Source organism: Anopheles coustani, chromosome 3 (assembly GCF_943734705.1).
Source record: "Anopheles coustani chromosome 3, idAnoCousDA_361_x.2, whole genome shotgun sequence".
NCBI classification, from domain to species: domain Eukaryota; kingdom Metazoa; phylum Arthropoda; class Insecta; order Diptera; family Culicidae; genus Anopheles; species Anopheles coustani.
Genome location: NC_071288.1, coordinates 79660288 through 79804466, shown reverse-complemented (window position 1 = coordinate 79804466; position 144179 = coordinate 79660288). Strand labels below are relative to the sequence as shown.

Genomic DNA, 144179 nt, shown 5'->3' with positions numbered 1-144179 from the left:
ACCGCTTACCCCTACATAGGTTTGAGAGGGACGAAAGTATCTTGCGATATTTAATATAAATCATCAAACGAGAGGGGGCATTGGGGCATTACTCTCCAGAACAATCGCATCCATCTCTGCTCCATTCATACAACGGTCGCCATCAATTGCACAAAGAGGTACATCTTAGATTTCCCAACTAGCAAAAGGGGACCACTTTCCGGAGTAGGGCAGGTATTTTCGCACAGATTTGGTTAACACCGCCAGCTATCAATGGTTGATAGTGTGGTGAAACCCACCAGTACTACTTAAGGGACCTGATCTTGTTCCTTGCATACAACGGTCCCGAGCAATCACCTCGAAAGGCAAATCGCCGAGTCCCCCAAGGTAACGAGGCACCACCTTCCGGAGTGTAAAAGGGTATTTCTGCTCTGTTTGTAGTTCACACCGCCAATTACCATTGGTTGATAATGTGGTGCCACTATCAAGAACAGAAAGGGACCCAACTACAGCGAGATGTGTAGATACTACTAGTTCTTTTCGTACAGCCATGTCCACCAATTGTCCTCATTTACGCGCGCGTGTCTCAAAACTATGTAGACTCATTCATTCTATTAAGTTAAATTAAATAATAAAAATAAAAAGTCCCTGTTCATTTTTTTACTCATCATCACCATAGTCAAAGACCGTGTTGACAAATGCAATACTACGGGGCTCAAAAACTACAACATTTACTAAATACATTACAAGCACAGCGTCAGACCACCTGCTTCACGTATACGGCGCATAGGCGTTTGAACTCCCTTAGATTTCGCGCTTGTTTAATCTCTCTCGGCATCCTGTTGTACCATTGTACTCCTTTAAAAAACAACGAATTTCGGGCGTTTCCAGACAGATAGCTGGGAAGTCTCGGCTCACCGGCACTACGAGTGTTATACCGATGCACGTCAGACCCAACCACTATCCTTTCCCCCAAATACGTTGGTACCAGGCCTTTCAAAATTTTGTACACAAAGACTACAGTTTGGAACACTATCCGCTGCTTGACCGACATCCACTGTAAGACGTCGAGCATAACAACCGAAGGAGTATACCAGCCGCAACACAAAATCATTCGCATGACTCTGTTTTGCAACCTCTACAGTCTCTGTAACTGTGTTTGATTGCCGAGAAATAAAATTGATGCACAGAAATCAAAGTGCGGTGCTATTAACGATTTGTAGAGCTGAACTTTTCCGAAAAAATTCAGATTGTTGCCCAATCTACTAATCACACCACACTTTTTTGCCACTTTTGAGGTAACATTGTCAATATGAGGCCCAAAAGACAGTTTTTCGTCTAATATAACTCCCAGATATTTTATCTGGGAGACTCTGTCGATTGGTTCCTGATTGATGACAATAGCTGATTGGTCAGTAATTTGTCTCGAAGACAATACCATGAATTTGGTCTTCTTGATGTTTAAGGCCAATTTCTTGTATTTTAACCAACCATCTAAGGCATCTAAATCGACATTCAAAAGCTCCTTGGTCTGTTTTAAATCTTTCCGCGAGACAAACAAGACTGTATCGTCCGCAAAAAGATTGATTTCACATGACTGTAAAACCTTTTTCATGTCGTTTATATACATAATAAACAACACTGGACCAAGAACACTTCCTTGTGGAACCCCAAGGGTGTTTTCGACAGGGTTTGAACAACAGTTCATGAAAATTGTTCGTTGCGTTCTTCCACTGAGATAAGATGTGAACCATTCGAACTCAACTCCATCGATACCGAACCTTTTGATTGTTTCCAGTAACAAAGGTCGCGATATCGTTTCAAACGCCCGTTTCAAATCCAAGAACACTGCAACAATCGGTTGTTTTCGCTCCATTAACTCCTTCCACTTAGCTAATAAAAGGTTCAGCGCAGATTCACAAGAATGTCCTTCTCTATAGCCCGACTGTTCCTCCACCAGCAAGTTATTCCTGTCAAGATACTGGACAAGTTGTTGTTTGACAACAAGTTCCAACACCTTTTCAAGTATATGAAGCATGTTAATCGGACGAAACTCTTCCGCATTGGTGGCTCCTGACACTTTAGGAATTGGCACTACTAGAGACTCCCTCCACGAGTCAGGAAAAATACCCTCCTCCAATGATTGGTTGATCAGTGAAAGAAGGACCCCCCCAACTACATGGAAACAGTCACGCAGTACCTGAGCATTCACTTTGCTAATTCCAGCCTTGTTCTCTAAGCTAAAACAAATCGATTTGAGCTTTTCAATCGATATTGGTTCGAACCTGAATTGTTGTCTTGGGTTACTATTTGGTCTCAATGCCAAAGGTTCAGCCACGGAAGGAATACTTTGATGAATAGAGTTGACACTATTAACAAAAAAAGTGTTAAATCTTTCAGCAATGGTGCTTTCCTCAAAAATGGCGCATCCTTCAAATGTTACACTTAAACCAGGCTTATCCTCTGGCTTCAGCATAGACTTGAGGATTTTCCACAGTTCCCTGCTATTACCTTGGTGGTCCCTAATCTGGTTGCTAAAAAATTGTTGCCTTGTTTCTTTCAGACGTTGTGTATATTCATTCCTCAAAGCGGTGTATTCCCACCACTGCTGAGAAATGTTTGTCCTTAAGAACTTGGCATAGGCACAGTCCCTTCTGCTCTTAAGCCTTGCTAGATCTGTGTTATACCACTTGTTTGAATCCCTACAGGCAATAGTTCGGTCCACTGTGAAGGTTTTCATGGCATTTTCCAGAGTATCCCACAATACTTTAGCCGTTTCGTTAAAACCAGAAATTGTACTCTGCAAACCCTCTCTAACGAGATTGCAAAGAGGTGGTTTGGAGTATCCGGTCAAACAAGAAATACGCTTTTGGACTATGCTGGAATGCTCATTACGAAGGCTCAACCCTAGAGTCTCGTGGTCAGTTATCTTGAGAGCCGACACCGTAGTAACTGACAAAGACTCAAAATTGCAATATACATGATCGATCAGGGTTCTACTCAGCCTCGTGATGCGAGTCGGCTGGTTAACCAGTTGTTTCAAGTTGACTGCTTCCATTGCTCTTTTTAAGGGAACCGACTTTTCAGTGTTCAACCAATCGATATTAAAGTCACCAACCACAATATTACGTTTATTGAAATCGATGAATCTGTCCAGCCACCCCTCCAAAACACCCACGAACCCAGAGTCACTAGAACTAGGTGAATGATAAACAACTCCATAGTTCGCCGCTGTCACACCGCGAGCAACCGCAATACCCAAAAACCAGTTGCCCTCTTTCATTTCATTTAATAAAACTTTGAAAACAACCGAATCTCTGGCATATATTGCAACTCCTCCAGTATGTCGCGAGTTAGACAAACAAGATTCGACACGGTATCCTGGTATGTGAAACTGATCAAAAGCTTCAAATTCCGTGATATGTGTTTCGGCAACTAGAACCATCAATGGTTTAACTTTCTCTACTGTCGTACGCAACATTTATGCTTGTCAAAAAATGATTCTTAGTTTTTGACTAATGAGCCAATGAATGGACCATTTTAAAAAAAACCATTGAAGAAGTTTGTAGAAGAGTGACAGACTGGGGTTCGTCGCTTGTAAAACGGTACGAAAGACTTCAACGACCTCAACGTTTTGTTAACACTAGAACTACCGCGGTTTTTCCGCTCGAAACTTTAGCGCAAATTATTTTCAATATTAAAAAGAAAATTTTATTTTTGAATACATAAAAATCAATATTCCATTGGATGTGTGAAAGTTATGCATTAACATTTGGTAGAATTGTTCAGCCTTAAGAAATAAATGTGATTGAAAAAGTACCTGACCAGTCAAAATGACAGGTTCGGTAGTTCTAGTGTTAAAGCGGAAATGTTTACCCAAATGATATTTATTTCTTTTATATATGTTTGCAGGTGGATTAATCGCTTTTATTTATGTTTATTTATGCTTATCTTTTCCTTAACTTTTGACGAATGAGTTCAATTTTAAAGGTCATCGCGAATGTTCCCATGAATAGATTTGCACATTACAACAGGTTTTTGTACTTATTTTCACAACCTGTTAATCGAGAAACTGTGTTCGGTTATAAACCGCAGTTCAGGTCGTGTGTTCAAAGTCTCCCAGCATAAGTCGTCATAAATTAGCACCGTAAACCACGGACCGAAAACAACCCTCCCAGGGCACGTGCTCGTTGGCTCGGTGGTTCGTCGAAAGCGGGAATGCCGATCAAAGCCCGGTCGACCGGTGCAAAAATAGCGCACCACACACACATTTGAGTGTCCCCCGTTGGAAAACATAATTTATGAGCGCACGATGTCCACTCCATCCAATTCTATCACGCATGCCGTTTGCGGGACCAAAGAGATTTCCGCACGCTGCAACAATACTGCACGGAATGTGGCAATATGTCGAGTAATGTGACACTGCCTGTTAGGAAAGATTAAATTAAAAGATCACGGCTTCTCTATTTGGTAATAAATTGGAGTCTTTAGTTCACACGCTCAGACGTTGTGCCTACGATCAAAAAAGGATTGTTTCATAAAGGAATTTGTTAAACCACTCCTTGAATGTATTTTGTTCTCCTGCAGATCCTTGCGCCCATAGAGTATGTACCGAATTCTTTCGGCGACAGGTTCATTCCCCGACGTTATGCACTTCGGCGCTCGAGCCAGTTCGTAGAAGATAGTAAGCTGGAAAACGTTACAGATCCGATCAAGATGGTACGTTATATCGGATTTTTCCGCTACGTGATTTTGTTTAACATTCCCACTTTGTTTCAGAAGGACGTGTGTGGATTCTGGAGGCATCACCACTACACGACTGTACTGAAGGAGCTCTTCGAGCTAGTTCCATCCCGTAACAAGATTTTCACGTTCCACATGCCGACGCGTGTCCAACCCGTTGGCCATCCGGACGAACCTGGAGTGGGTCACTCGACCGGCGCATCCGAACCGCCAGAAGCTGGACTGGAGCTGTAATCCGCGGCTGAAGCCGATGGCGTTCATTGAGGCCGTGCACGATCTGCCCAACATCAAGCGGCACTACCAGAAGATTATCGACTGGTCGAGTGGGGGCCAGATCGCTGCCATCTTCAACAAGAAGCTGGTGATTTGGGAGCCCAACACGGACGTGACGATCGGACTGGGCTTTCAGCACGCGACCGCCATCGCGTTCAATCCGACCGGCGACCGGCTGGCGATCGCGATGTACTTCATGGACCGGGCGATCCTTGACATCCTGGAGGTCCGCAGCGAGCAGTTCGGGAAGCACGGCGTGGTGAAGATCGTCGAGGGTAGTGAGGTGCTCCTGACCTGTCTGACGTGGGACGGCAGCGGGCGGTACGTGGTGTGCGGGTTCGCGTGCGGAATGCTCTCGGTGGTGGACGTGCAGACGGGCAGTGGTGATGGCACGAACCACCGATCCGTCGAGTATCCCGCCCACAACAGTCTGATTCTGATGATAAAGTTCTCCTGCGGGTTCAAGTACCTGGCCACGGGCGATTTGGACGGCGAGGTGTACATCTGGAGCTGGAGCGCGGGCCAGCTCGCGGTGATCAAGCACATGATCGCGTCGTTCGTCTTCTTCGATTGGCACCCTTGGCGTGAGGACGAGATCGTTATCGGTGAGCTCGGGTGACCGTTTCAGGGGACGTTCGCCAAGCGGTTTTCACTAAACAGGATGTTTTTATTTTATTAGCCGACAGCGAGCCGGTCCTGATTTCGCTGCATCACGTCGCGAGCCGCCAGGTAGTGTCGTACTATCGACGCGAGGAGCCCGATTGCATCGTGACGGCGCTTTCGTTCAATAAGGTTTCCGGCGAGCTGGTCGTGTGCTTCACGTACGCTGGTAGGTAGTAATTAAACGCCATTACGCGATGCGATCTCTCGATGCTGGCTGGCACACGGTGTTGGGTCCAAGAACGTTCACGTTCACGAATGGGATGTGTCCCGATGAGGTGTTAGTCGCAACGAGATACCTTTGGAAAATTTGTATGAATTATTATCGAATTCGTTCAATCATCAACCTTACATTCGAGCGTCGAAGTAAAGCATGTTGCTGTCAGTCTTCGAGCGTAACTTGTGTAAGGGGAACTTATGTATTTTTTCTTGAGTAAATTTCCTTTCTAGTAATGACTTTGCGAGCGAAAAAAAACACACCACGTGTGGCATGTACTCATATCTGTTCTTTCTCGGAGTGAAAATCTCGGTGTCCAACATGCAATGTAATAATACTAATAATCATGATCAGTGCGTCCTGGCGATGAGTTTCCCTCCCGTAATTATTGATATTGATACAGGAAACGCTAACAACATTTGTTAGCAAAACCACGTCTAGTACAGGCGATTGTAAGCGTGGTCATTTCATCGGGAGGTCGCGGTAAGATCGCAGGATGTAGCTTTCTGTGCGCTCGACATACATTTTTAATGATACAAATTTAATAAATTCGCTCACAATGAGGGAAAAGGCGATGTATCGATGAGGAGAGAGTGAAGAGAGAGCTTAGAGTTGTACCGTATGATCCATTTTCTTACCGTTCTTTGCAGACGACGATAAGCAGCCCGAAATAGTCGTGCTGGCCTCGATGGATCGCGTGGTTGATGTGTTGCGCAATCACGAAGAATCCATAGTGCATCTGCTCTGGAGTCCCGATGGAAAGCAGCTCGGTACGTTTAAGGGAAGCTTAGAGGATCGCTCTGTTGATAATCTCTTTTCAACGTCTCTCCCCGCAGCGAGCATCGGCCATGACGAAACGCTTACGATCTGGAACTTCTTCGGAAGCCCGCCAAACGGCAACACAAGGGGCAAGAACAGGAAGCGCAAGCTGCAACACGATCCACCGGCAGGGACTAGCTCGGGCTTGCGGGACGTGGCACGGATTCAGTGCAACCGTAACAAAGAAGCCACCTATCGGGATCTGGCCTCCAGTTTCCTTTTCAAGCCGATGCGCTAGCTCTTGCCTCGCTTCCAATCCTTCCTAACCGCGAGTCACCACCCAGATCCACAGGTAATTAAATTAAAGGCATGAATAATTGCCATGGATCAGGCTCTCGGAATGAAAACAACCATTTCCACCCACACTTTTCAGGTTCCGGAAGATAAGAGAACATGGGCCGCCTGGAGTCGGCCTGGGGAAAAGCAAATGGATGCAATCCGCTGTGCGGTAAACGGATCGTTTGTTCGATATTGATATTACCCTTGTGTGTTAAATGGTTGTAAATTTGCTGTACATCATTATATTTTCGTTTTGTTTTCTATTGCGATACTTTTTATAATATTTCTATTTAAGGTGAGAAGAGTGTAGTCAAAGTGTTGTAAAGTCAAAGTGCAATATCTTTTACCGAAGCCGATCGTATGCTAAGGAATGTGTGATTAAAGTTTTCTTGACTGGATGAAAGGTTGACAGACTGGTAAATATTTATCTTCATGTTATTTAAACCCAGTTAAGTGAGAAAACTAACAAAACATTTGGTAAACTATTTTTGTAAACCACAAACGTTAACTAACGTATGGTCCTCATGATGTTTGACGTGAGTCAGTAGAAGTGAATAAATAGTAAATACCATATCTGTTGCCCAAAAGTTATTCGCAACCACAGAAGAACCGTCCGGAAAGGCTTATATTACCGATGACCTTTCCATTGAAATAATTTAAACACTATCCGCATTGGCCGTCACATGCTTTTCCGTGTAAACCTGCGCACAGTCAGCAACATCGTAGCAGTGTAGCGTTTCGAAATCCGTGCACTTTGTTCACCTGACGGCGAACGCCAAACGATCTGCCACCAAACGTGCTACCAATCCGCGGGACCTACCCCGTAATCAATTAGTAAAACTTCTCAGCCTGTCAGCCTTAATCCAAACTGCAGTCATATTGCAACGGCACTAGTGGCACGGCCTGGACGCTCCCGTATACCGGCCCCACTTTCGAAAAACGGACGTTTCTATGGCCACAAATCTGGCGTTGTAGAACGAATGCGATTAAACGAAGGAAAAGCGTTGTGCTTCAATATTTAAAATGGCGAGTTAAGTCGCCGGGCTTTGGAGTTCGAAAGCGGTATGTAACGGGATGGGTAGGACTATCTAAACTGGGCGCTGTCTCATTATCGTCGGTCGAGAGACGCTCTTTCGGAATGCTACCGTCGGCCGACGTAGGTTTGCTGTGGTAAAAAGGCTTTAGAGTAGAGTTTAAAAAGTGTTAGTGTGGATGAAATTGAGTTTTCCATATTACATTGTCAGGTAAACCTTTAACTTTAGTAGACCTTTCGCGAGATATAATAAGATGATCACATTAATGGAATGTATAGAAGAAAATTGAAGAGCATCTAATATTCTCATGTAATGAATGTCACCGGGTTTAACAAACATAACCAAATCGTGACGTTCCGATAAAAGCTAACGGTTTCACCAAGAAGCACAAAGGAATACTCGGCAAACCAAATCTTAATCCGATGCGGTGCGTGTTCTGATGCTATAAAACTGCCCCAGATTCGCCATGGCAAAAGTTCCGAGAATGGCCGGTAATGATCGCTATCGCGTCGATCGTCTTCGTCACGGCTACTATTTATTAGTTGTTGAAATGCAATCCATCGATCGCGGAACAGGTTTGCCGAACGCATTTGATTCGGTGCACGGAGGCTTGCTTTCGTTTGCTTGCATTCTGACCGACACGATCTTCGCTCCGGATATCTCATATGGACGATGGGTTTGAAGATCGGACTACCGTATCGCTGAACCGCATCTCGATCGGCTGGCCGATTGAGGTTCTCGCTGTATCGGCTCAATTTGGTTTCTTTCGATCCTGTAATTGCTTCCCCTTCTTTTGCGGCAGCTCGGTTTGCTACCATTACGTATTTCTCGATCGTTGGATGACTCGGACGATAAGTTGGTAGGTGCTCTCGTGACTGAAATTTCATCTTGATTGATTTAGATTGAGCCATCACGAGTCGACGAAAGTGAGGCAGTAAATCTTGGCATGTTCTAGAATCTAGATATTAAGTTCGACAAGACTACCAATAACACCGAGTCGGTGATTCTCTACTTTTTTCAATCGTGAGTTTGTTGAGGTTTTATTGAAAGTGTAGTGAGTGCATTGAAACCTTTTATTTACTTTATATTTTAGTGAAACTTTCGCTGAGATAACCGAAATTTGAAACTCTCTACGGACAGTTGAGATGTAATTCCAGCGTCGTGCGCTTGTTGCAGGTGGAAGATATACTTCGCGAACGTCCTGGTAGTTGCTTAGAAAACAATGTTCCTGCCGCCCACACGCTTGCATCATTGTGCAGGTCACGACGTTGACCCACCGCATTTTAACGCGCGTCCACTCATTGCACATCACATTACACCCAGCACTCGGCGTGGACTTAGTGGTAGTTGCACCCGGTACTCGCAGCTTTGATGTCCGCTGGTGTTTTTTTTAAATGCCTCCCATGTCTTGCGAAGCCATAGTTGAATGAAATTTCACTTAACGTCCCTTCCGCATTGCGCCCGTCGATCGGGCACGGGTGCATTTTGAATGGGAATTGCATGCGATTACTTTTCATGCTCGATTCCGTCCGTTGGTTTGGAGGGCTTGAACCCATCGAGGAAAGGGAATGGTATGCGGATGTTTGATTTTGTTTAAACTTTTAATGGAACACTCTCTATGCACTGATCCAACTGCAGATATCGAACGGTTGTCGGAGGAAAAGATGTTCATTTAACCTTTGGCGCGAACGTTGCGCGATCGGTTCCACGTGCACCTGGCACTTTGGCAATTCAATTAAGGTGTAGTGCTTTATTGCCTGTTTCCTTATGCCACGAACATCAATAAACCAAAATGTTGGGTAATTTGGCTACGGTTCCAAAGGGACCGAACTTGATTAAATCTAGTGCATAAAACTAAAGTGGAAAGGATATATCGTACGTTGGGTTTGACGTTCGGCCACGTAAATCAAAATCCGTGTAGTAAACTATTTAAAGAATAAATTTTTATGTATCTCAATTCATTTTCATCGTCTACAATCACGATGTTTTGCAGCAATATAGAAAAATTCAATCTGCTGTACTTTCGATGTCCGATTACAAATCACAATCAAGTCTCAAGCAAGTCGGGAGCATAAGTGAATTAAGGTCATCTAATCACGAGCACATTAAGGCAGGGGAGATTAAGGACAGTTAAGTTGAAGAAAAAGATCCCTGCACACTTGACGAGATCACGATGCAGTTTTCAAATTATCAACACCTTTTTCTGCCCGCGAATCGTGACTGGGACTTTCTGAGTTATTGAAATAGAACCGATACGGGGGATGCCTGTCTTCAACCGTCCGGTACGGTGGTGGGTGCGCTATAAATATTGTGTTAACACCAGTAGCAGTGGAGAAGTGGAACGATCAGAGCTCGTTGAAGCTTTGCGTTAGCAAATGACTGGACAAAAATGCATTCAACACTTGTATGCGGTGGTAAAACACGGAGCCTGTTTAAGAAGGCATAGAGAAAGAGAGACAGAGAGAGAGGGAATAGCTTCCGTGGAAGATAAAATTGACAGAGAAGGCTTGTCAGTGCCATCCCAAAGCGTTGGTCAAGATCGGGAATGTTCCAACATGTGCTAATGGGTCATCATGACATGTTTTCCGATGAAAGGTGTCCGTTAGGTTTCCACTGTTGACTTTCATTCAGACTAAAACGCGTTTCCTTTCATACACTTCTTCCTTCACACCAGATCTTCATATGGTAGAACGTCAATCGTTTCCCCAACGGTTTCTGAAGGAGCTCCCGATTGATTGATTGAACTTGATGAGTCCCATTGAGGACGGTTATGGTTTATTGGACAACCTCGATGTCCTTCTGTGGTGGGTCGTAATTAATTTAGCACGGATCACTTGTCATGTTGTAACAACCGTACGTCGGTGGGGAACCTTACCCGTAAGTAAGGCGTAAAAATGCCTGTTTTACAGTTCAGAAATGGAAGGTATTTCTATGGTCAATTGCACAGCAACACAGTTATAATTTGTTTCCATGTATAGATCAATATCCAATGTTGTAATTTAACCAAATTTACCTTTTCTCCCATTATTTATTCTTGTCAATCAAAAAGAATAATAATGTTTGATAGAAGAACACGTTTCTTGGTGTACTTGTTGTTTGTACTTTTTCAAGGAGACAATCATTGCGATAACAAGCATGAGATACAGCTTTGATTTGTTATCTACAAAAAACCTTTATTGTTACCCAACAAGTTTCATGAATTAAATAGACTAATCTCTAGTCTCTCAATGTCTCCATTCATGTCATTTTAGGTTAAATCTTTTTCACGCAAACAAAACCGTTGAAAGATTGTGTCACGATACAAAAGGAAAGCAACATTGGGACCATGTTGGAACAAATGACCCGGTATAAATCATTGCCTTTCGATCGATCTGTTCGACCGTTCCGTCAGATATGCCTTCGTTCGAGTTTGTTGTTGCCTATGAACACGCACGACATTTTGCATGCGAGGCCCAATATATTCCACCCTGCTTTTCCTCATGGCAATGCGCTTTGGGTCAGAACAGGACAATTAAGACATTAGAGAAACAATACAGGGAACAGAGGAAAAAACGCTATGGTATAGCCGTTGGCTTGCTTTCACGTCATTGCGTGCTGAGGAAACAGCGTTAAGTGGAATTTGATTGATAAAGATCCTCAGGCGAGATATATTCCAAGGAGCTGTCTAGTTAGAGAGTGCAACAACAACAAATGATGAAACACTTGATACTCGTACCTTCAAACAGCTGTCAAATAATGTCGATGGATAAAATTGATAGAGCGATGTCGTTGAGGTCGATTAAAAACTTAATTGCGGACCAATCCTTTGATAAGTATAAACTAAACCATGTGTGGTATTCGGCGAAGCATTTTCTAACCAATCGATCGATCAGCAAATCGTAGAAAGTTAATCAATAATACTAACGGGGCCACCTAAAGCTACCGTGATGACCAGCTCAAACATTGTATAGAAATATATGACACTCCCGACGTGTTAAGTGGGACAACGTGGGCGTAAGAAAATGTAAATCAAGATTTGCCCAGACCTGAAAATACTACAACATTGTTAGCGCATGGCTTTTCCGGTTGCATTAAGCGCTCATATTTCCCAATGGCCGCACACCCCTAAGTCCCATGTTAGTCCACTGCATCATGCCATAGATTATCATGCTGTCATATCATAGTCATAAGTAGCGCGATAATTGCGGACTAGCCGGTAATAATAATAATGAACCGTAGTGGTCCTGCTAACTTGTCACAAAAGGTACCTCCATCTCCAACACCGTCGAGTGATTTGGTTTTATCTGACCACAACGAGCTTTAGTGGGGACTATGTGTCTGAAATGTAAATGCCAAAGGGGTGTTGGATGATATTTCACGTGTGGTTTTTACTGACGGTCTGTGCTCATATTTGCTTAGTGTGGATGGCATGTAGTATATCAACCGATCGGGTGGATAAATGGTTTGTGGTTTCTTTCCAACACCAACTTAAGCCTGTTGGTGTTGAGGTTCGTTTCTTTTTGCTCCATGATTTGGGTTGATTTAAAGCTTGCGTTGCGTGAATATTAAAAGCGATGGAGCTTAAAGGGTATGCTACTAAGTCACATGAAGCAACGCTCTAATGATGGTGACAAGCATTACGCTTTGCTACCAAAGTCGCAAAGAAAATCATTCTATTATCGATGATGATTGATCAACTGAACGTTCAGGACTCGTGATTGATTGAGATATTAAACGGTGCGTTCGATGTTTGCTCGTGTTGAAAAACCCCTCGATCATTTAACGACGACTTACGCGTTTGATGTTTTGTCGCCATTATAGAGTCTTCTGAGGGCTTAAAGTGAACTGGGAGTGAATTGTTGCGATTCCTTGAAACAAAAACTGCATCAGTGGAGTTTTTCATTTCTTCCCTCATTTCCAGAATCGCGACCAATCATCGTAATGGGTCTTGATGTCTCTTTTCAGGATCGATCATCCTACGATTTTCCTCCTAATGGAGTTAGCTCTGAGCTGAGCGCTTTCGAACGCCTCATCCCTCCGCTCGAGGCCGACATTCTTGTAGAAGAACCGCTTTGCAAATATTTTATCAGTGGAACCATTTTTATTGCTTGATCGGCAGAGCGTTTTTTTTCCTTACCATACCTTAGACTCTGGGGAAACCTGGGGAGCAATAAATCTCCCGACCCGTGCGCCAAGTCCCCGGAACCTCCATCACTTACCTCAGGGAAAGATAGGATCGACATGGGGGAAATTTTCATCCCAACAAGGCCCTCCGAAGAACCAGTGCGTTTGAATAAGGTCCCATGAGTCGAACCAAGGACCTGAGCTATTTGGGTTTTGTATCTTTTTCTTTCGCCTCTTTTCCACACAGCACGAGCCGAGGCGGTCGGGAGTAGTACAAACATAGTAGAATTGGACCATAAATAACACTTTACTTTAATACGGTGCAACTGATCGGTGTGGCGTGCAATAAATCATGCATTATATTAATGTGCATTTTCTTTTTCACTTAATTGTGGATATTATCGGAATATTACTTCCTCCACGCTGCGTCGGGTTCATTCCGTTGCACTGGAATCTGTTTCGGAGAGCCGTTTCAGTCGATTAAGGATGGTGTATGTTAAAGACAGATGGCCTTTAACGATGCTCTTCGCGGGAATAAATGAAAGGCACCAGCTTTTCTTGCCTTTTGAAACTAACTTTATTAAATCGTTCGATACGCCAAAAAATTGTCCGGCTTCTCACTGTTCCGCCTTGCAAAGAGATCGAAGGCGCGTCCTTCGATCCTTTTTATGCTTATCTAAAAAACATCGCCGTCGCGGCGACGTTTCTGTTCGGCTAGCTTCGTTGGACCGAAACGTTTCCAACATTCTCCCTCCTAGTGTGACAACGGCTTAAATTTAATTTATGGATCAATCACGATCGTTATGGACCGTGTGGAAACGCATCTTAATCACCTGTCAAAGGGTTCTGTCACCTGCCACCGTTGTCTCACTCTACCTAGCTGCCGAACTTATTTGTTTTGATTAGCTTCTAACATGTGCATTTCCGAACCTATCTAATTGCGGTTTTCTCAGGTAAGTTTAACATATTTCTTACACTTAACGTAGCAATTTCAGTTCCAGGTCGAAACTAATTCCCCTACCGTAACCTGCACGCTAAACATTTAGGTACGTAAAGGTAACCCAAACTTATGCGATCGTGTACGCCTAATATTCTATCGCTAATCACCTTGCCCGATCTTCCTTTTAGGCTATCTAATACGGTCGGAAACTGGAGATCCCCACGATAATATTGAACACCGACCAGCAACTAACCGCACCGCCAACCGCTACTACCTCGCCACCGTTGGTGATCTGTGCCGCGTTGATCGGTTCACCGATGCCCTTACTCCACACGAGCGAATGAGACGGGAAGTCCCACAGCTGTAACCGCCTGCCCTTGCTGTCGGTAACAAATAGAGCCACCTGGTGATACGTTGCCAGTGACCTCATGACCTCCGGATTACCGATAATGATCGTGGTCACCCTCATGAGGTCGTCAAAAAGTAACAACAACAGCAGTCCATCCTTGGCGCCTATCACAAATGTACCGTTTCGCAGCGTGGCCAGTGAAACAGAGCTCCAAACGGGAATGCGGGACAGCGACTCGTGGCCTTTCGTGGCACCGCACTGAGCACTCGCTAGCGGCAGAAAATTACTCCGAGCCTTCTTTCCGTCCACCTGAACGTTCATTGTCACGTAGGTGAGTGACCTAAAATAGAGGGTAAGTTTATTATCGGCGTTTTTTACCTTGATTATCGGCCAACACGATAAGTCAAATAGTTGCAAAGCCCGCTTCCCCGAGGCTATCGATAGCTGCTGACATCCTCTGATCTGCGGCACTTCCGTTAGGCCACAGGCCTTTTTCGTGCCTGTTGCAGGAATCTCGGCCAGCAACTGCTGCTCCTGCTGCACACCACGCTGATGTTTCTCAGCAGCGTCATACTGCGTCACGGTGCTCCCAAGACGATCCGCCCTGCGTACAATTCCTTGGGTAGATGCGCTTTTACAAGTGTGCGGCAAGTCTTGGACGCAAGTGCAAGCTGCTGTCGACTTCGTGTCCACGAATGGTGTACCGGGATCGAGCTGAACCCCGATGACTGATCCAGAACCGACATGTTTTTTAGCTCGTTCCGCATACTCAAATATTTCACCGGAATCGACGATGCCGCTGGACAATGGAAAAGGGTGTTTCATAAACCCTCGAGCAACCTCAACACACGTATTCGCCGCATTTATCACCAATCCGGGCATACTCCACGAATCCGGACGCTGCACACACTGAGGGTCTAAGTTGTTCCGATACCGGCGGTAGTGCGCCTGTATGAGCCGGATGCCGTTAACCTTTCTCAGATAGGCCGACTGCTGTCTCCGCATCACGAGCGTTGCCTTCCAACGAGCCTGGATTGTTGTAGCTGCTTTCCGTACTCGTTCGTAGTGCCGCCGTTCTTCCACCATAGCAAGGAAGGATCGATATCGACGCTGAATCACAAGCACTGCTTGGCGCAGTGCAATAAAACCCTCGCGCTCCTGTGCCATGGCCCGATGAGTGCGAAACCAGCACTGGACACGTACCGCAGCAAGTTTCGTTCGGATGTAGTCATCCCGCTGCAGCTTCATTATCCGCGTCGCTCGGAACCGTTGCTGGACCCAAACGGTCACTTCGATCAGCCGCGCCAACTCCCGATCAACCCTCGTCATTTCCTGGGTGCATGATGACAACGCTGTGATCAACGTGGTGCTGTTCTGTGGTGACCCGAAAGTGTGTGTTGTGTCGAAAGGGTGTGCGGTTCGAAGCTTCGTGGAATCGTAACCCCTTGGTGACGTTTTACTCCCCGGTCTGCACGTCGCCGAAAATTCTGTTGGTATCCTTTGCCAACCAACCACTTTGTTTTGGATCGGAACCGTGGTGCAGCAAATGTGTGTAGAAGTGTTTGGTGCGCGTGTGGTAGTGTTGATGGCATAAAATGGTGTCGAGAAAGTCTGCGGGGGTTGACCCCATGCGAGGCAAATGATTTTTTCCCCGTCAACTCCCGCGCCGTACTCCTTCGCGTGGCCAAACATCCAAGATTGATGACCTCCCGTCGGGTCATCTACTGTCATTTCTTCTTGTTGGAGTTGTATTGCCATGGTCCGAAACCATTCGCGATACTCCTTTTCGCGCGTCCATTGATGATCAATCCCGGCCGACGGGTTATCCGTGCTCGCATCGAACACGGTCGCGTTCTTTAACCGGGTCGCGTCGCGGTGATCTTGTGTCTCAACGAACGTTTTAATTGTGTTGGATCGATCCTGTACTTTCCTCCTTTCGACCTCCGCTTTTCTCGCGTCGGCTATTTGGAGATCTAACAGCGCCAAGTCAAGGAGCATTTTCCGTCTCCTTTCTGCTATACGAGCAATTTGACTCATCCGATCGTCCGTTCTAGCATCGGCGGTCGCGTCGCTTTTCGTAGATGTGCCGGAAGATTTGCACTGGACAGTAAACTGCTGCCAGGGCCCCGAACTCGCAGGAATCGCGTCACGCACCGTGACGCTCCCGGCGTTGCCCTCCTGTAGCTGTATAGTTAGCTGTGCAGTTGCATTAAATGGACCCGGGCCAAATGAAGCATTACGGACGCCATCGCGCCGGATTGTTGGACTCATCGTGGGCGAAACATTCTGACCCCACGCCAAACTGTAAGCTTCTTTCACCGGAGTGTCCTGGATCATCTTCGCTAACACTTTCTCACTCGATCGCGATATCGACGTGCTAAACACGGAACTATCGTCACTTGGAAACGAACGTCGTTTTCTTTTCAACGCGCGCGTACTTTACGAATATTACCGCGCGCGGTCAAACCAACAATTTTTTGGAATGTTAAAGACAGATGGCCTTTAACGATGCTCTTCGCGGGAATAAATGAAAGGCACCAGCTTTTCTTGCCTTTTGAAACTAACTTTATTAAATCGTTCGATACGCCAAAAAATTGTCCGGCTTCTCACTGTTCCGCCTTGCAAAGAGATCGAAGGCGCGTCCTTCGATCCTTTTTATGCTTATCTAAAAAACATCGCCGTCGCGGCGACGTTTCTGTTCGGCTAGCTTCGTTGGACCGAAACGTTTCCAACAGTGTAGGTCTGCGAGATGTGGTCAGGTCCACCCGGACCTGCATCCAACCGTAAATCCTTTAAAGTCTGTAGCGAAACCCAGGTTGGTCCGCAATAATCACGTATCAGCGATTCGGGGACATATTATTATGGATGTCTCGTTTCGTGCAATTCGTTCCGTGAGGTGCAACAGAGGAACAACAGTTTTCCGAGACGTGGGGCTATTGATGCGCCTCGACTTGCAGATCACGAGATAATTATCACTTTATTGTAGGATCGGAGGAAGTGATGCGAAGGTGGCATGGTGGAATGGTGGAATGGTTAGGCGATGTGTCATTAAATAATTAACACGTTATTACCTAATATGGCTCGATTGAAGTACGCCAATTCCCACGACGACCATCGAAGCGAAGGGTGAAAAATTCGTGATGGAATGCCGATCTAACAACGTGTCCAGGAATCTGGTTTTTGCAACAATCTATGTCGATGACACTTTTGGAGGAAAAACCTGAATGTTTTCCATCGCTGTTGTGATCAGACTTATACTTGGGTTCAAAGAAAACGTCTGTTGCAAGATTGTTAAACGAAGCAGGGAGGCAATAATTAAGACATTAACGATAATTAAGCCCAGGATGCCAAAAGCACCCGTAATGACTGATAATAAGCGTTGTGCTAATAAATAAATTAGTATTTTATGCGCATCATAAGAATCATGGTACAACGTTGCGACCGTTTGTTAAATTACCTAGGCCGTCCTCGCAATCGTTACGCATATGTCTACGAGCGTGGAATGACATTGAAGAAGATGGGATTGTCCACGTGTTTGCCACAAGATAAATGGTAATTGTGAGGTGCAAAACTTCAAGGAAACACAGTGAAGTAAAAGACGTTGATGGGAAGAATTATATTTGTCTTCCGGTACTTTAAAACTTTTGTTAAAACATAAATACCAAAAAACCAACTGTTAATTTTTCACATCATCGAAACAAGGATTGGTGCTTTGACAATTTTAACAAGATAGAACTTCTGAAGAACAATAAGAAAATGATAATGAAATAATATTTGTGTCTGGCAAGAAGCATTACATAAAACAACTAAAGTGCATCAAAAAATTATGTCATAGAAATATGGTTTAATAATTTTAGAAGATTACTTCAATTTATTGAAGAAAAATTACACCATCATAAATATTCATTGCTGTCATTTAGTTGAATTTGGGACATTAAAATAGCTTTGTATAATTTATTGCACCTACCACGAAGATCGTCGCCCTTAGCCTCTCCCTCCCTTTCACCCTCTGTATCACTTTGTTGATGCAGGCGGTTTATGAGCACGAGCCATGAAACCGATTGACGGAGGGTTTTTGTTCTTTCGCTAAACGTAAACGAAAATGATCTCCTTTCATCCCTTACCAATAGGTATTTGCAAGTCCACGGCAATGAGCATTAAAAAAGCCAGCCGCATGATCCATAAAGCATACGACATGGTCGAAGAATTATGTCTTTTGGAATACCGATACATGGCGAGTTTAATACCGAGCAAAGAACAAGCCTCGACCTGATGATATCCACAAGGAGGAACTTTTGTGGAAGGGCTTATGTGGTGGTGCAATTGGTTTACGATGTTGATAATATTTCGGAAATGCTTTAGTTGGAAATGGCAAAGACCTTTGAAATTAACACCAAAGTATTAGGTAAAGTTCGTCATTAAACTTAAACCAAACTCATTCAATGTTTTACGAATAAAGAATGGGAGTGCATAGAAAAAAAACATGCATGTTTAAATACATTCATTTGTTTTCAGTATCTCCCACAATGAATCACAGTAGACACGAACATAGCTTGTGCACGTGCCTCCTTGGATCGTGTCATTTCTTCTCAACATGCCGCGCAGAACGAAGCAACCGTTGAGTTTCGCGTCGACTTGTACTCTTCCAGTTTTCGTGAATGTTTTCGGTCTGTGTCATTACATGTTTCCGCGCGTGCCCTTCGCAAGTTGTAGCTGCGGACTGTTCAAGAAGAGGCACAGGCATCTTTGAGCACCTCGGTCCGAACGGGTGACAATCGCGTGTAATCGTTCAGCAACATCGTGTCATCGTGCCGAAAGAGCTACCGACGGAACGTGTCTTCCGTCGTGGAGAAAAAAGTGGTGGATACAAAAGTAGTAGGTAATTGGTTTAAATGCAATACCATTAAACCAAAATTAATGCATTAGAATAACACAATAAAGCATAATTAAACTATATTTTTAAGATAGTTAAGTTCCATAATATTCCTATCATTTCAAGGATTAAAACTAAATTGAACTGCGTGAAGTTGTAATGCGATTTTATGAAAATTCTTCAGATAAATTTATTCCGTGACAAAGTCACTGATAATCAAAAGCTTTCAGGACCTATTAAATCAAATTAATTGTTGGTCAATAGTTACACAAATACAGTTCAGCCTTGGGTTAAAATCACCCCAATTTGGATTCAAGTGTTAACACGCGAAAGAGTTCATCGCTAGCTCACGGCTAAAATGAAGCTACGAAGCAGTTCCGCGATCAATCTTTTTGTGCCTTCTCAGATCTGAACCAATCCAATGCTCCGTGTTATTTCTGGTGTCAAAAGACAACTTTGCATCGTGACGTGATTCCTGACACTTCCTCCGGTTTGCCCAACAAAGCCCGGAGAATCAATGAATATCTAATTATTTACGCGTCCTCACCAAAGAAAAGACGCTTGTGAAGGAAGGAGTTAATGGTAACAAACGTTTTCCAGCTACCAAGTTGCTCAAGTTCTCCGAAAAGTGTTTGACGGTTTTGCAATTTCATTTCGCTCGATCATGATTAATATGGCTCGCTTCGTGTCGGGAGGGAGGTTGTTTTAACTTAGGAAGGTTATTTTCCATCAGCACGAGCCAAAGCTTGTGGCTCGTGTTCGTGCAATGTTTTGTGCACGCCTCGAACGGCGCTGGAATAGGAGCAAAGTTACAATTAATTTAATTTCGAGCTGCACAAATCATGTAATGCAGCGCAATCTAAAGCAAGAGATCATTGGAAAATTGAATTATTCAACTAGTTTCAAAAGGCCGTCCTCTGTTGTACAAAAAACTTAAACTAACTCCCGGACAAGACCAGGGAAGATGCCGAGAGTTTGCATCGCGTGTGTGGCGCAACCTGGAGCGGACCAAATCGGACCGGCCAGCTTAATCGATTACTCGGCACAAAATTGTGACTAAAAGCGCAGTCAACATAATTTGAATATTTATAATATGCACACCTGGATCAATCAAATGAAACCTCGAGCGAATCTGATCCAGTGCAGCTAAACCACTGCTCAGCCATGACTAATGAAGGTGGACAAATTTCACCGCGCTACTGCTGCTTGTAGGAGGGCCTTCGTATTGCCCAAATAGATCTTGCTTGTGATGAATTACTGAAACCATTGGAGTGCAATCATGCCGTGATTTGTATCGTTGGACGTACGGAAAGCAATCTGTCTGCGCCGGTGGCTTACATGCACGATCAGCACGATTGATCGTGGAGCATAGAGAATGCTACACGACAAACAATGCTCCTGGAATTCCTGGACCTTGAATGATGTCGACTTCAGTTTTTTCTGGTTCAGTTTAAAAGCCGTCTTATTATATGTGAAGTAGCATACCCTTTAAAACAAGATCTGTACAACAGCATCCGCTTAGATCTGAACTTGCTTGCTCAGCTTATCCCATGTAAATGGATCGAAAACAAATATTATCCGCAAAAGGAAATCTACGGAAGTATGGGAAAGTATGCCGTACCGATATGCTGCAGCACCCCATCCTTTAGTCAAAGATGCCTCGGTGCTATCACTTTATGCAAATATTCCCCTACAGCTAGTCTTCGTTTCCCAGACTCAAAAGACTTGTTGCAAGCAATTTAATAGATGTAACTGTCCCAATAAATCAACAGCGTAACGCACCATCGTTGAAAAAGGAATTGATACGGGTCCATTACATCCCACTCCTTTCGAGGATCTTGACGACAGCTAAAGCAGAATCGTTCGATTTCAATAGATCGCTACCAATTTGTCCGCAGAGCGAATATTGGATCCTTCATCGAAGCTTCATGACTCTATTCAATTGTATCGCTAAACGCTAAATCGCTCGTTCGTGCATGAATTGATTGTTTAATTATCGCTCGCTGTGGGATGTTATTTCTTGACAAGAAGTTGTTTGAATATGAACTATCAATTTTATAAGCCACTGTTAACACGTATGAGCTGAAAGTAGTTCTTCGCAGCCGATGAAAATGCTAAATTACTGGTTGAGAAGCCTTTAATGATTGGTACTCATTTGGCGTTGGTTTGAGAAATGTTCCAATGCATAGGAAAATATTAAACATGGAACCTTCGTGTCTTAATCATATTAGTACAGTTGTTGGCCAATACTTCAGTCCTGATGATCTATAATAATTTCAAAAAACGAATTGCGAATTGCGGAGCAGAGAAGTAGATTATTAAAACAGAAAAAAACTCATGCTTTAACACGATCACTCTCCTTTCCGGTTTGCAAGACCATCGATTTGATATCGATTTTTAATAGTGTACTAAAGATGGTTGTCATCAAACTTGTCATGCCAATCTAACTTGAACTGTTCCCCTTTGATTAGTTTTAGGCCTCAACCTCATCAAAGCAACCCAGAATTGGTTGCCAATAGTGCAATTAATCCCCGAGATTGATTCCAGAAAAAACCATAGCAAACTGGCAAGCGTAAAGTTCACGTTACCAAGTTTGGAACCTATAAATTACAATCCACTCACGAATTAATCACCCTCACTATAAATCTATCCCTCATGGTAACATTCGGTCAGCTGAGGGTGCTTTTTTGCAATCGCAGTGGTTATGGTCTGTGGAAATGTCATTGCATTTAGTCATCCAGGCGAATACGTTTCAACACCCTGCGGCATGCGGCTACATAGGAAGGCTCATGTTTCAGAATTGTGTCGGTGGCTCACCTATGCACGCCCGAAACGACGTCTCCTCTGGCGCGGGTGAGGAGTTGAAAAATTCAATAAACCACATGCCGCCTCGGAACACTCCGGACGCGTTCACGCGCACTAATTGATTACTTATTTAATTATTATTTATGTAGGTCGGCTTCCTTACACGCGACCTCTTGGGGCCGATATGGACTTGTCTTTCACGGCTCTTGTCTTGTCACCTGGCAGGCGAGAGTGTGAGCAACGGAACGAGATCAGAAATAAGATCACAACGTTCTCCGGACGGTTTCTTGTTCCTGCGGCAAAAGGTGAGCTTGGCTTTGTTGGCTACAGCTGTTCGACTGAGGGTAATTAATTGTCACGCTACTTCAAATGGAGGTCCCGCCCGAGATTGATCGAATGCGTAACGATTGCGCACGCGAGTCGATCGTGACGATGTAGTTCATTTAACCGAAGTGCCGAGAGGTACAAGATGCTTTAAGAGCTATTGCATGCAACACGCTCGGTGCTGACAGTGATGAAACTAACCGTTTCCGGATTTTAAAAGGATAAGTTATAACATCAAAGCAACTTTTGATCCAAAATGCTATTTGTTTTTTTCTTGAAACCGGCTTACATGTACAGCTTTACATATTTTAATATTAATATTTAATATTACAGCACTTACATAAATTGTGCGTCTACAGCTTCAATGTTTATTTATGCATCCCTATGATACATTAGGGCCTATTACGAGACTCGAACGTTCGAGAATTTCCGACTCGAACGACACATTTGCATTATGCCTCATCTTCGAGTTTCCGTTCGGCTCCCGTTCGAGAACCTTTTTGTCGATCAAAGTAATCTGTCGAACAATTTGGGAAAAATTGCATTACGGTTCTCGAACGGGATCTCGAATTCGACAAATTTTTATCCGTAGTGGTCTAGTGCTACGGAAAAAGCCAAAAAGTTCAATCGAAGAGACCTCACGGGAGTTCCAATAGTAAATTCCGATTCATAAGATACACTTGAAGTAAAATATGGCGTTTTCATAATGCGAAGGTATCTTTAAATTGGAGAAAAAACACACACCGAACTCTTCACAAATTTTTCATTGTTTACAAAATGCAACAGTCGATTCACATCACTTTGACAGTTGCGCTTGGAAAAAAATCGATGAAACTTTCATCGACTCGAACAAGTGACCATAATGCAATTTTCTCTAACGTTCGAGTCGGCGGTTTCCGTGTGATGAGAGAGTTGTTCGAGAATCGTAATAAGCCCTATTATTTATGAGACCAACCGGATCATAAATAAAGCCTGTACAATAGCATCACACCTCGAGAACTGCAGCTGGGAAGTATGGATGTTGCTTCCATGTTTTATGGCCAAAGGGCATGTTGAATGTGCCAGAGTAAAACGTATTTTTTTATTTTACCGAGTATTTTAGAGACAGATACAGTATTTGGATGATTTGCAGATATCCCAACGATAAAAAGGTGCATGGATCAAGGTCCAAAAATTTACCGGTAGGCTGGATTCCATGCTAAAGATTTATAGTTCACGCCTCTCCATTCTACATACACGGAAATCCATTGAGAACATCACCTGTATGTTTCGGTATATGGTAACCCCGGGTCCAGAAAAGGGCCTGAACCACATGGTGCCTTCCGATGCTAAACAGAACACGTGCTTTGCTCCGGCATGTCCTCCAGTCCAACGGTAGGTCCGACCAACACCCTGTTTATGTGATACCAACCGTGAGGTCGAGATGTTGGAAAACACCGCACCAAAAGTAGCGAAAATGAGCCAAGCCTCAACCAACACCATCGTAACCCACCGTACCAGGTGGAAGAAACGCGTTCATATTAGAGCGTATCTCTTTTCCGGCCTTCCTTCACTACGCTCAAAGAACAAAGTGCGGAAGGCACTGCGTAGACTTACCCACCTCTCCACACGCGCCTGGCTGGATGGATGGATTGATGGTGGCTAAGAGATTAACGCTGCTAAAAGCGATAACAGATGGCAGATAGTGTCGGCGGCACTGTAAGACAGTGACAATCACACTTGTCATCCGGCAAGTAGGCAGTCTAGGCAGTTCACCATCTCATAGGGACCCGATTCTGCGTTCCACGGATAAAGCAAACATCCCTAACAGAAAGGTGGAGTTCCTTTCTCTTGCAAAGCATAAGGGATCGAATAAAATCGTATATGGGATTATCTTAACGCCATCTATTATTCATTAGGCACCGCTAGATGGCTATCGATTGCATTCATGTGTGGATTAAAGCCAGCGCCTCCGATCGTAATTTGACAGCCTTGTCAGTAGCTCCGTGGCAAAGTGTCGCCCTACATTTAGTAGAACGTTTAGCCTTTTTGTTCTTAAATAAATCATCCGCCGATGTTCATGTTCCTAAATTAATTTTTTTAGAACTAAAAGAAAATCTCAACTCGTCGATGACTGTTTAACTCACCAGACAAAAGCCCACGCGACTTCGAGGCATACAAACAAATTGAAAATTATGAAAATCAACATCTCCCTGCACCGCGGAGAGCCTATAGTGAGCACCACAGGTCTGATGGCGCCTGGATCGCATCAGAATAATCGTATTGCTGTCACTCCACCTTTCAGCAAAGAGAGTCGCTTGGTAGAATTCAACACCCAGTCTGGGTCAACTCTGAAAACAAGAAGAAGAAAACGTGAGCTCCTGAAAACCGCAGAAATAGAAGTACACAGTGAGATGCGATAACAGTTATAAACTCCTGGACGCCGAGAAACGCCAACGTACGCTGGTTTGTCAACGCCGTCGTGAGCTTGAAGTCTGATTTGTTTGGCGAGTGGAAAAGTCTGCAGAATCGAACATGGAAATGTGACGCCTGGTCTGAGCCACGGGGTCTGTTGCGTGGGCCGTCGACCGTTTGCTCAAAACGTTGCCAATAATCGGGTAGAATGATAGATTTATCGTCCACTGTCATCTTGGGATTGAGATCTAATGACGAACCATGTGCTAGTGTTGCGTGGGTATAAGGCGCTAGGGTATTAGTTGTCTGACGGCGGGTTTCGCAGAGTCGCTTGGAGGATTCTGTGACTTGGAACCTTCTGTCAGATGGAATGCCATATGGTGTTCAGGAGAGGAACTTCGCATTTACCACACTTTTCGCACTGAGTAAAGGATTTTGACTCACGCCTGATGTTTTATCAGAAGATTTGTCACTCTACTCCGACATTGGCGCACTGTCTGGGATTGTTAAAAGCCTTTCGGGTTGCGAAACATGCGCGCCGACCCATACAAGACTATCGTCTTACAATTAGTCAACAATAATTCCCCCGATTAAGTTCATTTGTCAGCCGTCCTCTTCCGTGAGTTTCCCGTGAGCCCTTCACTGTTTGGCAGGAACTTGTTTTGAGAAATGATATCTGAGAACTATACTGACCTACTTTACTTCCTCTGCCATGCAATGACCGAAACAGTTTAATGTTTAAATTCATCGATCCTTACATTGTTGCAATTGTGCAACGCGGTGCATGATATCACCTCGAACCGTCATGGCGATTCCCGCCGAGATTAATTGCGTTGCACACGAAAAGTCTCCGCCACCCGCTTGCAGGGGCGTGTCCGCTTCACTGGCTTATGAATAGATCTCTTTCGGAGTGACCCTCCGTTGCCCTTGTGGTCTGCGTTGAATCTGAAAAGAATAGATCCTGATTGTGCAGTACGGTCCTGGCCTAAGGTAAGGCTAGCCACTTCGGAAAAGTCGGCCACCTTTGTGCGGCGTAGGCAAAAGTGTGCAAAAGTATGCAACGATAAATGGTCGCCATCGAATCAATCAGGGTGTTGCCCCCCCCTTGGCTGTGCGAGTAAACGATTAATTCTAGGGCTTCAAAATGCAATCGATTATCGTGTAAGTCAGTCGACTACTGTGAACCACGTGACTTTTAGCCGTGCTGAAATGTGAAGCTAGTTGGTGTTTAACTATCTTATATAAGTACACATTTGTTTACAAGCAACCCTCGATTGCAAAGTACTTTGCAAGTTAATTTTAATATCACAGGACGCTTGATTATGTTGCTTCTGGTCTGACTGTTGACCAGGCTTTTGCAAGGTAACGGTTGTCTTATCGAAAGGTTAGCATAAAGTGCAACACATTTTCTATAACAACTGTCCACACAAGAAATACGAACTGCACAAAAACTGTCCTAAGCGAGAATTATTTGGCAGCGGTATTGAATTTCTACCGATCCAATCAATCCCTCATTTGATCAACTTGTTCGATTAGCCTCACGGCCACGAGAGGCGAAAAACTTTTTCGGCACTCACAGTCGCGAAAAAGTGAGTGCCGAAAAAGTTTTTCAAAATCTGTGGATGGACCACGAAAATGGTAGCGAAAAATGGGTGAAAATGTTTTGACAGCTCAAATCTATGCAAACTGTTCTGCCGTGGTGCGTATTATCACCGAGTCTAGCAATTATTGAACGTTTATTTGATATATTAATTAAAGAATTATCAATTTCATCCAAAATCTTCTGATAAAAGACAGTGTTGTGAGTGCCCTACGATAAAGAGCCCGGCCATGGTGAACTTCGTGAAAACGGTGTTGAAGCGAAAAAAAACCGGTTTTTTTCGGGTGAAAATTATTTTCCAGCTGTCGTGGCCGTGAGGCTATTGATTTAAAACTAAATAATTTTCTAGTGCTCCCTCTACTGACTTGTACTAGTGTCCGATTGGCACATAATTATCTAGAAAAGCACATGTGTTACGTATCACCAATGCGAGATCTCTATCACGTCGAGGTAAAAAGGAAAACCTTCACCCCGAACCGATCGAGAAATAAACTTGTCTAACAATGGACCGTTGAGATTTGCAATGAATCGTGAACCTGAGGAAATGTTTCAACTTAATTAAGAAATAAATCGCCGTTCGCATGCACATAGATTTACAGTTTTCCTTTGCTCAAGCAAGACCTCTGTGTGACATCAAGGCGCGATACGACAAAATCCACAAGTTTCGATGGAATCTCCATCGAGATCTCATTCCGCCGAACGATGGCATTCCAATGAAATAACCACACAAGATGACCAGCCTAGCCTCCTCAACATCGGTAAACGGTCCGGTGTCCAATGGAAAGAACCGTGACGGCATCGACAAGAAGCATGCCGAATGGAAATGCTTCGAAACATAAGTCAAAATGTCAATTTAACCCGATTTGTTTCGTTCTCCGCCGTCTTCGTCCTCGACGGTCGGAATCCCGATCCGACAAACAACGTAAGAGTTCGTGTTTTCTTTTTTCGTACGCCACGATCACGGAATGAACTTTTACCGTTCCATTATGGCCTCAGGGGAGGCTCTAGGACTAACGCAGACTGTTACCACGAAAAGTCGTAGACGGTCGTCGGTGGAGTCGGAACTGAATCAAAGATGGAAGTAAACTGTGCAAAATCGGTCAGCTTCCGTTGCGTTTCGTGATGCCACTTCGAATGCATATGCAGTCTCGCCCTAGTGGCAAAATCAGCATGCTTTCTCGTTCTGTCCAATTGACAATTGATACCGCCAGAATGAGAAAGCATGCTGATTTTGCCACCGGGGCGAGACATGAAGAGTCGGCAGAATCTTTACGTATTTCGTTTGCGTTTTCCCTTCTCATTTGATCACAAGCTTGATTCCTGATTTTTTTTCTTTAAATAAAGTATTTTTGAAATAAAACCGTTCGTACACAATAATAACCTTGTAATAATATAAGGCCCGGCGAAAGAATTGATTGCTTTGGTCAAATTATTTCGCGTTTCTGCCCAGTGTTCAAATGTTCTGCATTCCGTCATGAAAGTAACATATGAACGGACGTTCAATATTCGCTTTCAACGCCAATAAATAAACTCACGAACAGACAGCGCTTCGGATCGGTCGTCCTGTCAAGGAAATGGCAAGAGAGTGTACTGTTTTAAATGTGGTCCAGGAAAAATTTCCTCACGCGATCAAGTGTCTCTCGGCTAATGTGGCATAATTTTCCAGCCATTCCGACTCTCCCCAAATTCCCAAGGGATCGTGAAATGGAACAGAAAAGAACGGATAAAAGTGAGAGTGAAATGACGCGTAAGTTAAGAAGACTTGAAAAAAGAACACCATCGGTGTGCGCCATGAATACATCAAAGACGATCGTTGCACCGAACGCATCTGGATCGTTTGTTGAAACTACCCTTTTCCTCTGGCGATCGGCAGCAAGCGATAAATGAAAAACGACGCTTCTTGTCCGGCAAAACCGACGTAACTGTAAACCGACCGCGATTGCGAAATCGGCAAGAAGCTCAAAAATATGAACCATATTGGTGTTGATCGCCTCCCGGGCATCGTCCATATGCTCCACGCTCGCCTTGATGATCTAAGCGGCGATTTGCTTGATCGGTTGCATAGATATCACGAACTTTGCCATCGGGTGGAGCTCTTGAACCGATCAGCATCCCCCTTCTTTTCAGCTGCATCTGTAGGCTGTCCGCAAGCGATCTGGCACGTTGCAGACGTTGTCTATCATAGTGTTGCTTGCACCCACCGTAATGCTTTCCTTTCACTCGGGAAAAAGGGATGCTGGTGCATAGAACAGGCTTATGCAATTAGTGTTCGAGCGCTGTACGCTTTTAAACGGTACAAGCAAAGCGGAGTATGTCCAGTACGGTGTTGTGATCGACCAAGAGGGACGTCTTTAGTGAAGAAGAAACCGAAACACAAATTTTCTTCTTTCGTTGCATCCAATCCAATTCAAACGCGATCGATAAGATGTACCGAAGTTTCTGACGAATAGAAACATATTTCATCCAGAGTAACGATGAGTTGTAGCATTTTGTCACGCTGCCGGTATCCTTTGGAAACCATTTTGAAAGTGAGCTCCATCTATTTATGATTGATACCCATTTGGCTTTTCGTTACTCTGTCTACTCGATGATTTCAAAGCGTTTCGTGAAATGGAACGTTTAACACGTGTTGTGCTTTGCGACTGTCTCAAGGATAATTCTTACCGTGACTTACCGAGAGATTTGAAGTACGGTTTCGCCTTCGCTGTAACACGATGGACATTAAGACAAACCTGCATAAAACTTCATCAAACGGCTGAGAAGAATGTGAACGCCTACGGTTGGAATGGTTTGCATTCTTCTCTGCACCTTACTTGTTTGCCATTGTCGATGATGTTGTAGACACGAGGCATTCCAACTGCAACGAACGGTGTTCTGGATTCAAATTAAGACATTACCCGGAGGACTTGTTGAAAGCAACGAGTGTGTCGCAAGAGGAGCAAAGACAAAGTGCACGGTGCGGAATTTCCGACGAAAAGGGCAACCGTAAAAACATTCCGATTATACTACGCAGTGACAGGATATTTCGAACTATTTTACACGACGTTGGTGTCTTGAAGTTGAGGCCAAGGCCTGAGGAAATGTGTAACATTTCGTGTCAACCTGTTAATTTTAATTGAGTGGCGACAGCATGCAGACACGTTGCGCTCCCGCTATAACGATGTTGCTTTGTGTTGCATATTGAATTATCCTACTTTTGCAAAGCTTGAATTAAATTATACTGGCCTCTGCTTATTATAATTTCTATGAATTGATTATGCCCTGACGTGCGTTGTCATAGCTCTTTCTTAGATACAAGTATCCGGAAGACATTTGTCAGCTGACTATCGCAAGGATAGCGTGTATACGCATGTCCAGTCAGTTTAATTCCCTCGACCTAGTGAGCGTCTTCCCGGTAAGTTGTTAATCGATAAAGATCAAACCCTTGAAGGGGTCTAAGGCCAATCTTTATCCCAAAGGCACTGATGAGTCCGACCGTCTTTTTTGTAGCGATTAAATCGATCTTGTGATGCTTTCCGTCTCATGAAGATTTATGTATGCTACCATGGTGCGGTCTTTGCCACATCTTGTGGTGGCAATCCTCTCTTTTTTTCCATAGCACATGCGGTCGATCGCCATTAAAGATGGATAACTCTCCTCTCTCTCCCCGTGGGGCGATCGATTAGATCTTCGCTTGCCCAGTAGGTGCCTGCAAGTTATTTGACAAAGGAAGGCATCCGTTTACCCTCACTTCCTGCCTGATGGATCCGATTAACCCAAGGCGCCCATTGACTCGATTTGACATGATTGTAAATAAATTAAGCAATCACTTCTCTGGCACTCGATCGCGCAAAGGATGATCTTTAGGCAAGCAGATTGTAAGATGTATCAGGAGAAAAAAAGGTGAGTATGCCGATGGAAAACCGATGTTGTAGAAGGGCTTCATTTAAAAGCTGCTATTATTTATCAGCAACACTTCAGAGGCCACAAAGCAACCATCACGTAGATTTATATCCCGTTCCATTCCGTAATTGCGTGGACTCGTTTAATACGTATTTAATCTTGCTCCGTGTGATTTCAAACATCGGCAGGTTAATTAGAGACACAGCATTTGCTGAACCAGTTAGGAAAATGGACACTTGAAGCTCAACTTGAGCACTAATAAGTGCACGAGCTGCAGAAGAATTGCAGTATTTATCTTAAACTTCTTTCTAGCAAAGAACTACTCCAACATTCAAGGCCGACGTTTTGATTCCTTGCAGCAATCAGCATGCGCCTTGAAATTAGTACCTGCTGCAGCGGCTCAGGCATATACTAAAAACGAAACCGTACAACCCATCGATAAGCGGGATAATCCTTTGCAAAATCTAATTTATCGGTGGAATTAACAATAGTGGCTCATTCAGCTGATGGGAAAATTATAGTGGACCTTTCATCTTTCCTCTCTCCGCCTCGTTGATCGAAAAGTTATCAGCGCAGGTTTGGAGCTGGAAGTCGAAGTCGCACACCGCCAATTATATCGTAAAATTGAGGACTAGAGCATGGTGAGCGCTTAGGGTGCCGCAAACTCCGCAGCGCGAGGGCAATATTTTGCAGCCAGGATCATAATAAGAGGTGGTCGATATTCGGTAGCAGGAACAATCGAGCTGAAACCTTGCTGGAAGGAAAAGGTACAACGGTATTTGCTATGGAAAAAACAGAAAAGTTTAATAAATTCAAAATCATAAATAAACAAAAAGTACTAAAACCAAATTGAAGTAGCAGCTTCAAAAAATGAAACCAAACAGACCTAAAACGAAGGTAAACCAGTTCTGTAGAAGTGGCTTTCCAGATCACCCAGTTTCACAGTGCAGATGATATTTAATCTTGATTGATTACGATCTACTTCAGTTATCGCTGTTCCGCGCGTGCTTCCACCATTCTTCCATCCGAGGTGCATTTGCGGAGGGCTTTTGTCGAGCCGATAATTACGCGGCACCTAGAATTCACGGCGGCTCGTGCTATCGAACGATGCTGGTGGCTACCGACGGCACGAATGGCCTAACTTGTTGCCGACGGTCATTCGGGTTGAGCCCTAGGGTGCTCAAGAACAAATAATTAAAGGCCACTGTAAATCTCCCCGGGTTGTCTTCGGGCGTGTTAAATTACCCAGTCACCGAGATAGATCACCTGCGCGAGAAAGATCAGCCGTTTGGCCGAGTTTTGTCTGTCTGTGCGCATTTTCTTCCTCCCTGACGAATGTCTCTACAAAACTGATGGCGATGTTCGCCGATCACGACAGCCATACATACATGCCGCGTGCTACCGTTGCGTAGCCTGACGAGACCTGCCGCGACCGAAAGGTGGGATGGTTGGATGTTGTTCTGCGATTGCGCGCCTGTCCGAGATGATGAGGGTGGCGTACGAGTTGACTGCTCGGATAAAATCGCTACCCGAAACGAATCCATCCGAATCCGACGCTGGACATCGATCTGGAGGTGCATAACGAGCCGATGCCTGGACAAGTCGTTCACGATCGGCCGTCAAAGCTGATCAATGGATAACAGGGATAGGTGACACAATCTGTTGTCTTATTAGCATCGCGAATTATCTTTCCAGCGAATCATTGGCCTTTGTTTTATAATTGCTACGCAGCAATGCATGCTCAGTTTCAGCAACGACTCTTATGGAAGCAATGAGATAATTCAGGAAACTCTATCCCTTGGATATTTACACAGGTAATTAGTTACCCATACTCCGCTTAAGCCGTGGGCCGTTTTGAGTCCTGGAAATGTATGATGATTTATGAATTGCACTGCTACGGCGTAATCCGCATGCTGCAACCCCATTCCGCAGATAATCTAGTTCGCTAGATTCCGCGACCAGCTGGTGTTGTTTGCAATCTTAAATGATCGTTCTAAGTGTCGGCGAGCGGCAACATCAAACCGGCTTCTGGCATGGCTTGCACGAGCAGAACTTTGACCACCGTCTCAGAACCCCATTGCCTAAGATCATGTTCAAGGCTCCTCTCCACGCCTCCCGCTTCTTCGCCGATGCTAAGAAAGATTCACGCGTATGTATGATTCATTTTTCATGAATTCTATGTTTTCACTCTCGTCTCGAGGCCCTTCCTCCTCTAGGATGCTTGACTTCTATTGCCACCGTGTTCTGCGCCGCCGCAAATCATGACTCCACCGTCGAGGACCACACATGAAGCGCATGTGCAACAAGAGGCCGACGAGTAACTCCACGACAAGGCTCCTCGTAAAATTGTAGAACATTTCTCTGATCGTACAATGCAAATCAACCTCAGGAAGAGACGATGGTACGAGAAGCGAATACGCTCTCCTCTACAAATCACATTGCTCCAGAAGATAGTCCATTGGATCTTCGGGACTTTGGTGATCTCGCCGATTATCTTCCACGATCGGATCAATGCGCCGTAACCCGAGTCGTTTGATTGAGCTGAGAACGTCCGACGCGGATCGTTGCGCTGAGTCAATCGAATTTATGGTTAATGGGTGCAACCGATCAGGAATCGATTTCCTACGAATGCTGGGTAACACTGTACGACCATGCATACAAATTGATACGATACCTCCGAGGACACCGATCGCTTGTTTATGGAGCTATTCGCATGTTGAAGTTGTAATTTAGGACCTTCTATGTGCGTTTCGTCTCGGGACGATGTTAACACAGATTTGCAGCGTTGTACATTTATTGCTGATTGATCAATGATAGAGAGTACATTGGATAAGATAAGACTTTAATCCTTAACTGGATCCCTCCAAATCTGTTTTTATGACTTGGTACCGATTTGAATCCGATTCGATTTGGGAGTTGAGTCATCAGCTCAAATCAAAATGACAAGACGGACTCGTGTTAAAAGTATCGAGTTTAAAGCTCGCTCGGCCAAAGTGCATGTTTTATTTGCTTTTTCCGATAGTTTATTGACGCCTGTGTCTGGCCCTACCCAGTCCACCAACTCTCAAGTCGGTAGTAATTAAATTTAAAAGCATTATGTAATTGTCTGCATCTCGGCGCTAAATGTGTGAGGCCATCAGATGTGAGTCAGCCACAAACACATGTATGATTTATGGAGCAGATCGTACCTCAAGCCGCGTTAAGGCGGTGGTCTAAATCGCACCTGCAAGGTAGCAGGGCTCGAGAAGCCAGAAGGCTGAAGGTTGAGGGATCCATGCTATCCACATTCAGAATGCCGACGTCAAAAATCTTGGACTTGCGATGCGACTTCGTGGACAACCTCGATAAACGCTTGTTTTAAAAAAAAGCAACAAATTTGTTCGTGGTCTTGCCCAAAGATGCACTGAATGATGCAAAAAAGAAAAAAAACTAAACCTATGCGAACAATAAACAACTGAGAAAAGTTGATTCCGCTCATGTCGATTAACGTAATGACCTGATTTACGTTGAGTGAATCTGTAAGAAGGCACGACCAAGTGCTTGTCGGTCCATTACCAGAATCGTTGCCTCTTTTGCAGTAAAGAGACAAATCTGGATGATGCTTTTTACTCTATCAAATAATTTATTGAACATTTGTGACTTTTCGAGAACTTTCAAGCAAAAGCTCTCGATATCATGCCGTGCATAAAGACAAATTTACCGGTTGTAGGATGATCGTAAATATTGAGTTGTTCCATCGATAAAATTACGTACGCAAATAAGAAAATGATTTGAAATTTTGTTTTCGATGAGAAGGTATCAAATGGAATATTCTTTCAAATACAAGCGATTTACTCAACTGTAAAATTTACTTAATATTTACATAACCAAAAATCCATAAAATTTATTTTAAATAGTTCATAGTTCAATTCAATAAATTGTACTCCTTTAATTTTTTTTCCTCAAAGAATTTATTGACCTATTGTCTACGCTAAGAGCTCCAGTAAACGCGTTTCCATCATATTAAGCGTGTAAATTTGATATTAAATCATTAGCTTGCATAAACATTGCCACGCCCAAGGCACGATGGATGGAGGCTTGACACGTGCTGCTGTTTTCAATCTGGCCCATGATTATTTATGTTGCTGATCAAGCCCTTAATGCAGCAGCACTTAGTCTTACAATGTTGCTAGCTAAACACTCTGGCGTGTCTGCGTTCTTTTCAAATTCGCACTCCTTGTCAGCCCTATTCGCCTGAAACTAAGGATGTTTTACTTGAGCCATGTTAAACAAGGCTTTGTTTTTACCAGCGCTGGCATATGTACACCACTTTATGTTCCAAAACCCCTAGCGTTGGTCTACACCAACGAAGACAAACCTTGTACGACCATACTTTCATTGAACCTCCGTCCTGAATGAGTTATGTTCCTAATTTTCCATTACAAGCGCTTACCGAGGTGGTCCACGAAGTCATATGTCAATCGTCGGAGAATTTTGACGCCTGCATTCTGAGTGTGGGTTACATGGATCCCTCTCAACCCTCCGGCTCCTCGATCCTTGCTACCTTGCAGGCACGATTTCGCCGTAACGCGACTTGAGGTACGATCTGCTCCATAAATCATACGCGTGTTTGTGGCTGGCTCACTTCTGATGGGAACTCGGACCTGACGCATTTAGCGCCGAGATGCAGACACTTACATAATGCTTTTAAATTTTATTACAACCAACCTGGGAGTTTGTGGACTGGGTAGGGTAGTCAGCCACAGAGGCGTCAATAAACTATCGGAACAAGCAAATAAAACATGTACTTTGACCGAGCGAGCTCTGGGCTTCGCTCTATTGGCACGGAGTAATTCTTGTCATTTGATTCGAGCTGATGACTTAACGCCTAAATCAAATTGGATTCAAATAGGTATGGAGTCATAAAAACCAGAGTTAGGAAGAGATTCCGGAAAGGATTATAATCTCATCTTATCCAATGTACTTTATATCATTGTAAAATCAATAATAAATGTACGACGCTGCAAATCTGTGTTAACATCGTCTTGAGGCGAAACGCACACAGAAGGTTCTAAATTACAACTGCAACATGCGAATAGCTCCATAAACAAGCGATCGGTGTCCTCGGAGGCATCGAATCAATTTGTATGCATGTTCGTACAGTGTTACCCAGCATTCGTAGGAAATCGATTCCTGATCGGTTGCACCCATTAACCATAAATTCGATTGACTCAGCGCAACGATCCGCGTCGGCCGTTCTCAGCTCAATCAAACGACTCGGGTTACGGCGCATTGATCCGATCGTTGAAGATAATCGGCGAGATCACCAAAGTCCCGAAGATCCAATGGACTATCTTCTGGAGCAATGTGATTTGTAGAGGAGAGCGTATTCGCTTCTCGTACCATCGTCTCTTCCTGAGGTTGATTTGCATTGTACGATCGGAGAAATGTTCTACAATTTTACGAGGAGCCTTGTCGTGGAGTTACTCGTCGGCCTCTTGTTGCACATGCGCTTCATGTGTGGTCCTCGACGGTGACGGCACAGGACACGGTGGCACTAGAAGTCGGGCGTAGTGCTCGAGCATCCTAGAGGAGGAAGGGCTTCGAGACGAGAGTGAAAACATAGAATTCATGAAAAATGGTTCATACATGAACGTGAATCTTTCTTAGCATCGGCGAAGAAGCGGGAGGCGTGGAGAGGAGCCTTGAACATGATCTTAGGCAATGGGGTTCTGAAACGGTGGTCATAGTTCCGTTCGTGCAAGCCATGCCAGAAGCCGGTTTGATGTTGCCGCTCGCCGACACTTAGAACGATCATTTAAGATTGCAAACAACACCAGTTGGTCGCGGAATCTACCGATCGAGATTATCTGCGGGATGGGGTTGCAGAATGCAGATTGCGCCTTGGGAGTGCATTTCATAAATCATCATGTATTTCCAAGACTTGAAAGGGCGCAAGACTTAGAAGGGCGCACGACTTAAACAGAGTATGGGAGACTAATTACCTGTGTAAATATCCGTGGGATAGAGTTTTGCTTCCAAGGAAGTTGAAGCTGAAACTGTTCTTGTATTAGTTGCAATTATAAAACAAAGGCCGATGATTCGCTGGAAAGAGAATACGCGCTGCTAAAAATACGACAGATAGTGTCACCACCGGGGGTGCCCATGGCGCAGCGGTAGCGCGAGGAAACACCACACCACAGGTGTGGGATCGAATCTCGAGTCTGGCACCCTCCGGTATTACGAACGGTTGACCACCGATCTATAATATACCGTCTTTCGGTCACACAAACTTCCTTCGGAGAGAGGCCTTGTCCCACTAGGGGATGTCGTGCCACATAAAAAAAAAAAAAGTGTCACCTATCCCCGTTATCTATTGATCAGTTTTGACGGCCGATCGTGAACGACTTGTCCAGGCATCGGCTCATTATGCACCTCCAGATCGATGTCCAGCGTCGGATTCGGATGGATTTGTTTCGGGTAGCGATCTTATCCGAACAGTCAACTCGTACGCCACCCTCATCATCTCGAACAGGCGCGCAATGGCAGAACAACATCCAACCATCCAACCTTTCGGTCGCGGCAGGTCTCGTCAGGCTACGCAACGGTAGCACGCGGCACATATGTATGGCTGTCGTGATCGGCAAACATCGCCATCAGTTATCGTCGTTTTGTAGAGGCATTCGTCAGGGAGGAAGAAAATGCGCACAGACAGACATAACTCGGCCAAACGGCTGATCTTTCTCGCGCAGGTGATCTATCTCGGTGACTGGGTAATTTAACACGCCCGAAGACAACCCGGGGAGATTTACAGTGGCCTTTAATTATTTGTTCTTGAGCACCCTAGGGTTCAACCCGAATGACCGTCGGCAACAAGTTAGGCCATTCGTGCCGTCGGTAGCCACCAGCATCGTTCGATAGCACGAGCCGCCGTGAATTCTAGGTGCCGCGTAATTATCGGCTCGACAAAAGCCCTCCGCAAATGCACCTCGGATGGAAGAATGGAGGAAGCATGCGCGGAACAGCGATAACTGAAGTAGATCGTAATCAATCAAGATTAAATATCATCTGCACGATGAAACTGGGTTATCTGAGAAGTCACTTTTACTGGAATGTGCCCGTGAAGGAATTCGTGTCAGCCCGCGGGTCAACATTATCATACATCGATTTCATTGCACTGAGTGTGGCTAACGTTTTTCACCTTGTTATGTTTGTTTGCCGCCTTGCCTAACTATTTTGCAATACTTGATTGACTATTTTGGCTGTGGGTTTTGCTTTAGTAATTTCAACAAAGCAATTTATGTATAACCCTTGAAGGCGCAAGCAAGTAATGTAAGTTGTTTGACATTTTCTTTTGGCTCTCCTATCTATTGCAACACCAAAAACATCATGTCGAGATGTTTCTTTGGTCCTGACAATTGGGTGGCAGTGTTTTCACGTCGGTCCATTTTCTTTATGAACTATTTCATTTCTTTCATTGCCTTTTCTGACATTTCTTGCGACACACTGGTTGATTTCAACAAGTCCTCCTCGTGATGTCTTAATTTGAATCGACAACACCCTTGCTAGCAGTTTATACGCCTCGTGTCTACAACATCATCGACATTGGTAAACGAGTAAGGTGCAGAGTAGAATGCAAACCATTCCAAACGAAGGCGTTCACATTCTCCTTAACCGTTTGAGGGAGATTTATGAAGTTTTGTCTAAATGGCCAGCGTGTTGCTATAAAGTAGAAACCGTACTTCAAATCTCTTGGTGAGGCTCGAATGATCCTCCAGGCGACCGCAAAGCATAACACGTGTTAAATATTCCATTTCACGAACCGCACCGAAATCATTGAGTGCACAGAATAACGAAACCTAGTCAGTCATTTTGTTGTGGGTATCAATCATAAATAGACGAAGCTCACATTCAAAATGGTTTCCAAAGGATATCGGCAGCGTGACAAAATACTACAACTCTTCGTTACTCTGGATGAAATATGTTTCTATTCGCCAGAAACTTCGGTAGATCTTATCGATCGTGTTTGAATTGAGTTGGACGCAACGAAAGAAGAAAATCTGTGTTTCGGTTTCTTCTGCACTAAAGACGTCCCTCTTGGTCGATCACAACACCGTACTGGACATAATCCGCTCTGCTTGTATCGCTTAAAAGCGTACAGTGCTCCAACACTAATTGCATAAGCCTGTTCTATGCACCAGCATCCTATTTTCCCGAGTAAAAGGGAAGCATTATGGCGCTCGCAAGCAACATTATGATAGACAACGTCTGCAACGTGCCAGATGCGGTTGAAGAGAAACGGAATGCTGATCGGTTCAAGAGCTCCACCCGATGGCAAAGTTCGTGATATCGATGCAACCGATCAAGTTAATCGCCACTTAGATCATCGAGACGAGCGTGGAGCGCACGAGTGATGCCCGGGAGGCGATCAACACCAACATGGTTCATATTTTTGAGCTTCTTGCCGTTTTCACAATGGTGGTCGGTTTACAGTTACACCGGTTTCGGCGAACGAGAAGCGTCGTTTTTCATTTATCGCCTGCTGTTGATCGCCAAAGGAAAAGGGTAGTTTCAGTAAACGATCGAGATCCATTCGGTGAAACGATCGACTAGGATGCATGCAGGATATACGCAAATCTTTGTATTTCTTTTTGAGATTGTTTCCTACTGAAAACATTTCCTACGCAAATCCTTCTACTTCGTTTTGGAATTGTTCCCGTTGAAACATAAACCAATATATTTTAATAACAAATACAAAAACCGGAAGTTCGGAAATCTATTCGAAAATATTCGTAAAAAATGGTTTTGAGCTAACAAAACTGTCATCGAGTCTAACCTTGCTCAAGTGGTAGGTGGTCCTTAACACATTTTTGTCTTGTGACTGTCCCTCGAGATCTACACGCACCAGCAGCATAAAATTCACAAATGTTTACCAATTTATTTCGTCTGCTCTCGCACCATGTGGGTAGTTGAAACATATAACATACATAACATAACATCAATTAATCTCAATTTAGAAGGACTTTGACGAAATCAATCCGTCGAAACCCCTTCATTCAAGTAAACAAAGTAAACAGCATGAATCATGTCGAAGGGTCAATCGATTAACTCAAAATCCTTCGCCGTTGGACTCCTAGGGATAGTGGAGAACTTATAACGGATCGATTATTCATGACCGGCTTTTGGCCACAATGAGTCAGCGTCAGCTTCTAACTCACCGAAATGGATGAAAATAAAACACTTTTTTATTAAATAACTTTGGGCGATTCATTCAATCACCTTTTGAATGAAATACTTACTCAATATATCCATAATACAGCATGGGCACGTAAATAAATTTGTAACAAAAACTTTCTCGTCTTTCGGAACTGCATGTGCAATCGAAATAGCATCGCGAAACGCAACGGAAGCTGACCGATTTGGCAACGCTTACTTCTCTCTTTGATTCAGTTCCGATTCCATCGACGACCATCTACGACTTTACGTGGCAACAGTCTGCGTCAGTCCTAGAGCCTCCTCGAGGCTATGAGAAAACGGTAAAAGTTTATTCCAGGATCGTGGCGTACGACAAACGAATACGCGAACTCCTACGTTGTTTGTCGTAGAGTCTGACGTCGGTGGAGAACGAAACAAATTGGGTTAAATTGACATTTTGACTTATGTTTCGGATCGCTTCCATTCGCCATGCTTCTTTTCGATGCCGTCAAGGTCCTTTCCCTTAGTCACCGTATCTGTCACTGGGCTTGAGGGTGGGATTGGTCATCGCGTGTGGTTATTTCATTGGAATGCCATCGCTCGTCGGAATAAGACTTCGATGGAGATTCCGATCGAAACTTGTGAATTTTGTCGTATCACGCCTTGATGTCACACACACACCTTGAGGTTTATCGCTCGGGATTTGAAAACTGCATAGCATTGAACATGCGAATGACAATTTAAATTGTTTCTTAATTGAATTGTAATATATTAAACCAACAGCAGTTCTTTTATGCCCTGCAGCCTATTGTAAAAGCTTTTTTGATTACTTTTCTCTCAAATCTTATGAGTTGAAAAATAATGCCTGCGCAATGTTTTCTGTAGTCTTTAACTGTTTTTTTCATCGAGCTTTATCCAACCGATACTAAGATAACCAGAAACTAAGAATCGTTTCAATTAATATACAAAAGAAGGAAATCTATGGTTTTGATCAGCAACAACCGAGCCCATAAATGCTGCCCATCGATAATGAGACTCTTTGCCTCGTGCCAGTCGACTAGCCAATCGAAATACCGCAACACTATAAAGCCAATTGCATCAGGTTGATCGCATTGACCTTACCCTTTCAGCTCGCCCGAGTCGTGCCCATTAGCGAAATAATGAGAATGGAACGTCGACGGTATCGCTTTCCTCCGCGGGAGGCCGAGTTTGGGTCTTCGGAGACAGTTGCCTTCTTTGGGCTGCGGGCTTCCGAAGAAGTTTCCCCATCTCCTGAAAGGAACACTCCCAAATTCGGTGTTGCAAATGTTTTCTCGAGTCGAGTCGAAGGATGCAACTTATCGCTATGGGCGTTGCCCGGCATACCTGTGTCCAATGTTCGCCCGCTGCGTGGCCTGCACGACTCTCTAATATCTGCCAATAGATCTGCATTTCAGTGCACAATGAAGGTGAAGTGAGATTGGAGCCCAAACTATTTGCTGGGTTTCCGTCCAACATTCCACTCGGTTACGTTTGCAACCAGCATTCAAAGAATTGTAAATTTCACTAACCATAGCTTGTGAGGGTCATAAAGGTCGAACATTGCAACAAATCAATCCAGGAACTTTTTATTGATACATATTTAATACGGTTCCATTCCAACAATAAAAGGAAAAGAAATAGTGTGCCGATACAAAGTTCACCTTCTGCATACCATTTGGAATTCCATCAGACAGAAAGATTCAAACCATACCTTTAGAATTGTTGTAGCGACTCTGCAAAACCCGCCTTCAGACATGTATGACCCTAACGCCTTATGCTATCCCATCGCTTGCGCATGGTTCGTCATTGGATCTCAATCCGAAGATGACAGTGGTCGATAAATCTATCATCCTGGCCGATTATTGGTGACGTGTGGCGCAAGCGGTAGACATCCCACGCAACTGATCACGAGGCTGAGAATATCTCCATGCTCGATGCAGTAGACTTTTCCACTCGCCAAACAAATCAGACTTCTGGCTCACGACGGCGTTGACGAACCGGCGTACGTAGGCGTTTCTCGGTGTCCAGGAGTTTACAACTGCTATCGCATCTCACTGTGTACTTCTATTTCTGCCGTTTTCTGAAGCTTACGATTTCTTCTTCTTGGTTTGTCAGACCAGGTGTCGGATGAATTTTACCAAGCGTCTCTCTTGGCTGAAGCGTGGAGTGACAGCAATACGATTATTCTGATGCTATCCAGGCGCCATCAGACCTGAGGTGCTCACAATAGGCTCTCCGCGGTGCAGGGAGATGTTGATTTTCATAATTTTCAATTTGTATGTATGCCTCGAAATCTCGTTGGCTTTTGTCTGGTGAGTTAAACAGTCATCGACGAGTTGAGATGTTCTTTGAGTTTTGAAATTGAAAACAATTCAAAAATTGAATCTAGGAACATGAACATCGGCGGATGATTTATTTAAGAGCAAAAAGGCTAAACGTTCCCTAAATGTAGGGCAACACTTTACCACGGAGCTACTGACAAGACTGTCAAATTACGATCACAGGCGATCGCTTTAATCCACACATGAATGCAACCGATAGCCATCTAACGGCGCCTAATGAATAATAGATGGCGTTAAGATAATCCCATATACGGTTTATTATTCGATCCTCCATCGCTGGTCTGCACCTTCAGGGATCCCACCCTTCTGTTCGGGAGATTTGATTTATCCGTGGAACGCGGAATCGGGTCGCTATTAGACAGTGGACTGCTCACTTGCCGGATGACAAGTGTGATTGTCACTGTCTTACAGTGCCGCCGACACTATCTGCCATCTGCTATCGCTTTTAGCAGCGTTAATCTCTTAGCCACCATCCATCCAGCCAGGCAGATGTGAAGAAGTGAGTTAGTCTTCGCAGTGCCTTCCGCACTTTGTTCTTTTCGCGTAGTGAAGGAAGGCAGAAAAAGAGAGACGCTGTAATATGAACGCGTTTCTTCCACCTGGAATGGAGGGTTACGATGGTGTGGTTGAGACTTGGCTCATTTTCGCTACTTTTGGTGCGGTATTTTCCGACATCTCGACCTCACGTTTGGTATCACATAAACCGGGCGTTGGTCGGGCCTACCGTTATAGTGGAGGACATGCCTGAGCAAAGCACGTGTTCTGTTTAGCATCGGAAGGCACCATGTGACTCAAGCCCATTTCTGGACCCGAGGTTACCATATACCGAAACATACATGTTGTTCTCAATGGATTTCCAAGTATGTAGAATGGAGAGGCGTGAACTATAAATCTTTAGCATGGAATCCAGTCAACCGGTAAATTTTTGGACTTTGATACATGCACCTTTACATCGTTGAGATATCTGCAAATCATCCAAATACTGAATCTGTCTCTAAAATACTCGGTAAAATAAAAAAAAATACGTTTTTCTCTGGTACATTCAACATGCCCTTTGGCCATAAAACATGGAAGCAACATCTATACTTCCCATCTGCAGTTCTCGAGGTGTGATGCTATTGTACAGGCTTTATTTATGATCCGGTTGGTCTCATAAATAATGTATCACAGGGATGCATAAATAAACATTGAGACGCACAATTTATTTAAGTCCTGCGATTTTAAAAATACGTTAAGCTGCATATGTAAGCCGGTTTCAAGAGAAAAACAAATAGCATTTTGGATCAACAGTTGCTTCATACTTTACCGGAAACGGTTTGTTTCATTACCGTCAGCACTGAGCGTGTTGCATGCAATATCTCTTAAAGCATCATGTATCTCTTGGTACTTCTATTAAATGAACTACAGGTGGCACTAATGCAAATAGAAAGTGCTCGACACACCGCTCGTGAATGAATTCCGGTCAACATTCATCGTCACGATCGACTCGCGTGAGCAATCGTTACGCATTCGATCAATCTCGGGCAGAACCTCCATTTAAAGTAGCGTGACAATTAATTACCCTCAGTCGAACAGCTGTAGCCAACAAAGCCAAGCTCACCTTTTGCCGCAGGAACAAGAAACCGTCCGGCGAACGTTGTGATCTTACTTCTGATCTCGTTCCGTTGCTCACACTCTCGCCTGCCAGGTGACAAGACAAGAGCCATGAAAGACAAGTCCATATCGGATCCGAGAGGTCGCGTGTAAGGACGCCGACCAACATAAATAATAATTAAATAAGTAATCAATTAGTGCGCGTGAACGCGTTCGGTGTGTTCCGAGGCGACATGTGATTTATTGAATTTTTCAACTCCTCACCAGCGCCAGAGGAGACGCCGTTACGGGTGCGCATAAGTGAGCCACCGACACACTTCTGAGACACAAGCCTTCCTATGAAGCCGCATGCCGGAGGGTGTTGAAACGTACTCACCTGGATGACTAAATGCAAGGACATTTCCTCGGACCATAATCGCTTCGAATCGGTTGCAAAAAACGCACCCTAGGCTGAACGAGTGATGCCACGAGGGATAGATTTATAGTGAGGGTGACTAATTCGTGAGTGGATTGAAATTTATACTTTCCAAACTTGGTAACGTGAACTCTGCACTTGCCCGGTTGCTATGTTTTTTCTTGAATTAATCTCGGGGATTAATTGCACTATCGGCATCCAATTCTGCGTTGCTTTGATGATGTTGAGGTCTAGAACTAAGAACTAGGTGAACAGTTCATGTTAGATTGACATGATATTTAAGTTTTTGTGGCAACCATCCATCCAACACTGTAAAAACACAATATCAAATCGATGGTCCTTCAAACCGGAAAAGAGAGTTATCGTGTTAAAGCATGAGCTTTTTTCTGTTGTAATAATCTACTTCTCTGCTCCGCAATTCGCAATTCGTTATTGCAATTATTATAGATCATCAGGGCTGAAGTGTTGGCTAACAACTGTACTAATATGATCTGGACACGAAGGTTCCATGTTTAATATTTTCCATGCATTGGAACATTTCTTATACCAACGCCAAATGATTACCAATCATTAAAGGCTTCTCAACCAGTACTTTATCATTTTCTTCGGTTGCGCAAGAATTATTTTAGTTTAATTATATACTTGTTAGCAGTGGCTTATAAAATTGATAGTTCATATTCAAATAACTTCTTATCACGAAAGAACATCCCACAGTGAGCGATAATTAAACAATCAATTCTTGCACGAGCGAATCATGATTTAGGTCCTTCAAATAACTCTTATCTCTTCAGCTAAAGATGGATCTGAAGTCATTTGAAGCCCAGTGGGTAATACCGTCGTATAATGTTTGTGTTCAACTCCTTGGAATGCTGTGCAATCGGTACAAGCCGAACTGGAAACACCAAGGAGAGCTAATAGATTTATTAGCTTATTGATCTATTTATTCATGCTGTCCTCACTGCGGAAGCTTCATGCGTCCATATAAGCCCATTCGTTTCTGAAGCCGCATGGAATAGTAGGAATTATACCTCGGGAACTCCCTGTTTAGCGATACAATTGAATAGAGTCATGAAGCTTCGATGAAGGATCCAATATTCGCTCTGCGGACAAATTGGTAGCGATCTATTGGAATCGAACGATTCTGCTTTAGCTGTCGTCAAGATCCTCGAAAGGAGTGGGATGTAATGGACCCGTAACAATTCCTTTTTCAACGACAGTACCTTGCGCTTTTGATTTATTGGGACAGTTACATAAATTAAATTGCTTGCTACAAGCCTTTTGGGTCTGGGAAACGAAGGGTAGCAGTAGGGGAATATTTGCATAAAGTGATAGCACCGCGACATCTTTAGCTAACGGGTGTGGCACTGTGTCGGCATTGCATACATTTCAGTATTTGCATGGATTTCCTTTTTCGGATCATGTTTGTGTTCGATGCATTTGCATGTGGAATATCATAAAAAAATAGCATTGGAGCTGCGAACCAGATCATTCATCGCCCAAGCAATAAGCTGAGGAGAAGCAAGTTCAGATCTAAGCGGATGCTGTTGTACAGATCTTGTTTTAAAGGGTATGCTACTTCACAAATAATAAGACGGCTTTTATACTGAACCAGAAAAAAAAAGAAGTCGACATCATTCAAGGTCCAAGAATTCCAGGAGCATTGTTTGTTGCGTATCATTTTCTATGGTCCACGATCGATCGTGCTGATTCTGATTGTATTGCCGCTTCCGGGGACCGATCAAACGACATGCCGACCAATAAATATCATGACATGTAAGCCACCGGTGCAGACAGATTGCATTCCGTATGTCCAAGCGATGCGAATCACGGCATGATAAATTGCGCTCCAATGGTTTCAGTAATCCATCACAATCCGTATCTATTTGGGCAATACAAGAGCTCTCTTACAAAGAGCAGTGACAATCACGGTCGCTCTGCAGGAGGGAAAATCGTGAAATGTATCCACCTTCATTAGTCATAGTAGAGCAGGGGTTTGGCTGCACTGCATCAGATTCGCTCGATGGACACATTCTCGTGCTCTGGCCAGCCTTCATTAGATCGATCCAGGTGTGCATATTATAAATATTCAAATTATTTCAACTGCGCTTTAAGTCGCAATTTTGTGCCGAGTAATCGATGCCGATGGCCGGCCCGATTTGTTATGCTCCAGGTTGCGCCACACACGCGACGCAGACTCTCAGCATCTTCCCTCGCCTTGACCAGGAGTTCGATTGGGTTGACGCAAGGCAACGAGCTTCTTTCCTTACTAAGGTTATCAGAAAATTGTTAATTCACCACCGAGGGTCGAACAAATATCGACAAGTAGCAAACAAAGCTAGAAGCAGTTTCGACGCCCAGGATGAAACGCTATCGATAGTCAGCCCTTCCTTTTCCTTTCGACTGGACCACCGGGAGGAGTAGAGTTAGTTTGCTCGAGCCGTAATCAACCATTCAGATGCATATTTAAAAATGCCCCGCTTTCGTGAGTGCGCCCCAAGATTCATTGTTTAGATCTGCCCCCATGCAAATGAAATACGTCCTATAGCGAACTGCAGTAAATTGTGGACTTCTTTGGAGGCCTACTGACCATAAAATCATGACATGCAAATTTGAAGAAATTCCATACCAAGTCGGGCTAAAGGCATTCGTGAGCGATTTCTATCGATAGCCAAGCAAAACGAATGGGCAGTAGCAGTGAAAATAATTCATTAGTTTACAGTGGCGTATCGTCCACCTGAGCAACCTGTGCACTGCACAGTCATGAATTTATAAAAAGAATCACAAAATTATTTGTTTAGTTATGATATTGTAATTTCCTCCCACAACAGTTGCGTTCAAAATCTACTTAACGCTTTGCAACGCTGCGCTGGGTACTTCTGCTGGAACACCACTGCCACAAACGAGCATCTTTAATCAAATAAGAACAGTTCTCTTATCCATAGTTTTATAATACATTTCTCATTACGAACGGTGAAGAAGCGCTAGTTGTCTTATTAGCAAGAGTCAAAATCCAGCTGGAAAGTCGATCAGTTTTGTTTACGGGTGGGCACTTCTGCCAGTGCACTAGTCAAACGTATATGTACACATTAGTTCTCTCGTGCATGTGTTGAATGCGTCCAAGTGAAATTGTCAACGAATAGGTGCCTTTCTTGTGCACATTAGATTGTACCCAGGCCGGACCCGAGGTGAGTGTGACTTGCCAAATAAGAATTTTCTTCTCAGACATTGACTAACCGTGGATATATTTATCGAGTAGATATTGACGTTCGTGAAGTAAATTTGGAAGAAAATAAAACTTTGGAATAAAATCGAAGAAACAAACACGCAAATATAGCCAACAATTTAAAGCTAATTGAAAAATGTCTAAGCAGGCACGCTGTACTGGGCAATACTGCTGGTGCACACAATTTCAATCGAAAGATTTTTCATGCAATTGTTCTATTTAGCGTGAAATTACCAGTCAATGTATACATAAACATTGAGCAGGACATCGTAGATGAGCTGTTTCATCTCTCTCGTTTCATCAGCAACTCGTTTTTCAGGTAGATTCTATTAGTAGCAATTAAAGATTGCAGAACATCCTGACCACTGAACATCCTGACCAAATTCTTCCTCGTGTGTCGTGTCGTACTGGTTCTAATAAACCCCGTTATATGGTTACCTTAGAAGGTATGACTTTTTTTGAAGGTGCACAACCATCTCATTTTCTCACGAGACGCCACTGTTAGTTTATCATCGGTACATTCAGCGTAAGATCGAAGCTTTCATTGAATGGGTTACTTGGTCTGTAAGCGAACGATAAAAGAATCCAAGCTAGGGAAACAATCCATACTTTTGCAACAGGATCAATAAAAGTCGCTTAAGGTTATGCATTTTTTCTTGTTTGTTGGTCGTCATGGAAAAATGGCTGATATAATTGATAAAAATTGTCTTTAAACAAATGGAGAAGTCCTTAATGCAAACTTCATAACAAAACTAGGAAAATTTGTTTTGTAAAAGATAATTTAAACAAATCAAAAGCTCATGATAAGGTGAACATGTTAGTTGTAATTGACTAGAAAACAAAAAAGCTAGTGGCAAATGTGTGTTGGAATTATCGCTACCATTCTTAATTATTTCAACATATCAACGTCAAGCACTATCGCTTCCCATCTGCGCCATCTGAAGGTTAACCACCAATGGTTCGACTCGTACGTGTGCGCCCTGGCACCGACAGCGCATGAAACAGCGCGTGAAACCAAGACAGTAGCTGCGTCCTGTTTGAAAATTTATCATCCGATAAGCGCGCGATAAAGCCTTCGGATTTAAATCCTGTTCGCCTCTTTTGTCTCCTTCTCCGTCGGAATCGGTTATGGCGTACTCCAACACTTCATGCCCTACTCTGATGGTAAGTCAACAGGCTACCGATAAACCATCGCCAAAGGATTGCTTCGAAAAGACAGCATCTTTCGCACCAGATACCGAGATAGTGAAGTAATTATTCACTTTCGCCATCTTCCCAACCCAGCGAAAGCCATGGCCAGCAGCAGAAGCAAAAGGGTAAAGAAAGAAAGAGTGTTAAATTACAATTTGTTCTCTCGGATATTTAACGCTTCCAAAATAATTCATTAGCTTTCACCTGTTGGGATCAACTCATTCGCACTTTTGTCAGGCAAAATGTTTTCACAGCTTGCGGCCCGCATGACTTATGGGGCGCCCGTACCGACGAACCGGTTCTTGGCTTCGGAATGTTCCATATTGATGGCACTTGTTAGGGAATAAACTGATATCAGTCATGCCACATGAGCCAGGGGAACCAACCGCAAACCGGGATATGGCCACGCAGCACCAGCAGGTAGTAGCGGAATAGGAATCTGCCCCGGTTGGAAGTGTTTTTCAAAACTCCCGATACAACAAATAATATAACGCTCAGACCCTCGCTCGCGACCCTTTTCACTTCGTCTTCGAGTACCGGTTTAAAGATAAACGGACCCTCGCGGAAGTGATGATGATGAGCAAAAGTAGTTTGGCCGGTAATTTGATCGGGATCGCGCCTACGGCGATGGTCGAAGATGGGAGCAGCAGAGGATGACGGCAACGCGAGCATTCCAACCAGCGCACAAAGAAGAATTAAGCGCAAAACACGTGAACTCTGCCACGGGGTGTCATTTTGTAGCTCTTCCACTGCCCTTAGACCGGCGCGATGCGAACGCAATGCCTTCGTGTTAGCACCACACGAGATCCCGCTTCGAAAAAACAGCTGGAGATGACGAGAAGGAAAAACATAAATTGTCCTTCACGATCGGCGTCCTCGCGAGCGATTATGGGGAGTAGCGAGCGCATTGCATATCGCATAATTTCCACTGCACATGCACCGCTTACCACTGCCATCGGAGACACCGATCCGTTGGTTCGGGTTGTTGCAGAAATGGCGAGCATTTCACCCGGACGCGAGAGGCCAATGCGAGTGCATCACTTAGATCAAGTGCGTGGACAGGGTCCATAAATATTTGCCAACGCGAGTCGATCCCGAGGGTCGTGAACGACGATATGTTTACGGAAAACAAAGATTCGCGTTCCGTGAGTGACCGTCGTTGATCTGGTGGTTCCCGGGGTTGAGACAAATTGGAATTGGAGTACGAACCATCCGAGTTGAATCTCTTGGCGACCTACAGTCTTTGCGAGATGCTTAGTTTTAATTAAGTCTTTTCACGTCACACTCGAGATTATCGCTGCTTTTGAGTTGATGAGGCTGATTATACTAAAGCAAGGTAATAAACATTAATTGTTTTGATCAGTAACAAGTGTTCTGTGATTCGCCATTCAACCAGCATTAAGTATTCAAGAAAACTGTGGTTCGAAAAAGTATAAACATGTTCTTGCCGACATTTGTCTAACAACTTAAATATTACAAACATTGAATTGGGATTAGCCAGTAATTGAAACTCTATACTCAACCGTAGAACAAAGCGCCTGCATCAAACTTGAAAAATGGAAAACAGCATTAGACTGCATAATTCAATTTCCCAAAGATGGTTTGATCTAGATAGCGTTGCATTACATGATTTGTGCAGCTCTAAATTAAATTAATTGAAACTTTGCTCCTATTCCAGCGCGATTCGAGGCGTGCACAAAACATTGCACGAACTCGAGCCGCAACCCTTGGCTCGTGCTGAAGGAAATTAACCTTCCTAAGTTAAAACAACCCTCCTCTCCGACACGAAGCGAGCCATACTAATCATGATCGAGCGAAATGAAATTGCAAAATCGTCAAACACTTTTCGGCGAGTTAGAGCACCTCGGTAGCTGGAAAACGTTTGTTAGCATTAACTCCTGCCTACAGAAGCGTGAATAGTTAGATATTCATTGATGCTCCGGGCTTTGCCAGGCAAAACGGATTTAGTATCAGGAACCACGTCACGATGTAGAAATGTCTTTTGACACTAGAAGAAGCACGGCGTATTGTATTGGTTCAGATCTAAGAAGGCACAAAAAGATTTATCGCGGAACTGTTTCTTGGCTGTTTAGCCGCGAGCTAGCGATGAAATTTTCGCGTATTACACTGACTTTTTTGGATGCTGATGAGGAAAATACTAAAGCGAATAGACGAAAAGGTTTATGTGTAACTGATGCAGGGCGAGTGAGTCTATCAATTTTGCAGAGTTTTATTAATCATAATGGTCGTTTGGCTTTCATAAATTTCTTAAGATTCAATCAATCTGTGTGTTATCATATAATTTTTTAATCCATATGATGCACACAAAAATAATTTAATTGCACTACAAAATTCAATGTAATTCACTTGTCCATTAGAGCGATTATGTTGAATTTATCGGGGTTTCAATAAACTAAATTAATCCAACTTACCAAACGGGTAGCATCGGGTTTCTCCATTTTTTCCTCCACGACGGAATACACGTTCCGTCGGTAGCTCTTTCGGCACGATGACACGATGTTGCTGACCTCTTACACGCGATTGTCACCCGTTCGGACCGAGGTGCTCGAAGGCGGTTGTCTTTTTTCTTGAACAGTCCGCCACTACAACTCGCAAAAGGGCACGCGCGGAAACATGTAATGATACAGACCTAAAACATTCACGAAAACTGGAAGAGTACAAGTCGACGCGAAACTCAACGGTTGCTTCGTTCTGCGCGGCATGTTGAGAAGGACTGCCACGATCCAAGGAGGCACGTGCACAAGTTACGTTCGTGTCTACTGTGATCCATTGTGGGAGATACCGACAGCCAATGGATGCATTTAAACATGCATGTTTCTTTTCTATGAAGGATAAAACCCATCAAAAACTTTGAACTAGTGAGCTTTTCGTTTGATGGCAAAGTTATCCTAATATTATGGTGTTAGTTTTAAGATTCTTTACCATTTCCAATTAAAATATTTCCGAAATATTACCAACATCGTACACCAACTTAACTGCACCACCACATAAGCCCTTCCATCAGGTCGAGGCCTGTTGTTTGCTCGGTATTGGATTCGCCATGTATCGGTATTCCAAAAGACATAATTCTTCGACCACGTCGTGCGCTTTATGGATCATGCGGCTGGCTTTTTTAATGTTCATTGCCGTGGACCTGCAAATACCTGTTGGTAAGGGATGGAAGGAGATCATTTTCGTTTACCAGCGAAAGAACAAAAACCCTCCGTCGATCGGTTTCATGGCTCGTGCTCATAAACCACCAGCATAAATAGAATGCTGCAGAGGAAAGGAGAAAGAGAAACTGGGGCGACGATCTTCGTGGTAGGTGCAATAAATTATGCAAAGCTGTTTTTATGTTCCAAATTCAATTAAATGACAGCAATGAATATTTATGATGGTGTAATTGTTCTCGGTAAAGTGCTGCCCCGATGTACATCGTTTATCAACATGTCGTGGGCTTTTAGATGTGCTGCATGAGTGTTGAGACGCCGAAAAACTTTTCTCTTTGGCCACCAAAGCGCTGAAACTCCAGTTCAAAGTCCTCCGGCCAAGTCAGTCATGCTGCTGTAGAAACGTCTTAGAAAAACAATTTCCATCTTTTATGACTTGTGATCCTCCAGGCCGGGCGACAACGCCACGCAAATTGGATGGAAATTTATAGAGCAGTAGTTTTACGACGGTGACGCCGCATCCTCCCTGAGCCTGAATCGGTGCTTCACACCTTAACACACCATAACACCGGTCGTAAACGAGCACTTCGGCTAGACGGCTCGACTAGATGCTCCGGTGGTTCCCTAGCCAAACTCCATGCGCCGTCGGGCTTGTATTTTGTTAGTGTCAATGGCTTGATGAGGCATTAAAGGTAACGGCTTACCATTCTCTCCATATTAGACCGAAAGGCGGAGGCTCTTATCCTTCTGGACAAGTTTAACTCGGCCTGCAGACGAGCCAGGCCCACGGTGTATTCGACAAGCTTGATGCCAGCAAACTCTGATGAAAACGTAGCTGGGGAAGTGGATCAACGAGATAAAAAGGCAATAAATATCCAATTCCGAAGGGTAGTCGTGCGGTACGCTACGAGCGCAGGAGCTAATTCGATCCAAACATTGCTGCAACATTGTATCGGCCCACGAGGCGGAATTAAGTTCTCACTGTACGTAAGTCATCTGCATCGGGTCTAGAGTTGCGCCGATCCCTATTCCAATGAAAAGGCAACGGGGTGGCATGATCCTGCGTGGAGGGGAAATGGCAAGAAAAATATTATTGATAGCTCGATAAAACAGCTGTTCGGTACTCCATAAAACTTGTTCCTCGTTATTTCCGCGCAACGGAAGTTATTTGTAAGATCCTTGGTATGGTTCTGCGCTGAGATGATCGTGTCAAAATGAGCCACGTCACGCTATTTATAGGAAAAACATACAATCAGAGTCATGTTTACTTTGGCGAGCTAAACCTTGTACTCATTTGAGGGCTACTATTGAAATTGGTGATCGTTTCTCTCATTACACGTACAATGCAAACTTTAAAGAGAAGAAAATAGTTCAAGCGATGTATACAGTTCATAGTAAAATTTTTCTCATCTTATAGTTCAAATTTGTAAAGTTAATACATATTCTTCACATAAATATATTTGAAGATCACAGGCAAACATATATGATTTTTTATATTGCCGAATAAGTACAATAAATAAACAAAAAAAGCATAAGATAAAACATGATGGTTAAGCGATCAAAAGTTGTACCAGATCAAAATGATCCAACAGAAACGTTAGATCATTGTTTGTCAAAAAACAAATGCCAAATAATATTGTTTTGTTATTTGAAGCCTAAATATTAACTCCTCATTCAATAATTTCGTTTCAATGATATATTTAAATTGTTGGTTATTTCATTTTTATCTTGCGTTATATGCTTTAAAACATCCAGAACAGTTTTTAAACCAGCAAAACATGTTCAACGCATATCGCATTTGTAGGTTAATTGTAATTTGTCAAACCGTCAGTCCGTTTTACGCTTGATTAGCTATCTGTCACACTCTTCGGTTGGACTGCTCCCAAAAAGCAAGCCACCCAAAATCCCTCGAGGGTCTGATCTTATTTCTCCAGGTAAAATTAAACACCTCCCATTTTTCTTTGTCTTCTCTGCATTCTATTAAGAAGAGGCAGAAGTCAAAATAAGCATCCCCCATAGAACGGTCCCATTTCCATGACCAACTAGGATGGCGCTATCGGGGCTGTTGAAAATTGGAAAATAATAATTTAACTTAGGCTTGTTCCAGGGTACGTGCTGTCCCCGCGGCTGTTGAAAGCTCGTTAATGAGATACGTTTTCAAACGGGCACCAGCTTAAAGGGGGTTTGCGCCGATGCAGTGGAGATTGATTCAATCGTTTCGAATGCCAGCACGTTGGAAGAAGCCGCTTTGCCACTCAATGCAAACACTTTGCGGACGCTCGAGGGCCGAACGGTATAATCACCGCGATCGTTGTTGCTCGGTTCCACCAAATTATAGGATATCTGGCGGCTAAAATGCGGAAACTGAACCAACAGAAATTGTTCTGTAGTGAGCAGCATAACTCAATAAGATGTTCAAATCAAGCCTTGACTCTCCACTCGAAGTGAATTTCATTTCATTTCTAGAATTGGATAAAGGTAATATTTTGTAAATTTGCGTAAAGGCAAAAAAACCTCAGTTTCTCATGTCGCAATCAAGCAAGCGTAACAAACTCATTCAAGAAATTAATATGAATGAAAACAGCTGAGCCTGCAAGCAAAAAGCACACGCAACGCATGGCACCCGCTGTTGGCTCGTCGCCGTGACAGAGACATTCCTTCCGAGAGATTGCATTGAAGTGTCAGCCGATCGCATTAATTGCATGTTGCACAAATTAAACGCAAGCTTCAATTAGCCTTCATTTTCATTGTTATTGAGCGTACTGACACCGAACGGGAAACATTGATTTCCATTTTGCCCTCGATCTGGATCTCGACCGCCTTTTCCTCGTTCCTCCCCGGGAATCAGATATTGTCATCCATGTTTGCCGTCTCTCCTGCACGCCCTCAAGATCGACTTGGGACCATAACCGCTCCCTCTTCGGTAGTTGCCGATGTTGGAGTTAGTGCTCAAGACATCCCCGACCCTCTTCAGTTTGCCGATAAAATCAAAGCCCGCGCGTGCTCATCCAGTTGCTCCGGACGAGTCGATCGTATCATCGCTTGGAAGTCACTCGCTTTTGGCTTACAAGCCGTATCTCCGATCAGCGTCCAACCCCAGAGGCGGCTTCGGCGTTGAGCAAGCTATTGCTTTCAACATTGTGCTGCTGTGTTTTATTGTTACACAAACCGCCGATTACTTTTACCCACTCCCCTCCGGCTTCGTGGTTCGTGGTTTCGATCCTTACTAATTGCAACAACAGCTTCCGCGGCAGCCGGCATGTTCTGCTTCCATCCAGAGACCGACGAGGTGCGCCACAGTCGAGGTAGGCTCCATATATTATGTGGCTCTTCCCCGGAGGCTCTTGGGAATGATTGTCGTTTGCTGAAAAATTGTGAATCCGATTGGGAGTGGGGACAACAGCGCACCGAACCGTTTAAGTCATTTTTGCAGTGAGTTTGAGCTCCCGAGGGCAGAAGAAACAGTACACAATCGAACATGTTTCGAGGGGTTCATTTGGAAGCAAAATGGGCGGATAGTGTTTAATTGTCATTATTAATCAATGGCATTGATTAAATATGCGATTCCGACAAGAAGTCAAGGAAAAAGGCGTTAGCAAGAGAGATAAGGAACCACGGGAACACTCCAATATCGATCGTTTCTGCCGTGGGATAAGGAGTCGTACTCATCGTTTCTTCGATTACAACCGCCGCCGGGGATTCACGACGACGAAGGTGTAGACGACCGCGGGTATCAGCGAAAGGAAGCTCGAATGATTCGATTGGGTGCAGAAATCAAGAGTATTGCTACCGGCAACATCGAAGCATCAGGTTTTTATCGAAACCCTCGGAAGCGAACCAGACGCCTAGTGCTGCTCGGGAAGTTAATTCAAGTGATGATTAACGCAATCAAGGTACATACACACCGGCCCGGGCTACAGCACATTTCACCGGACATCAACACCAGTCTGCAGACGAAGCCTACAACATTGTATGGAACCAGCTTTAATTAATCGGTGTCCCGGTGACGCTTTTGAGCCCTGCACGGACATGCATTTTAAGCTGAATGTTCCCATGCGACATGCTTTAAAATGGTTACTCGACGACGTAAATATCATTTGACTGTGTGAACACTATCTGGAAACCCGAGGGACATGGCGCAGCCAATGGTCGTAATCGATCGGAGGTGCGTTAGAGGAAAAGTACGCAAAGAGAATCATACAATGTTACAGACACAAGTGGATTTTCTCACAGCTTGTCATATTTAATTACCTTTCGATGAGACTCAGTTTCTGACCGGCTCATGGTTTCAAAGGGACCGACAATTAATTTTCGGCAAAAACAAAAGCATAAGAACTATCTATAAGTCCCTGTCGAAGCAAATTCATCATCAACGATCGTTATTGAAATTTCCTTGGATGGCGATGCAGCCAACGTGCATAATAGATTAAGTATATACGTAAGCAAAGTGTATCAAATATTCATTTGTTTATGAAGATTGCTTCTATTATCGGTTATTGTGGGTGCTTTGGTTTCTTAGGCTTAAAATACCGTTAATGCCTTAATTGTTGTATAATCGCGTCGTAGAACAATTTGCCAGCAAATATTTCTTTCATCCAAGCATTTCTTGAGGTTTATCAGTGAGGCAAAATATTCAGATTTTCTCCGCAAAAGTGTCAACGACATAGATTGTTGCGAAAACCAGATTCCTGGACACGTTGTTCGATCGGCATTCCATCACGAATTCTTCACCCTTCGCGTCGATGGTCGTCGTGGGAATTGCTGAAGTCCAAACGAGCCATATTAGGTAATAACGTGTTAATTATTTAAAGATACATCGCCTAAACATTCCACCATGCCACCTCCGCATCACTTCCTCCGAGCCTCGGATGAAGTGATAATTATCTCGTGATCCTCAAGCCGAGGCGCCTCAATAGCCTCAGGTCTCGGAAAACTGGGCGACTGTACAACCTGTCGCTATTCCTTCGACTCTCTGAAGACAACCCACCAAGTCACAATGTTCCTCTGTTGCACCTTACGGAACGCATTGCACAAAACGAGACATCCATAATAATATGTCCCCGAATCCCTGATACGTGATTATTGCGGACCAACCCGGGTTTGCTGCAGACTTCAAAGGATTTACGGCTACATACAGGTTCTCCGGGTGGAACTGACCACACTCGCCGACGCACACCATCCTTAATCGTCCGAAACGGCTCCCCGAAACAGATTCCAATGCAACGGAACGAACCCGACGCAGCGTGGAGGAAGTAATATTCCGATAATATCCACAATTAAGTGAAAAAGAAAACGCACATTAATATAATGCATGATTTATTGCACGCCACACCGTTCAGTTGCACCGTATTAAAGTTAAGTGTTATTTATGGTCCAATTCTACTATGTTTGTACTACTCCCGACCGCCTCGGCTCGTGCTGTGTGGAAAAGAGGCGAAAGAAAAAGATACAAAACCCAAATAGTTCAGGTCCTCGGTTTGACTCATACGACCTTATTCAAACGCACAGGTTCCTCGGAGAGCCTTGTTGGGATGAAAATTCCCCCCATGTCGATCCTATCTTTCCCTGAGGTAAGAAACCGATGGAGGCTCTGGGGAATTGGCGCACGGGTCGGGAGATTTATTGCGCCCCAGGTTTCTCCAGAGTCTAAAGTATGGGACGAGGAAAAACGCTCGGCGGATCAAGCAATAAAATTGTTCCGCTGATAAAATATTTGCTAAGCGATCCGTCTACAAGAATGTCGGCCACGAGCGAAGGCAGGAGGTGTTCGAAAGCGCTCAGCTCTGAGCTAACTCCATTAGAAGGAAAAATCGTAGGATGATCGCTCCTGAAAAGAGACATCAAGACCCATAACGATGATTGGACGCGATTCTGGAAATGAGGGAAGAAATGCAAAACTCCACTGATGCAGTTTTTGTTTCAAGGAATCGCAACAATTCACTCCGAGTTCACTTTAAGCCGTTGCAAAACTCAATAATGGCGACAAAGCATCAAACGCATAAGTCGGTAAATGATCGAGGGGTTTTTCAACACGAGCAAACATCGAACGTATGGTTTAATATCTCAATCAATCACGATTTCTGAACGTTCAGTTGATCAATCATCATCGATAATTGAATGATCTTTGCGACTTTGGTAGCAAAGCGTAATGCTTGTCATCATCATTAGAGCGTTGCTTCATGTGACTTAGTAGCATACCCTTTAAGCTCCATCGCTTTTAATATTCACGCAACGCAAGCTTTAAATCAACCCAAATCATGGAGCAAAAAGAAGCGAACTTCAACACCAAAGGGTTTAAGTTGGTGTTGGAAAGAAACCACAAACCATTTATCCACCCGATCGGTTGATATACTACATGCCATCCACATTAAGCAAATATGAGCACAGACAGTCAGTAAAAACCACACGTGAAATATAATCCAACACCCCTTTGGCATTTTACATTTCAGAGAAGAAACATAGTCCCCACTAAAGCTCGTTGTGGTCAGATAAAACCAAACCGCTCGACGATGTTGGAGATGGAGGTGCCTTTTGTGACAAGTTAGCAGGACCACTACGGTTCATTATTATTATTACCGGCTAGACCGCAATTATCGCGCTACTTATGACTATGATATGACAGCATGATAATCTCTTGCATGATGCAGTGGACTAACATGGGACATAAGGGTGCGCGGCCATTGGGAAATATGAGTTCGCTATGAGCGCTGAATGCAATCGGAAAAGCCATGCACTAACAATGTTGCAGTATTTTGAAGTCTGGGCAAATCTTGATTTACGTTTTCTTACGCCCACGGTGTCCCACTTGACACGTTGGGAGTGTCATATATTTCTATACAATGTTTGAGCTGGTCATCACGGTAGCTTTAGGTGGCCCCGTTAGTATTATTGATTACCTTTCTACGGTTTGCTGATCAATCGATTGGTTAGAAAATCCTTCGCCGAATATCACACATGGTTTGATTTATACTTGTTTAATTGTTGGTTTGCAATTAAGTTTTTGATCGACCACAACAACATCGCTCTATCATTTTTATCCATCGACATCATTTGACAGCTGCTTAAAGGTATCAAGTGTATCAGATTTTTTGCACGCCCTAACTAGACAGCTCCTTGGAATATATCTCGCCTGAGGATCTTTATCAATCAAATTCCACTTAACGCCGTATCCTCAGCACGCAATGACGTGAAAGCAAGCCAACGACTATACCATAGCGTTTTTTCCTCTGTTCCCTGTAGTGTTTGTTTAATGTCTTAATTGTCCTGTTCCGACCTAAAGCGCATTGCCATGAGGAAAAGCAGGGTGGAATATATGGGGCCTCGCATGCAAAATGTCTTGCGTGTTCATAGGCAACAACAAACTCGAACGAAGGCATATCTGACGGAACGGTCGAACAGATCGATCGAAAGGCAATGATTTATACCGGGTCATTTGTTCCAACATGGTCCCAATGTTGCTTTCCTTTTGTATCGTGACACAATCTTTCAACGGTTTTGTATGCGTGAAAAAGATTTAACCTAAAATGACACGAATGGAGACATTGAGAGACTAGAGATTAGTCTATTCAATTCATGAAACTTGTTGGGTAACAATAAAGGTTTTTTGTAGATAACAAATCAAAGCTGTATCTCATGCTTGTTATCGCAATGATTGTCTCCTTGAAAAAGTACAAAAAAACAAGTACACCAAGAAACGTGTTTTTCTATCAAACATTATTATTCTTTTTGATTGACAAGAATAAATAATGTGAGAAAAGGTAAATTTGGTTAAATTACAACATTGGATATTGATCTATACATGGAAACAAATTATAACTGTGCTGCTGTGCAATTGACCATTGAAATACCTTCCATTTTTTTAACTAGAAAACAGGCATTTCTATGCCTTACATGGTAACGTTCCCCACCGATGTACGGTTATGCAGACATGACAAGTGATTTGTGCTAAATTAATTACGGCCCACCACACAAGGACATCCCACGTCAAAGTTGTCTAATAAACCATAACCATCCTCAATGGGACTCATAAAGTTCAATCAATCAATCGGGAGCTCCTTCAGAAACCGTTGGGGAAACGATTGACGTTCTACCATATGAAGATCTGGTGTGAAGGAAGAAGTGTATGAAAGGAAACGCGTTTTAGTCTGAATGAAAGTCAACAGTGGAAACCTAACGGACACCTTTCATCGGAAAACATGTCATGATGACCCATTAGCACATGTTGGAACATTCCCGATCTTGACCAACGCTTTGGGATGGCACTGACAAGCCTTCTCTGTCAATTTTATCTTCCACGGAAGCTATTCCCTCTCTCTCTGTCTCTCTTTCTCTATGCCTTCTTAAACAGGCTCCGTGTTTTACCACCGCATACAAGTGTTGAATGCATTTTTGTCCAGTCATTTGCTAACGCAAAGCTTCAACGAGCTCTGATCGTTCCACTTCTCCACTGCTACTGGTGTTAACACAATATTTATAGCGCACCCACCACCGTACCGGACGGTTGAAGACAGGCATCCCCCGTATCGGTTCTATTTCAATAACTCAGAAAGTCCCAGTCACGATTCGCGGGCAGAAAAAGGTGTTGATAATTTGAAAACTGCATCGTGATCTCGTCAAGTGTGCAGGGATCTTTTTCTTCAACTTAACTGTCCTTAATCTCCCCTGCCTTAATGTGCTCGTGATTAGATGACCTTAATTCACTTATGCTCCCGACTTGCTTGAGACTTGATTGTGATTTGTAATCGGACATCGAAAGTACAGCAGATTGAATTTTTCTATATTGCTGCAAAACATCGTGATTGTAGACGATGAAAATGAATTGAGATACATAAAAATTTATTCTTTAAATAGTTTACTACACGGATTTTGATTTACGTGGCCGAACGTCAAACCCAACGTACGATATATCCTTTCCACTTTAGTTTTATGCACTAGATTTAATCAAGTTCGGTCCCTTTGGAACCGTAGCCAAATTACCCAACATTTTGGTTTATTGATGTTCGTGGCATAAGGAAACAGGCAATAAAGCACTACACCTTAATTGAATTGCCAAAGTGCCAGGTGCACGTGGAACCGATCGCGCAACGTTCGCGCCAAAGGTTAAATGAACATCTTTTCCTCCGACAACCGTTCGATATCTGCAGTTGGATCAGTGCATAGAGAGTGTTCCGTTAAAAGTTTAAACAAAATCAAACATCCGCATACCATTCCCTTTCCTCGATGGGTTCAAGCCCTCCAAACCAACGGACGGAATCGAGCATGAAAAGTAATCGCATGCAATTCCCATTCAAAATGCACCCGTGCCCGATCGACGGGCGCAATGCGGAAGGGACGTTAAGTGAAATTTCATTCAACTATGGCTTCGCAAGACATGGGAGGCATTTAAAAAAAACACCAGCGGACATCAAAGCTGCGAGTACCGGGTGCAACTACCACTAAGTCCACGCCGAGTGCTGGGTGTAATGTGATGTGCAATGAGTGGACGCGCGTTAAAATGCGGTGGGTCAACGTCGTGACCTGCACAATGATGCAAGCGTGTGGGCGGCAGGAACATTGTTTTCTAAGCAACTACCAGGACGTTCGCGAAGTATATCTTCCACCTGCAACAAGCGCACGACGCTGGAATTACATCTCAACTGTCCGTAGAGAGTTTCAAATTTCGGTTATCTCAGCGAAAGTTTCACTAAAATATAAAGTAAATAAAAGGTTTCAATGCACTCACTACACTTTCAATAAAACCTCAACAAACTCACGATTGAAAAAAGTAGAGAATCACCGACTCGGTGTTATTGGTAGTCTTGTCGAACTTAATATCTAGATTCTAGAACATGCCAAGATTTACTGCCTCACTTTCGTCGACTCGTGATGGCTCAATCTAAATCAATCAAGATGAAATTTCAGTCACGAGAGCACCTACCAACTTATCGTCCGAGTCATCCAACGATCGAGAAATACGTAATGGTAGCAAACCGAGCTGCCGCAAAAGAAGGGGAAGCCATTACAGGATCGAAAGAAACCAAATTGAGCCGATACAGCGAGAACCTCAATCGGCCAGCCGATCGAGATGCGGTTCAGCGATACGGTAGTCCGATCTTCAAACCCATCGTCCATATGAGATATCCGGAGCGAAGATCGTGTCGGTCAGAACGAAAGCAAGTCTACGTGCACCGAATCGAACGCGATCGGCAAACCTGTTATGCGATCGATGGATTGCATTTCAACAACTAATAAATAGTAACCGTGACGAAGACGATCGACGCGATAGCGATCATTACCGGCCATTCTCGGAACTTTTGCCATGGCGAATCTGGGGCAGTTTTATAGCATCGGAACACGCACCGCATCGGATTAAGATTTGGTTTGCCGAGTATTCCTTTGTGCGTCTTGGTGAAACCGTTAGCTTTTATCGGAACGTCACGATTTGGTTATGTTTGTTAAACCCGTTGACATTCATTACTTGAGAAAATTAGATGCTCTTAAATTTTCTTCTATACTATTACTGTGATCATCTTATTATATCTTAAGGTTTAGCTGACAATGTAATATGGAAAACTCAAACCTCTCTAAGCCTGCGGTAGCATTCCGAAAGAGCGTCTCTCGACCGACGATAATGAGACAGCGCCCAGTTTAAAAAGTCCTACCCACCCCGTTACATACCGCTTTCGACTTCCAAAGCCCGGCGACTTAACTCGCCATTTTAAATTTTGCAGCACAACGCTTTCCCTTCGTTTAATCGCATTCGTTCTACAGTGCCAGATTTGTGTTCATAGGAACGTCCGTTTTTCGAAGGTTGGGTCCGTATACGGGAGCGTCCACGTCGTGCCACTAATGCCGTTGCAATATGACTGCAGTTTGGATTAAGGCTGACAGGCTTAGAAGTTTTACTAATTGATTACGGGGTAGGTCCCGCGGATTGGTAGCTCGTTTGGTGGCAGATCGTTTGGCGTATGCTGTCAGGTGAACAAAGTGCACTGATTTCGAAACGCTACACTGCTGAGGTGTTGCTGACTGTGCGCAGGTTTACACGGAAAAGTATGTGACGGCCTATGCGGAAAGTGTTTAAAATATTTCAATGGAAAGGTCATCGGTAATATTAGCCTTTCCGGGGGGTTCTTCTGTCGTTGCGCATAAGTTTTGGGAAATAGATATGATATTTACTACTTATTCACTGGATACACGAGGACTATAAGTTAGTTAACGTTTCTCGCTGTTTGTGCTGTACTAACTTAACTGGGTTTAAATAAAATGAAGATAAATATTTACCAGTCTGTCAACCTTTCATCCAGTCAAGAAAACTTTAATCACACATTCCTTAGCATACGATCGGCATCGGTAAAAGATATTGCACTTTGACTTTCCAACACTTTGGCTACACTCTTCTCACCTTAAATAGAAATATTATAAAAAGCATCGCAACAAAAAACAAAACGAAAATATAATGATGTACACCAAATTTACAACCATTAAACACACAAGGGTAATATCAATATCGAACGAACGATCCGTTTACCGCACAGCGGATTGCATTCATTTGCTTTTCCCCAGGCCGACTCCAGGCGGCCCATGTTCTCTTATCTTCCGGAACCTGGAAAGTGTGGGTGAAATGGTTGTTTTCATTCCGAGAGCCTGATCCATGGCAATTATTCATGTCTTTAATTTAATTACCTGTGGATCTGGGTGGTGACCCGCGGTTAGGAAGGATTGCAAGCGAGGCAAGGGCTAGCGCATCGGCTTGAAAAGGAAACTGGAGGCCAGATCCCGATAGGTGGCTTCTTTGTTACGGTTGCACTGAATCCGTGCCACGTCCCGCAAGCCCGAGCTAGTCCCTGCCGGTGGATCGTGTTGCAGCTTGCGCTTCCTGTTCTTGCCCCTTGTGTTGCCGTTTGGGGGGCTTCCGAAGAAGTTCCAGATCGTAAGCGTTTCGTCATGGCCGATGCTCGCTGCGGGGAGAGTCGTTGAAAAGAGATTATCAACAGAGCGATCCTCTACATGGAGCCTGCTTCCCTTAAACGTACCGAGCTGCTTTCCATCGGGACTCCAGAGTAGATGCACTATGGATTCTTCGTGATTGCGCAACACATCAACCACGCGATCCAGCGAGGCCAGCACGACTATTTCGGGCTGCTTATCGTCGTCTGCAAAGAACGGTAAGAAAATGGATCATACGGTACAACTCTAAGCTCTCTCTCTTCACTCTCTCCTATTCGATACATTGCCTTTTCCCTCATTGTGAGCGAATTTATTAAATTTGTATCATTAAAAATGTATGTCGAGCGCACAGAAAACTATTTCCTGCGATCTTACCGCGACCTCCCGATGAAATGACCACACACCACACTACGATGCAAGCATTTTCTATCGCTTACAATCGCCTGTACTAGACGTGGTTTTGCTAACAAATGTTGTTAGCGTTTCCCGTATCAATATCAATAATTACGGGAGGGAAAGTCATCGCCGGGACGCACTGATCATGATTATTAGTATTATTACATTGCCCGTTGGAAACCGAGATTTTTACTCCGTGAAAGAAGAGATACGAGTGCATGCCACACGTGGTGTGTTTTTTTTTTCGCTCGCAAAGTCATTATACATGATTATACAAAGGAAAGTGGTTTTTTAAATATAAGTTCCCCTTATACAAGTTACGCTCAAAGACTGACAGCAACATGCTCTTCGACGCTCGAATGTAAGGCTGATGATTGAACGAATTCGATAATAATTCATACAAATTTTCCGGTGGTATCTCGTTGCAACTAACACCTCATCGGGACACATCCCATTCGTGAACGTGAACGTTCTTGGACCCAACACCGTGTGCCAGCCAGCATCGAGAGATCGCATCGCGTAATGGCGTTTAATTACTACCTACCAGCGTACGTGAAGCACACGACCAGCTCGCCGGAAACCTTATTGAACGAAAGCGCCGTCACGATGCAATCGGGCTCCTCGCGTCGATAGTACGACACCACCTGGCGGCTCGGGACGTGATGCAGCGAAATCAGGACCGGCTCGCTGTCGGCTAATAAAATAAAAACATCCTGTATAGCGAGAACCGCTTGGCGATCGTCCCCTGAAACGGTCACCCGGGCTCACCGATAACGATCTCGTCCTCACGCCAAGGGTGCCAATCGAAGAAGACGAACGATGCGATCATGTGCTTGATCACCGCGAGCTGGCCCGCGCTCCAGCTCCAGATGTACACCTCGCCGTCCAAATCGCCCGTGGCCAGGTACTTGAACCCGCAGGAGAACTTTATCATCAGAATCAGACTGTTGTGGGCGGGGTACTCGACGGACCGGTGGTTCGTGCCATCACCACTGCCCGTCTGCACGTCCACCACCGAGAGCATTCCGCACGCGAACCCGCACACCACGTACCGCCCGCTGCCGTCCCACGTCAGGCAGGTCAGGAGCACCTCACTACCCTCGACGATCTTCACCACGCCGTGCTTCCCGAACTGCTCGCTGCGGACCTCCAGGATGTCAAGGATCGCCCGGTCCATGAAGTACATCGCGATCGCCAGCCGGTCGCCGGTCGGATTGAACGCGATGGCGGTCGCGTGCTGAAAGCCCAGCCCGATCGTCACGTCCGTGTTGGGCTCCCAGATCACCAGCTTCTTATTGAAGATGGCAGCGATCTGGCCCCCGCTCGACCAGTCGATAATCTTCTGGTAGTGCCGCTTGATGTTGGGCAGATCGTGCACGGCCTCAATGAACGCCATCGGCTTCAGCCGCGGATTACAGCTCCAGTCCAGCTTCTGGCGGTTCGGATGGGCCGGTCGAGTGACCCACTCCAGGTTCGTCCGGATCGCCAGCGGGTTGGACACGCGCCGGCATGTTTTCTCGTGGAACGTGAGAATCTTGTTACGGAATGGAACCAGCTCGAAGAGCTCCTTCAGTACGGTCGTGTAGTGGTGATGCCTCCAGAATCCACACACGTCCTTCTGAAACAAAGTGGAAATGTTAAACAAAATCACGTGGCGGAAAAATCCGATATTACGTACCATCTTGATCGGATCTGTAACGTTTTCCATTTTACTATCTTCTACGAACTGGCTCGAGCGCCGAAGTGCATAACGGCGGGGAATGAACCTGTCGCCAAAAGAATTCGGTACATACTCTATGGGCGCAAGGATCTGAAGGAGAACAAAATACATTCATGGAGTGGTTTACCAATTCCTTTATGAAACAATCCTTTTTTGATCGTAGGCAGAACGTCTGAGCGTGTGGACTAAAGAAACGAATTTATCACCAAATAGAGAAGCCGTGATCTTTTAATTTAATCTTTCCTAACAGGCAGTGTCACATTACTCGGCTTATTGCCACATTCCGTGCAGTATTGTTGCAGCGCACGGAAGACTCTTTGGTCCCGCAAACGGCATGCGTGATATAATTTATGAGCGCACGATGTCCACTCCATCCAATTCTGTTTTCCAATGGGGGACACTCAAATGTGTGTGTGGTGCGCTATTTTTGCACCGGTCGACCGGGCTTTGATCGGCATTCCCGCTTTCGACGAACCACCGAGCCAACGAGCACGTGCCCTGGGAGGGTTGTTTTCGGTCCGTGGTTCACGGTGCTAATTTATGGCGACTTATGATGCTCGAAGACTTTGAACACACGACCCGAGCTGCGGTTTATAACCGAACACAGTTTCTCGATTAACAGGTTGTGAAAATAAGTACAAAAACCTGTTGTAATGTGCAAATCTACACATGGGAACATTCGCGATGACCTTCAAAATTGAACTCATTCGTCAAAAGTTAAGAAAAAGATAAGCATGAATAAGCATAAATAAAAGCGAATTAATCAACCTGCAAACATACAAATACATTTATGAATAAATATCATTAGCGTAAACATTTCCGCTTTAACAAAACGTTAAAGTCGTTGAAGTCTTTCGTACCGTTTTACAAGCGACGAACCCCAGTCTGTCACTCTTCTACCTTCTCCAACAAAAAACACACACGCACACATTCCACGCTTAGCTCCAATGCTCGCTCTCGGCATCTTATCTCTCCTTTCTCACGCCGTTAAACGGGAATCATTTTCTTCCCCACCTCGTATCGCATTTTTCAAAGAGAACCCCACCCTTTACAGCTGTCCGTAACGGCGCGTGTTCCCCCCGAATGGCACACGATCGAACGATACATTGCGCACACGCGCGAAGCGTGCCGTCGTTTATTGGGACCTTTAAACGTGCTCCCCAGCAGGGGGTAGCGGGGAAGTTGAGAATCAGCTGATGGTTTGCATTGGCGTAGTCCTCGAGGTCGTTCAGCGACCGGTTCATTGACGCTGAGCGCGACGACCAGAAGTTTATAGTACGCTCCGCGTTGAACCGACACGACGGCCTAACGGCATCGACCCTTTGGAAGGATCGCATGAGCACTCCTCTAAGCTACTCTAGTTTCAACGAGATCTCAACGAGACGTTAAGCTTCTTTGAGAGAGGATTTGACTTCTGTTGGGGTGTTCGTGATTGAATGAAATAGAAAATAGGCTTCCAAAGGCTTCAAGGCTCTCTTCTGGTGGGGTTGCGATCTAGTGGGGCATTTATGGGTGACTCCAACTCCTAATGGTGGGAATCCAGCATCCCGCGTGAGAGAGCGCAAATGGGTGCGCAAAGGCGATCGATCGGACTATGAGCGAACTAGAGCACACCTAGGAGAAAACCCGAAGCGTCCCTTTTCCCCGCAGCCTAGACAAACGAGATCAGCCGAAGTGCACGCGCCTACCCCTAGCTCGGTTCGTGGGACAGCTCGAGCTAGTCCCACTAGACCAAGTGAACAATTGAACCATTCGTGCAAGTGGAAGTGAATGCTGCAGTTTGTCGCATCCCGATCCGATCCGGCCGAGGGTAGGGAAAATGAAAAGAAAAACGAGAGCATACGGTGCAGCTGAGTGTCATGGTGCACTTTAGTGAATATGCAGTGTTTGATGAAAGCGGTCGACGCCTTTTCCGCTGGTGCGCCGGACTCGCTAGCTGGCCAAGTTGACTGGCAGTGGTTAAGTGTTGGTTTTTCCTTCTGTCTTCTCTCCGTTCATTATCTTCATTCACAAAGCGGTTGAAGAAAACCTGTAACCAAGAAGGCTTCCGCAAGACGGGAACTTTCTCGGACACAAACCGTCGATCGTCGATTGATCGTCACCCCGTTTCACACGGTTCGAGGTGCATGTGGATCCGGATGCGCAGTGGCAATTAAGTTATTAAGTGAGAGCTGTGAAAATGGGAAAAAATTCCGATCGGAAGGAAATTATCGTGGTGTTCGTCGTTGCCTATCAGAACCGACGCGAGGAGCTTTCAGGAAGCAGCGTCAATAAACCTTGTTCCTGCGTTTGTTCGAAGTGATACAAATGTTCGATGTTCGCGCAGCAGTGAAGGAAATTGTTTATGCTGCGGTCGGTGGAAACCAACACGAAAAATCAGCCCAAAGTGAACAGGCAACACCAAAAGCCATTCCATAAGATTCGTTGGATGAAAAAATCTATCTGCCACCGTTCCAACACTCTATCGGCCGATGTTGGACAGACTTTTTTCTTCCCTCGATTATTTCTACTACAAACCGGGCACTCTGGGTTAAACTGGAACGAATATTAACCGAACACTGGACGCCAGAGTCCATCAATCTACCGAATTCCACCGAGAGCCGTTCACTTTGGACGCTCCTTTCCATAAGCTTTTGATGAACGGCTAATTCAAACATGGCACCAGAGTGAGATGATGGATTCCAGTTCAGTGCCGCTGTCGAAAACGAGATCAAACTGAAAAGAAAAAATCCACCAACTCTAGAAAACTTGTTTCGGTGTGTTCAATGGCCGAAGCGACAACAGTGAGCGTAGATCATGCGCTTTTAGAGAATCAGTGGAGGAAGTGGAAGGAAAACCAACTAACGGAAAGATTAATTGGACAACCGCAACCGAATCAGAAAAGACACAGGTCGACACTATAGGTCGATGCCGGGGGCATGAAATAAGATGCTTCTGTGTCGTCCGAAGAACTGATTCAGAGCTAAGCTAAATTCATTATTTTACCAGAGTGTTGAGTTCCTGAAAACTGATATGGAATATATAATCAACAGCAACGATCAAAACGCAAAATGAACTGTTAGACTATGACAAAGTTGAATGAATCCATTAACATTTTGCAAATAGTTGCATGTGAGTCACAAAGCTTGGCATTCCTACCTACCTATAGGAATGCGAGGCCGAGCCATATCTCTGAGCATTGCTCGACTTTGCGCGACCCGGTGCAAATGCCATTGGTAAAGTGCCTTGCGGAACTGCTTTTAAATGGAATTTTAATAACAACTCCCATAATAACCCGCACGCCCCCTGATCCCGGAGGTGTCCTTCCACTCTGGGTGCTTTCGCACCGACGTTGCCAGTTCAGCCACCAAATAGCCTCCAGGAGACCGACCGAGCGACCGAGCCCACTCTAGGGTCTACGATAACTTTCCAATGATAAACGTGAGCTGATAAAAAAGGCTTCGGTCTCTATGAGGAGGATGATGATGGAAAACTGGTCGCCGCCGGGAGTTGTGGATGGAAGGCTTGGATTGGGGTTGCGCTTCTTGTGGTTGTGTGAGGGACAACATGGGTTGAGGAGTATCGGTAACGAAGGCGATGATGATTCGAAATCAAACTTCATTGCTCGATGGAGCACGAGAACGTAGTTAGGAGCGACTAATTATGTGGACTAAGCATAGCTTCACAACCTTTAATTAAAGTCATGAGCATGAGATGGAGAACTCCTCGTGGAATTGATCATATCTTGAAAAAGAGGATCCATCAACATCGTCAACTCATTGAAATGCAAGAAGTCGCTCCATTCATCCAATGCAGAGCTCCTCGGGCGTCTCTTTTAGAATTCTATATCATATCAATCGTTGCCATTTTTTTCCCTTTGACGACTTCTTTCGGAAGCAAAACTAAATTCCACGGCTAAAGCTCACCCTTTCCATCTCTGGAACTACATTGCTGGCATAACTGAAACCGTTCCGATTGTCGCCCAAGTTGACTCGTCAACTCAAACCCGTCCAACTGTATCCCTTCGGTGCAGCACGAAGTTAATTGCGCAACAATTATCGAGTAAATGGTATATCTTGTGCTCGATGGTTCATTTTCTCCCCGATATCACCCCGATCGTGAATCGGTATGGCGTTGCAAAGTCGTGTAATGATCCTCCTCCAAGGGAAAAATTTGGATCAAACTCCAGAAAGACAGTTACACGGACGCTCGAGGAAGACGTTAATGTTTTTGTTAAATGTCCGTTTTACCGGAATGGTTGCTTTTCTGCTCACCTCGTGGAGCTCACCCAGGAGCTCAACATTAATGTATGAGGATCGATTACAGTCCGCTCGGCTAAGGTTTCATTTGCGATACTAATTATCTGCGTCAGAATAGATGCGCAAGTCGTTTTCAGGTTTACGACTTACCGAACATTTAGGTTTAAGAATTTTTGCCTAAAAACAATTTATCTATGATAGAAGTTTGATTGAAACTATTCTCAGAGGCGGATCTACCTATGAGCGGACTGAGCGGCCGCGGGGGGCCCCGAGCTTAAGGGGGCCCCGTGATGAAACCTCCAGATCGCAAAAGTAACTACCGATTTTATTTATTCTCGCAGTGGTATACATATATGTATAGTTGTACATAAAGTGTACTTTGATCAAAGTTAGTACAGCTGTTTTTTTGATATTGCTTAACCATAGTTAATTTTCACCTAAAACCTTGCTATTATATGTTTTCATGAACCTTCTTTCTCATCTAATACTGTCCGTTTGACTTAAAATGCTCTCAATTTACGGCCCACCAGCAAAAGTCTCCATTGTTACCCTTTTAAATTGTTTTCATCATCGCTGTTAAAATTGATAAAAAGATTTGATAATTTAAGAGAAATTTAGAAACCCCCATTGCGATTTAGCACACATAAAAACCATCAGTGAACAGTAACCTAAATTTGCATTTACTTAAAAGAGAAAAACATGGAATTTATCGCAGAAAAATATCAAAATGATTAGTTTCCAATAGGTCTGGTTGGTTTAGGATGTGGAGGTCATAATTAACAGCACGAAAGAAAAATCTATCAAAAATCATTGGAGATTATATCCTGAAAATATATATAAAGGATTGCTTGCTGTTGTAAAAAACAAGTCTAATTAATTTTGGCCATAAGTATGAAAACATTTAGAGCAATGGAAATGTCTGGAGGGCCCCGTTTATCCAATCGCTTGGGGCCCCCGAACGGATTGATCCGCTTCTGACTATTCTGTCGTGCTAAATTTTAATTTTTCATGAACTCAAATGCCACGCTTGTCCTTGCTCCATTGAAATAATTGAATTCAAATAAATTTTGCGTCTTTCGTTTTTATTCAGCTTGTTTTACATTGGGTAAGGCCTAGTTGGTGAGCTCGAGCGTAACACTATGAAGTAGCGGACCCCAAGTGATCGTTCTGTAGTCGCGATCACTCATCCCTTCCAAGACAGTCCAGCCAGGCATCGGTGCGTGTAGTGGGCTAGTGAACAAACATAGCTTCTTGCGAAAAGTGGGAGGTCACTGCAATAATGCACGACTTACACGGCCAAGCAACCAACACGTCTGGTTGGTGAAGATCTTAAAAAATGTGCTCACATTCCATCGATAAACCACGAACGATCTTGTGATCGAAATTCAATTAAAGTTTAATTGAAATCGCAACCTGATAATCTGCTTCTGCAAGAAGTGATCGTCAAGAAATGGATGAAAATTCTTCAACAGCATAAAACGCTCCCGCAAGTGCACTTTTCGTGTGGTGGAAATTCTCAGTTGAGCGCGTGTCTTCTATCGATATGGAAAGGATGACAAACTATGTTAATTAAATGCCATACTTTATGTGGTGCAGCAGATCGGAATCATTTTCCACAGGCCTCGACAGTGAATATTCTTCCCTTCGTACCATATCACTGATCGGTTTAGTCGAGAATTTTCCAGCCACAACAGAACGATATCGGCACGTGGTCAAACAATCCGTAAAAGGTGCGAGTGTTGTGCGGGGATGGACAGTGATCTTCAGACGCGTGCAATCATGTTTTAATTATCGCTCAACGATAACACCAAATAAGGTTACTCCACTTGCATACCACAGATGGCCATTTCATTATTGTCCATCACGGAAGGGGTTTAACCAATTCAATTATGGACGAATGGAAAACAGGTGTGTGGTCCTCATCGACGTCCAATTAAAGTGGGTTCAATAACTCAATTATAAAAGAGAAAATGCAATAATTTCTTGTCATTTTGGCAAAAGGAAATATATCCCACTCGTTTTCAGTTGTATTTCATGTGAGCGATCTATCAAAACACCGTTAGCAGAAGGTTCAACGAAAACGTTTTCTCAAACAATCGATCGATCTTTTCTTCATCCCTGCTGTTTCGGATTCAACACTCTGACACCTCATCGAACGAGAAAATGAACCAGAGTGAGCTTCATTTCAAGTTCCCGAAAAATGATCGAGCCACTAGACGTTGACAGGATGACAAGAAGACAACTGCATCGATCCGTCCATTCAACAAACACTCGCATACTTTCATGCATGCAGTGGCTTCATGGTGAGACTGGTTATTGCCACATTTCTTCGACATGACATCAGCTGATTTGCTTTTCCTGCCGAACTGGACGAAATCGAAGCAAACGTAACCACCGAACAGGTTTCTCAATGGGAAGCGGTGCGGTTTCACTTGTCTCCGCTTCCAAATGGACGAGGTAATGAACCCACAGATAAATCTCGCGAAGACGTGTATGCAAAAAAGGGTCCGATAAAGGTTTAAAACGCATGTGGGTCCGGTTGAAAACGGCATCCTGTGTAGTAGTTCATTAGAAGTGTGCGATTTTTCGTTCCATCGTGAACCAGATTTCCAATCGCTGGGGATATCCTGTCTGTACGGAGATTCTAAGCTTTGCGTGACTTCCCATCCTCAATAGTAAAGATAAGTTCACAAACTACTAAACGATGTTTCATCACTTTTCCGAGAAACGGAAATTCGCATGACTAATTGAAAATGCCGCACGCGAGTGAAATATGTACGTTAATTTTCACCTGTTCATCTTGTGCTCATTTCATACTCCATTTCAAACGGGAAAATATCGATGAATATTCATTGCAAGCTTGTTCGAGTGTGTCTTCGGTAGTCGATCTTGTACCGGGGTGTGGTAAAGCATTGATCGTGTGAAGGTTCAACAACGAAAGATGATGAATTGGTATTTTTAATCACTTCAGCAATCATTCTGTCGCAACAGAGGACCCATAAAACATATCAACCTAGACGTAGTTTATGGCATTTTCAGCTGTTCCTGTTTTTTTTCAGCTGTTCCTCGCTTGTGCAAGAATTCAAATGAGCCACTCTTAGAAAAGTGACCTCAATTAAGTTTGCTTTGATCATGTTCATGCTGTAGCCGCAACCAATTTATGTGAACATTAATCGATTTCGTGTAGTTGACCATAGCTTCGTCAATGCAACCCATGCAGTAGATAATGTTTGTATAATTAAATTATCATACATTAAAATATCCTTCGTTTTTGCAATTTTAATTGTTACTGTACACTTCCACACCGATGCAATACACAGGCTAGTGTCGACTTCGTAATGAGTGGCTTTAATCACTGGTACTTGTAATTATGCCGAGTATTTTTATTGCTAGTGCTTTGTTCTATTCTATTTTATCCTACGTTATGATGAACACTTTTGATTATTTTAAATTATCGGATAGACGAAGTTTTCTGCATCATTTTATGTAAGGCTTTTACATTCTCTAAACAATTGTGAACTGAATTAACTAATCTATAGATAGAATATAAAAATAACCATGGCATTTTAAAAACATTTACCCAACGGTCAGTACTGTACCGCGACATACCAAGCAGACTCATGCATCCAAGCTGCTGAAGTTGAGCTGTTGATTCTCTGGAGTTTTTTTTTGACTTTAGGTTAGTCGAGCTTTCCCAATTTATTTTCGCTTGTTACGTACAGTTTGAAACAACCCATCATTAAGTCAAGAGAGGGCTTATCCTTTGTGCAGCTATATTTTATATGATAACAAACAAGTTTATTGCCTTCTGTATTAAGATGCTTTCAACCCAAGCCGAGTATGGAAAACCTTTCTTCATTATGTTTCAATCGGAAGTAGGTAGGAAAAGCAAGGCATGATACTGACATAAATTGCAATAAACACATACTCTGGCCACGTTCATAGAGCTTTCATTATCGTACTTTCATTAGCGGACGTAGGGCGTTGTGTAATGTGCCATTCTTCACGTTTTTCTTTGCGTTTTCGTAGACTTCAACTTATTCTTAGTTGACTTCACTGCACCCTTGGATCTCAATCTCTAGGGTGAACAAAACATGCTGTAACTTGTGGTCATGCTTCCAGCCTTGATAGAGATATTTTTCTCTTCCTACACTTCGTGGCTTCACTCGTACGGAATGCAAGAAACAAACGAATATAATCGCACATTTTAAAATAAATATCAATCCCACAACTCAGCATGACCCAGCAGTGGTCTCGCTCCCGATATGATACGAAACGTTATGGTGAGCGCAGCAAGAAGTCTCTGGCCATCCCGGGATTGAACCAGATACGGGCTAATTTAAATACAAATGTTGTAAAACGGCACAAATGAAATGTGGAGCTTCCAACCAATGGAATTCCGGATGCTCGGTTGCCAAACGACTCCGAGGCGATGTCTTCCAGTAGCGCAAGACCTCCCAGAGAGACTGGAGCCCGTTTTCGACCCAGGTTTCTGATCCAAGCACTGCGATAGGGTGAATTTTCATAAAACAGAGTCCATTATTGAAATGAAACGATCTGGATGTTGGCCCGCGATGTCTTTTTCTGCATTGTTTCGGTGGTTGATCGGTTTGGTGACACTTATCTATTTTAATATCTTTTTGTAAACAAGAATGGATCACAGAGGTTTTCACTCATGATATTCGTTTATGGTACTTCTAGAAGTTACTTCTTACCATGATGATTTCAGATTTTTTGTGATCCAGACAATCCCGCTTCTAATTGCAGTTGTAAGCCTCATGATAATTAACCTGTGCGAATGTTCAGCTCATAAAATAAAATAACAATAATTAACTACCATATGCAATGCCGGGCACACCCTGCACACATGGACTGTAGCTTGCACCGCTAATTATTATGTCACTCGGATGCATAAACTTTGCACCAATCCGACTGATTTCGCCGTGCAAATGCAACTCGGCATTACGCCATGACTGGTTCTGGTCGAATTTATTGTCATATAGTTAAACTATTTCACCTAGGTTTTCCCACAGCTTCCGACAAAAAAATACGCCAATCGGCTTCCAACGCCCTTAAACATACGAAATCCATGCCAAGTCGAAAGTGAGTGAATCGAGGATCGCTTCGAGCAAACACTGGAATCACGACGGTTGGTCAGCTTCAGCTTCTTCTCCTCGACTTTGGTTGACGTTTTAATGCAACCCCTACCTCCTTGAGAGTCAGCCACCTGGACTTGTGCCGTGAAGTTTGTTCTGTCAGCTGTCGACTTCGACATACGACATCTGAATAACAGTAATTACTACTAATAATCAAAATTAGTTTAACGTAACTTGTGTCCTGAGCCACCGTTTTGAGGCTAGCGATGCCGATTTTCTTCAAATCTACACATATTCAAACTAAAACGCACCTCGAGGTTGTTAAAGACATAAGTGAAATGTTTTCTCGGTGCCGTTATCATTTCTTTAATACGCCGTCTGTATAAAAAGACCTGATATTGAAGAGTTCCGGTGGCTTTAAAATAACAAATTGTCCATCGACTCTATTTATAGGAACTTATCTGAAAATCGTATACTGTTCATCAAAAGAAAATCAATTCAAAACCAAGCTATACAGACCTTGCTTTAAAATAAAAGCTTCCTTTGTTTTTCACCAAAGAATGCCTTTTTCGAGACGAGAGACAGCCTCATCTAAGCAATGCAAATATCACTGGAAAATGTGTTTGGAAATCCTTCCACATGAACTCGAGAGCTTGTGGCTGTTCACGCGCTATCTTGATGATATGTTTCGGCCCACACAAAAACATGCCCATTTGCACCTCACTGTGCAAAAATCTGAAGCCAGTGCATGGTCAGTTGGAGCATCGGTCCGACATGCTGAGCTGGGAAAAACGCGAGCCACGAGCCTGCAAGCCTCAAGGTTTCTGCACGGAAACACGATCGATTTTTTGCATAGAGTACTCCAACTGCGAGGCGTATTTCTATGATTCATGACGCCGATATGTTCGTAATGGTGCTGTCGAATGGCAACATCGTCGCTCCATGTTTCCAACTTTGTTTGGCAGAGCTTTCGGTGGATTCCATTCCTTGGGGTCGCAACAGGTGCCATTGCCACGAATGTTTGCACAACCGTTGTCTATTTGTTGCAATACTTCGATGTCAGGGAGTTCGTAAACACTGGTGGTAAATGTATAACACCAGAGAAATCAACGCTTCTTCATTTACTTACTTCGGATCGGAAAATGTCAACCGGCGTTTCGGGTGTGGAGTTTAGGATATTGCTTTGTTTCGCTTAATGTGACTACAGAAAAGCTCAAAGAACGAAATTCCTTCCTATTCAAACCAATTTGAAATTCTTCGCTTTACCATCACCAATCTGGGATGTTCATTGTCCTCAGCAGATGTAGAGCTTCCCTTTCTTTGATCGAGATAAGGAGGATGACGCGTCGCTAAACGTTGATTGGCGATTACATCTCTTTTTCAAACAAGTAAAGGCCACAGTAACAGAATGTTTAAAACAACAGACAGCTGAACAAGCTCGGTAGTGTGGAACGTGATCCAACACATTTGCCACTCAATTTGTAACCACTTTGCATGGGTCACACCTTGATCTGCGTCTGTGGCTTTTTTCTTGTTCATCTTGAAGGCTCATCCGCTCGCTGCATCAGTGGCACGTTATGGCCATTTGGATGCGCGAGATATGCATCTTCCGAACACAGTGCACACACATGTGGTTAGGTGCATCATGTCGTTCCTGCTTGTAACGAGGTACGGAACGGGATAAAGCGAATTGATAATGAGACTCTCTTGGAGATAATTATTAGACATCCGGACGATTTCCAACAAGACATCCCGTCTGAGAACGTCGCGTGAGGTCGACCCAACATTGCCAAGTTGTTCCTCCCTTCGGTTAGATTCGAGATTAATCACACCATATCCAGAAGCCATCTCAGGTGTCCCATGGTGAGGATCGACTACTACACAGTAACACTTTTTCGCTCGATTTAAACTTAAATGGTTTAAATGATGCACTACTGTTTACGTCCTGCCATAGCCAAAGGAACAAGGCTACGAAGACATGTTCCAGCCCTCGAGGAGACATCATGCCGCGATCCGCTCTCATCCGTCTACGCACCGAGGAGCCATTGCTTGAGGGAAAAGTGTGAGACTCCGAAGAATCCAGATAAAATTGCTCCTTTGGTGTGTAATGATAAATCATAATTTCATTACGCATTCACGATCTCGCATCGTCGTAGTCCTCGATACAATGTTGCCCTTGGCATGCAACCGGACGTCGACTATCCCAGTGTGTTGCACTCAATCACGATCCAGGGACATGGTCGGACATCTCGAGGCTTTGCGAAGGAATAAGCTCGTGGCTGCGTAGGTCCCAAGTTGGTTCGTGTCGATCGAAATAAACCGGGAATTGATTAATAGTCGGGGCACACTTCTGCTTTAATTACAACGATCATCGCCATTTTGCAAGTCATCTTTCGCCAGACGCGTGCCTCGAAGCAACCATACCGTATGTGTCCGGAAGGGTTTTCTAGTTCATTTTCAACTCCCCTGGAGATCCCCAGCACGAAAGCACAATCGGTCTGCGAGAAGATAAAATCTAAGATCCAAATAATGTTTCATTTAGTGGCGGCATGACTCAAGAATTCATAACTGGAACTAACTGTGTGTAACAAGCTTAAATTGTTTGTGGTTAGAAATATTCTCAACTCGAGGTCAGCGTACACGTCCCTTTCACTGGATTGCAAAATTCCTTAGAAAACATTACCAAGAACATTTTATTCAAGATATAATAAATAAATAAACCACAGAGACTCTGAATCAAATTGCCGAACTGATGTAAACAACTTCTTCTTCTTCTTGGCGTAACGACCTCTTGGTCATGCCTGCCCGTTAGGAGCTTACGAGACTTTTTTCCCTGTTGTACGTGGATAGTTAGTCCTCTCGTACAGGGGAGGGTCCGGTCTCGGTTGGGATTCGAACCCACGCCGTCGAGGTGGTGAGCCCCGGCGCTCATGGGTCAATTTTCTAACCGGCGCTACCGCTCGGCTGTCGCGGACCCCCCGCGGATGTAAACAACTTGTAAGCAAATAATAGATTGAAGGCTTTTGAAGCTCTAGAATTGGCAAATATGCGAATCAGAATGGTAGAGATTCTTAATCAAAAATATTGTACATAGAATCAATTGGCCAACTGATGTCACGATCCTCAGTAAAGGCCATGGTTAACCTGCTCGAGGAACGCCAATCGTGCCAGCGTCGAGTCTCTCCAACTATTTTAATCACCATCATTTCGGTGTTACAATTTTGCCTTCTTTGTCCTGGACCATACCGAACACTGGCAGACATTCTTTCCTCGAGCTGACATTTTGGCTCCGGCATCGTCTGACCCAAATTAGTTTTCCTGAGTTTGGACTCACCCGGAATGCGCAAAGATTACGATGGAGGCACAAATAGTGCCAGTCGCGCTACAGGTAGGTGCAAGGTTTCTTTTTTATCAATCTTCGAGGCTCCCTCTATTGCGCTCACCCTTCCCTCTCCCAAGCCTTCGGGTGGAAGCGTGAAAACAAGTGATTGAAATCTTTCATTTACCGATACACAACAGCGTGCACGCGCTACTCAAACCTGGCGGTTTTTCCCGCCCGGTTAAATGGAATTCAATCGTTCACGTGCCCGAAACGTCCCGCGTCGCTTCGAAAACCGGTACCCTTTAAGTCGTCTCTAGTGGGGAAGGCCCCTCCGCAGTGGGTGGGTGAAATGGTGCTCCCCTTTTCCGTTCACAGAAAGGGGTAAAATATCTCAGGATCGAAATTCACTCTTCTTCGAAGGAATGTCGCTAGTTAAAACGAGAGCGCGAAAGAAAGAACCAAAGTAAGCGGAGGTGAGAAGCAGTCAAAGAGCGGGTGTACGGTATGGCGGGGTTTGGAAGTTGCATTCCAACGTGCAGACAGGATGCAACCGGACAGCATCCTGCAGCGGAAGAGCGTCGAAAAACGATGGTCCAAAAAGGAAGATGAAGAAAAGCGATCAATGGATCGACAACTCAGAGGCTGGGTGAAAATTGTTCCACCGAGAGACCGTTCCTCGTGCGCTTGGATGAGCACACACACACACACACACACACACCTTACCGTGGCGGGAAGCGTGCGCAGGCGTTAGTACATGTAAAATATATCAGAATTTCAATGAGATTATGTTAATGAACTCAATAAAAGGGGTAATAATATCGATACTTACGAATCGGTCCGGAGGGCCCATTAGGATGGCAGAAAATCATGTAAAACCCCTCTAGCAGCGACCCCTTCTTCTACCCCCAAAGGTATTTTAGGCACGCGTGTTTCCTCGTATGTCCTACCTCATTCATTCCCACCCACCCCTTGACTTCGAAGATGCTGATGGATCGTTCGATTAAACAACGAGCGTCTCATTAATGGATGCTGAAATGGACGATCGGCACACGACCAAGATCCTTCTTTGGAACCGGAAAGGATGTTTTCTTGTTTCTTTTGTTCTCCTCCTACTCGAACCTACGGTTAACTTTGTAACAAGATCATTAGACTTCTTAGGCAGTTATAGATACATGATCGAACTTTTCTATAATGATTAATAGTAGAACATGATAACAAAGTCAATCTACACATTTACATCTCTTTGGACCTCTTACTGTATACTGTTTGAGTCTTAGTTACTCGAAACTTTATTATGCTTATTCCGTACGATCTCAACTTTCATTTCATTTGTATTTTGAATTCATTTTTTATTGAGGCCAAGTTTATTTTTTAAATAGAACTTAGAAGGCAACTTATTTAATTCCGTTGAGGATCTATAGTCTTGAACCAAACAAAGACATTCCTCGGGCCGCCAATGAATCTTTTCTGTCGCCAAATTCTTGCGCAACAGCCTTCAACGCCACGCCAACTAACGGTAAAGTCATCTTATGTCGGCTTCCCTCCGTAAAAACGGTAGCAACCGAGACACACGTTTTGTTAACACGATCGTCGCGACAACTTAACCGAAATGTAGGAAGCTCAAATAACACGATCAAACAAAAAACAAACCAAAGATCGTGCATCCAGCGACGACACGCCGCACGGCACGCTGCACATAAATCAGTTTAATTAATTTGTGTTACATGCGCATGGAATGAACACATTGCACATCGCCTGTGTGTCGCTTCCATTTGAAACGGTTCTAATTTTCTTACATTTATCATCATGTGTGCCGCCTTCCGAAAGCTCGCGCTTTCCGCCGACACCGACAACGACGTCCCGAAAAGGGTGAACTCTTGGAGCCTCTGGTCCTACGATCACCACACAGTAGAACTCGATCATTCATCGATGCCGAACGTAGAAGGTGGGAGGGAGCAAAGGAAAAGAAGGAAAAAATGGCCATATAATTCCAAAGAAAGAAACTCCGCACTAGATTTAGTACCTCTTCGATCGATGTCGATGTATGTAAATGGTATATCGAGAAAAGTATTTCCTTCTTCTGTTTCTGTTTACTGTTTCCATTACCTTCGCAAACCACGCGGCTTCTGGTGAGCAAGAACAGGCCGCCCATTTTCGTAATGCCCACCATGATCGATTTTGTATCGTATTTTTCTTTTCCCGCTAGATGTTTAATGCCAACGGGGTCAAGAATTTCTTTACACTTTGATGCCGCTGGTTCCCTCAAAAAAAGGAGCAAAACCCTTCCAGTGTCCTCCAAGAAAAGACGCAGGGATAAAGCAGGCGCACGTGGTCCTGTGGCATCGCGATTTACGACTCGACCATGTAAATATTTTAATTTTTGAGATTCCACCACCTCGATAGGATAGAAGCCAACATAAGCGCACACCCTACATAAGCTCATTGATATTGGGTTTTCCGGCGTGCCGCCATATTAAAGCATGTCGGTCTACTAACAACCGATTCCGTGACATGTTGAAAAATCTCAATTGGGATACGATGATCACGTTTTCCACTCGGCTACCGATTGGCGACCGTTTTCCTAACGAACATAATGTACATGGTCCTTATTTTGCTATAATAATTTTTTCCCACTCGATCAGGTTTGACTCATTCATGCGCTTTCGATCACCAAAAGTCCGAAAGTATAATTCTGCTTTGATGTTTATGACACTTTTCCATGTTGATGAAAATCGCTTTCGAAACAAAAGTCCCAGTTGTAAAGTAACGAACCAAAGATTGTTAGTTCTCTCGTTTTTGCTGCTGTTTTATTCACCACTCTTCCGAACTTCTACCGATTGGAGTAACACGCCGCTTGACGTGTGCATAATTTATCGTCGCATTCAAAAGCACACGTTGAACACCGCGTTGTGGATGCTGAAAAAAATTGTGTATCAAATCCTGTCCAAATCGACAACCCTACACGATCTTCCTCCGCATCGGAGCTTACTCCAGTTAGGATGAAAATCGTGCTCCCACATTACGCGAAAATTTAACGCAATCCGTGCGCGTACCTAACGAACCAGGCGGCAAATGAAAAATATACCTACGCCTCGATCTTATGCCATACGACGGTCCGGCGACTCGAGAAGGCTCGCCAACAAAACGGTAGTAAATTTAAAATTGATTTTTCAATTCGACCATAAATTTTCCGCCACGGCTGGCGTGAGCATCTCACACACACACCGGCATTCCCGGCCGTCTCCGGGTCTCCGAGCCAGCGAGGAACTCTATCACGCAGTCGTAGTTCAACGGCGTGTCAAAGGGCCCACCAGAGTAGCACAACGATCCAGACGTTGTGACGCACAAAACTAGTTTCGTGTAGCGAATCGTTCTGAAGGCGAGCTGCAACCGCAACTAATCCTATCTTCTGGGGCAATGGTCAACAATCCTACCCAATGTCCTCGTCCTCGGATAGAGGTTATCACCTATTCCCATATGCCTCTCCCTAGCGGGTGGACTTAAGTACGAAAAGTTGGAGAAATTCTTCTCAAAAATATTTCTCAATAAAGCCAACCGTTAAGGTTCTCCCTTGCAAGACTACGTACCTTTTTCCATCTCGACGCCTTGTACTAACGTTCGAGCCACGCAAAGTCTGGTGGTCTGCCTGTGTGATTCATAATTAATGGCTCAGACACGACAGGGGGAGTCTGTTTCACCTACTTCAAACCTCTCGTGGCATGTGATACACCCAAGACCCATTGCTCCGCACGAGGAAAAATACATATCCTTGGCTAAGAAAGAAACAGAAATGGACTCCATTTCACGATGTTAGACTTCGCAATTGCACCGAAAAGAATTAAAACCATAAAGCACATTAACTTAGTCGAGTTTTGTATCTTTTAGGGGTCCTTCTCCAAAAGGAACAAATCGTCCTAAGATCTAGATTTCTTCGGGGGTCCGCGACAGCTGAATGGTAGCGCAGGTTAGAAAATTGGCTCATGAGCGCCAAGAGTCCCCACCTCTACGGCGTGGGTTCGAATCCCAACCGAGGACTGACTAGTATCCACGTACACATAGGGTATAAGTCTCGTAAGCCCTAGGCCGTAGCCAGGCATGACGAACAAGGTCGTTACGCCAATGAGAAGAAGAAGAAGAAAAAAAGAAGAAGAAGATCCTAGATTTCTTCAAACACCTTCCAAAGACATACTTTTAAGCACCCCATTTACAGTTGTACCTGTTGCACCTCAGGAGCAACTAAACACATTTTCTCACTTTACCGGGCGTGATTTATTGACTCCATTTCTAGTGGCCTGCAGGTATCTGGAATGTAGCCTTTTTAAATCGGCACGCATCATACGGTAAACACACAATTCGCATCATCCACATGCCACGACCTGAGGGTCATTTCGGTGTGTGTGGATTTATGGAAGAATTATGGAACACCATTTCCAGAGCATCAAACCGCTCATTTGCGGCAACCACATTTGAACCGATGGTGCACTGCTTGCTGGAAGTCGCTGCCCGAAGGGCATTCAACCTCCGCTAGAGTTTTCCGCACGTTGGTGGTATAATGGCTGGTGTGGCGTTTGGCACATTTTAAATACAATGTCCTGATGTCCCGATATCGAGTACGGAACGTGGCAGAAAGAAAATCTTACGTCGAACGTAATTGATGGTCTATTGTTTTCCGCCGCAATATTGCCGTCGCCTAAGGTGTACGGAGTGTCGTATTTCAGGCGCCACAAATCGGAGCAAAAAACCCATCGAACACACCTACGCCCGAAAAGTTCTTGCAGACCCACCATGGCTGCAGACCATGCAGGTCCGTGCAGAAGGATTGCGGAGGGTGCGAAAAAATAAATGTCATATTAATTTGATCGTATATTCCAATAAATTGAAATGTTCCATAATTTATTGATTATTATTTTCATGTTTCTCTCCCGCTTTATCAAGGTGATCGACGATATTTCTGCCCGCTTTCTTCCGCAGGAAAGAATACATTTTTGCAAGGCCCTTTTTTCGTGTGCGAGAGAGTTTGAGGTTCCGAACCGAACGCAGGCGACGAAGTGGTGAAATGTCATTATCGTCTTCTCGCCAGCTCTGGCCGCGCCATCATACAAGCACCAACGCGTTTCCGACAGCCGACTGAAAAGATCGCAAACTATCGCAAGCGATCTGGGCGAATGGTGGTAGAATGGAATTTTCGTCCGGAGGCCCCTTTGGGAGGCCCGCGTGCGAAGGCGGACAATGAGACATAATGTGCCGGTGATGGCCGCACTCCGGAGGGGCCTCACGCTGGGAAAAACGTCTACCTAACGCGACTACGAAGCCCCACTAGTGCCCTTTTTCCTTTGAGTCTCCCCCGGCGACGCTTTACAAAACGGTGAGTACACTATTGAAACGTCTTAATATCATAAACAAGTCATAAAATGTGCGGATAAGCCGCGTGCGCGACAGGCGAAGGTATAAAATGGGATATTTCACCGCATGTGACCATTATTGTGCAGGAGAGAATAATAGAGTTCATTAAAATTGATTCAGTCCACGAGTCGAGTCCAGAGAAAAAGAGAGCCCCCATCCCGATCCCTAGGAGGGAAGGGACGGGCTGGAAGAAGCGATAGACCGTTACGTCCGTTACTGTAGCCGATTTGGACAGCTTGGACAGCGGTGAGCTTGTAATCCATCCATTATCCAACCACGCGAGCTCCCTCAACTCGTCTAGACTCCCGGTGTATGAGTGTCCGGTGGATTGGAATGTGTCTATAGGATCCACGCACAGGCTCAACCACCGACTCCACACAGGATTCCGGGCGATAGTGCGTGATGAGATGACTAACCGAGCCCTTCACGATCTTATTCCCTGGAGGATGTCAATAAAAGTGGCGTGTCTTTTGCTGGTAATGTCGTACAATCCACGTTAGGAACCGTTGGTGTTGCTGTAGCTGATGTATGACAGCAAGGAGCAACATAATAGGCAGGCAAATGTCAAGCATTTCGCCACACTTTTGCATGATAAATCGGTATGTGGATAGTATTGCATCTCGGTGCATCAATAATTGTTGACAAAAAGCACTACAACCGACCGCGAATACCCTCAGGAATTTCTTAATGACTCGATGTGGTCATCATAATGATCGGAGGTTCTACAAGCTCTTAGGCATCTACCACGGTGCCATCAGTCTCTCACAACACGCTGACGGGTAGTATTGGATGACCAAACACGAAACGAGAAATATGTCAAACCCAATCGATCACCTTCCACGCTACGCATCAAAATGCGCCATACGAGCGTCCTATGGGAATGACCATCCAACGTTCGCACCATTTATGAACGGACGATTTTTACCATAGGGAATATTGTTTGCCTTAGCGAAACTAGTGCATGTGCACAAATAATCATAATGACCAAGTTCACCACGTCCGGTCTCACACTCCATTTCGAGCGTTCCGCGGGGCGATCTTCCGGTTCAATTTAGCACAGAAAGAGGCAACAGAAATGCTCACGTAAACGATCTCATATCGTGAATGGCAGATGAGATGTGAACAAAAACGCAGCTCCAGGCGAGGGCAAAAGGTGCAAAAACGCCATCACCCAAGATGATCGCCGCATTGACGATCATGCATTTATGCAACGGGGCACGCGGTAGGCTTTATTTGAATTCGTCCCGTCATCATAGGAACGCCCGTCATCCCGACCCACGATCCGTTTAGATTTTTTCCTCTCCATATTTTGGTATCCACAAGGTGATGAAAGAGAACCATCGATAAGGTGAATAACAACAAAACAAAAAGGTATGCGCTCCAGACATAGTTCCACACGCGCTGGAAAAGCCCTCCGCTCTGGTACTGTTCGGCGTCAATTTATACCGTGTGTGTATGTATGTGTGCTACCGGATGAAACTTTTATCGTTCGATTTGATGCTTTATGATTTATGTGCGAGCTCCGGGGACACCCAGAATACCATGTAAGGAATGCTGCCCACGGACCGTTTTTTCCCTACTGCTTTATTCCCGTTCCATTTGTAGCACAACCTGGAAAGATCCCCTGAGAACCTAGAAGAGACACACATGCAGAACTCCCGAAATGGCATCGGATATAATCGGACGGTGTGAGATTTCTTACATTGTGGTGATTAATGGTCTCCCACAGTTCGTAGGCCGAATGCGCCACCACTGTTAATTAGAGGAAGCGTTACATTTTCCCACCGACCATCTTGTGCTCTCTAGGAGGTGTCGATTGCACAGCACCCTTCCGATCTCCCGGGTGCCGTCAAAGCGCGCCACTCCGACAAGGAATAGATGATGATTGAAAAATTTCATAACTTTATGCTGTCCGCCTCGAATCATCTGCGCCCTCCCTGCACTCAGGGAGATCAGCACTGAGAAAGAAACGGTGCGCACAAAGGCAAACGACTTTGAAGTGTGTTCATAAATGTTGAATGTTCAGTCCTGACGACCTCCCCGCTGGACGTCTGTCTGCTGAGTGTCTATATTCCACTCCCTACGAGATTCGCTTGAGTGATAGTGTCCATCACCAACGGGGTGGACTTCGGACCCCTGCTTGGTACCGGTTTGGTGGAATTGAATGAGCTGTTTGTGTCGCGTCGCGTCCCGTTGGCTTTTACGACTTAGCACCTTGCAATCCCAACGAACAAAATGCTCTCGGAAACTACTTCTTTCGGTGGAGAAAGATGATGGAAATCATTCTTTGGATCTTTGGGAAATCAATCTGGATCTTGGAGGATCAAATGGGATTGCATTTATAGTCGGTCCAGCCATTGAGAACTTCATCGATTTATCGTATGCATCGGATTGAAGTTTGATCTTGGGTTGCTGATGTAGTGCATCTAACATCTGATGGCTCAATATATAAAATAGTTGAATCCCACCAATAGAGGATTTGCGTGGACTAACCGAAACCAACTGTAACAAAGTAATTTGTTAATTATTTGTAGATCAGCTCTGTTTTATTCTGCGAAAAGTCCAGATCCACAGAAGATATGCCAAACCAGAAACGGAAGATCTAGTAAGTCCGAACAGATTATTCCAAAGCCTGCATGAACTCCTTCCGAAAAAAAACCCATTCAGTGTGGGGAACACATTCCGTCGAGCAACACCCGGAGTAGTGCGTGCACTCCGCATCCGAAAAGCGCCAGATATCACCCGTCTGGTGGCGTCGGTCAGGCGAAAGAATTTTAATTGGTATCCGATCTCGGGTGGTTTTTAGCGTCATTTTCGTCGAGACACGCGTGGCCCGCTTCTACCATAAGCGGCGGGACCGCCAGATGAGGGCCGAAGAACACGAGTTACGACTCCTCGCCATGTTCCGCCCGGTGTAATCTTGATATTGTATATATATATTTATATTGTATATAAATTTTCGCTCCCCACACTCACGGCATGACCTATTCTCCCCGCTTTCCTCGGGATTGGAACTGGACCGGGCGTTCCCTCCTGTGGACGATGAGATTCCCAACTTGTTTTTTCGTCTAGTGACCAGTAATGGATTCCGTGCGATATCACTCCTGCCACCGACGACGACAACCGCCAAGACCACGGCTAGATACGACTCCGCGCGACACGATGAGCCTCCACCGAAGGAAGAAGAAAAAATCGCCACCAAAGCTCCGATAGGACACGGACATGCAATGTGCTGTTGGTGGCCGCTCCAGACCAAGCCTGTCCGCCTACGCACGCCGCCTTAACCTAACGCCAGTCGGTTGCGCAAAATGCAACGAAAACGCAATTCACTCTGTGCGTTTCCGTCCCTCCGTTCCCACTTGGCCACTTGCTGCTTTGGGGCGAGAAGCAAACAATCGCATGCCGTGTTAGCCACCAACGCGATGCACTTTCAAGATGCGGCACCGGTTCCGCTTACCCGGCGAGGAGGCGAACAAAACTGGTCCAGGTTAGTGGGTTTTTTCCTACCTCATCACCCGGGGTTTCGCGTTTCGGTATGCGATGCCCTAAGTGGATTACATTACCTTTACTTAAGGTCCGCAATGAACGCACAAAACCTTGCGGAATAGATACCCATCATCAGTGCTGGTGATGATTTACCAGACGACGGCCGGAGTAATTTCCACTCTAGCGAAAAAAGTAGGTTCCAACCAGAAGTTTCGGTCCCATTAAAAATTTACAATTAGAAACGCAATCGTTCCAATCGGTAAGCTGTAATCACCTGGGAGTGTGTCGCCCAGATGATAAACTTCAGTAGCCACCCACAAGCCTTTCATAGCCACAAGAAAAATAAAGAAAATAGTGCGTTATAACTTGTCGTCGTCATCAAGAACTAGGGAATAATTTAATTGCCAACGAAGATACTGAAAAACCACAGGACAGTCCGTAGTTAGATCGATCGCAGGCGGTAAACCACCCGCTAAGGGTACTTGGGATATTTGCGAATAATTTTTTATCTGTTTTATGGCTTCTTAACTGTAAGAAGAGGCGTTCATTATTGCAAATTTCAATGACACATGTTAATCACCATGCCAGATCTTTATTCAATGCCAACGGAAGCTGTAGGCCGACGATCATAATTTCGTAAACAAATATTCACCAAACTGGTCGTTCTAATTTCAGGTCCCAGGAGGCGTTGGAAGCCAAACGATGAAATTCCGTGAGCACCGCTACCAACCATCACCACCGCCACCTCTAGAACTCACGAACCAAAACCTCTAGGATTACAGAGACATGCTGGTAAAGATGGACTACTGGGTACTTCTGGACCAAGAGGTTTCCAGGGGCTCACAGATACACCTGTAAATCTCGGAGCACCAGATAAAGATGAACAGAATGGACACCTTGGACAACCGGGTCCCGCTGGTCAACTTGGCATCCGCGGTAAACGAGTATTCCCAGGAGGACGAGATCCTGCAGAAACACCGAAAACTCCTGGCCTGCACGGTCAAACGAGAGCACAAGGAAACGAGGGGCCACCGGTAAGAAATCACTCTATATTTTCTACTGGCTTGTGATTACTAACACAAACGTTTAGGGCGCTTCTGGACCCAATGGACATCAAGGGGCATCGAGTTTAGTTGGAATGCAGAAAGGCGAACGCGGAAGTTCAGGATGGTCGTATTGACGAACGTGGTCTCCATGGTCTCCCAGTAGCTTCAGGTGAACCTGCTCGGCGAAGCAAGCACCCCAGGAGGGCTCGGTGATCGAGGTGCAGTACGACCGATTGTAAGTTGCAACATTTTGATGGGTTTCTATTTTAGTCTTGATATTAAACAACGTATACTTTATAAGGACTAACGGAAGAACCAGACTTCCCCGGAATGCTAAGAACCTGGACGTCACGGAAACTCAGGACCGCCAGGCTTACCTGTTTCACATGGCATTGAAAGCATCAAAGGAAAGATAGTCAATGATGGACCTCCTGGTTCATAAAGTAATCAAAGACTACAAGGAGTATCAGGAGATCGTGGCCTACCGGGACTTCCTGAGCTGAGTGGCATTAATGATACGAGGGGGTTCCTCATCACGTTTGAAAGCTTTACAGAACAACAGGACCATCAACGATGCATGGGTTTGGAATCGCACGTGTGTGTGCGTCCACCATGAAAAAGAAATACATTAATGATGTGATTCAGACGTTTGTGTATAATTCAGGAATCAATTTGAAAGAACTTAAGAATTGTGTTTTAAATAAATCCCATCCAGTAATGTGTTTCAATGTATCGTCATCATGTTAAGGAAATCAGCATGACAAAGGTAATGTAATGTTTATGGTTTTTTAGCCTTCGCGATGAACAAGAAAAGAGCAACGAAGATGGATCAAGGTGTACTCCATGTAAATTGGTTACAAATTGAGTGGCAAAGGTGTTGGCTCACGATTCACACTACCGAACTTATTCTACTGTCTGTTGTTTTACATATTTTGTTATTGTAGCCTTTTCTTGTTCGCAAAAGGAATTTTATCGACCATCAATGTTTAGCGATGCGCGATATATAAATGTGTTACAAAATTTTGTACTTTCAGCTTATTCACATGAAGCGATAAAAAGAAATATTCCAAACTCCACACCTGAAACGCCGGTTGACATTTTCTGATTCGATTATTCCAATAAAAAAAGTAGGTAAATGGAGTAGCGTTGGAGTATTTCTCTGGTGTTATACATTTACCACTAGTCTTTACAAAATTCCCTTCATCGAAGTGTTGCAACAACTAGGTAACGGTTGTGCAAACATTCGTGAACTTGTCTTTAATGGCACCTGTTGCGACTCCAAGGAATGGAATCCACCGAAAGCTCTGCCAAACAAAGTCGGAAACATGGAGCGACGCTGTTGCCATTCGACGGTACCATTACGAACATATCGGCGTCATGAATCATAGAAATATGCCTCGCTGTTGGAGTACTCTATGCAAAAAATCGATCGTGTTTCAGTGCAGAAACCTTGAGGCTCGCAGGCTCGTGGCTCGCGTTTTTCCCAGCTCAGCATGTCGGACCGATGCTCCGACTGACCATGCACTGGTTTCAGTTTTTTGCACAGTGAGGTGCAAATGGGCTTGTTTTTGTGTGGGTCGAAACATATCATCAAGATAGCATGTGAACAGCCACAAGCTCTCAGGTTCATATGGAAGGATTACTAAACACACATTCCAGTGCGATTTGCATTGCCAGGATGAAGCCATAGACATTCTTTGGTGGAAAACAAAGGAAGGATTTATTTTAAAGCAGGATCTGCTGATGAACAGTATACGATTTTCAGATGTGTAATAATAAATAAAATAATAATAAATAATGTCTCTAAATAAAACATTTCACTTATGTCTTTAACAATATCGAGGTGCGTTTTAGCTTGAATATGTGTAGATTTGAAGAAAATCTGCATCGCTAGCCCCAAGCCGGTGGCGCAGGACACAAGTTACGTTAAACTAATTTTGATTATTAGTAGTAATTACTGTTATTCAGCTGTAGTATGTCGAAGTCGACAGCTGACAGAACAAACTTCACGACACAAGTCCAGGTGTCCAGTCTCAAGGAGATAGGGGTTGCATTAAAACGTCAACCAAAGTCGAGGAGGAGAAGCTGAAGCTGACCAACCGTCGTGATTCCAGTGTTTGTTCGAAGCGATCCTCGATTCACTCACTGATGACTTGGCATTGATTTCGTATGTTTAAGAGCTTTGGAAGTCGATTGGAGTATTTTGTGTCGGAAGCTGTGGGAAAACCTAGGTGAAATAGTTTAACTATATGACAATAAATTCGACCAGAACCAGTCATGGCGTAATGCCGAGTTGCATTCGGTCGGCGAAATCAGTCGGATTGGTGCAAAGTTTATGCATCCGAGTGACATAATAATTAGCGGTGCAAGCTACAGTCCATGTGTGCAGGGTGTGCCCGGCATTGCATATGGTAGTTAATTATTGTTATTTTATTTTATGAGCTGAACATTCGCACAGGTTAATTATCATGAGGCTTACAACTGCAATTAGAAGCGGGATTGTCTGGATCACAAAAAATCTGAAATCATCATGGTATGAAGTAACTTCTAGAAGTACCACAAACGAATATCATGAGTGAAAAACCTCTGTGATCAATTCTTGTTTACAAAAAGATATTTAAAAAGATAAGTGTCACCAAACCGATCGACCATCGAAACAATGCAATAAAAGACATCGCGTGCCAACATCCAAATCGTTTCATTTCAATAATGGACGGTTGTTTTATGAAAATTCACCCTATCGCAGCGCTTCGATCAGAAACCTGGGTCGAAAACGGGCTCCAGTCTCTCTGGGAGGTCTTGCGCTACTGGAAGTCATCGCCTCGGAGTCGTTTGGCAACTGAGCATCCGGAATTCCACTCATTGGAAGCTCCACATTTTATTTGTGCCGTTTTACAACATTTGTATTTAAATTAGCCCGTATCTGGTTCAATCCCGGGATGGCCAGAGACTTCTTGTTGCGCTCACCGTAACATTTCGTATCATATCAGGAGCGAGACCACTGCTGGGTCATGCTGAGTTGTGGGACTGATATTTATTTTAAAATGTGCGATTATATTCGTTTGTTTCTTGCATTCCGTACGGTTAAAGCCACGAAATGTAGAAAGAGGAAAATATCTCCATCATGGCTGGAAGCATGACCACAAGTTACAGCATGTTTTGTTCACCCTAGAGATTGAGATCCAAGGGTGCAGTCAAGTCAACTAGGAATAAGTTGAAGTCTACGAAAACGCAAAGAAAAACTTGAAGAATGGCACATTACACAACGCCCTTCGTCCGCTAATGAAAGTACGATAATGAAAGCTCTATGGACATGGGCAGAGTATGTGTTTATTGCAATTTATGTCAGTAGCATTGTAAATGCTTTTCTTTTCCTACCCATTTCCGATTGAAACATAATGAAGAAAAGTTTCCATATTCGGCTTGGGTTGAAAGCGTCTTAATACAGAAGGCAATAAACTTGTTTGTTATCATATAAAATATAGCTGCAAAAAGGATAAGCCCTCTCTTTACTTCATGTTGGGTTGTTTCAAATTGTACGAAACAAGCGGTAATAAACAAGCTCGACTAACCTAAAGTTAAAAAAAACTCCAGGGAATCAAAAGCTCAACTTCTGCAGCTTGGATGCATGAAACTGACCGTTGGGTAAACGTTTTTGAAATGCCATTGTAATTTTTATATTCTATCTATAGATTACTTAATTCAGTTCACAATTGTTTATAGAATGCAAAAGCTTTATATAAAATGATACAGAAAACTTCGTGTAATCGATAATTCAAAATAATCAGAAGTGTTCATCACAACGTAGGCTATAGAACAAAGCACTACCAACAAAAATACTCGGTATAATTTCAAGCACCAGTGATTAAAGCCACTCATTGCGAAGTCGGTATTAGCCTGTGTATTGCATCGGTGTGGAAGTCTACAGTAACAATTAAAATTGCAAAACCGAAGAATATATTTAATGTATGATAATTTGATTATACAAACAACATCTACAACATGGGTTGTATTGATAAACCTATAGTTAATTACTTGAAATCGATTAATGTTCACATAAATTGGTTGCGGCTACAACATGAACATGATCAAAGCAAACTTAATTGAGGTCACTTTTCTAGCAGGAATAGCTTTCCGAGGAACAGCTTTTCAAAGATAGGTGATGAAAATGACATAAACTAGTTCAGGTTGGTATGTTTTATGGTTCCTCTATTGCGGCAGAACACTTGCTGAAGTGATTAAAAATACCAATTCATCATCTTTCGTTGTTGAACCTTCACACGATCAATGCTTTACCACGCCCCGGTACAAGATCGACTACCGACGACAATATTCATCGATATTTTCCCGTTTGAAATGGAGTATGAAATGAGCACCAGATGAATAGGTGAAAATTAACGCGCATATTTCAAATGCGCGTGCGGCATTTTCAATTAGTCATGCGAATTTCCGTTTCTCGGAAAAGTAATGAAACATCGTAGTTTGTGAACTTATCTTTACTATTGAGGATGGGAAGTCACGCAAAGCTTAGAATCTCCGTATAGACAGGATATGCATATCCCCAGCGATTGAAAATCTGGTTCACGATGGAACGAAATATCGCACACTTCGAATGAACTACCTCACATCCACATGCGTTTTAAATCTTTATCGGACCCTTTTTTGCATACCCTACTTCACGAGATTTATCTGAGGGTTCAATACCTCGTCCATTGGGAAGCGGAGACAAGTGAAACCGCACCGCTTCCCATTGAGAAACCTGTTCGGTGGTTACGTTTGCTTCGATTTCGTCCAGTTCGGCAGGAAAAGCAAATCAGCTGATGTCAATTCGAAGAGATGTGCAAAACCAGTCCCACCATGAAGCCACTGTGTGCATGAAAGTGTGCGGGTGATTGTTGAATGGACGGATCGATGCAGTTGTTTTCCTGTCATCCTGTCAACGTCTAGTGGCTCGATCATTTTTCGGGAACTTGAAATGAAGCTCACTCTGGTTCATTTATTCGTTTGATGAGATGTCAGAGTGTTGAATCCGAAACAGCAGGGATGAAGAAAAGATCGATCGATTGTTTGAGAAAACGTTTTCGTTGAACCATTCGCCAAAGATGTTTTGATTGATCGTTCACGTGCAATACAAATGAAAACAAGTGGAATATATTTCCCTGTGCCAAAATAACAAAAAATGATAGCATTTTCTCTTTTATAGTTGAAATATTGAACCCATTTTAATTGGACGTCGATGAGGACCACACGCGTGGCTTCCATTTGTCCATAATTGAATTGGTTAAACCCCGTCCGTTATGGACAATAATGAAATGACCATCTGTGGTATGCAAGTGGAGTAACCTTATTTGGTGTTATCGTTGAGCGATAATTAAAACATGATTACACGCGTCTGAAGATCACTGTCCATCGCACACGTGCACCTTTTAAGGATCGTTGGAGCTTCGATGGCATTAATGTTTGACCACGTGCCGAGATCGTTCTGGTGTGGCTGGAAAATTCTCGACTAAACCGATCAGTGATATAGTACAAAGGATATAATTTTCACTTATTGGCTTGTGGAAAATGATTCCGATCTTTTGCACCACATAAGGAATGGCATTTAATTAACATAGTTTGTCATCCCTTCCATATCGATAGAAGACACGCGCTCAACTGAGCATTTCCACCACACGTAAAGTACACTTGCGTGAGCGTTTTATGCTGTTGAGGAATTTTCATCCATTTCTTGACGAGCACTTCTTGCTGAAGCAGATTATCAGGTTGCGATTTCAATTAAACTTTAATGGAATTTCAACCGCAAGATCGTTCGTGGTTTATCGATGGAATGTGAGCACATTTTGTAAGATCTTCACCAACCAGTCGTGCTGGTTGCTTGGCCGTGTAAGTCGTGCATTATTGCAGTGACCTCCCACTTTTCGCGTGAAGCTATGTTTGTTCACGTGCCCACTACACGGACCCATGCCTGGCTGGACTGTCTTGGAAAGGATGAGTGATCGCGACTACAAAACGATCTCTTGGGGTCCGCCACTTAAAAGTGTTACGCTCGAGCTTACCAGCTGGGCCTTACCCAATGGAAAATATGCTGAATAACACAGAAAACGCAAAAATTTATTTTAATACAATTATTTCAATGGAGCATGGACAGGCGTGGCATTTGAGTTCATGAAAAAATAAAACTAAGCACGTCAGAAGAGTTTCAATCAAACTGCTATCATAGATGAGTTGATTTTAGGTAAACATTCTTAAACCTAAATGTTCGGTTAGTCGTTAACCCGAGCGGACTGTAATCGATCCTCATACATCAATGCGACTCCTGGGCGAGCTCCACGGGGTGAGCAGAAAAGAAGCCATTCCGGTAAAACGGACATTTAACAAAAACATTAACGTCTTCCTCGAGCGTCCGTGTAACTGTCTTTCTGGAGTTTGATCCAAATTTTTCCCTTGGAGGAGGATCATTACACGACTTTGCAACGCCATACCGATTCACGATCGGGGTGATATCGGGGAGAAAATGAACCATCGAGCACAAGATATACCATTTGCTCGATAATTGTTGCGCAATTAACTTCGTGCTGCACCGAAGGGATACATTAGGACGGGTTTGAGTTGAAGAGTCCATTTGGGCGACAATCAGAACGGGTTGAGTTATGCCAGCAATGTAGTTCCAGAGATGGAAAGCGTGAGCTTTAGTCGTGGAATTCAGTTTTGCTTCCGAAAGAAGTTGTCAAAGGGAGAAAAATGGCAACGATTGATATGATATAGAATTCAAAAAGAGTAGCTCGAGGTGTTCTCAATTGAATGAATGGAGCAACTTCTTGCATTTCAATGAGTTGACGATGTTGATGGATCCTCTTTTTTCAGGATATGATCAATTCCACGAGGAGGTCTCCACCTCATGCTCATGACTTTAATTAAAGGTTGTGAAGCTATGCTTGGTCCACATAATTAGTCGCTCCTAACAACGTTCTCGGTCTCCATCGAGCAATGAAGTTTGATTTCGAATCATCATCGCCTTCGTTACCGATACTCCTCAACCCATGTTGTCCCTCACACAACCACACGAAGCGCAACCCCAAGCAAAGCTTTCCATCCACAACTCCCGGCGGCGACCAGTTTTCCATCATCATCTTCATGATAGAGACCGAAGCCATTTTTATCAGCTCACGTTTATCATTGGAAAGTTATCGTAGGCCCTAGAGTGGGCTCGGTCGTTCGGTCGGTCTCCTGGAGGCTATTTGGTGGCTGAACTGGCAACGTCGGTGCGAAAGCACCCGGAGAGGAAGGACACCTCCGGGATCAGGGGGCGTGCGGGTTATTATGGGGGTTGTTATTAAAATTCAATTTAAAAGCAGTTCCGCAAGGCACTTTAGCAATGGCATTTGCACCGGGTCGCGCAAAGTCGAGCGATGCTCAGAGATATGGCTCGGCCTCACATTCCTATAGGTAGGTAGGAATGCTATGCGAAATGTGACTCATTTAAAAATTATTGCAAGATGTAGGATTCATACATCTTTTCGTTCGAATATTGTTCAAACTCGATGCAACTTTTCATTCCTAAAAAACGGTAATTTTTTACTTCAACAGTGACATGGGTTAGAAAAAGTACTTACAGTTTATCGCCACGGATGGTTTCTACACTGATATTTATCACCAATACAGGTACTAATACTAGCGAAAGCTCTTCCATGAATCCATCGAGGTCCATGAGCATTGATCGTTTCCATTAAATACTGTATATTTACTAATCTTGCAATAGGCTCATACGTTTTCTATTTGATCTTCGGCAACTTAAATGTCGTCAGTGGCACTTTCACTCTCACTTTGTTGTAGAATGCTCCTTGAGAAATATTTTCCCACTGTTATAATTTTAAATGTAGTCAACAAATGCAATCGAAAACTCTCGGAAAATCTTGAGAATTCACTTGTCCAATAATTTGATCTGATTATTAATTATGATCTCCAACCTACTATCAGTTTCCGTGCCAAACGTTTCGCTTGTGCACATATTGTGAGTTGTTTTCGAAACTTTCCCCTCCCTGCAAAACATCACTGAGAGAAGGAGAACTGAAATTAAAAAAGGATTGCGAGAGAAGATTGTAAGAGAGAAAGAAAGGTTGCGAGAGTGACTTACGAGCATGGAATAAAAACGGGTTCGTCGCTTAAATTTCGAACGAAAGACTTCAACGAACGAAATTTGTTTTGGTTCGTCTTTTAAAGTTCTGTTTTGTTTGCTAAAAAAACTGTTCAACAAGTAAAATAATGTCGATGTTCGTTAGAAAGAATCATCACATTGGATTTCATTTCCATCGGGAATTTATCTTCTGGAAAATACTTCTTTGCTCTGAAAAATGAAGTGCACAATTATCCTGAAAAGAGCATTCTGTACGTATGGTGATTCAATTACGAGACGAACAATACAATCGTTTGTGATTTGCAAGCCTTCTCGCACAATTAGAAACACTTTAAGGAACGCGAACCAAAATGAATACCTGAGTCGATAGATAGCAGTAAAATGCGTCCAAATTGGACACACAAAGACGTCCCCCGTTGGACTCCTCAAAGGGTCTGTCCCGCTGCTTCAAACATGTGCTTCAATTCGTATCCACACAAACCAGTAATACGGTTGACTTCTAAGCATAATTGCAACCCATAATACGGTCCCTTTTGGTCGCTCCTGTGTCTAACTAACGTATCGGCTTCACTGAATGTTATCAAAAGGGGTGCATAGTGACCGACCTGCTCGATGCAACGGTAGCACGGCTCAGTTACACGGGCCGATTGCTTCCTACCGATCGGCGGAACGACATAATGTTATCACTTGAAGGCAGCTTTTAAGGTTATCCGCATTGAGTCTGGGAAGACGCCGGCGAAGAGTGGCGTCATTTTACCGCTTTTTGTTACGCAATCGCAACCTGACTCGAGTTGCAGGCTGGGGTTGCTAATGATCCATTACCACAAGCAATTATAGCTGAACTTATCACGTATCTTACGGATACAGTTTCCTCTTTTACGCAGGGCTTAGAGCTTCTGCTTTACACCATGATCTCGGACCTCTCCGCAATGGTTTTATACTGTGACGTTACGCACCGTTCGAGTCGAGTCGGTTGAAGCTCTTTAATAGGCTTCCTTTACCGACAAAAAGTTTTTTACGATACCTTCGCGGTGTGCCTACATCCGTGGGACATATTTGGGTTACTACCATTTTAATAATTAGATACTGTCGGCTAGAAATAAGTCCTATATGGAATGTGAATCAATTGGGCCATCGATTGCAAGGGATGAAAATTTCCGGTCGAAAGGAAACGTACTGGTTTGATTATTCTAAAATTGTTACATGAACTTTGGTGCATACGAATACTAACTGCAAGAGGTGCTAGTACTTCTCGCCAAAAGGCAATTAAGTTAAAACCAAAACTCATGGTCTGACAAATACAGGATCGCAAACGCTTGATTATAAATGTTTGGGATCACTAACAAAATGTTGTATTAATCGAAAACATACTAAACTAGCAAGCCATCCCAGCACCATCCATAAATTGATACACTATCGCACATGGATGATTTTTTTAATAAAAACGATGCTTGTGTCTGAAATTATTCGCAGGGGATTAACCGCGCATACTAATAAAAATGACTGAATAATAATTACAGCATCTTACTTTTCTACGAAACAGAAAAGTTAAGATGTCCTTGAAAAGTTGCTTCAATTCTTTGTCTTAATTTTTGTACATTTATATTGCACATGTATATTGTTTACTAGATTTTTTACTAGAAAGATCTTTTCAACACAAAACAAACGAGTGAACAGCCATCAATCGTGCGAAAATCCCCTTCCCCAACGTTAAATGTAATAAAAATAATAATCATGATAAGTGATTACTTTCCCTCCCATAATTATTGATGTTGATATCGGCATCCTATAACAACATTTGCAAGTGAAACCACGTCCAGGTAAACCGATTGAAAACGTTAAAAAAGAGTTTCACTACGCTGCAGTGTGTGGTCATTGCATCGGATAGTTGGCTCAAAGCAGTTTTCTGCCCACCAGACTTACTTTTTAATGATACAAATTTAATATAACTACAAACGATGACGAAACTGAAGCATATTCCATTTCGCCTCCAGGTTCCACTTTAAGCCGATACGCTAATTTTTCCTCACTTGAAATTCTTTTCAACCACTACCAGCGATCCACAGGTAATTAAATTAAAGACATGAATAATTGTATGCAGGAGCGTGGAATATAAACAACCATTTCCACCCACACACACCAGCACCGGTAGATAAGAGAACATCGGCCGCCTGCAGTGTGTTGAGCATGCGTGGACTCCTTTCGATGATTCCCACTGTGTGTGTCATTTTCCTCAGACAATAATAAAATCGGAAAGAAAAAACAGCATCCACATTCTGGGTGGGTTTGGTTGGAGCATGGCAAACGGTCGTTTTATATTTGACCGCTTGCATCGAGCGGCACAAGGGAGCTCTTACCTCGGTTCGGTATGGGTTCCGTGTTCGATTACCTTTTACGATTCTGCGCGATGATTTATAAAATAGCTTCTTCAGCAGTCGCTGCCGCGCGGCAGTATTTCACTTCCGATCCTTTTGCCCCATGCAAGCGGCAAATATATTTAAGGTTTGTTTTACAGCCAGCAAATCGAATCATACACACGCAAGTATCGACCAAAAGACTTCTTTAGGTACATTTGTTGAGTTTTGATACAGCCTATCTGTAGCATGTGATTCCCGGGATCTCTAAATCTGCAGCACATGCGTGCCATGATCTTTTTACTGTGGAATTCATCGGTATATCCGGTAATGATCATAGGAACTCCCCACGACCATCCAAGCAAGCGATTTATTACACGTCGAGGTAAAGTAACTTTCGATCGAGGAACATGTTTTTCACCCCACCGACCACCGTTCCCTTCCTAGGCGTTTCGTTTGTGTTGCCTCCATAAGACTCTCATGTGCGGTACAAAATGTACAGACTTCCAGCATCCTCTTTGTTGACGATGCGTTCGCGGTGCTCCGATAGAATCGATCGTACAAGAAGTTAGATTTCGCTCGAATGCCGTATGGCACTACCCTTGACTGAAATCTCAACTTGATTGATTTAGATTGAGCCATCACGAATCGGTGCAAGCGGGACGATAAATAACGGCTGCCTTTGAAGAAAGCAACCTGCTTTCTTGGGGGTGATGAGCGGTTACTTTGCGCTTCTAAGTCATGAGCGGATCAATTTGAGCATCCCATTTATACTGCGGAAGATTTAACAGGTTGCAGTGATAATTGTTTATACGTATTGGATTCAATAAAATCATCAATGCATCATTTTTCATTTGCAAAGCATCATTTTATGAAAAACTGTGTTAGTAACAACTTAATTGAAATTGGCTCTTCAAACTAATTAATGAGTAACAAACGCTTACCACACAGTGAACCACTTGCATACAGCAAGATAACAGCGATTCGTCTCGGTTGCCCTTTGCGTACTTTCAAATGTTTCTCCGTTGTTGTTATTTTCTTTCTTTTACATCTCTAGACGATGTTCGACCATATCCAACGCCCGTACTGGGCTTCGTATCGCAACGAAAAAATCACCAATGTACTGTACTGCACCGAAGCCGGACAAACCGTGAAAGAATACGCCCAGCTTGAGAAAACCGCCCGAACCACACCTGAACGACCGATGGGTTCAGATGGAGAAATGGAGACGAGAAGCACAAATAAAAAAAAAGCATGACATAAATGTTGCAGAAATGCAGAAGCTTACTGACTCCGGCAGGCTCGAAACATTACAACTTCCGACCACACCCTCCGCTTACTTCAGGTCACGATATTGACCCACCGATCTCATTTTTATCGAGTTCTGTTTTCCTCTTTCCATGGCCAAAGCGATGTCCGGTAGTGCTCAAACAAGTTATGGCGCACGGCGTAGAATAGTAAATTAGACCTTACCATAAGTTAATCTATTGCTTTGGCTGTTTCCTCGATGATTCTCTTTCAATGTATCGCTCAAATTAAAAGTTGTTAATTTTTCGAATCAGATTTAGGTCAAAACCGATTAATAATAATGTTAGGCATGCTGTTAATGTTTCTGTTGCACCAAATAAACCAGCTATATCTTGTCAACATGATCTACAGCGTCAATAACCAATTTCCAAGAAAGTCAACTTTTTAAGATAAACCGGTACCGCATGACGAATGGTACCGATGGAAAAGTGATTGCAAGTGATAAAAAGCAATTGTTATGTGCAGTCGAATGGCTTCGTTGTTGCAAAAGGTGACCGTTAAGCATAGAACAGGAAATAACTCATAAATATCGTTCGATCGTCCAAAACGCATAAAAACGCTTAAGAAGAAGATGAAGTAAAAACGAGCAAATCGATTAACTCTTCGCTGATGAACCAACAAAATCACCGCAACGCCGACAGAAGATTGATAATATTGCCTTTTCCGAAGGTGACATTAAATCATGACAATGTGAAGATGGAGGCTTATTTTGCATCCAAGCGGTTTAAAAAAAATCAATCAGAATTTAATCAATTAACAATTTGGGTTCTAAACATTTGTACTAACCGTACGCACCCATTTTAAACGTACTAACGTACTAGCGGGTTTGAACTTTTTAAACTAATGTGTCATGACTGGACCGTACATTATGTAAAAATATACCAGGCGGTTCATGGGAGCTCAATCTTATACGCGGATGACATTTTACCACCACAATTGTGGTTGCCATTAGTTAAAATACAAAATAAATGAAGCAACAAATATAAAAAAGCTTTGATAAATTATATATTGGAATGTGTTTCAATTCTTTACTCATTTCCAGAATCGCAACCGATCATCGTAATGGGTCTTGATGTCTCTTTTCAGGAGCGATCATCCTACGATTTTCCTCCTAATGAAGTTAGCTCAGAGCTGAGCGCTTTCGACCACCTCATGCCTTCGCTCGTGGCCGACATTCTTGTAGACGAACCGCTTAGCAAATATTTTATTAGCGGAACTATTTTTATTGCTTGATCGCGAGAGCGAGTTCCCCGACCTATTCCTTACGGATCAGGAGAATCCTGGGGAGCAATAAATCTCTCGACCCGTGCGCCAAGTCTTCAAAGCCTCCATCGGTTTCTTACCTCGGGGAAAGATAGGATCGACATGGGGGAAATTTTCGTCCCAACAAGGGCCTCCGAAGAACCTGTGCGTTTGAGTAAGGTCGCATGAGTCAAAACCGAGGACCTGAACTATTTGGGTTTTGTATCTTTTTCTTTCGCCTCTTTTCCACACAGCACGAGCCGAGGCGCTCAGGAGTAGTACAAAAATAGTAGAATTGGACCATAAATAACACTTTACTTTAATACGGTGCAACTGATCGGTGTGGCGTGCAATAAATCATGCATTATATTAATGTGCATTTTCTTTTTCACTTAATTGTGGATATTATCGGAATATTACTTCCTCCACGCGATGTCGGGTTCGTTTCGTTGCATTGGAACCTGTTTCGGGGAGCCGTTTCGGACGATTAAGGATGGTGTGCGTCGGCGAGTGTGGTCAGTTTCACCCGGAGAACCTGTATCTAGCCGTAAATCCTTTGATGTCTGTAGTGAAACCCGGGTTGTTCGCAATAATCACGTATCAGCGATTCGGGGACATATTATTATGATTGTCTCGTTTTGTGCAATTCGTTCCGTAAGGTGCAACAGAGGAACATTGTGACTTGGTGGGTTGTCTCCAGAGAGTGGAAGGAATAGCGACAGGTTGTACAGTCAACCAGTTTTCCGAGACGTGAGGCTATTGAGGCGCCTCGACTTGAGGATCACGAGATAATTATCACTTTATTGGAGGCTCGGAGGAGGTGAAACAGAGGTGGCATGGTGGAATGGTTAGGCGATGTGTTATTAAATAATTAACACGTTATTACCTAATATGGCTAGTTTGGACTTCAACAATTCCCACGACGAAGGGTGAAGAATTCGTGATGGAATGCCGATCAAACATAGCGTCCAGGAATCTGGTTTTCGCAACAATCTATGTCGACGACACTTTTGCAGGGAAATTTTTTCCATCGCTGTTGTGACCAGACTTAGACTTTGGTCCAAGAAAACGTCTGTTGGAAGATTGTTAAACGAAGCAGGGAGGCAATAATTAAGACATTAACGATAATTCAGCCCAGGATGCCAAAAGCACCCGTAATGACTGATAATAAGCGTTGTGCTAATAAATAAATTAGTATTTTATGCGCATCATCAGCATCATGGTTTAACGTTACGACCGTTTGTTAAATTACCTAGGCCGTCCTCGCAATCGTTACGCCTATGTCTACGAGCGTGGAATGACATTGAAGAAGATGGGACGTCAAATTGTTTGCCATAAGATAAATGATAATTGTAACTCGGGGTCCACACTGCAGCGCGACGTCCCGTTTCAAAAGTAGCCCAGTTTCGGCAGAACAATCACGCAAGCCAAGCGCGACAGAGGTAGAGGAGTATGTGGAAATATGTATCAAATTGGGGCGCAAACTCGGCTAAATTTTTTTGTTGAATTTTGAGGTAGTAATGCATGATATTTGTTTAGCTATGTATTTTATGCACCCTGAGTGAGTTTGGCGCTTCTACATTTGAAATTCACTGAGAAAATAACCTAAAACAAACATCATCGATATTTTGCCCCACCGTAGAAGGTATATATTTCTCCGTCATCTCCTACTTGTTGAGGGCAGTTTGTTTACGTTCCGGCACCCGTAAAAACTTTGGTAAAAATATCAATTAAAACGGAGTTTCATAACTTAATTACATTTGTGAAGGCTAGAAGTAAGTGGTACAAGTACAAGGTACAGTGAGGGGACGTCGCGCTGTAGTGTGGACCCCGTGTAAGGCATTGAACTTCAAGGAAGCACAGTGAAGTAAAACACGTCTTTGACGGGAAGAATTATATTTGTCTTTCGATACTTTAAAACTTTTCTTCAAAAATAAATACACAAAAAAACCACTGTTAATTCTTCACATCATCGAAAAAAGGATTGGTAACAAGATAGAACTTCTGAAGCACAATAAAAAAATGATAATGGAAAAAATGTATGTCTGTGTTTTATAAAACAACATTAACCGCATAAAAAATTGTGTCATTGAATCAATGGTTTAACCATGTCAGAAGATTACTTCAATTTATTGAAGACCCATTACAACATCATAAATATTCATTGCTGTCATTTAGTTGAATTTGGAGCATTAACACAGCTTTGCATAATTTATTGCACCTACCACGAAGATCGTCGCCCTTAGCCTCTCCCTCTCTCTCACCCTCTGTATCACTTTGTTGATGCTGGTGGTTTATGAGCACGAGCCATGAAACCGATTGACGGAGGGTTTTTGTTCTTTCGCTACTAAACGAAAATGATCTCCTTTCATCCCTTACAAACAAATATTTACAGATTCGCGGTAAGGAGCATTAAAAAGCCAGTTGCATGATCCATAAAGCGCACGACGTGATCGAAGAATTATGTCTTTTGCAATACCGATACATGGCGACTTCAATACCGAGCAAAAAAAGTCTCGACTTGATGATATCCACCGGGAGTAAGTTTTATGGAATGGTTTATGTCGTGGTGCAGTTAAGTTAGTGTACGATGTTGATAAGTTGGTGGTTGGTTAGTGCACGATGTTTTAGTTGGAAATGGCAAAGACCTTTGAAACTAACACCAAAGTATTAGGTAAAGTTCGTCATTAAACTTAAACCAAACTCATTCAATGTTTTACGAATAAAGAATGAGAGTGCATATTCATTTTCCCCTTCATAGAGAAGAAACATGCATGTTCAAATGCATCCATTTGCTGTCGGTATCTCCCACAATGGATCACAGTAGACACGAACATAACTTGTGCACGTACCTCCTTGGATCGTGTCAGTTCCTCTCAACATACCGCACAGAACGAAGCAACCGTTGAGTTTCGCGTCGACTTGTACTTTTCCACTTTTCGTGAATGTTTTCGGTCCGTGTCATTACATGTTTCAGCGCGTGCCCTTCGCAAGTTGTAGCAGCGGACTGTTCAAGAAAAAGGACAACCGCCTTCGAGCACCTCGGTCCGAACGGGTGACAATCGCGTGTAAGAGGTCAGCAACATCGTGTCATCGTGCCGAAAGAGCTACCGACGGAACGTGTCTTCCGTCTTGGAGGAAAAAGTGGAGAATCCCGAAGCTACCGGTTTGGTGAGTGGTATTAATCACGATTTAAGACGTGATAAATCCAAAATAGTGGCATAAATTGACAAGTGAAGTACATTTAACTTTGGAGTGTAATTAAATTATGTGCATCATATTGATTAAAAAAAACATTGTGCACACACAGTTTGATTAAAACATAAGAAATTTATGAAAGAAAAAACTAGCAATATGATTTATGAAAACAAATACATTGTTGCACTCAACAGCTTTGTCCCAAACACTTGGCAGGAGTTAATGGAAACAAACTTCTGTAGGCAGGAGTTAATGGTAAAACACGTTTTCCAGCTACCGAGGTGCTCCAACTCGCCGAAAAGTGTTTGACGGTTTTGCAATTTCATTTCGCTCGATCATGATTAGTATGGCTCGCTTCGTGTCGGAGAGGAGGATTATTTTAACTTAGGAAGGTTAATTTCCATCAGCACGAGCCAAAGGTTGCGGCTCGTGTTCATGCAATGTTTTGTGCACGCCTCGAATGGCGCTGGAATAGGAGCAAAGTTTCAATTAATTCAATTTCGAGCTGCACAAATCATGTAATGCACCGTAATCTGGAGCAAGGAATCATTTTTAAATAAATTGTTCAACTAGTTCAAAACGGAAAAAAGAGTCGGATCCTCTGCGATAGAAACTCCAAGAGAGCACTTTTAATCGTTGAACACCATTCTTTTCTTTCGTTTTGACGCAATTCTTTGCCATTTAATAGAACGATACGCCAAGTATTCGATTTACAAGTATAACCAATATACAATTCAAGGACTGTCAAAAGTTTTCATTTAAAAATTGAAAAATTCTTCAGCATTATGACACTGCGGAGCATTAAACGTTCGAACAATGTGAATAGCAAAACCAAAACCGTAATCTGTTGCTACTCCTCCCGGTGGTCCAGTCGAAAGGAAAACGAAAGGCGATGACGTTTCATCCTGGGGGTCGAAACAGCTTTTAGCTTCATTTGCTACTTGTCGATATTTGTTCGACCCTCAGTGGTGAAATAACAATTTTCTGATAACCTCAATGTGGAAAGAAGCTCGTTGCGTTGCACCAACCCTACCGAACTCCCGGTCAAGACCAGGGATGATGCCGAGAGCCTGCGTCGCGTGTGTGGCGCAACCTGGAGCATACCAAATCGTCATCGATTGATCGGCACAAAATAGCGACTAAAAGCGCAGTTGGCATAATTTGAATATTTATAATATGCACACCTGGATCGTTCACCAGAGCACGAGAATGTGTCCTTCGAGCGAATCTGATGCAGTGCAGCCGAACCACTGCTCAGCTATGACTAATAAAGGATAAATGGACAAATTTCACGATTTTCCCTCCTGCAGAGCGACCGTGATTGCTGTCTCGATACACCGCGCTGCTGCTGCTTGTAGGAGGACCTTCGTATTGCCCAAAAAAGATCCGGATAGTGATAGATTACTGAATCAATCGGGGTGCAATTTATCATGCCGCGATTTGTATCGTTGGACTTACGGAAAGCAATCTGTCTGCGCCGGTGGCTTACATGTTATGATATTTATTGGTCGGCATGTCGTTTGATCGATCCCCGGAAGAGGCAATACAATCAGAATCAGCACGATCGATCGTGGAGCATAAAAAATGCTACACAACAAACAATGCTCCTGGAATTCTTGGACCTTGAGTGATGTCGACTTCTTTTTTTTCTGGTTCAGTATAAAAGCCGTCTTATTATTTGTGAAGTAGCATACCCTTTAAAACAAGATCTGTACAACAGCATCCGCTTAGATCTGAACTTGCTTCTCCTCAGCTTATTGCTTGGGCGATGTATAATCGGGTTCGCAGCTCCAATGCAAACCTTTCGCGCAAATCCCCATGCAAATGGATCGAATACAAACATTATCCGTAGAAGGAAACTTACGGAAGTATGGGAAATTTTGCCATACCGATATGCTGCAGCACCCCATCCATTAGTCAAAGATGTCTCGGTGCTATCACTTTATGCAAATATTCCCCTACTGCTACCCTTCGTTTCCCAGACCCAAAAGGCTTGTTGCAAGCAATTTAATTTATGTAACTGTCCCAATAAATCAAAAGCGCAAGGTACTGTCGTTGAAAAAGGAATTGTTACGGGTCCATTACATCCCACTCCTTTCGAGGATCTTGACGACAGCTAAAGCAGAATCGTTCGATTCCAATAGATCGCTACCAATTTGTCCGCAGAGCGAATATTTGATCCTTCATCGAAGCTTCATGACTCTATTCAATTGTATCGCTAAACAGGGAGTTCCTGAGGTATAATTCCTACTATTCCATGCGGCTTCAGAAGCGAATGGGCTTATATGGACGCATGAGGCTTCCGCAGTGAGGACAGCATGAATAAATAGATCAATAAGCTAATAAATCTATTAGCTCTCCTTGGTGCTTCCAGTTCGGCTTGTACCGATTGCACAGCATTCCAAGGAGTTGAACACAAACATTATACGACGGTATTACCCACTGGGCTTCAAATGACTTCAGATCCATCTTTCACTGACGAATTCAGAGTTGTTTGCAAGGTATGATCCTTATTTGCAATCGTGATCCACTCGTTTAGAAACCGAAGAAAATGATAAAGTACTAATAAAGAAGCCTTTAATGATTGATAATCATTTGGCGTTGGTTTGAGAAATGTTCCAATGCATGGAAAATATTAAACATGGAACCTTCGTGCCTACATCATATTAGTAAAGTTGTTGGCCAATACTTCAGTCCTGATGATCTCTAATAATTTCCGGAACGCAAGATTAGAACAGAACACTAGATTATGATAACAGAATAAGCTCATGCTTCCAAACGAACAAAATGATTGGTATCGATTCTTTATAGTGAACTATGGATGGTTGCCATCAAAATTGTAAAGTATCATATTAATCTAACATGAACTGTTCACCTTTGATTAATTTCAGGCCTCAACCTCATCAAAGCAACCCAGAATTGGTTGCCAATAGTGCAAATAATCCCCGAGACTGATTAAAAAAAAAGCATAGCTAACGGACAAGCGTAAAGTTCACGTTACCAAGTTTGGAACCTATAAATTACAATCCACTCACGAATTAATCACCCTTACTATAAATCTATCCCTCGTGGCAACACTCGGTAAGCTGAGGGTTCGTTTTTTTTTGCAACCTCCTCGCAGCGATTATGGTCCGAGGAAATGTCGTTGCATTTAGTCATCCAGGAAAATACGTTTCAACACCCTACGGCATGCGGCTTCATAGGAATGCTCGTGTCTCAGAAGTGTGTCGGTGGCTCACTTATGCGTGCCCGTAACGGCGTCTTCTCTGGCGCGGGTGAGGAGTTGAAAAATTCAATAAATCACATGCCGCCTCGGAACACTCCGGACGCGTTCACGCGCGCTAATTGATTACTTATTTAATTATTATTTATATTGGTCGGCTTCCTCACACGCGACCTCTCGGGGCCGATATGGACTTGTCTTTCACGGCTCTTGTCTTGTCACTTGACAAGCGAGAGTGTGAGCAACGGAACGAGATCAGAAGTAAGATCACAACGTTCGCCGGACGGTTTCCTGTTCCTGCGGCAAAAGGTGAGCTTGGCTTTGTTGGCTACAGCTGTTCGACTGAGGGTAATTAATTGTCACGCTACTTCAAATGGAGGTCCCGCCCGAGATTGATCGAATGCGTAACGATTGCGCACGCGAGTCGATCGTGACGATGAATGGTGACTGGAATTCATTAACGAGCGATCCGTCGTGCACTTTCTATTTGCATTTGTGCCCCCTGTAGTTCATTTAACCGATGTGCCAAGAGGTACAAGATGCTTTAAGAGCTATTGCATGGAACACGCTCAGTACTGACAATGATGAAACTAACCGTTTCCGGATTTTTAAAGGATAAGATATAACATCAAAGCAACTATTAATCCAAAATGCTATTTGTTCTAGGCTTGATAACGGCTTACATATGCAGTTTAACGTATTTTTAGAATCGCAAGACTTGAATCAATTGTGTATCTACAGCTTCAATGTTTATTTATGCATCCCTGCGATACATTATTTATGAGACCAACTGGATCATAAATAAAGCCTGTACAATAGCATCACACCTCAAGAACTGCAGATGGGAAGTATGGATGTTGCTTTCATGTGTTATGGCCAAAGGGCATGTTGAATGTACCAGAGTAGAGCGTTTTTTTTTATTTTACTGAGTATTTTAGAGACAGTATTTGGATGATTTGCAGATATCCCAACGATATAAAGGTGAATATATGCAGATATCCCAACAAGAATCAAGGTGCGAAAATTTACCACTTGGCTCGACTCCATACCTAAAGACTTATAGTTCACGCCTCTTCATTCTACATACTAGGAAATCCATTGAGAACATCACCTGTATGTTTCGGTATATGGTAACCTCGGGTCCAGAAAAGGGCATAGGGTACATGGTGCCTTCCGATGCTAAACAGAACACGTGCTTTGCTCAGGCATGGCCTCCAGTCCAACGGTAGGTCCGACCAACACCCGGTTTATGTGATACCAACCGTGAGGTCGAGATGTTGGAAAACACCGCACCAAAAGTAGCGAAAATGATCCAAGCCTCAACCACACCATCGTAACCCACTGTACCAGGTGGAAGAAAGGCGTTCATATTAAAGCGTCTTTCTTTTTCTGCCTTCCTTCACTACGCGCAAAGAACAAAGTGCGGAAAGCACTGTGAAGACTTACCCACTTCTTCACACCCGCCTGGCTGGATAGATGGTGGCTAAGACATTAATGCTGCTAAAAGCGATAACAGATGGCAGATAGTGTCGGCGGCACTGTAAGACAGTGACAATCACACTTGTCATCCGGCAAGTGGGAAGTCTGGGCAGTCCATCATCTAATAGCGACCCGATTCCGCTTTCCACGGATTAAACAAACATCTCTAACAGAAAGGTGGAGTTCCTTTCTCTTGCAAAGCATAAGGGATCGAATAAAATCGTATATGGGATTATCTTAACGCCATCTATTATTCATTAGGCGCCGTTAGATGGCTATCGAGTGCATTCATGTGTCAGTAACTCCGTGTCAAAGTATTTATCCTTTCTGCCTTTAGCCTTTCTGCTCCTAAATAAATTATCCACAAATGATCGAAAAACTAAAAGAAAATCTCAACTACATAACAAGCAAAATATAGCTTAATTCATTCGTCGATGACTGTTGGAACTCACCAGACAAAAGCCCACGCGACTCTGTGGGATACATACAGTAGGCTGGCAAAATCACACGCTGGCAAAATTATGACTTTTTGCACTTTTTCGATCATTGCGCCGCTTGGTGACCGTTTTTTACTCTCTTTTTTTGCACATGCTTCGTAGAAAGATAGATAAAGAATATGTGATAAGCGAAATTCATTGTTATCAATTCTAAGTACCCTAAAATTGATCGCAAAGTCAGACAAGTGTTCTTTTTTTTACCGTCCCACTTACCGATTGGCGCAGCGTATGAATAGAAAATTATGAAAATCAACATCATCCAATTGCTGTCACTTCTTGCTTCAGCCAAGAGATACGCCTGGTAGAATTCAGGAGATATCCGGTGCGGGTCAACTCTGAAACCAAGAAGAAGGAAACGTGAGCTCCTGAAAACCGCAGAAATAGAAGTACACAGTGAGATGCGATAACAGTTGTAAACTCCTGGACGCCGAGAAACGCCAACGTACGCTGGTTTGTCAACGCCGTCGTGAGCCTGAAGTCTGATTTGTTTGGCGAGTGGAAAAGTCTACTGCATCGAACATGGAAATGTGGTACCTGGTCTGAGTCACGTGGTCAGTTTCGTGGGCCTTCGACCGCTTGCGCCACACGTCGCCAATAATGGAGCAGAATGATAGATTTATCGTCCACTGTCATCTTGGGCTTGAGATCCAATGACGAACCATGTGCTAGTGTTGCGTAGGTATAAGGCGCTAGGGTCTTAGTTGTCTGACGGCGGGTTTCGCAGAGTTGCTTGGACGATTCTAAAGCTATGGTTTGGGACCTTCTGTCAGATGGAATGCCATATGGTGTTTAGGAGAGGAACTTCGCTTTGGCTCACCTTTCGCACTGCGTAAAGGATTTTGACTCACGCCTGATGTTTTATCAGAAGATTTGTCACTCTACTCCGACATTGGCGCACTGTCTGGGATTGTTAAAAGCCTTTCGGGTTGCGGAACATGCGCGCCGACCCATACAAGGCTATCGTCTTACAATTAGTCAACAATAATTCCCCCGATTAAGTTCATTTGTCAGCCGTGCTCTTCCGTGGGTTTCCCATGAGCCCTTCACTGTTTAGCAGGAACTTGTTTTGAGAAATGATATCTGAGAACTACACTGACCTACTTTTATTCCTCTACCATGGAATGACCGAAACAGTTTAATATTTAAATTCGTCAATCCATACATTGTTGCAATTGTGCAACGCGGTGAATGATAGCGCCTCGAACCGTCATGGCGATTCCCGCCGAGATTAATGGTAGCTGGTGTTGCACTCGAAAAGTCTCCGCCACCCGCATGCTGCGGCGTGTCCGCTTCACTGCCTTATAAATAGATCTCTTTCGAATTGACCCACCATTGCCCTTGTGATTTGCGTTGAGTCGGGATCCTGATTGTGCAGTACGGTCCTGGCCTAAGATACGGCTGCCCACTTCGGAACAGTCGACCACTTTTGTGCGGCATCAATCAGGGTGTTGCTCCCCTTGGCTGTGCGAGTAAACGATTAATTCAGGGCTTCAAAATGCAATATCGCAGGGCGCTTGATTAAGTTCCTTTTGGTCTGACTTTTGACCAGGCTTGTGCAAGGTAACGGTTGTCTTATCGAAAGGTTAGCATGAAGGGTAACACATTTTCTATAACAACTATCCACAAATGAAATACGAACTGCTCAAAAACTGTCCAAAGTACAGCGAGAATTATTTTGCAGCGGTATTGCATTTCTACCGATCTATTCAATCACTCATTTGATCAACTTGTTCGATTGATTTAAAACGCAATTATTTTCTAGTGCTCCCTCTACTGACTTGTCCTAGTGTCCGATTGGCACATAATTATCAAGAAAGGCACATGTGTTACGTATCACCAATGCGAGATCTCTATCACGTCGAGGTAAAAAGGAAAACCTTCACCCCGAACCGATCGAGAATCGAGAAATAAACTTGTCTAACAATGGACCGTTGTGATTTGCAACGAATCGTGAACGTGAGGAAATGTTTCAACTTAATTAAGAAATAAATTGCCGTTCGCATGTACAATGCTTTGTAGTTTTCCAAACTCAAGTAAGACCTCTGTGTGACATCAAGGCGTGATACGACAAAATCCGCAAGATCCGATGGAATCTCGATCGCGATCTCGACTAGCGATGGCATTCCAACGAAATAACCACACGAGATGGCCACCACAGCTTCCCCAACTCCGGCAAAAGATGCGGTGACCAATGGAAAGGACCGTGTCGGCACCGACAAGTTGAATAGCGAATGGAAACGTTACGAGACATAAGTCAAAATGTCAATTTAACCCGATTTGTTTCGTTCTCCGCCGTCTTCGTCCTCGACGGTCGGAATCCCGATCCGACAAACAACGTAAGAGTTCGCGTTTTCGTTTGTCGTACGCCACGATCACGGAATGAACTTTTACCGTTCCATTATAGCCTCGGGGAGGCTCTAGGACTGACGCAGACTGTTGCCACGTAAAGTCGTAGACGGTCGTCGGTGTAGTCGGAACTGAATCAAAGATGGAAGTAAACGGTGCAAAATCGGTCAGCTTCCGTTGCGTTTCGTGATACCATTGCGACTGCATGCAGCCTCGAGACATGAAGAGTCGGCAGAAACATTGCGTATTAGTTTTCCCTTCTCATTTGATCACAAGCTTTTGATTCCTGATTCTATTTTTTGAAATAAAGTATTTTTGAAATAAAACCGTTCATCCACAATAATAACCTCGTGATAATATAAAGCCCGGCGAAACAGTTTCGTTGGTCAAATTCTTTCGCGTTTCTGCCCAGTGTTCAAATATTCTGCATTCCGTCATGAAAGTAACATATGAACGGACGTTCAATATTTGCTTTCAACGCCAATAAATAAATTCACGAACAGACAGCTCTTCGGATCAGTCGTCCTGTCAAGGGAGTGGCAAGAAAGTGTGCTGTTTTAAATGTGGTCCAGGAAAAATTTCCTCACGCGATCAAGTGTCTCTCGGCTAATGTGGCATAATTTTCCAGCCATTCCGACTCATGACCCGAAGTGATCGTGAAAGGGTACAGAAAAAAACGGATAAAAGTGAGAGTGAAATGACGCGTAAGCTAAGAAGACTTGAAAAAAGAACATCATCGGTGTGCGCCATGAATACATCAAAGTCGACCGTTGCACCGGACGGATCTGGATCGTTTGTGAAAACTACCCTTTTCCTCTGGCGATCGGCAGCAGGCGATAAATGAAAAACGACGCTTCTCGTCCGCCCAAACCAACGTAACTGTAAACCGACCAGGATTGCGAAAGCGGTAAGAAGCTCTAAAATATGAACCATATTGGTGTTGATCGCCTCCTGGGCATCGCTCGTGCGCTCCACGCTCGCCTTGATGATCTAAGTGGCGATTAGCTTGATCGGTTGCTTCGATTTCACGAACTTTGCCATCGGGTGGAGCTCTTGAACCGATCAGCATCCCCCTTCTCTTGAGCTGCATATGTTGGCAGGCGATCTGGCACGTTGAAGACGTTGTCCATCATAGCGTTGCTTGAGCGAACCGCAATGCTTTCCTTTTGCTCGGGAAAATGGGATGCTGGTGCATAGAACAGGCTTATGCAATTAGTGTTCGAGCGCTGTACGCTTTTAAACGGTACAAGCAAAGCGGAGTATGTACAGTACGGAGTTGTGATCGACCAAGAGGGACGTCTTTAGTGAAGAAGAAACCTCAACACAGATTTTCTTCTTTCGTTCCGTCTAGCCCAATTCAAACGCGATGGAAAAGATGGACCGAGGTTTCTGACCAATAGAACATATTTCTCGCAGAGTGACGAAGAGTTGTAGCATTTTGTCATGCTGCCGGAATCCTATGGAGACAAAAACCATTTTGAAAGTGAGCTCCATCTATTTATGATTGATACCCAAAGCAAAATGACTGACTAGGTTTCGTTATTCTGTCTACTCCACGATTTCAAAGCGGTACGCGAAATGGTATGTTTAACACATGTTGTGCTTTGCGATCGTCTTGAGGATAATTCTTACCGAGACTTACCGAGAGATTTGAAGTACGGTTTCGCCTTCGCTGTAACACGATGGACATTAAGACAAACCTGCATAAAACTTCATCAAACGGCTGAGAAGAATGTGAACGCCTTCGCTTGGAATGGTTTGCATTCTTCTCTGCACCTTACTTGTTTGCCATTGTCGATGATGTTGTAGACACGAGGCATTCCAACTGCAACGAACGGTGTTCTGGATTCAAATTAAGACATTACCCGGAGGACTTGTTGAAAGCAACCAGTGTTTCGCAAGAGATACAAAGGCAAAGTGCACGGTGCGGAATTTTTGACTAAAAGGGCAACCGGTAAAACATTTCGATTAGACTTTGGAGAGCCAAGATATTTCGAACTATTTCACACGACGTTGGTCTCTTGAAGTTGAGGCCAAGGCCCGAGGAAATGTGTAACATTTCGTGTCAACCTGTTAATTTTAATTGAGTGGCGATAGCATTCAGACACGTTGCGCTCCCGCTATAGCGATGTTGCTTTGCGTTTCATATAGAATTATCCTACTTTTGCTATGCTTGAATTAAATTATAATTGCCTCTGCTCATTTTAATTTCTATGAATTGATTATGCCCTGACGTGCGTTGCTATAGCTCTTCCTCAGATACAAGTAACCGGAAGACATTTGTCAGCTGACTATCGCAAGGATAGCGTGTATACGCATGTCTAATTAGGTTAATTCTCTCGACCTAGTGAGCGTCTTCCCGGTAAGTTGTTAATCGATAAAGATCAAACCCTTGAAGGGATATGAAGTCAATCTTTATCCCAAAGGCACTCATGGGTTCGACCGTCTTTTTTATAACGATTAAATCGATCTTGTGATGTTTTCCTTCTGATAAAGATTTATGAATGCAACCATGGTGAGGGTTTTGCCACATCTTGTGGAAGCATTTTTTTTCGTTTTTTTCTTTAGCACATGCGGTCGATCGACATTAAAGATGGATAACTCTCCTCTCTCTCCCCGTGGGGCGATCGATTAGCTCTTCGCTTGCCCAGTAGGTGCCTGCAAGTTATTTGACAAAGGGAGGCATCCGTTTACCCTCACTTCCTGGTTGATGGATCCGATTAACCCAAGGCGCCCATTGACTCGATTTGACATGATTGCAAATAAATTAAGCAATCACTTCTCTGGCAGTCGATCGCGCAAGGGATGATCTTTAGGCAGACAAATTATAAGATGTATCAGGAGAAAGATAGGTGAGTATGCCGATGTAAAATAGATGTTGTAGGAGGGCTTCATTTAAAAGCTGCTATTACTTATCAGCAACACTTCAGAGGCCACAAAGCAACCATCACGTTGATTTATAGCCCGTTCCATTCCGTAATTGCGTGGACTCGTTTAATACGTATTTAATCTTGCTCTATGTGATTTCAAACATCGGCAGGTAAATTAGAGACACAGCATTTGCGAAACCAGATATGAAAAATGAACACGTGAAGCTCAACTCTAGTGCTAATAATTGCACGAGCTACAGAAGAATTGCAGTATTTATCTTAAACTTCTTTCTAGCAAAGAACTACTCCAACATTCAAGGCCGACGCTATGATTCCTTGCAGCAATCAGCATGCGCCTTGAAATTAGTACCTGCTGCAGCGGCTCAGGCATATACAAAAACGAAACCGCACAATCCATCGATAAGCGGGATAATCCTTTGCACAATTTAATTTATCGGTGGAAATAACAAAAGTGGCTCATTCAGCTGATGGGAAAATTATAGTGGACCTTTCATCTTTCCTCTCTCCGCCTCGTTGATCGAAAAGTTATCAGCGCAGGTTTGGAGCTGGAAGTCGTAGTCGCATTATTTCGTGATATTGAGGACTAGAGTATGGTGGGTGCTTAGGGTGCCGCTAACTCCGCACGAGGGCAATATTTTACTGCCAGGATCATAATAAGAGGTGGTCGATAATCGGTAGCAGGAACAATCGAGCTGAAACCTTGCTGGAAGGAAAAGGAACAACGGTAGATGCTATGGAAAAAAATGAAAAGATTATGAATTATAAAATCATACAACAAACAAAAAGTTCTAAAACCAAATTGAAGTTGCAGCTTCAGCATATGAAACCAACCTGCCCTAAACCGAAGGTAAAGTAGTCCTTTTAAAGGGTCTACTCAGATCACCCAGTTTCACAGTGCAGATGATATTCAATCGTGATTGATTACGATCTACTTCAGTTATCGCTGTTCCACGAGTGCTTCCACCATTCTTCCATGTGAGGTGCATTTGAAGAGGGTTTTTGTCGAGCCGATAATTACGTGGCACCTAGAATTCACGGTGGCTCGTGCTATCGAACGATGCTGGTGGCTACCGACGGCACGAATGGTCCAACAAGTTGCCGACGGTCATTGGAGTTGAGCACCCTAGCGTTCGAAAACAAATAATTAAAGGCCACTGTAAATCTCCCCGGGTTGTCTTCGGGCGTGTTAAATTACCCAGTCACCGAGATAGATCACCTGCGCGAGAAAGATCAGCCGTTTCGCCGAGTTTTGTCTGTCTGTAAGCGTTTTCTTCCTCCCTGACGAATGTCTCTACAAAACGACGTTAACTGATGGCGATGTTTGTCGACCACGACAGCCATACATATGTTCCGCGTGCTACCGTTGCGTAGCCTGATGAGACCTGAAGCGGCCGAGAGGTGGAAAGGATGGATATTAATCTGCGATTGCGCGCCTGTTCGTGATGATGAGGGTGGCGTACGAATTGACTGCTCGGATAAGATCGCTACCCAAAACGAATCCATTCGAGTCCGACGCTGGACATCGATCTGGAGGTGCATAACGAGCCGATGCCTGGACAAGCTGCTCACGATCGGCCGTCAAAGCTGATCAATGGATAACGGGGATAGGTGACACAATCTGTCGTCTTATTAGCAGCGCGTATTATCTTTCCAGCGAATCATTGGTATTTGTTTTATAATTGTAACGCACTAATCCAAGAAGCAACTCAGCAACTCCTATGGGAGCAATAAGAAAATTCAGCAAACTCCATCCCACGGAATAAAAAGCAGGGAATTAGTCACCCATACTCTGCTTAAGTCGTGTGCCCTTTCGAGTCCTGGAAATGTATGATGATTTATGAATTGCACTTCCACGGCGCAATCCGCATTCTGCAATCCCATTCCACAGATAATCTCGATCGGTAGATTCCGCGACCAGCTGGTGTTGTTTGCAATCTTAAATGATCGTTATAAGTGTCGGCGAGCGGCAACATCAAACCGGCTTCTGGCATGGCTTGCACGAGCAGAACTTTGACCACCGTCTCAGTACCTCATTGCCTAAGATCATGTTCAAGGCTCCTCTCCACGCCTCCCACTTCTTCGCCGATGCTAAGAAAGATTCACGTTCATGTATGAACCATTTTTCATGAATTCTATGTTTTCACTATCGTCTCGAGGCCCTTCCTCCTCTAGGATGCTCGACTTCCATTGCCACCGTGTTCTGCGCCGCCGCAAATCATGACGCCACCGTCGAGGACCACACATGAAGCGCATGTGCAACAAGAGGCCGACGAGTAACTCCACGACAAGGCTCCTCGTAAAATTGTAGAACATTTCTCCGATCTTACAATGCAAATCAACCTCAGGAAGGGACGATGGTACGAGAAGCGAAGGCACGCTTCTCTACAAATCACAGTACTCTAAAGATATTCTGTTGGATCTTCGGGAGTTCGGTGATCTCGCCGATTATCTTCTACGATCGGATCAATGCGCCGTAACCAGAGTCGTTTGATTGAGCTGAGAACGACCGACGCGGATCGTTGCGTTGAGTCAATCGAATTTATGGCTAATGGGCGCAACCGATCAGACTGATTCTGTGCCAAAAGAGCGAAGTCCAGAGCTCGCTTAGTCGAAGTACATGTTTTATTTGCTTGTTCCGATAGTTTATTGACGCCTCTATGTCTGACTATCCGATCCAGTCCACCAACGTCCAGATCGGTAGTAATTAAATTTAAAAGCATTATGTAACTGTCTGCGTCTTGGCGCTAAGCGCGTCAGGCCCGAGTTCGCATCAGATGTGTGCCAGCCAAAAACACGCGTATGATTTATGAAGCAGATCATACCTCAAGCCGCGTTACGGCGATGGTCGAAATCGTGCCTGCAAGGTAGCAAGGCTCAAGGAGCCGGAGGGTTGAGAGGGATCCATGTAACCCACACTCAGAATGCCGACGTCAAAAATCTTGGACAATTGGCATGCGACTTCGTGGACCACCTCGATAAACGATTGTTTTTAAAAAAGCAAAAAATGTGTTTGTGGTCTTGCCCAAAGATGCACTGAATGATGCAAAAAAGAAAAAAAAAACCTAAACCTATGCAAACAATAAACAACTGAGAAAAGTTGATTCTGCTCATGTCGATGAACGTAATGATCTGATTTACGTAGAGTGAATCTGTAAGAAGGCACGACCAAGTGCTTGTCAGTCCATTAACAGAATCGTTGCCTCTTTCGCAGTAAAGAGACAAATCCGGGTGATGCTTTTTACTCTATCACTTAATTTATTGAACATTTGTAACTTTGCGAGTACTTTCTATATGTAACTCTCGATATCATGCCGTCTATAAAGACAAATTTACTGGTTGTAGGATGCTCGTAAATATTGAGTTGTTCCAGCGATAAAATTGGGTACGCAAATAAGAAAATGATTTGAAATTTACGTCAGTTTTCGATTAGAAGGTATCAAATGGAATATTCTTTCAAATACAAGCGATTTACTCTACTGTAAAATTTACTTAATAGTTACAAAACCAAAAATCCAAAAATATTTGTTTAAAATAGTTCATAGTTCAATTCATTAAATTGTATCACTTTAATTTTTTTTCCTCAAAGGTACAACTAATTTATCGACCAATTGTTTACACTAAGACCTCCAGTAAACGCGTTTCCATCATATTAAGCGTGTAAATTTGATATTAAATCATTAGCTTGCATAAACATTGCCACGCCCAAGGCACGATGGATGGAGGCTTGACATGTGCTGCTGTTTTCAATCCGGCCCATGATTATTTATGTTGCTGATCAAGCCCTTAATGCAGCAGCACTTAGTCTTACAATGTTGCTAGCTAAACACTCTGGCGTGTCTGCGTTCTTTTCAAATTCGCACTCCTTGTCAGCCCTATTCGCCTGGAACTAAGGATGTTTTACTTGAGCCATGTTAAACAAGGCTTTGTTTTTACCAGCGCTGGCATATTCACACCACTTTATATCCCAAAACCCCCCGCGTTGGTTTACACCAACGAAGACAAACCTTGTACGATCATTCTTTTATTGGACCTCCGTTTTGAATGAATTATGTTCCTAATTTTCCATTACAAGTGCTTACCGAGGTGGTCCACGAAGTCGTATGTCAATCGTCGGAGAATTTTGACGCCGGCATTCTGAGTGTGGGTTACATGGATCCCTCTCAACCCTCCGACTCCTTGAGCCCTGCTACCTTGCAGGCACGATTTCGACCACCGCCGTAACGCGACTGAGGTACGATCTGCTCCATAAATCATACGCGTGTTTGTGGCTGGCACACATCTGATGCGGACTCGGACCTGACGCATTTAGCGCCGAGATGCAGATACTTACATAATGCTTTTAAATTTAATTACTACCGACCTGGACGTTGGTGGACTTGGTCAGATAGTCAGACACAGAGGCGTCAATAAACTATCGGAACAAGCAAATAAAACATGTACTTCGACTAAGCATGCTCTGGACTTCGCTATTTCGGCACAGAATCAGTCTGGTCAATTTGATTCGAGCTGATGACTCAACGCCTAAATCAAATTGTATTCAAATCGGTACCAAGTCATAAAAACAGATTTGGAGGGATCCAGTTAAGGATTAAAATCTTATCTTATCCAATGTACTTTATATCATTGATCAATCAGCAATAAATGTACAACGCTGCAAATCTGTGTTAACATCGTCCCGAGGCGAAACGCACACAGAAGGTCCTAAATTACAACTGCAACATGCGAATAGCTCCATAAACAAGCGATCGGTGTCCTCGGAGGTATCGAATCAATTTGTATGCATGTTCGTACAGTGTTACCCAGCATTCGTAGGAAATCGATTCCTGATCGGTTGCGCCCATTATCCATAAATTCGATAGACTCAACGCAACGATCCGCGTCGGTCGTTCTCAGCTCAATCAAACGACTCGGGTTACGGCGCATAGATCCGATCGTAAAAGATAATCGGCGAGATCACCAAATCTATCTTTAGAGTGCTGTGATTTGTAGAGGAGAGCGCATTCGCTTCTCGTACTGTCATCTCTTCCTGAGGTTGATTTGCATGGTACGATCGGAGAAATGTTCTACAATTTTACGAGGAGCCTTGTCGTGGAGTTGCTTGGCGGCCTCCAGTTGCACATGAGCTTCATGTGTGGTCCTCGACGGAATCGTCATGATTTGAGGCGGTGCAGGACACGGTGGCACTAGAAGTCGAGCGTAGTGCTCGAGCATCCTAGAGGAGGAAGGTCTTCGAGACGAGAGTGAAAACATAGAATTCATGAAAAATGGTTCATACATGAACGTGAATCTTTCTTAGCATCGGCGAAGAAGTGGGAGGCGTGGAGAGGAGCCTTGAACATGATCTTAGGCAATGTGGTTCTGAGACGGTGGTCATAGTTCCGTTCGTGCAAGCCATGCCAGAAGCCAGTTTGATGTTGCCGCTCGCCGACACTTAGAACGATCATTTAAGATTGCAAACAACACCAGCTGGTCGCGGAATCTAGCGATCGAGATTATCTGCGGGATGGGGTTGCAGCATGCGGATTGCGCCTTGGGAGTGCAATTCATAAATCATCATCAAATCGCACGGCTTAAGCGGAGTATGGGGGACTAATTACCTGCTTTTTATTCCGTGGGATGGAGTTTGCTGAATTTTCTCATTGCTTCCATAAGAGTTGCTGAAACTGAGCTTGCAATGATGCATTGCAATTATAAAACAAAGGCCGATGATTCGCTGGAAAGAGAATACGCGCTGCTAATAAGACGACAGATTGTGTCACCTTTCCCCGTTATCTATTGATCAGTTTTGGCGGTCGATCGTGAGCGACTTGTCCAGGCATCGGCTCATTATGCACCTCCTGATCGATGTTCAGCGTCGGATTCGGATGGATTCGTTTCGGGTAGCGATCTTATCCGAGCAGTCAACTCGCACGCCACCCTCATCATCTCGAACAGGCGCGCAATCGCAGAACAACATCCAACCATCCCACCTTTCGGTCGCGGCAGGTCTCGTCAGGCTACGCAACGGTAGCACGCGGCACGTATGTATGGCTGTCGTGGTCGACAAACATCGCCATCAGTTAACATCGTTTTGTAGAGACATTCGTCAGGGAGGAAGAAAATGCGCACAGACAGACAAAACTCGGTCAAACGGCTGATCCTTCTCGCGCAGGTGATCTATCTCGGTGACTTTGTAATTTAACACGCCCGAAGACAACCCGAGAAGATTTACAGTGGCCTTTAATTATTTGTTTTCGAACGCTAGAGGGCTCAACTCCAATGACCGTCGGCAACATGTTGGACCGTCCGTACCGTCGGTAGCCACCAGCATCGTTCGATAACACGAGCCGCCATGCATTCTAGGTGCCACGTAATTATCGGCTCGACAAAAGCCCTCCGCAAATGCACCTCGGATGGAAGAATGGAATAGCGATAACTGAAGTAGATCGTAATCAATCAAGATTAAATATCATCTGAACGATGAAACTGGGTGATCTGAGAAGCCACTTTTACTGGAATGTGCTCTACGTGTCGCCCGTGAAGGAATTCGTGTCAGCCCGCAGGTCAACATTATCATAAATCGATTTCACTGCACTGAGTGTGGCTAACGTTTTTCATCTTGTCATGTTTGTTTACCGCTTTGCATAACTATTTTGCCATACATGATTAACTATTTTGGCTGTGGGTTTTGCTTTAGTACGCTCAATAAAGCAATTTTTGTAGAAACCTTGAAGGCGCAAGCAAGTAATGTAAGTTGTTTGACATTTTCTTTTGGCTCTCCTATCTATTGCAACACCAGAAACATCATGACGAGATGTTTCTTTGGTCCTGACAATTGGGTAGCAGTGTTTTCACGTCGGTCCATTTTCTTTTTGAACGGGTTTTCATGGGGGGCTCGTGTCTACAACATCATCCACATTGGTAAACGAGTAAGGTGCAGAGTAGAATGCAAACCATTCCAAATGAAGGCGTTCACATTCTTCGCAACCGTTTGGGGGTGATTTATGCAGTTTTGTCTAAATGTCCAGCGTGTTGCTATAAAGTAGAAACCGTACTTCAAATCTCTTGGTGAGGCGCGAATGATCCTCGACTGCTTTGAAATCATGAAGTAGACGGAGTAACGAAACCTAGTCAGTCATTTTGCTTTGGATATCAATCATAACTATTTATCTTTGGATATCAATCATAACGAAGCTCACATTCAAAATGGTTTCCAAAGGATACCGGCAGCGTGACAAAATACTACAACTCTTCGTCACTCTGCGAGAAATATGTTCTATTCGTCAGAAAGCTCGGTACATCTTATCGATCGTGTTTGAATTGAGTTGGACGCAACGAAAGAAGAAAATCTGTGTTGAGGTTTCTTCTTCTCTAAAGACATTCCTCTTGGTCGATCACAACACCGTGTTGGACTTAATCCCCTTTGCTTGTATCGTTTAAAAGCGTACAGCGCTCGAACACTAATTGCATAAGCCTGTTCTATGCACCAGCATCCCATTTTCCCGAGCAAAAGGAAAGCATTGCGGTTCGCTCAAGCAACGCTATGATGGACAACGTCTTCAACGTGCCAGATCGCCTGCCAACATATGCAGCTCAAGAGAAGGGGGATGCTGATCGGTTCAAGAGCTCCACCCGATGGCAAAGTTCGTGAAATCGAAGCAACCGATCAAGCTAATCGCCACTTAGATCATCAAGGCGAGCGTGGAGCGCACGAGCGATGCCCAGGAGGCGATCAACACCAATATGGTTCATATTTTAGAGCTTCTTACCGCTTTCGCAATCCTGGTCGGTTTACAGTTACGTTGGTTTGGGCGGACGAGAAGCGTCGTTTTTCATTTATCGCCTGCTGCCGATCGCCAGAGGAAAAGGGTAGTTTTCGCAAACGATCCAGATCCGTCCGGTGAAACGATCGACTAGGATGCATGCAGGACATTCGCAAATCTTTGTATTTCTTTTTGAGATTGCTTCCTACTGAAAGTGAACCATTTGAAACTTAAACCAATATATTTGAATAACAAATACAAAAAACAAATTCGGAAATCTTTTTGAAAATATTTGTAAAAAATGGTTTTGAGCTAATAAAAATGTCATCGAGTCTAATCTTGCTCAAGTGGTTGGTGGTCCTTAACACATTTTTGTCTCGTGACTGTCCCTCGAGATCTACACGCATCAGCAGCATAAAATTCACAAATGTTTACCAATTTATTTCGTCTGCTCTCGCTCAATGTGGGTGTAGTTGAAACATATAACATGCATAACATCGATTAATCTCAACTTAGAAGGACTTTGACGAAATAAATCCGTCGAAACCCCTTCATTCAAGTAAACAAAGTAAAAAGCATGAATCATGTCGAAGGGTCGATCGATTAACTCAAAAGCCTTCACCGTTGGACTCCTAGAGAGAGTGGAGAACTTATAACGGTTCGATTATTCATGACCGGCTTTTGGCCACAATGAGTCAGCCGCAGCTTCTAACTCACCGAAATTGATGAAAATAAAACACTTTTTTATTAAATAACTTTGGACAATGCATTCCATCACCTTTTGAATGAAATACTTACTCAATATATCCATAATACAGCATGGTCACGTAAATAAATTTGTAACAAAAACTTTCTCGTCTTTCGGAACTGCATGTGCAATCGAAATAGCATCGCGAAACGCAACGGAAGCTGACCGATTTGGCAACGCTTACTTCCCTCTTTGATTCAGTTCTGACTCCACCGACGACCATCTCCGACTTTACGTGGCAACAGTCTGGGTCAGTCCTAGAGCCTCCCAGAGGCTATAATGGAACGGTAAAAGTTCATTCCAGGATCGTGACGTACGACAAACGAATACGCGAACTCTTACGTTGTTTGTCGTAGAGTCCGACGTCGGTGGAGAACGAAACAAATTGGGTGAAATTGACATTTTGACTTATGTTTCGGATCGCTTCCATTCGGCATGCTTCTTTTCGACGCCGTTACGGTCCTTTCCCTTAGTCACCGTATCTTCCACTGGGCTTGAGGAGGCCGGATTGGTCATCTCGTGTGGTTATTTCATTGGAATGCCATCGCTCGTCGGAATAAGACTTCGATGGAGATTCCATCGAAACTTGTGGACTTTGTCATATCACGCCTTGATGTCCTACAGAGGTTTCGCTCGGGATTAGAAAACTACTAAACATTGAACATGCGAATGACAATTTATTTCTTAATTGATTTGTAAAATATTACACCAACAGCAGTTCTCTTATGCCCCGCAGTCTATTGTAAAAGCGTTTTAAATTATTTTTGTCTAATATCTTATGTGCTGAAAAATAATGCCTGCGCAATGCCTTCTACAGTCTTTAACTGTTTTTTGAATCGAGCGTTATCCAACCGATACAAATAGACTCCAGAAACTAAGAATCGTTGCAATTAATATACAAAAGAAGGAAATCTATGTTTTTGGTCAGCAACAACCGAGCCCATAAATGCTGCCCATCGATAACGAGACTCTTTGAACTCGTGCCAGCGAGAATCGACTTGCCAATCGAAATACCGAAGCTCTATAAAGGCAATTGCATCAGGTTGATCGCATTGACCTTACCCTTTCAGCTCGCCCGAGTCGTGCCCATTTGCAAGATAATGAGAATGGAACGTCGACGGTATCGCTCTCCCCCGCGGGAGGCCGAGTTCGGGTCTTCGGAGGCGGTTGCCTTCTTTGGGCTGTGGGCATCCGAAGAAGTTTCCCCATCTCCTGAAAGGAACACTCCCAAATTCGGTGTTGCAAATGTTTTCTCGAGTCGAGTCGAAGGATGCAACTTACCACTATGGGCGTCGCCCGGCATACCTGTGTACAATGTTCGGCCTGCACGACTCTCTAATATCTGCCAATAGATCTGCATTTCAGCACACAATGAAGCTAAAGTGCGATCCATACGCTCGATTGGAGCCCAATCTATCTGCTAAGTTTGCGTCCAACATTCCACTCGGTTACGCTTGCAATCAGCATTCAAAGAATTGTAAATTTCACTAACCATAGCTTGTGAGGGTCATAAAGGTAAAAGCTCGGACATTGCAACAAATCAATCCAGGAACTTTTTATCGACACATATTTAATACGCTTCCATCGCGTACGTTTTTCGGAAACATCGCTCAACAGGAAAAGGAAAAGAAAAAGTGTGCCGATACAAAGTTCATCTACTGCATACCATTTGGAATTTCATCAGACAGAAAGGTCCAAACCATACCTTTAGAATTGTCGTAGCGACTCTGCAAAACCCGCCTTCAGACATCTATGACCCTAACGCCTTATGCTATCCCATCGCTTGCGCATGGTTCGTCATTGGATCTCAAGCCCAAGATGACAGTGGACGATAAATCTATCATCCTGGCCGATTATTGGCGACGTGTGGCGCAAGCGGTCGACGGCCCACGCAACTGACCACGTGACTCAGACCAGGTACCACATTTCCATGCTCGATGCAGTAGACTTTTCCACTCGCCAAACAAATCAGACTTCTGGCTCACGACGGCGTGGACGAACCGGCGTACGTTGGCGTTTCTCGGTGTCCAGGAGTTTACAAATGTTGTCACATCTCGCAGTGTACTGCTATTTCTGCCGTTTTCAAAAGCTCGCGTTTTCTTCTTCTTGGTTTCAGAGGTGAACCAGACCGGGTGTTGAATTCTACCAAGCGTATCTCTTTGCTGAAGCGAGGAGTGACAGCAATACGATTATTCTGATGCGATCCAGGCGCCATCGGATCTGAGGTGATCACTATAGGCTCTCCGCGGTGCAGGGAGATGTTGATTTTCATAATTTTCAATTTGTATGTATGCCTCGAAATCTCGTGGGCTTTTGTCTGGTGAGTTAAACAGTCATAGACGAGATGAGATGTTCTTTGAGTCTTGAAATTGAAAACAATTTAAAAACTAAATCTAGGAACATGAACATTGGCGGATGATTTATCAAATAGCAAACAGGCTAAACGATCCCTAAATGTAGGGCGATACTTTGCCACGGAGCTACTGAAAAGGCTGTCAAATTACGATCAGAGACGATCGCTTTAATCCACACATAAATGCAACCGATAGCCATCTAGCGGCACCTAATGAATAATCGATGGCGTTAAGATATTCTCATATACGATTTTATTCGATCCTCCATCGCTAGTCTGCACTTTCAGGGATCCCACCCTTCTGTTCGGGATGTTTTTTTTACCCGTGGAACGCGTAATCGGGTCGCTATTAGATGGTGGACTGCCCAGACTACCCACTTGCCGGATGACAAGTGTGATTGTCACTGTCTTACAGTGCCGCCGACACTATCTGCCACCTGTTATCGCTTTTAGCAGCGTTAATCTCTTAGCCTCCATCCATCCAGCCAGACGCGTGTGAAGAGGTGGGTTAGTCTTCGCAGTGCCTTCCGCACTTTGTTCTTTGCGCGTAGTGAAGGAAGGCAGAAAAAGAGAAACGCTGTAATATGAACGCGTTTCTTCCACCTGGTACGGTGGATTACGATGGTGTGGTTGAGGCTTAGCTCATTTTCGTTACTTTTGGTGCGGTATTTTCCGACATTCCTCGGTGCAACTCGTGAGCTGCCGGTTTAGGACTCCACCTCACGGCTGGTATCACATAAACCGGGTGTTGGTCGGACCTACCGTTGGACTGGAGGCCATGCCTGAGCAAAGCACGTGTTCTGTTTAATATAGGAAGGCACCATGTAGCTCAGGCCTTTTTCTGGACCCGAAGTTACCATATACCGAAACATACACGTGATGTTCACAATGGATTTCCATGTATGTAGAATGGAGAGGCGTGAACTATAAATCTTTAGCATGGAATCGATTGAAGCGGTAAATTTTCGCACCTTGAACCACACACCTTTATATCGTTGGAATATCTGCAAATCATCCAAATACTGTCTCTAAAATACTCTGTAAAATAAAAATAAAATAATACTTTTTACACTGGTACATACAACATGCCCTTTGGCCATAAAACATGGAAGCAACATCTATACTTCCCATCTGCAGTTCTCGAGGTGTGATGCTATTGTACAGGCTTTATTTATGATCCGGTTGGTCTCATAAATAATGTATCACAGGGATGCATAAACATTGAAGCTGTAGATGCACAATTGATTTAAGTCCTGCGATTTAGCAAACAAGTTAAACTGCGTATGTAAGCCGTTATCAAGCCTAAAACAAATAGCATTTTCGATCAAAAGTTGTTTTGATGTTATATATTATCCTTTCCAAAACCGGAAACGGTTAGTTTCATCATTGTCAGCACTGAGCGTGTTGCATGCAATAGCTCTCAAAGCATCATGTACCTCTTGGCACTTCGGTTAAATGAACTGCAGGTGGCACTAATGCAAATAGAAAGTGAACGACGGATCGCTCGTGAATGAATTTCAGTCAACATTCATCATCACGATCGACTCGCGTGCGCAATCGTTAAAGCCATGCTCACCTCTTGCGCGAAGCAACAGGAAATCGTTTGGCGAACGTTATGAACTTACTTCTGAGCACGTTCCGTTGCTCACGACAAGAGCCGTGAAAGACAAGTCCATATCGGCCCCGAGAGGTCGCGTGTAAGGAAGCCGACCAACATAAATAATAATTAAATAAGTAATCAATTAGTGCGCGTGAACGCGTTCGGTGTGTTCCGAGGCGACATGTGATTTATTGAATTTTTCAACTCCTCACCCGCGCCAGAGGAAAGGCCGTTACGGGCGAGCATAAGTGAGCCACCGACACACTTCTGAGACACGAGCCTTGCAATGCAGCCGCATGCCGGAGGGCGTTGAAACGTATTCACCTGGATGACTAAATGCAACGACATTTCCTCGGACCATAATCGCTTCGAGTCGGTTGCAAAAAAACGCACCCTAGGCTGACCGAGTGTTGCCACGAGGGATAGATTTATAGTAAGGGTGATTAATTCGTGAGTGGATTGTAATTTATAGGTTAAAAACTTGGTAACGTGAACTTTACGCTTGTCAGTTTGCTATGGTTTTTTCTGGAATCAATCTCGGGGATTAATTGCACTATCGGCAACTAATTCGGTTTTGCTTTGATGAGGTTGAGATCTAGAACTAATCAAAGGTGAACAGTTCATGTTAGATTGATATGATATTTTACAATTTTGATGGCAACCATCCATAGTACACTATAAAGAATCGATACCAATCATGTTGTTCGTTTGGAAGCATGAGCTTATTCTGTTATCATAAGCTAGTATTCTGTTCTAATCTTGCGTTACTGAAATTATTAGAGATCATCAGGACTGAAGTATTGGCCAACAACTTTACTAATATGGTGTAGACACGAAGGTTCCATGTTTAATATTTTCCATGCATTGGAACATTTCTCAAACCAACGCCAAATGATTACCAATCATTAAAGGCTTCTTAATTAGTACTTTATCACTTTCTTCGGTTGCGCAAGAATTATTTTCATCTCATACTTGTAAGCAGTGACTTATAAAATTGATAGTTCATATTCAAACAGTTTCTTGACACGAAAGAACATCCCTCAGTGGGCGATAATTAAACAATCAATTCCTAAACGAGTGGATCACGATTGCAAATAAGGATCATACCTTGCAAACAACTCTGAATTCGTCAGTGAAAGATGGATCTGAAGTCATTTGAAGCCCAGTGGGTAATACCGTCGTATAATGTTTGTGTTCAACTCCTTGGAATGCTGTGCAATCGGTACAAGCCGAACTGGAAGCACCAAGGAGAGCTAATAGATTTATTAGCTTATTGATCTCTTTATTCATGCTGTCCTCACTGCGGAAGCCTCATGCGTCCATATAAGCCCATTCGCTTCTGAAGCCGCATGGAATAGTAGGAATTATACCTCGGGAACTCCCTGTTTAGCGATACAATTGAATAGAGTCATGAAGCTTCGATGAAGGATCAAATATTCGCTCTGCGGACAAATTGGTAGCGATCTATTGGAATCGAACGATTCTGCTTTAGCTGTCGTCAAGATCCTCGAAAGGAGTGGGATGTAATGGACCCGTAACAATTCCTTTTTCAACGACAGTACCTTGCGCTTTTGATTTATTGGGACAGTTACATAAATTAAATTGCTTGCAACAAGCTTTTTGGGTCTGGGAAACGAAGGCTAGCTGTAGGGGAATATTTGCATAAAGTGATAGCACCGAGGCATCTTTGACTAAAGGATGGGGTGCTGCAACATATCGGTGCTGCAGAATTTCCCATACTTCCGTAGATCTCCTTTTTCGGATCATGTTTGTGTTCGATGCATTTGCATGTGGAATATCATAAAAAAATAGCATTGGAGCTGCGAACCAGATCATTCATCGCCCAAGCAATAAGCTGAGGAGAAGCAAGTTCAGATCTAAGCGGATGCTGTTGTACAGATCTTGTTTTAAAGGGTATGCTACTTCACAAATAATAAGACGGCTTTTATACTGAACCAGAAAAAAAAGAAGTCGACATCATTCAAGGTCCAAGAATTCCAGGAGCATTGTTTGTTGCGTATTATTTTCTATGGTCCACGATCGATCGTGCTGATTCTGATTGTATTGCCTCTTCCGAGGACCGATCAAACGACATGCCGACCAATAAATATCATGACATGTAAGCCACCGGCGCAGACAGATTGCTTTCCGTAAGTCCAACGATACAAATCGCGGCATGATAAATTGCACCCCGATTGATTCAGTAATCTATCACTATCCGGATCTTTTTTGGGCAATACGAAGACCCTCCTACAAGCAGCAGCAGCGCGGTGTATCGAGACGACAATCACGGTCGCTCTGCAGTAGGGAAAATCGTGAAATGTATCCACCTTCATTAGTCATAGCTGAGCAGTGGTTTGGCTGCACTGCATCAGATTCGCTTGATGGACACATTCTCGTGCTCTGGTCAGCCTTCGTTTGAACGATCCAGGTGTGCATATTATAAATATTCAAATTATGCCAACTGCGCTTTTAGTCGCTATTTTGTGCCGAGTAATCGATGACGATTTGGTACGCTCCAGGTTGCGCCACACACGCGACGCAGACTCTCGGCATCTTCCCTGGTCTTGACCAGGAGTTCGGCAGGGTTGGTCCTTCCTTTTGCTTTTGGCTGGACCACCGGGAGGAGTAGAGTTAGGTTGCTCGAGCCGTAATCAACCATTCAGATGCATATTTAAAAATACCTCGCTTTCGTGAGTGCGCCCCAAGATTCATTGTTTAGATCTGCCTCCATGCAAATGAAATACGTCCTATAGCGAACTGCAGTAAATTGTAGACTTCACTGTAGGTCTACTAACCATAAAATTATGATATGCAAATTTGAAGAAATTCCATACCATGAAAGTCAGTCGGGCTAAAGGCATTCGTGAGCGATTTGTATCGATAGCAACTTAAAACGAATGCAGCAAAAAAAAAGCAGTGAAAATAATTCATTTGTTTATCGTCGGTCTATTCAGCATAAGATCGAAGTTTTCATTTGAATGGGTTGCGTGGTCTGTAAGCGAACGATAAAAGACTTCAAACCCGGGGATAGATCCATATTTATCCTACGGGGTCAATTAAAGTCGCTTAAGGTTATGCATTATTTCTTGTTTGTTGTTCGTTAACGTAAAAATACTGATTGCATAGCTAAAAATTGTCTCTAAAGAATTGGAAAAGTTACTAATATAAACTTTACAACAAAGCGAGAAAAAATAGTTTTAAAAATATGTTTTAAACAAAGCAAAACTCCCCGATACGTTACACATTTGCTGTTATTGGTTAGAACAACACAAACAAGTTGTGGCAAGAAATAATTATCGTTGGCATGTGTTGGAATTATCGCTACCATTCTTAATTATTTCAACATATCAACGCCAAGCACTATCGCTTACCATCTGCGCCATCTGAAGGTTAACCACCACTAGCTCGACTCGTACGTGTGCGCCCTGGCACCGACTGCGCATAAAACAGCGCGTGAAACCAAGACAGTAGCTGCGTTCTGTTTGTAAATGTATCATCCGATAAGCGCGCGATAAAGCCTTCGGATTTAAATCCTGCTCGCCTCTTTTGTCTCCTTTTCAATCGGAATCGGTTTTACTGTGCTCCAATACTTCATGCCCTGTCCAGATGGTAAGTCAGCAGGCTACCGATAGGCCAACGAAAAGGAATGCTTCGAGAAGGCAGCATCTTTCGCACCAGATACCGAGATAGTGAAGTAATTATTCACCGCCGAATCATCTTCCCAACCCAACGAAAGCCATGCCCAGCAGCAGAAGCAAAAGGCTAAAGAAAGAAAGAGTGTTAAATTACAATTTGTTTTCTCGGATATTTAACGCTTCCAAAATAATTCATTAGCTTTCACCTGTTGTGATCAACTCATTCGCACTTTTGTCAGGCAAAATGTTTTCACAGCTTGCGGCCTGCATGACTTATGGGGCACGCGGACCGACCAACCGGTTCTTGGCTCCGGAATGTTCCATATTGATGGCACTTGTAAGGGAATAAACTGATATCAGTCATGCTACACGAGCCAGGGGAAGCAACTCCAAACCAGGACACGGCCACGCAGCACCAGCAGGTGGTAGCGGAATAGGAATCTGCCCCGGTTGGAAGTGTTTTTCAAAACTCCCGATACAACAAATAATATAACGCTCAGACCCTCGCTCGCGACCCTTTTCACTTCATCTTCGAGTAGAGGTTTAAAGATAAACGGACCCTCGCGGAAGTGATGATGATGAGCAAAAGTAGTTTGGCCCGTAATTTGATCGGGATCGCGCCTACGGCGATGTTTGCAGGTGGTAGCGGAATGGGAATCTGTCCCGGTTGGAAGTGTTTTTCAAAACTCGCGACATAACAAATAATATGGCGCACAGACCATTTTCACTTCGCCTTCGAGTACCGGTTTAAAGATAAACGTACCCTCGCGGAAGTGATGATGATGAGCAAAAGTAGTTTTGCGAGTAATTCGATCGGGATCGCGCCTCCGGCGATGGTAGAAGATGGGAGTAGCGGAGGATGCTGGCAACGCGAGCGTTTCAACCAGAGCACAAAGAAGAATTAAGCGTAAAACACGTGAACTCTGCCACGGGGTGTCATTTTGTAGCTCTCCCTTCGTGTTAGGACCACACGAGATCCCGCTTCGAAAAAACAGCTGGAGATGACGAGAAGGAAAAACATAAACTGTCCTTCACGATCGGCGTCCTAGCGAGCGATTATGGGGAGAAGCTAGCGCTTCGCATATCGTATAATTTCCACTGCACATGCACCGCTTACTATTGCCATCAGAGACACCGATCCGTTGGTTCGGGTTGTTGCAGAGATGGCGAGCATTTCACCCGGACGCGAGAGGCCAATGCGAGTGCATCACTTAGATCAAGTGCATGGACAGGGTCCATAAATATTTGCAAACGCGAGTCAATCCCGAGGGTCGTGGACGAGGATATGTTTACGGAAAACAAAGATTCGCATTTCGTGAGTGACAGTCGTTGATCTGGTGGTTCCCGGGGTTGAGACAAATTGGACTCCGGACCATCCGTGTTAGATCTCTTGGCGACCTGCAGTCTTTGCGGGGTGCTTAGTTTTAATTAAGTCTTTTCACGTCACACTCGAGATTATCGCTGCCTTTGAGTTAATGAAGATTATTATACTAAAGAAAGAGTATAAATAATGATAGTTTTGATCATTAACAAGTGTTCTGCGATTCGCAATTCAACCAGTATTAAGTATTCAAGAAAACTGTGGTTCAAAAAAGTATAAACATGTGCTTCCCGACATTTGTCTAACAATTTAAATATTACAAACATTGAATTGGGATTAGCCAGTAATTGAAACTCTATACTCAACCGTAGAACAAACCGCCTGCACCATGACTTAAAATTAAAAAACAACAAAATCAGACTGCATAATTCGATTTCCCGATGAAGCCTTGCTCCAGATAGCGTTGCATTATATGATTTGTGTAACTCAAAATTAAATTAATTGAAACTTTGCTCCTATTCTAGCGCCATTCGAGGCATGCAGAAAACATTGCACGAACACGAGCTGCAACCCTTGGTTCGTGCTGATGGAAAATAACCTTCCTTAGTTAAAACAACCTTCCTCCAGACACGAAGCGAGCCATATTAATCATGATCGAGCGAAATGAAATTGCAAAACCGTCAAACACTTTTCGGCGAGCCGGAGCACCTGGGTAGCTGGAAAACGTTTGTTACCATTAACTCTTTCCTTCACAAGCGTCTTTTTCTTGGGTGAGGACGCGTGAATAGATATTCATTAATGCTCCGAGTTTAGTCGGGCAAAACAGAGGAAGTGTCATGAACCACGTCACGATACAGAGTTGTCTTTTGACACTAAAAATAGTACAGAGCATTGAATTGGTTCCGATCTAACAAGGCACAAAAGGATAAATCGCGAAACTGCTTCGTAGCTTCTCTTTAGCCGCGAGCCAGCGATGAACTTTTCACGTATTAAAGCGACCATTCTGGATGCTGACGAAGAAGTTACTAAAGTGATGTCTCGAATGCCAATAGAAAATATGTTTTTGTAACTGGGGGAGCTGCTGAGCCCATCAAAATATTTAGTTTCATAAATCATAATGCTCGTTTGGCTTTCATAAATTTCTTAAGATTTTATCAAACTGTGTGTTCATATTGTTTTTTTTTAACCCATTCTTTTCTATTTTACACTCTATTTGAATCCTATTATATCCTTTTTATGCCACTATTCACAATTTATCATGGCTTGAATAAAGTAAATGAAGGCCACTTACCAAACCGGTAGCTTTTGGTTCCTCCATTTTTTCCTCAATGACGGAAGACACGTTCCGTTGGCAGCTCTTTCGGCACGATGACACGATGTTGCTGACCTCTTACACGCGATTGTCACCCGTTCGGACCGAGGTGCTCAAAGACGCCAGTCCCTCTTCTTGAACAGTCCGCCACTACAACTCGCGAAGGGCACGCGCGGAAACATGTAATGATACAGACCTAAAACATTCACGAAAACTGGAAGAGTACAAGTCGACGCGAAACTCAACGGTTGCTTCGTTCTGTGCGGCATGTTGAGAAGAACTGACACGATCCAAGGAGGCATGTGCACAAGTTACGTTCGTGTCTACTGTGATCCATTGTGGGAGATACCGACAGCAAATGGATGCATTTAAACATGCATGTTTCTTTTCTATGAAGGATAAAACCAATCAAAAACTTTGAACGAGTGAGCTTTTCGTTTGAAGTCAAATTTATCCTAATATTATGGAGTTAGTTTTTAGATTCTTTGCCACTTCCAATTAAAATATTTCTGAAATATTATCAGCATCGTACACCAACTTAACTGCACCACCACATAAGCCCTTCCATCAGGTCGAGGCCTGTTCTTTGCTCGGTATTGAATTCGCCATGTATCTATCGGTATTTCAAAAGACATAATTCTCCGATCACGTCGTGCGCTTTCATGGATCATGCGGCTGGCTTTTTTAATGTTCATTGCCGTGGACCTGCAAATACCTGTTTGTAAGGGATGAAAGGAGATCATTTTCGTTTACTAGCGAAAGAACAAAAACCCTCCGTCAAACGGTTTTCTCATAAACTGCCTGCATAAGCAAAGTGATGCAGAGGACAAGAGAGGGAGAGGCTGAGAGCGACGATCTTTGTGGTAGGTGCAATAAATTGTGCAAAGCTGTTTTTATGTTCCAAATTCAATTAAATGACAGCAATGAATATTTATGATGGTGTAATTGTTCTCGGTAAAGTGCTGCCCCGATGTACATCGTTTATCAACATGTCGTGGGCTTTTAGATGTGCTGTATGAGTGTTGAGGTGCCGAAAAACTTTTCTCTTTCGCCACCAAAGCGCTAAAACTCCAGTTCAAAGTCCTCCGGCCAAGTCAGCCAAGCTGTTGTAGAAACGTCTTAGAAAAACGTCACACCAGGTCGACCGCAAAGAAGGCGCGATAAATGTGTTTTCAATTTCTATCTTTTATGACTTGTGATCCTCCAGGTGGCGAACGGCAACGCCACGCAAACGGAATGGAAATTTATAGAGCAGTAGTTTTACGACGGTGACGCCGCATCCTCCCTGAGCCTGAATTGGTACTTCACACCTTAGCACACCATAACTCGAGGTCGTAAACGAGCACTTCGGCTAGACGTCTCGACTAGATGCTCCGGTGGATCCCTTGCCAAACTCCACGCGCCGTCGGGCTTGTATTTTGTTAGTGTCAATGGCTTGATGAGGCATTAAAGGGAACGACTTACCATTCTCTCCATATTGGCCGGAAAGGTGGAGGCTGTTATCCTTCTGGACAAGATTAACTCGGCCTGCAGACGAGCCAGGCCCACGGTGCATTCGAGAGGCTAGCCGTTGGCAAACTCTGCTGAAAACGTAGGCCTGCAACGTACCGGGGGGACGTGGATCAACGAGATAAAAAGGCAATACATATCCAATTCCGAAGGGTAGTCGTGCGGTACGCTACGAGCGCAGGAGCAAATTCGATCCAGACATTGCTGCAACATTGTAACGGCCAACGGGGCGGAATTAAGTTCTCACTGTACGTAATGCATCTGCATCGGGTCTAGAGTTGCGCCAATCCGTATTCCAATGCAAAGGCAACAGGGTGGCGTACGTGAAGAGGAAACGGCAAGAAAAATATTATTGATAGCTCGATAAAACAGCTGTTCGGTACTCCATAAAACTTGTTCCTCGTAATTTCCGCGCTACGGAAGTTATTTGTAAGATCCCAGATATGGCTATGCGCTGAGATGATCATGTCAAAATGAGCCACGTCACGCTATTTATAGGAAAAACATACAATCAGAGTCATGTTTACTTTGGCGAGCTACTGAAGTGGCTTCAACAATAAACCTTGTACTCATTTGAGGGCTTCTATTGAAATGGGTGATCGTTTCTCTCATTACACGTATGTTACGGCTACAATGGGAACTTCAAAGAGAAAAATATGATGTGCATTAAAGCGTTGTATTCGGTTCATAGTAATATTTTTCTTTTTTTCTATAGTACTTTTTAGAAAAGGTATAAAATGTTTTACCAGTGCTCACATACGCCTCCGAGACATGGACTCTGTCCAAATCTGACGAAACCCTCTTAGCCGTGTTCGAGAGGAAGATGCTCAGGAGGATTTTTGGCCCCGTATGTGAGGAGGGACAATGGAGGAGCCGCTATAACGATGAGCTCTACGAGCTGTACGGTGACCTTACTGTCGTACAGCGAATTAGACTCGCCAGGCTCCGGTGGGCTGGTCATGTCATGAGAATGGCACCGGACGACCCAGCCCGTAAAGTCCTTTTAGGCTGTCCCCAAGGACAGAGGAGGCGTGGTAGGCCTAAATTGAGATGGAAGGATGGCGTAGACGAAGCCGCCAATAAAGCCGGGATACGGAATTGGACCAGCGTGGCGAGCGACCGTGAGCGGTTTCGGATGGAGCTTCGTCAGGCCAAGACCGCTCAGCGGTTGTAGCGCCACATAAAGGAAAAAGGAAAGGATAAAATATTTTGTCCATTTAAATATGTTTGGACATCAGAGGCAAAGTTATAAAATTTTTCATATCGATTGAGAAGCGGTAAAATAAGTTTCAGAAAAGTTGAATGAGGGCTGCCATGAACGATAAAATTGCAAAAAAAAAAGTTTTTATCCGGCAATCCAACATTTTCATTTATCAAACGCGTTTGTATTGTTTGTGACGGATACAAATGTTGACCATTTCGATATAAAGATAAGTTATAAAAATGAAATTGAACGACTAAACCAGGGATGTCAAACATGCGGCCCGCGGGCCACATGCGGCCCGCAAGAACATTGGGTGCGGCCCGCGACCCCTTTGAAACATTACATCGAAAGTTTGGATCCTTGAGTATTGGCTTATAGCAAATACCAAAATATTTAATGTAAATTTTTTCACGAACTGCGAATTGCAAGAGAACTGAACGAATGTCAATTTAAACAATTTCAATAAGAAAGTGGTATGCAACTTTGAAGCAAAGGTTTTACACAGATTTTTCTAGACAAGTGGATAAATAGTGTTTATAGAAAACAAACGTGATGAACTACAAGACCATTCTAAACAAAATAACAAATGCGGAGCAATAAGTTAGCTATTGTAATTATATACCTTTACTTTTCTAAAATCATTAACAAAATACACAATAGTGTTGAACTGCAACATATATTTCAATAAACTTGATTTGAATTCGTCAAAATTTGGAAAACGATTGAGCAACAAACCCTCTCTTCTACTCTAAATTTGTAAATTTTATAAGAAGTAACATAATATGAAAAAATGTGAAAATGTAAAACATGATTGACTGTTAAGATAAAACCACATTGATAAGAACATATTTTCATCACTCCAATCAATTATATGGTTTGGCCCGCGAGCCTATTTTGGGAGAAAATGCGGCCCGCGAACCTATTTTGGGAGGAAATGCGGCCCGCAAGGTGAAACGAGTTTGACATCACTGGACTAAACCAACATAAAAAAATAAAGAATATCTTTCTGCGGTAGTAAAAATAAATTATGCTAAAAATAATGATAAAAATTAATAATATATGACATACTTGATTTGTTGGTCTAGGCAGTTTTCCCGATCACTGATCTTATATCAAAAATGAGAAATTCAATTCGTATTAATCGTAAAAACACCGTTCTGTTTGAAATATGCTTCAAAAATAAGTAATAGTCAAAATATATTCAAGTTTTTCGTACTACCACCACTATAGGAACACGATACCACAACTATAGGAACCATACCACCATAATAGGAGCAACCGACTAGGAAGAAAAATTAGCTTTTTTCGTGTATTTTGTATGTTTTACGGTGAAAATAGATGTTTTTAAGAAGAAAAGTCATGTTTCGATCATAATTGATTCAAATATGTAGAATATTGTGTTCTTAACACTCATAAATTACACCAATTTGGTATTTACAGTACTAAGTGCACCACTATTGGTACAGTTACCCTAGTATTAAAAAATAGCAATATACAATTCCACAAGCGTTTTTAGAAGCTGGAAAAAATGTTTAAAGCATATCGTATTTGTTGGTTAAACGTAATTTGTAAAATGTTACGCTTGATTAGCGATCTATAACAGAGTCATACGGATGGACTGGTGCCAAGAAGCAAGGCACTCAAAATCCCTTGCGGGTCTGATCTTATTTCTCCAGCTGGAATTAAACACCTCCCATTTTTCTTTGTCTTCTCTGCATTCTACTAAGAAGAGGTAGAAGTCAAAAAAGCATCCCCCGTAGAACGGACCCATTTCCACGGCCAACTAGGATGGCGCTATCGGGGCTGTTGAAAATGGGAAAATAATAATTTAACTTAGCCTTGTTCCAGGGTACATGCTGTCCCGCGGCTGTTGAAAGCTCGTTAATGAGATACATTTTATGCTGCTCTGTTTGTAAAATGTGAACCTCCAGTTCCTTTATGAAGTGAACTAATCAAACGGGCACCAGCTTAAAGGGGGTTTGCGCCGATGCAGTGGAGATTGATTAGATCGTTTCGAGTGCATGTAGACACTGGGAGAAGCGGCTGTGCCGCTCAATGCAAACACTTTGCGGACGCTCGAGGGCCGATAATCACCGCGATCGTTGTTGTTCGGTTCCACCAAATTATAGGATATCTGCCGGCTAAAATGCGGGAATTGTCCCAACGGAAATTGTTCTACTGTGACTGACATAACTTAATAAGACGTTCAAATCAAATCTTGACTCTCATCTCGAAGTGAATTTCATTTCCTTTCTAGAATTGGCTAAAGGCAAGTTTTTGTAAATTTTCATAAAGGCAAAAAAAGCCTCAGTGTCTCATGCCGCAATCAAGCAAACGTAACAAACTCATTCAAGAAATGAATATGAATGAAATATGCAGCTGAGCCTGCAAGGAAAATGCACACGTAACGCATGGCACCCGCTGTTGGCTCGTCGCCGTGACAGAGACATTCCTTCCGAGAGATTGCATTGAAGTGTCACCAGATCGCATTAATTGCATGTTGCACAAATTAAACGTAAGCTTCAATTAGCCTTTATTTTCATTGTAATTGAGCGTACTGACACCAAACGGGAAACATTGATTTCCATTTTGTCCTCGATCTGGATCTTGGCCACCTTTTCCCCGTCCCTCCTCGGGGATCAGATATTGTCATCCATGTTTACCGTCTCTCCTGCTTACCCTTAAGATCAAGATCGACTTGGGATCATAACCGCTCCCTCGTCGGTAGTTGCCGATGCTGGAGTTAGTGCTTAAGACATCCCCGACCCTCTTCAGCTTGCTAGATAAAATCAAAGCCCGCGCGTGCTCATCCAGTTTTTCCGGACGAGTCGATCGTCTCATCGCTTGGAAGTCACTCGCTTTTGGCTTACAAGCCGTATCTCCGATCAGTGCCCAGCCATGGCGGCGGCTTCGGCGTTCGGCAAGTTATTGCTTTCAACATTGTGCGGCTGTGTTTTATTGTTACACAAACCGTCGATTACTTTTACCCACTCCCCTCCGGCTTCGTGGTTCGTGGTTTTAATCCTTACTAATTGCAACGACAGCTTCCGCGGCAGCCGGCATGTTCTGCTTCCATCCAGAGACCGACAAGGTGCGCTACAGTCGAGGTAGACTCCATATATTATGTGGCTCTTTCCCGGGGGCTCTTGTGGATGATTGTCGTTTGCAGAAAAATGGTGAATCCGATTGGGAGTGGGGACAACAGCGCACCGAACCGTTTAAGTCATTTTGCAGTGAGTTTGAGCTCCCGAGGGCAGAAGGAGTAGTACACAATCGAACATGTTTCGAGGGGATCATTTGGAAGCAAAATGGGCGGATAGCGTTTAATTGTCATTATTAATCAATGGCATTGGTTATGCGATTCCGACAAGAAACCAAGGTAAAAGGCGTTCTCAAGAGAGATAAGGAACCACGGGAACACTCCAATACAGATCGTTTCTGCCGCGGGACAAGGAGTCGTACTCATCGTTTCTTCGATTGCAACCGCCGCCGGGGATTCACGACGACGAAGGTGTAGACGACGGCGGCGTTCAGTGAAAGGACGCTCGAACGATTCGATCGGGTGCAGAAATCAAGAGTATTGCAACCGCCAACATCGAAGCATCAGGTTTTTATCGGAACCCTCGGAAGCGAACCAGACGCCTAGTGCTGCTCGGGAAGTTAATTCAAGTGATGATTAACGCAATCAAGGTACATACACACCGGCCCGGGCTACAGCACATTTCACCGGACATCAACACCAGTCTGCAGACGAAGCCTACAACATTGTATGGAACAAGCTTTAATTCCCGGTGACGCTTTTGAGCCCTGCACGGACATGCATTTTAAGCTGAATGTTCCCATGCGACATGCTTTTAAATGGTTACTCGATGACGTAAATATCATGTGACTGTGTGAACACTATCTGGAAACGCGGGACATGGCGCAGCCAATGGTCGTAATCGATCGAAGGTGCGTTAGAGGAAATGTACGCAAGGAGAATCATACAATGTTACAGACACAAGTGGATTTTCTCACAGCTTGTCATATTTAATTACCTTTCGATGAGACTCAGTTTCTGACCGGCTCATGGTTTCAAAGGGACCGACAATTAATTTTCGGCAAAAAAAAAGCATAAGAACTGTCTATAAGTCTCCGTCGAAGCAAATTCATCATCAACGATCGTTATTGAAATTTCCTTGGATGGCGATGAACGATGCACGATGCATAATAGATTAAGTATTTACGTAAGCAAAGTGTATCAAATATTCATTTGTTTATGAAGATTGCTTCTATAATCGGTTATTATGGCTGCTTTGGTGTCGTAGGCTTAATTACCGATAACGTCTTAATTGTTGCATAATCGCGTCTTAAAACAATTTGCCAGCAAATATTTCTTTCACCCAAGCATTTCTTGAGGCTTATCAGTAAAGCAAAATATTCAGATTTTCTCCGCAAAAGTGTCAACGACATAGTTTGTTGCAAAAACCAGATTCCTGGATGCGTTTTTAGGTCGGCATTCCATCACGAATTCTTCACCCTTCGCTTCGATGATCGTAGTGGGAATTGGCGTACTCCAATCGAGCCATATTAGGTAATAACGTGTTAATTATTTAATGACACATTGCCTAAACATTCCACCATGCCACCTCTGTTCCACCTCCTCCGAGCCTCCGATGAAGTGATAATTATCTCGTGATCCTCAAGCCAAGGTGCCTCAATAGCCTCACGTCTCGGAAAACTGGTCGGCTGGACAACCTGTCGCTTTTCCTTCGACTCTCTGGAGAAAACCCACCAAGTCACAATGTGCCTCTGTTGCACCTTACGGAACGAAATGCACAAAACGAGACATTCATAATAATATGTCCCCGGAACCTTGATACGGGATTATTGCGGACCAACCTAGAGTTTCGCTACAGACTTCAAAGGATTTACGGCTAGATACAGGATCTCCGGGTGAACTTGAGCACACTCGCAAACAGCACACCATCCGTAATCGCCCGAAACGGCTCTCCGAAACAGATTCCAGTGCAACTGAACGAACCCGACGCAGCGTAGAGGAAGTAATATTCCGATAATATCCACAATTAAGTGAAAAAGAAAATGCACATTAATATAATGCATGATTTATTGCACGCCACACCGATCAGTTGCACCGTATTAAAGTTAAGTGTTATTTATGGTCCAATTCTACTATTTTTGTACTACTCCCGACCGCCTTGACTCGTGCTGTGTGGAAAAGAGGCGAAAGAAAAAGATACAAAACCCAATAGTTCAGGTCCTCGGTTTGACTCACACGACCTTACTCAAACGCACAGGTTCCTCGGAGAGCCTTGTTGGAATGAAAATTTCCCCCATGACGATCCTATCTTTTCGTGCGGTATGGTAAGGAGAAAAAACGCTCTGCGGATCAAGCAAAGTCTACAAGAATGCCGCCCTTGTGCGGAGGTATGAGGTGTTCGAAAGCGCTCAACTCTGAGCTAACTCCATTAGAGGGAAAATCGTAGGATGATCGCTCCTGAAAAGAGACATCAAGACTCATTACGACGATCGGTCGTGATTCTGCAAATGAGAGAAGAATTGAAACACATTCCAATAGAAAATTTATCAAAGTTTTTTTTTTTATATTTGTTGCTTCATTTATTTTGTATTTTAACTAATGGCAACTACAATTGTGGTGGTAAAATGTTATTCGCGTATAACATTGAGCTCCCATTAACCGCCTGGTATATTTTTACATAATGTACGGTCCAGTCATGACACATTTGTTTAAAAAGTTCAAACCCGCTAGTACGTTAGTACGTTTCAAATGGGTTTGTACGATTAGTACAAATGTTTCCAACTTATGATAAAAAAGTTAGAACCAAATTGTTAATTAATCAAATTCTGATTGATTTTTTAAACCGCTTTGATACAAAATACGGCTATGGCTTTGGAGCATTATTTGAATATGTGACTTTGGAAATACGCTTTTCGCTTAAATTCGCTAGGAATCATGGCCTCCATCTTCACATTGTCATGATTTAATGTCACCTTCGGAAAAGGCAATATTATCAATCTTCTGTCGCCATTGCGGTGATGTTGTTGGTTCATCAGAGTAGAGTTAATCGATTTGCTCGTTCTTACTTCATCTTCTTCTTATGCGTTTTTATACGTTTTGGACGATCGAACGATATTTATGAGTTATTTCCTGTTCTATGCTTAACGGTCACCTTTTGCAACAACGGATGCATTTGACTGCATATAACAATTGCTTTTTATCACATGCAATCACTTTTCCATCGGTACCATTCATCATGCGGTACCGTTTTTCTTAAATAGTTGACTTTCTTGGAAATTGTTTGTTGACGCTGTAGATCATGTTGACAAGATATAGCTGTTTGATTTGGTGCAACAGAAACATTAACAGCATGCCTAAAATATTATTAATTGGTTTTGACCTAAATCTGATTCTAAAAATTAACAACTTTCAATTTGAGCGATAAATTGAAAGAGAATCATTGAGAAAACATTCAAAGCATGGGAATATCTTAAGGTAAGATCTAATTTACTATTCTACGCCGTGCGCCATAACTTGTTCGGGCGCTACCGGACATCGCTTTGGCCACGTAAAGAGGAAAACAGAACTCGATAAAAAATAGATCGGTGGGTCAATATCGTGACCTGAAGTAGGCGGAGGGTGTGGTCGGAAGTTGTAATGTTTCGAGCCTGCCGGAGTCAGTAAGCTTCTGCATTTCTGCAACATTTATGTCATGCTTTTTTTTTATTTGTGCTTCTCGTCTCCATTTCTCCATCTGAACCCATCGGTCGTTCAGGTGTGGTTCGGGCGGTTTTCTCAAGCTGGGCGTATTCTTTCACCGTTTGTCCGGCTTCTGTGCAGTACAGTACATTGGTGATTTTTTCGTTGCGATACGAACCCCACCTTAGCATGGGCGTTGGACATGGTCAAACATCGTCTAGAGATGTAAAAGAAAGAAAATAACAACGGAGGAACATTTGAAAGTACGCAAAGGGCAACCGAGGCGAATCGCTGTTATTTTGCTGTATGCAAGTGGTTTACTGTGTGGTAAGCGTTTGTTACTCATTAATTAGTTTGAAGAGCTAATTTCAATTACACTGTACCCATAAAGTCAGTACACAGCAGGCTAAACCAGCTACAAAAGCCATTTACTTTGTAAGGAACCCATGTTTTAAAAAAGTAAAAATGAGGGATTGTTTCTGGCACTATCCTCTTCATTTTGATGTAATTTGGCCGCGATACGACTTTGGGTTTCCGAGATATGGTCAAAATAGTGCCACAACACCCTAAACACGCACCAAAAAAGTGAGTACACAGCAGAATGTTTCATCATGTTTTGTATTGTAGTTTGATTTTGCCTGGTATTTTGGTGGTTGTTTGAAGTTTTATGACATAAAATGAGAACGTTCTAATCAATTCATCAATGGTTGATAACAAATTCACTTATTTTTAGGCCCAAAATGGCCAGAAACTGACCTCCTTTGCAGAAGAGGTTTGATATCATCCGATTACATAAAAATGAAGGAAAACGGTACAATAAAGTAGCTATTTTATTGAACTGGAACATAAATACGGTAGTAAGAGTGGTTTAGCGATGTGAAATGGTTAGCCTTCTTGAAAATTTATCAAGAATCGATCATTTTACCGTCATACTGAATCGGATGAAGCGCATGATTGAGACGATTGTGGCTGCTGGGCCCAAAACAAGTGGCCAAACTGGTGGACAATATTTCATTAGAGGTATGGCCTATCAATCAGTGTTGAATTTATTCAAAAATCATGCACAAATTCAACTTAAAAGCATACAATCAACGTAAGAATTCTCGCAATGGAGCATCACCGCTGGCGATGTGATTAGACTCAAAAAAAAAAACTAAATAAACAATTCCCTCGGGTTCTCAGAACAATGCAAGTAAAGAGCAAGAGTAAATTGACTATTTTTCGAAGGGATGGTAACATAAAAGTGTGGAGAAAACCCACGGTAGAACTGAATCCCGCTATACGCTAAATACCAAGGTGAAGGCGTCATAGTATGGGGCTGTAT

General features: G+C 43.6%; 2 protein-coding genes across 2 annotated transcripts; one reads left to right on the top strand and one right to left on the bottom strand.

Moving 5' to 3' along the window:
* Positions 1-4972: 4972 nt before the first annotated feature.
* Positions 4973-6929, top strand: LOC131267288 (protein cortex-like). The gene is made up of 4 exons (XM_058270132.1): positions 4973-5600; positions 5675-5824; positions 6523-6642; positions 6709-6929. Exons 1-4 carry the CDS (start codon positions 4973-4975, stop codon positions 6927-6929), a joined length of 1119 nt encoding a protein of 372 aa, XP_058126115.1.
* A 55610-nt stretch (positions 6930-62539) lies between these two features.
* Positions 62540-99506, bottom strand: LOC131261075 (protein cortex-like). Its single transcript, XM_058262977.1, has 7 exons — positions 99471-99506; positions 65406-65537; positions 64496-65345; positions 64272-64421; positions 63418-63537; positions 63068-63342; positions 62540-62987 (listed from the first exon to the last, which is right to left on the bottom strand). Exons 1-6 carry the CDS (start codon positions 99489-99491, stop codon positions 63122-63124), a joined length of 1494 nt encoding a protein of 497 aa, XP_058118960.1. The 5' UTR covers positions 99492-99506; the 3' UTR covers positions 62540-62987; positions 63068-63121.
* Between the last annotated feature and the right edge of the window lie 44673 nt (positions 99507-144179).

What these genes read in the sequence shown, in the direction of transcription:
- LOC131267288 (XM_058270132.1), top strand. Translation starts at nt 4,973, where the DNA reads ATGGCGTTCATTGAGGCCGTGCACGATCTGCCCAACATCAAGCGGCAC. An exon ending in TGAGGACGAGATCGTTATCG is followed by an intron (nt 5,601 to 5,674) that starts GTGAGCTCGGGT and finishes TTATTTTATTAG; the next exon opens with CCGACAGCGAGCCGGTCCTG. An exon ending in TCCCGATGGAAAGCAGCTCG is followed by an intron (nt 6,643 to 6,708) that starts GTACGTTTAAGG and finishes CTCTCCCCGCAG; the next exon opens with CGAGCATCGGCCATGACGAA.
- LOC131261075 (XM_058262977.1), bottom strand. Translation starts at nt 99,491, where the DNA reads ATGCAAGTGGTTCACTGTGTG. An exon ending in TTACAGATCCGATCAAGATG is followed by an intron (nt 65,346 to 65,405) that starts GTACGTAATATC and finishes ACTTTGTTTCAG; the next exon opens with AAGGACGTGTGTGGATTCTG. An exon ending in TCCCGATGGAAAGCAGCTCG is followed by an intron (nt 63,343 to 63,417) that starts GTACGTTTAAGG and finishes CTCTCCCCGCAG; the next exon opens with CGAGCATCGGCCATGACGAA.